General features: G+C 40.1%; 7 protein-coding genes across 11 annotated transcripts; 5 read left to right on the plus strand and 2 right to left on the minus strand.

Annotated features, from left to right (window-relative positions):
• Positions 1-2,899: 2,899 nt before the first annotated feature.
• utp6 (UTP6 small subunit processome component) lies at positions 2,900-16,057 on the minus strand. Its single transcript, XM_085356070.1, has 19 exons — positions 15,857-16,057; positions 13,325-13,409; positions 13,191-13,232; positions 12,990-13,082; positions 12,625-12,672; positions 12,468-12,531; positions 12,184-12,302; positions 11,981-12,058; positions 11,805-11,886; positions 10,737-10,818; positions 10,445-10,623; positions 8,921-9,000; positions 8,732-8,809; positions 7,757-7,936; positions 5,815-5,895; positions 5,327-5,436; positions 5,096-5,162; positions 4,863-4,935; positions 2,900-3,332 (listed from the first exon to the last, which is right to left on the minus strand). The coding sequence occupies exons 1-19, from the start codon at positions 15,946-15,948 to the stop codon at positions 3,178-3,180; spliced, it is 1,788 nt and encodes a 595-aa protein (XP_085212196.1). The 5' UTR covers positions 15,949-16,057; the 3' UTR covers positions 2,900-3,177.
• Positions 16,058-19,563: 3,506 nt separating this feature from the next.
• On the plus strand, positions 19,564-32,623 carry suz12b (SUZ12 polycomb repressive complex 2 subunit b). 3 transcript variants are annotated; one of them, XM_085356072.1, is made up of 17 exons: positions 19,564-19,827; positions 20,072-20,216; positions 20,645-20,691; positions 20,788-20,852; positions 20,997-21,065; positions 21,189-21,238; positions 21,714-21,799; positions 21,885-22,116; positions 22,360-22,465; positions 22,566-22,671; positions 22,791-22,968; positions 24,762-24,850; positions 25,541-25,684; positions 26,061-26,218; positions 26,872-27,070; positions 29,997-30,076; positions 30,852-32,623. In XM_085356072.1, the coding sequence occupies exons 1-17, from the start codon at positions 19,813-19,815 to the stop codon at positions 31,156-31,158; spliced, it is 2,076 nt and encodes a 691-aa protein (XP_085212198.1). In that variant the 5' UTR covers positions 19,564-19,812; the 3' UTR covers positions 31,159-32,623. The 3 variants fall into 3 exon arrangements, with proteins under 3 accessions (XP_085212198.1, XP_085212200.1, XP_085212201.1); XM_085356074.1 differs by having other exon boundaries at positions 24,765-24,850; XM_085356075.1 differs by lacking the exons at positions 29,997-30,076; positions 30,852-32,623 and adding an exon at positions 29,623-29,763.
• A 1,112-nt stretch (positions 32,624-33,735) lies between these two features.
• atad5b (ATPase family AAA domain containing 5b) lies at positions 33,736-39,605 on the plus strand. Its single transcript, XM_085356071.1, has 14 exons — positions 33,736-34,276; positions 34,371-34,616; positions 34,713-34,809; positions 34,898-34,980; positions 35,087-35,235; positions 35,953-36,115; positions 36,230-36,495; positions 36,589-36,682; positions 36,758-36,822; positions 36,998-37,172; positions 37,251-37,369; positions 37,457-38,244; positions 38,661-38,819; positions 39,527-39,605. Exons 1-14 carry the CDS (start codon positions 33,736-33,738, stop codon positions 39,603-39,605), a joined length of 3,024 nt encoding a protein of 1,007 aa, XP_085212197.1.
• Positions 39,606-40,035: 430 nt separating this feature from the next.
• On the minus strand, positions 40,036-42,482 carry tefm (transcription elongation factor, mitochondrial). Its single transcript, XM_085356076.1, has 5 exons — positions 42,440-42,482; positions 41,741-42,225; positions 40,765-40,914; positions 40,454-40,632; positions 40,036-40,329 (listed from the first exon to the last, which is right to left on the minus strand). The coding sequence occupies exons 1-5, from the start codon at positions 42,480-42,482 to the stop codon at positions 40,068-40,070; spliced, it is 1,119 nt and encodes a 372-aa protein (XP_085212202.1). The 3' UTR covers positions 40,036-40,067.
• Positions 42,483-47,110: 4,628 nt separating this feature from the next.
• LOC146630741 (arf-GAP with dual PH domain-containing protein 2-like) lies at positions 47,111-51,057 on the plus strand. Its single transcript, XM_085356077.1, has 11 exons — positions 47,111-47,256; positions 47,823-47,953; positions 48,231-48,322; positions 48,517-48,605; positions 48,749-48,861; positions 48,979-49,125; positions 49,245-49,328; positions 50,241-50,303; positions 50,406-50,483; positions 50,691-50,919; positions 51,014-51,057. The coding sequence occupies exons 1-11, from the start codon at positions 47,169-47,171 to the stop codon at positions 51,040-51,042; spliced, it is 1,143 nt and encodes a 380-aa protein (XP_085212203.1). The 5' UTR covers positions 47,111-47,168; the 3' UTR covers positions 51,043-51,057.
• A 2,623-nt stretch (positions 51,058-53,680) lies between these two features.
• On the plus strand, positions 53,681-66,603 carry rhot1b (ras homolog family member T1). Of its 2 annotated transcripts, none has more exons than XM_085356079.1 (20): positions 53,681-53,992; positions 54,976-55,034; positions 55,174-55,255; positions 55,358-55,401; positions 55,488-55,541; positions 55,702-55,754; positions 56,834-56,942; positions 58,029-58,130; positions 58,269-58,367; positions 58,473-58,581; positions 58,675-58,795; positions 58,993-59,077; positions 59,550-59,695; positions 60,239-60,339; positions 60,486-60,616; positions 61,016-61,099; positions 62,777-62,899; positions 63,009-63,211; positions 64,785-64,907; positions 66,356-66,603. In XM_085356079.1, exons 1-20 carry the CDS (start codon positions 53,932-53,934, stop codon positions 66,471-66,473), a joined length of 2,007 nt encoding a protein of 668 aa, XP_085212205.1. In that variant the 5' UTR covers positions 53,681-53,931; the 3' UTR covers positions 66,474-66,603. The 2 variants fall into 2 exon arrangements, with proteins under 2 accessions (XP_085212205.1, XP_085212204.1); XM_085356078.1 differs by having other exon boundaries at positions 53,919-54,017.
• Positions 66,604-73,724: 7,121 nt separating this feature from the next.
• Positions 73,725-140,156, plus strand: rhbdl3 (rhomboid, veinlet-like 3 (Drosophila)). Of its 2 annotated transcripts, none has more exons than XM_085356081.1 (9): positions 73,725-73,880; positions 74,438-74,461; positions 110,361-110,519; positions 115,249-115,473; positions 117,953-118,101; positions 129,319-129,431; positions 138,020-138,120; positions 138,829-138,889; positions 139,861-140,156. In XM_085356081.1, the coding sequence occupies exons 1-9, from the start codon at positions 73,725-73,727 to the stop codon at positions 140,130-140,132; spliced, it is 1,260 nt and encodes a 419-aa protein (XP_085212207.1). In that variant the 3' UTR covers positions 140,133-140,156. The 2 variants fall into 2 exon arrangements, with proteins under 2 accessions (XP_085212207.1, XP_085212206.1); XM_085356080.1 differs by having other exon boundaries at positions 73,725-73,865.
• Positions 140,157-143,097: the final 2,941 nt, after the last annotated feature.

Consider the following 143,097-nt stretch of genomic DNA (forward strand, 5'->3'; position numbering starts at 1 on the left):
AGTTGGTAGAGTAAATTATGAAAGTGTGTACTTGAGCACAGGGGGTATTTATCTATCAGCATAAAACATGTTGATGGTTCCGACTTAATCCTTAAATTTTTGAGTTTTGTTTTATTTTTGTTTTTATTTTATTTTATTTATTTTTCCAATTTCATTTTAGACTTCATGTTGGGCATATTTTTTTTGTGATTTTCTTCCTTTTTGGAGGTAATAGAGGCAACCCAAACACATGCGATATCAGTGGAAAGCAAGGAGGTAGTAAGATATCTCAAATAAGTCAAAAGATAGAGACCAAGACGAAATGTCCATTACAGAGGACATAAATGAATAGGCTGGTTCTCAGGAGAATATATTAAAGTTCTCTGTTGGATACAATAGAATGCAATAATATCGAAAAACAAATTATCATTAATATTATACAATTGTTTATTCTGAAGGTAAAAAGCAAATTGTCTTTATCATTATTAAATTAATTAAAAAAAATACAGTAATTGCATGATAATTATTAACGTACCTCAATCGCTTAAACAGAAGAGTTTCACTTGCAGACAGCTATCCATCCATCCATTTTCCTTGTCTTATCCAAGTGGATGTGCATGTCTTCCCACTCCTTTTCAGATACACAAACTAAATCTGAAGGTGTCCTGAATAAATTAAACAAAACAAAATTCAGGGTCTTGGTGTGGCTGGAGCTCACTCCACAGGTAGGTGGTTGTGTTGCAGGCTAAAACATAGACTAGCATTTACACCTTTCTTTCACCTTTATGTCTGTGGACTGTGGGAGGAAGTCCAAGTAGCCAGAAAGATCCCACACAGGCACGTGGAGAAAATGCAAACTCCACACAGAAACCCTCAGATTTTTCAGTAGTTTGGTTTATTTAAAACCTGATTTGTGTGATGTTTTCTGTTCGTGGCTGTAGAGCTTTAACTGTATTTGCCGTTTCACAGGCAGTCATTATGCCCACACATCGCCATCTCCTCGCTGCACCATGTGTCACCCTCTTCTCTTGCTCTCTCTTTAGTGCAGCAGGGGCCAATAAGCAGCGGATGCGGTGGGCGTCCAGCTGCAGGCGGCCCTCTCAATGGTTTCTCCCACCATGAAGGCGCTGGTGGATGCCGTATGGGCGGTGTGGAGCATCGGGGTCTCCATCTATGACTACATCCACACCAGTGCGATGGAGGAGCGCATCCACGCCTTGGAGAACGTCATCACCATCCACCAGTTTGTGATTGGGCTGTTGTCTGCTGGCGTGTTGGTACTCTTCACCTACATCTTCTTTAAAAAGCTCTGAAGATGTGTGATGTGGAGGGCTGGGGTTGGCATGTGGGAGGTGATGTAACCAGAATTTTGGGTACATTAGAAATGCTCACAGGAGTCGTGGTTCTCGGTTTTGGTGTTCATGGAAGGTACGTTAGTATAGTTTCAGGTTTTTCTTTGTGTTTTTTGGCGGGGGAACACATACAAGCATATACTGTATTTATTCCTAAAATAAGAAAAGTGGTAGAAATGTGGAAAACACTAAAGATCATCAAGATATTAAGTTCATTTTTAACTGTTTTAAAATGTGGTCCAACTTTTTTTCCTAAACATGTTTTGTAGGTTAAAACGTGCTGAAGTACACGCCTTCTAATAAGCGTCCAACTATTTTTAAAAGGCTACAATAGATTGAAGTTGAAATTCGTCTGTTGATATGCATAAAATGTTAACTTTTTTTTCTTTTAATAGCTAAAATACTGAAATTGTAACAGTTTCCACAAATTTAAGGGTTATAAATCCTTAAAGACCATCATGAGCTGATATGGCTCCCCTTGCACTCTATTGCAGATTTTGCAGACTGAAGCTGCAGAGTAAAATGTACCCCTCACTGCATTAATATTTCTCAGGTTAGCTTCCCCCCACCCCACCCAAATTTTAGAAACAGGAAACCCAAGTAGCTCAACTCCACTTACAGAGAAATTTGCAGCTCTGCTTGTTTTTGTAGTGGGATCATTAAACATACCACTTTCTGCCTTAATTAATATTTTCATTCAATGAAAAGTCAGTTCAGGACAGAGATGATGTAGTTTTGTCTCAAAGATCTTCTACAGAGGACTGTCATTAATTTATCTCAAGCTCCCCCCAAAACTGCCACATGGACCTCATGTTAACAACCTGTAGGGTGTGAAGAGTAAACACCCGCACGCTCTCTGTATTTATCATTTTCAGTTAAACATGCTTTTGTCTAGTGATACAATTTGATACTGTAGGTCTACATGTGTATTTTCTACTAGATTTTAATGTGTAACATGATCTATTTATAAGCTTTTTCCATTAATATTGTTATACCTCATAACTTTCCTACATTGCTGTATAAACTGTAACAATTTAAAGTGTCCTTACACACTGTAAATATATTTTGATGTTGGCAGGTGTGGGTTTTTTCCTTTTTAGTTGGCCTTGAACTCAACATACATGTGCTATTCCCTCACAGAGTACTGCTGCTGCTGCTTCGTATTTATGGTTTGTGACCTTTAAAGGCAACATTTTGTACCATAAAAGGTGAGAATTAAGTGATACTTGATACTAACAGCAAACAATGTGTGATGCAAAGTATGCTTCAGAGGATAAAAGGATGTTTTTATCAAAATAACCGCTCCAATCTATAAGTGTTGGAACAGTGAGAGCTACCGTTACATGACTGCTTCGTTAAGAAAAAAGTGGTTGTGTAAGTTTACTGCGTCAGACAGACCATAACCCGAGAAAACACCCAAGAATGAAAGACTGTTTTAATATCATCTTCATAACAGCATTAAAATTTATCTTCTCAAAATGACAAACGTGTATTTAATGACTCTGGGCGTCATTACTGTGGGGTTAACAAACGCAGCACAGACCTTAAAACAAAAACGAACACCTGTTGTAAATTACGGCTGCAATCGATAAGAAAAAAACAAGTCTGTGAAAATGAGAATTGTTCTTGTAACATGGCTGGAACCTTTAAAGAGGAACGAGCAGGTTTATTTTGAATGAACCGCAAACAACAGAAACTGCAAAGCTGGGAACGAAAGAAATTCAGCACGGGACCAGTCTTCAATTAGACTGGGAGGAAGAATCACTCAGAAACGTGCTTGTTCGTCAGCTGACAAACCTCCACAAGGTATTTGTTGTCTGAACTCACAGCCTTGTTTTTCTGCTACTTATAAGTGTCCAGTCTGAAGGAGTGCATGTTTGGAAATGAATCTTTCTACACTCTCTCCTTCCAGAAACTTCATGGCTCTCCAGTGGATCTTTCCACAGTTCTCTGGCTGACCGAGGGGTCCGAGTTCCTCGCGGATGTACTGCAGCCACAGATCTTTAGAAAAACGAAACAGGAAACAGTTATGTTTAAAAAAAACAAAAAACCTAAAGGTTCTTAATCTAATTGTATCTATCCATACTTTTACACTACAAGGACAGAAGTATTGAGCCACATCTCTATAGAGCTTATAGCATTACAAGTGTGATACTGTAACATGCCACTCACTGTCTTCCTCCCTGAGCCTGGCTCTGCCAGCGGTTTCTTCCTGTCACAAGGGAGTTTTTCCTCCCCACTGTTGCCAAGTGCTTGCTCAAAGGGGATCATTTGATTGTTGTTGTTTTCTGCATAATACTATTTATTTTTTCCTTTAATATATAGGTCAAACTGAGTGCGTTGAGGTGATTGTTGTTGTGAGTTGGGTCACCAAGTGCAAGGGCACATAATGCACCGAGACCTTCATGCCATGGGTTTCCATGGCTGAGCAGCTCCTGTAGGTGCAATATGGAGGTGGCCCGGTATTTTCCATCTCGTCTAACTTTGTTCTTTAGCGATACAGATTCTCTTGAACGTGTTTTACTCTTGTCCTCTGACTCAGTCTGATCAAATAACTCTAACTGTTGATTAGCTGTTCAGTCCAAACCTGTATTTGATTTGTGCTCACATAACATACAAAGACACATCCTCTCGTTTTGGCGATCTCTTTTTTAATCTCTTCCTCTAATTTGTAAATACTGTTCCTGCTGTTCAACCCCTCTGTTGGAATTGATATTTTTTACATTGTCATTTGTGCTTAGAAATATATAATCATTTGTACGCTGATAAAAATCATATCCTTATTAGGTCTGATAAGATTCTGTGTGCGCGTGTGTACCATGAGTTGAGAGGAAGCAGCCTCGACGTTATCATTTCCATTATAGCTTTAGAAACCAGAATCGTTCTGTTTCTTATAAGTGCGAGACTTCACACCTTTAAATGTTCGTCTGAGACATGACCTGTTGCAAGTTCCTGTTCTTATCATTTAGCGAGACGCTTACTTCTGCCTTTCTGCATACCTCATACACAGTTTAAGTTCATTGAAAGGTCATATGCCTATGTATGGTACAGCTGTAAACACACACACATGCACCTACACACACCCACACACACAGAATATAGACACTGATGTTGTTCAGATATGCCTGCTTAAGAATGTCACATGTATTTGTAATTGCACATTCATGAATGATTGCTTGCTTGCTGACAATAAAAAAAGGGCTGTAGCGAAGGAATCAGTTGAAGTTGGCTAAGGACAGGTGAAGGCCTGGGCTGACTTCCCTCACGGGCCACAAAGACAAAGAGCTCTGTCTTGACTTGTTTTGTCGTGCAGTTATTGTGTGTCTCGTGTTCCAGTGGGGTTTGTGCCTAGATAAACTCAACACCCTCCACCACCCCAGCATCCACCTGGGTCTGTTTGTATTAATGGGGAGCAATGAGCTCACAAACTTTAATATTCGTCTTAAAACTTGAGCTTGCTGGCTGAGCTGAAAGCATAAATAACACCAGCTTTCCGGTTCATTCCAGCTCCTTAACCTGATTTAAATTCACCTTCGTTGGAGGTGCCGAACTCCTGCAGCACCCTCTCATAGTAGTCCCTCAGATAGTTCATCTTTGGATTTTCCTGAAAAAACAACATTGTAATCACATTAATTGTTTTCACTTATCAGCAACATCAAAGGTATCTTTCCAGTGTCAAACTATCAATGAAGTCAGTACAACATAAACATTATAGTTGGTGGCAGGCAGAAGAATGAGGATGTCACTGGGCTTCATATACGTACTTGTTCCTTCTCGATTTGAATCATTCTGGTGAAAAACTCCTTGGACAATGGGCGGTTTTCCTGTAAGCTACATAAGAAAAATGCAATTTAATTAAAAGGTATTAAAGATCCTGAACGTTTATTTTGCACCTGCAGGTCAGTGCTTTGAGACCCGTTAAACTTATATGTTCCTGCTTCATTCATCACCTAAATTAAAAACTACATGAGCAGACAGAGTTATCTGATTTTCACCTTGTAAAGGTCTTCCTCGCCTTCTTGTAGCCTCCAGTGGAGTAGGACCAATCGAGGTAGCACTCTTTCATCTCCATGGCAACAGCCGGGACTGCAGACAGCAGACCTCTCTGGGAACAAGCAAGAGAACAAACTGTCTGCAAGGCATATCCTCATTTCAGAGGCAAAAACACTATTAATCTTGCCTGCTTTAGCTTTTATTGTTTACTCTTTATCTCATCTCTAGCTTACTCAGCCTTTTCTGATCACAGTCTGCCTGCTGTACTTTATATTACAGTGCAGGATCATATTTTATCCTGTCATTAACTTCTTATGTTGCGCATTTCATTTCTAACAATTCAAAACTGTGTTTCCAGCGTAACTCTTATCGATAAAATATCGGTGTAAACAAATCCACAAAAAATGAAGCGGATAAATTGCTCTAAATGCTGCAGGCTATAGCAAGATCACACTGCAGCTGTTCAAACGGCTGGATTCGGGTGCACTACCTTGAGGATGGCTTCTGTCTCCTCGGCACTCTGGCTGGCCTTGCTCCACTCAAACTGCAGCTGCCACAGTGGTAGACTCTCCTGTCAAGACAAGACGCGGTTACATGAATGAGCTTCACCCACCTTAAAAAATGTGAATGTACCTTACGCCTGTTCATTAATAAGCAACCATTAGGCGCACGCATTTTGTTCAGACACAAAACTTTCACGACTTAACACTGATGAATAACAACAACGTAAAACAGTCAATAAAAGAACTTCTGGATTATCGTGAGTTTGTATTAGAGGTGCCTCACTGTTAAAACACTTAAGCAGTGTTGACAGTCCAACCTGGGATATCTGTCATCAGACTGAGTGTTTCTATTAAACACTAATGTCAATTTTAAACTGGCACATCATTGCTAGCTTGTAAGAAACAGCTACCAATTGGGTGGTCAGTTCTGATCTTTTCTAGTACCGTAAGTGGGATTGGTATCATTTAAAGTAAATATAGCAAGTGAGGGACACTATGCATCATCCGGTATGACACTACAGCTGATATTCACATTTGAGAAGCAGCAGGAACCAGAAAGGATTTGGCCTTCTCAGTCTCCAGTGAACGTGTCAGAGCATGCAAAGCTCAGATCAGAATTAGTTACCGGGTTTTGCCATTATATGCAGAGATTTTAAAAATGAATAATCACTCAGGCAGCATCTGTTCTCAGCCAGGAGGGAAGGATCAATATACCTTCTGGAATCGGCATGAGTACAGAATGACAGGATAAAGAACGTGCTTACATTTTCACCATTGATTTATCTGCACTTCTGTGCTTTTCAATGCGGAAACTTAACATTGTTGGATACACAGGCCTCCAACCCTGGAGGTGTGTGCCACTTCTCCATGCTCAAACAGGGTGTTTTGTTCAAAAGAAAAGACTTGCATAATAAGCAGCTGTACTAATCCTCCTTCTCAGGGCCGTGGACTTATGAAACCCCCACCACAACAATAATCAGCTATTCTATTCACTGCTACAAAGGCCCGCGGCTCAGTCGAGGCATGCGTATTCATAGTTGTACAGAACTGTGCAACTATGAGGGAGGTTCAACAGAAAAATTAAGAAGAACGTTCTGACTACTCTGAAATATAGGAGAGATTGTAAGATAAGGTTTAATTCACCACTGACCAGAAGAGTACATAAGAAATTCTAAACGCTAATTTATAAGGTCAAACTGAGCCGAGATGGAAATCGGGCTTCAAATTATTAATGGTCAGACTCAGGCTGCTGCGTGGCCTCCATAAATATTCTCCCTTTTTTTTCCTGTCTGCACTGAACTGATTAACTGATATTAATTTCTATCTGCTCTCTTCTGTAGTTGGCACCTTCTTCTCTGTCCCCTCTTTCCTTGTACCCGTCTGCATGCGTTTCTAATTCTGGACCTGCTGTTCCTGGTCCGTATTTATTGGCCCCATCAACCTGCAAAATGTCTTTTTAATATATACACATGCATGTCTACCGTTTCCCTTTATTCTCTCTGCACTTGACACTTGTGACAGATTCCTGCCCTAAACCATAACAGCCCCCAGCTTCATCACTGGGGTAGCTTTTACCTTTAAAAAAGGTAAATTGATACACAAATATCTGCACGATTAAATTTAGTTTTTCACCTGCCTTCATGTGCGCTCAGGCAGATGAAGACAGTTGAGGAAATTAATATGACTGAACAGAGACTAATTAGGCCAAGGAGATGGCCCACTTATACAGCACTGCTGGTGGCTAGTGTGTGTATGTGTGTGAGTGAATCCATATGTCTCTTTTCTCCAAGGACAACAATTAAAGCGGTGCTGCCACTCAGTGTGCTGAACAGTGTTTATATGATAGTGTAAGATGAGAAAATTACTGAACCCCATTATGTGATTTCAGAAAAGCAAACGTGGCTCTCCCGGTCCAGTGTGTGTGTGTACCTTGGGATTAACGTGTTTGAGAGCGTCCTGGAAACACCGGCCTATGTCTCGGCTCCCTAGCTCCATCAGCGTCTGCAGGCTCAAACTCCACATGGTCACTGATTGGCTGTAGCGCTGCGTGGCTGTCATGGCAACGCTTGCTGCTCCCTCAGCATCTCCCGATGAGAGCAAGATTTGGAGCTGGTCACGTGGACAACATCAGGTTGGTTGATTCATACATCAGTAAAATGCAAGGTATCGTTTCCTTTTTGAATATAACCTGATGTTAAAGGAGTTTTTCGACTATCACCATTTTCAGTTTTTTTAAACAATTTCAGTCCCATTACCAGACAAACTGATAATCCTACACAGGAAACATAGCAATTGATTTAAAAAATACAGGCTTACAACCACCAGGATATCCATAAAGCCACCATGTGCTGGGTCTAAATGTGCACTCTGTTTACTTTGTTATTCATTATTGCTGGACAATGTGTGTTTGTCGCACCACCAAATAAATTAACAAACAAATACAGCTATTAAATAATAGTCACACAAACCCATAAATTACTCAGAGTGCTTGGTATTAGCCTCTAACCACTAGGCCAACAATTACCACATTTTTATTCTAATTGAGATTCTCATCATCATAGAACTGGTTTCATTTGCCTGAACGTCAGTGTGTTAGTAACTTCTGGCTGTCGGCCTCAGTTGTTTCTGCTTTTCCAATAACATGTTGTGTTTTCGGTGCAGTGCAATTACATTTTCATTCCGTGTTACCTCTGCTAGTGTATATCTGAAAGAAGAGACGACTTGCAAGGTTTTAAAGATTTTTGCTGTTCCTGTCAGACTTTGCCTGGCGCTGCTCTTACCCGACCAAAACGAAACGTGGTTTGAGCGAAATGAGAGCCGACAGGTCATCATTCAAATAAAGAGAAGACAGGCTTACGGGTGCCTAAAATTCCATTCACACATTGAAAAGAGGCTTTATCTCACCCAGTTCTTGTAGTAATTCTCCTTCAACAGCGAGCAGTCATGGGCACGCTGCAGCACTCCCAGCAGCCTCTCCTGCCTCTGTGATACAAACACTTGTTTTTACTCCAGAAAACACTGAAGCCATTGACATTTCTCAGCGTACCTGAGGAGGAAATAACTTCAGGCCAAACTTAAGGACTTTTCACTTACTTTTTCTTTCAGCTCTTGGACGTTGGTCTTCCTTTTCATCCTTTCCAACAAGAAAGCCACGTAGCAGGTCCACATTGGCTCTGGGAGGCAAAGCAGCAGTTTCTTATACTAACGGAAGCAGTGAATGAATACATGCAGGAACAAGGATAACATTTCACAACTTTCTGGGCTCCTTCTTGGAGGTTTTGACCAAAATAAAATTCTTCCATTAAAGCTTTTAACCCACTGCCAGCATGTGCAAATTAAATAAAAGAACAAGAAGAGAACAAGAAGAGATCATTCTTGTTTTGGTAATATGGGTGCATTGACACATAAAAAAGCTACACACACGCTCAGCTGCACATTAAAGAAAATACCTAATCAGCCAATCATATGGCAGCAATTCAATGCATGTAGGCACGCAGACATGTTCATGAGGGCCTGCTGAAGTTCAAACTGCACATAAGAATGAGGAAGGTGATTTAAGTGATCTCTAGGATTTACAGAGAAAGGCCAGAAAAAGAGAAAATATCCAGTAAGCGTCACGTCTCTGGGCAAAAATGTCTTTCTGACATCAGAGGAGACTACACCAGACTTCTTTAAGCTGACAGGAAGGCAACAGTAAGTCATTACAGACGTGGGATGCAGAAGAGCATCTCTGATGCACAGATGACACTCCCATCAGCTAAGAACAGGGAGCTGAGGCTACAGTTCACACAGGCTCGCTATAATTGGACAACAGAAGACTGGAAAAATCTTGAGTCACAATTTCTGTTGTGACATTTGGATGGCAGGGTGAGGATTTCACATAAACAACATGAAAGCATGGATCCACAAACACTTATGGCTGCTGGCATAATGGTGTGGGAGATGTTTTCTAGGCACACTTTGGCCCCTTGAATACCAACAGAGCATTGTTTAAATGCCACAGCCCACCCGTATGTATTGTTGCTGACCACCCTTTATGACCACAGTGTATCTATCTTCTGATGGCTGCTTCCAGCAAGACAAGGCACGTGACACAAAGCTTAAATCATCTCAAACTGGTTTCTTGAACATGACGATTGTATTTTATATTTGTATTTTATTGTACAGCACTTTGGTCAGCCTTGGTTGTTTTTAAATGTGCTTTATAAATAAACTTGACGTGACTTGACGAGTTCGCTGTACTCAAACGGCCTCCGCAGTCACCGCAGCTTTGGGATGTGGGGGTGAACACGAGATTAACTTCATGGACGTGCAGCCAACAAATCTGCAGCAGCTGTGTGATGCTATCAAGTCAACATGAACTAAAATCTCAGAAGAAATTTTCCAGCACCTTGTTGAATCGGTGCCATGAAAAATGAAGGAGGTTTGAGCGTAAAAGGGGTAAGATGTCCTAACAAAGTGGCGTCTTTCTCGTACTTCTTAGTTTACCCACCAACTTCATTTGCAGATGAAGATTGTTACAATTAATAATTAATCACCAAAGTCTAAATCATGTCTCAACAATTCATTTTAAAATTGAAATATATATGTTCTCTCTGTGTATCAGGAAGCTCCTACCAGTGTTTAGACTCTTGACGCCCTCCTCATAGACCTGGCAGCAGCGCTCCTCTCTGCGGTTTATATCTGAGGCCCTGCCTTTGGCAGTCTGGAGCTCCTCTCCTGCTCCTGGGGCCTCCAGCTCCCTCTTAGCCATGAAATCCCACGTGGAGCTGTCATCTGTGTAGTTAGTCTGTAAGCTGGAAACAAGAGGTGAGATGAGGTTACTGCTTAAAGGTAACACTATGGAAGTTGAGGAATTCAGAGTTCATGTAAAAGAGAGTTAAATGAAAGCCTTTTGGAAGTAAATTACTCTTGCAGGATGGAGTCCTGGAGGTCTTTGGTGAAGTCAAAAATAGCCGCTATGTTCAGAAGTGAGATGACAAACTCTGCTTCTGTAGGATGAAAAGATGCACAAGTAGAGACACACGCTAGGTTGTTTCCAAAGCCAATGGCTTGTTCTTACTCACCACCATAAATATTTTTAATAGACAGTTGTCACATTTAGCTAAACTAAGGTCCAATTTTCCCCAGGTAGCAGGTCAGACATATAAATTCAATATTATGAGACAAAACCTCCTTCGCCGTAGTGGGAACGCCGTCCCAGAACAGTTTTAAGAATGTGACTGCGCCAGAATACATGAAAGTGATCTGCCAAACAATGATCACATCCCAGAAAGCATTCAAGTTGTGCACTGGTGTGTCTGGACTTTTGTTTCGGAGTTATTATTAAAAATAAAAATCTTACACAGTTTTTCCATGAAAAGTCCTTCCACATATGTAAGTCTGTGATTTCAGCGTTTTTTAACAGGTATCCTGTGCTCAGGGTTGATTTCAATTGCCAATTCTTATCCCCATTTAGTCTTTACATATCCCACTGCTAAAGGAATTCACTTTAATGACAATATAGGTGGTCTTGAACTGAAATAAAAACTAAATAAATAACAGTTTGCAGAAAGAGTTTAAATCTACGGCTCTACAAATTATGTGCATTTTATTTAAACAATAAATGTGTTATTTTTAAAGCCCAGATTTACTAAACAGGCCTAAAGGTCACGCAAGCACAATCCCTATATAGTGTACACAGGTGTGCTTAGTTTTACGGCGATTTATAAAAGCTGAGCTGTTTTCTTAACACACAACACAACTGCACTTTAGCATTAAGAGTTTGTTTTTTAATATTCTCTGTTACACCTGGAATTTTCTAACATCTGGGTCTTGAGGAGCAGTTAAGACCCTATGTGCGTTGGAGGCTACAGGAGAGAGTGCGACAGCATTATGCTGCTCTTAATATTCAAATGTATTTGCAGCATAAACACTTAAGTTATTTTATATTTTCTCATATTTGCACAGGCCTGTGAATAACCATTGACAAGCTTACCTTTGATTTTCCCTGTAGCATCTTTGTATACAACCTCAGCCAGTTTACCACTCAGGATCTCTGGAGAAAATTCATATTCACCCTGGAAGGTGTGAACAGTGAGTTTTAAATACAACGAGCAGCATATGCACGCGCTTACTTCCTACTGTTTTGTGTTTGCTTTGTTTCACGCTCACCAGGTCCATCTGAGCCTGCTCCAGCTGAATCTTCTGCTTCCTCAGTTTCTCACAATGCAGCAGCTCCATACGGAAATACTAACACAGAGTGGTTGGAGGATTTTAGACGAGCATGTTTTAAATGAATAAACTGTTGCTTAAAGTTTTAAGTCTGGGTTACCTTAAATATCAATAATAAAAAGAAGATATTTGGCATCTTTTACCTCCTGGTAGACTTTCTTATCATTTGGGTGGAATCGCAGCGCCCTCAGAAACAGGTGTCTGGCGCTCTCAGAAGAATTTCTATCCTCCAGCTCGCTCTTGGCAGCCATGATCCACAGAGCTAAAGCGGGACGGAAACAGTGTTTATTAACAGCATTCGTCTTGGTCATCTCCAAGATTGCAATCACAGATTTCCTGCCTTGGTTTAATTTATTTTAACGCACATTTCCAGCCACTAAACATCGGCAAATTGCAGTGTGTTTGTAATGCCCCCTTTCTTCTGTACCTGGTTTGTCAGGATGGATGGCAAGCATGGCTGAGAACACCTTGCTGATTTGGCTCTTGGTGGCCTGATGAGTGAAAGGGATCATTATAAGAATGAGAAGACACGGTGTAGAGCAGACTTATCTGACTTGAAGGCAAGTGATGAGATCTTTACATACCCATTTCTTACAGAAAGCAACGTGTGAGAGCCATAGCTGCACATCATCCTGCGGGGGAAAGAAGACGTGTGACTCTTCACTCCTTTCGGCTTTCATTCCTTTTGTAAATTTAAATCCAATGTAAAAATCTACAATTTTAACTTTTTTTTTTTTGCCATGTTTGTTAACAAAAAGCATCATATTACTTTCCAGCAATGGCTCAGTTACACATTAGATAATATCATACAAATTTAGAGGAAAAAATGTCTAAAAATGTTACAAATATTCGATACACATGGCTGAATTTAATAATCTGATGTTATAAATTAATTATTACAACCATACAGAATAATAATTACAGATTACAAATGCTCTATTTACACTACCTTCCACTTATTTGTTGCTCTTTTAAAGATGCTATTTATTCTGTGGATGATGGGGTACTCAATCTCCTCTCGCTTGAACTGGTAGTGTATGTGCTGAAAATGAAAAGGATAGTAGAGTCACTCTCAGGTGTGGTTTCCTGACAAATATAGTTTTTAATCACATGAGCTTAAAATACCAGATTCGGTATGTAGGATACTTACTGCTCTTCTCTTCTTGATCAGCTCTAAAACGTTGATTTCATACTATAAACAAAAGGAGAGTCTCTGAACATGATTCACGATCTTTACTTATTTATTGAAAGAAAGAAACATGATGTATCATCACAGCCCCCTACCTGAATGTATGCAATGAAGTCCTCCTTATTTACGATCAGCCTGTGAAGCTTGTACTCCAGGGCTGTTACCCTCTTGATTATTGATCTAAATGAAAAATAGAACAGAAGAATAATGTTGAATCAGTGAGAAGGACTTGCATAAACACACACGGGAATATTTTCACATGGAAATTTTAATACTGACCAACAGTTTTTTTATTAGGAGAAAAGAAAGCACAAAAGAAGAATGGGACATTTCGAAGTCAATTTTAGGAAATACAGCATAAAATGCATTTTTTGTACACTGAATTTACACTCACGGGCAGTTTTTAGGTGCACCTTGCTAACACTGGACCCCTTTTATCCTCAGAACTGCTTTACGTCTTTGGGGCATAGATTTAACAAGATGCTGGAGACAGTCCTCAGAGATTTTAGCCCGTACTGACATGATAGCATCACATAGTTGCTGCAGTTTGTCAGAGAACATCCATGACCCGTACATTTGGTGACCGTGGAGGCCATTTGAATACAGTAAACTCACTGTCATGTTCAAGAAGCTGGTTTGGAAAGATCTGAACTTTGAGACACAGTATATATTATTCTTCTGGAAGCAGCCAAAACAATGGGTACACTATGGTCCCAAAGGAACGTACATGGTCAGCAGGCTGTAGCATTTAAACGATGCTCAGTTGGGGCTAAAGTGTGCCAAGAAAATGACCCCGTGTGAATTGTAGCTTCAGTTTCACCATTACACCACCGCCATCTTGAAACGTTAATACAGGGCAGGATGGATTAGGGCTTTCATGGTGTTACATCAAACTGGGTCAACAGACCCGCAAACACTTCTTTGAATTTCTAATGTTCAATTATGGCGAGCTTGAGCAGACTGTAGCCTCAGTTTAGTGTTCTTAGCTGACAGTGACACCTGGTGTGGTCTTCTGCTGCTTCGAGATTCAACATATTGTGCGTTCAGAGATGCTCTTCTGCATACCTTGGTTGAAACAACTGGTTATTTGAGCATTTTCACCCAGAGAACTGTCACTCACTCAATAGCTTCTCTTATTCAGAACAATCTCTACAGATAGCTGCATAAGAAAATCAAGGTAAATTACCAGTTTCTGAAATACTTAGACCAGCTACCATGCTACGTCATTTATATCACCTTTGTTCCATATTCAGATGCTCAGTTTGAACTTCAGACCACACAGGAAATCAAATTATAGGACTGATCAACTGAATTTAAAGCAGAGCTTTCCATTAGGTCAGCTTTCTGCTCATTGGCTGCTCATTGCAAACAGGACGATTGAACAGCAGGTGAAAGAGGGTACAGGGCTGGGTATTATTTGCTCTTTCTGACATCATAAAAATCCAACAGTAGAAAAACTGTATTTAAAGCAATCTGGAGCCTAGTTTTACGCTTAAAGAGATTATTTAAACATTAGCCTCATTATTAGTAAAGGGAATAACTCCTAGTAGATAAAAGTTTAACCCCCACAACAGCTGTGGCTCAGGAGGTAGAGCTGGTTGTCCAGCAGTCAGAAGATCCGTGGTTGGAGTCCTGGCTCCTTTAGTCTGCATGTATCCTTGGGCAAGACAGTGTGCCATACATGCATGGCAGAAAAAAAGCACTCAAACAAACATGCGTGATTTTGTGAATGAAAGTTATACTAGAAAGTGCATTGATGCCTAACTAGAGTAGAAAAGTGGTATCAAGGTAGCATATTCTGTGACGCTGGACTTCCTGAGTTAATTTTCTTTCCTTTGCCTGGCTTCAAATCACCCTGGGAGTACTACAGAAGCACAACGCGTAGTCTGCACCAGATCTTTCATTCTCTGTGCCATTCCTGTATCAAACTTCTTGCCCGACTACTACAGCTTCTGTAATAAATACACCCAGTAAAGAAAATAGAGCTGTGTCCAAGAGACTTCTGAAGAAGAGGTCAAGTGTTGGAAAGTGATGACTTGTTGGGGTGTTTAAGACAGAAGGAATTCTCCTGACAAGTGCTGATTTCTATTGTGATGTTACACAAATATGGTGATGTATCGATATTCCTATAATGTATTGATCATCACCAGTTACTTTGAGATTCACAACCCTAACACTGATTTTAATTAAGGATGTAGATGTGCAACTATCTGCAAAAGGGATCTTCAATATTTCCTCCTTAAATCTTCAGGACGATATCTTCCATGTATTTCTGCTAACTATAGATGTCAAAAAGTTAAGTTCAGCTGCCCAGATTAAGCACTTAACTATATTTGCTCTTTATTTTGGGGAATTTTTTTTTTCTCTAAATCATCCAAAATTTAATCAGTAGTAAAAAACGTTTTTTGTTGGGGTTTTTTTTTTTTTGGAGAACAAGAAGATGATCAATAGACTTTCTCAGCTTCATCTCTCGCAGTTTCTCGGCCCTGTAATGTAAATAATTAAATATTTCACAGGTTCGAGGCCCTCTCTGAGAGTGCGTCCGAGAGTACGTGATGGGCTCACCCATCACCTCTTTTGCTATTTTCCTGGAAGACACAGCGTGTAAAGGCTCGGTGCTGCCTTACTTGACTTCTTTCTTGGTGAACAGTCCCACTCTCTCCAGCTGCTCCAGCTCAGGGATTCTGTCCTCGATCCGCTGCTGAACGATCTCCGCCATCTCGTCGAAGCAGCCGTTAAACGCTCGTGTTCAGCTGCTGTTTGGTAAAACTTAATAATGGTATAACAACTGTACACAGAACACCACGAGAGGCCAACTCTATCCCCAATTACACATGTGTGGAAGTTGTGACTAGCGGAGCTTCCGGTTCCGTCTGCAAATAGGTCCGACAGGAAATCTGAGCTGGAGGAAACCTTTGTTAACTCAGAGTTTTAAACTCCCAAACTCCCTGTTTCACAACGTATTAAAGATGAAACGAAAGTTTACCTGTCCTTTTATATTCGAAAACGATTTGGTGTATGTTTTCTCACCTCAGATTAATTTTGATATACACCAGGGGAACATATAGAGTGGGGAAAGCTTTTTTTTCAGAACTTTATTTGAAATTGTAACGTGAACAGTCAGTCATCCCAGCTCAGTTTGTACAGTAAACATACAGGGCAAATAAGAGTAACAATAAGTATTACAATGAAAATAAGAAGGGTAAATAATTAATAAAAGGAAAAAAGAGGGATGTGACAGACTTCATAATAGCTTTGTACTTGAAAATTATATCTGTGACAGCTCATTTGTTGAAAATTTCTGAATGAATTTCAATCAATGATGAACCTCTTTTATTTGAAGTTAATTTAAGAGAGTTTAAGTAATATTCAATTTCAAGTAAAAAACAAATTCAATAATGGGGTTGAGTTTTAAAATTTACATTTATGTATGTGGAATTTCCCTAGTAAGATATAAAGATTGACAATGGTACATAATTTTTTTTCCTTTGGTTTCAAAATAACTGATAATGTCCTTCCCTTCAATTTTGACTTCGTATGTTGTTTTGCACAATATATAATTTTCAAGTTCTCTCCACAATGTAGTACTATATGAACGAGGGGGGAAATGAGCTGGCACAAGCCTCCTCACATTAATTGCATCATAATAATGCAATATATCAAGCTACCCTCCAATATATATATAATAAAATAATCAATAGCTGGACCATTGATGTGTATATATGTACACACATCAATGCATCAGTAATTATGATCCAATGTACATAGTACATTATGTACATAGTATTGCATATAATTCTAAAAACTGCTTACTTTAGGTACTTTAAATATAGTTAAAGAATGCACTATTTACTACTCTACATTACTTGGGTAGGATAATTTATACATTTTACTTAATGAAAAGTCTACATACTTTCTTTTTGTTGCAAAAGGTTTATCCAACAAAAAAATATATATTAAAAATCTTGTGGAGCCCCATTTTATGAAAAGACAGGTGGAAGAGCTGAAGATGTTCAGAATTTCACTGGGAGTGATCAGGATGGACATGATGAGAAATGAATATATTAAAAGAAAAACTCAGGTTAAACTGAATATATATATATATATTTTTAAATACTATCGTCACGTTTAGCGTGGAATAAACGGTAAAACAAAAAAGCATTTTCTAATTACAGTGCAAAAGGGAAAAAAAGCCAACGAGTGAGAGAGAGAGAGTTTTGAGATGCGAGAGATTTATGACGTTTAGCATGGAATTTATAGTTTGTGTGTTATGTTGTATTGTGTAGTTAGTGTCTTGTGTAGTCATTGTTTTGTTTTGTGTGTCAGTGGGTACAAATGAAGGCCACAAAGGTAGATTTCAATGTAAACACCATCTCCAGGTGGAAAACCAGAGGAGTGATACATCTCCTGTTGTCAGGCCTGCAGAGTTTATCCCTGCGGTGTTCTCCTCTGTCTTGTGTCAGACAAACAATTTTTTTACTGGCGCAAATAATTTTATCGGGCATCTTACTGTGACAACTGATTGTTCTCTCTCTCATTTTAGTTATAGTAGTATTTTTAAATGGTTGTACAAACAAACAAAAAACGCCAGATGCATTGGCTACATTTTTAGATAAATAGTTGTATATAACTTTATAATTTTCAAAATTTGTGCATAAGTTTTCAAAATTTACAATTTATATTTGTATTTGAAGTTATGAAAATAATTTGCTAAACGTGTCTGTGGTTTTTACAGTTAACCCCCCCCCCCCCCCCCCCCAAAAAAAAAAAACAAAACAAAAAACAAAACAACTTCTCGGATGTTATGTTTTGTGTTTGATTTCAGATCAGTTGTGTTAATATAGTATGTCAATGAAAGAATAACTGTAAATTCAGATACACGAGGTTAAGCTAAAAAGAATGATACCAAGCAACGCAAGGGAAAAAATAATTTAAAACAATTTGAAGGTGAAATACAAATGTAAATCAAAAGTACATAAAAATGTGAATTCACATGTTTTATGTCACTGAAATTTTTAATTATGTGGGCTACAGAAAATAATTAAGTGATAGACTATATTTGTATGAAACGTGTATACTTACTGCATTTGAATCATTTTACCCATATGTAACACTTGCATGTGTGTTTTTCAAAAAAGGCTTTGATTTTGCCACCCTATTTGATTTCCATGCTACCATCATGCCACCCCCAGAAAATTTCTCTAGATCCGCCCCTGGTTGAACGCTTTGGATACAAAATTAGAGCGACAAAGCTGACGTAGTTTGGACATGTGCAGAGAAGAGGTAGTGGATATACTGGACAGAGGATGTTGAATATTGAGCTGCCAGGCAGGAACAAAAGAGAAAGACCTCAGAAGAGGTTTGTGGATGTAGTGAAGGACAACTTGCAGAAGTTTGGCGTGACAGGTGAGATGGAAAAGGTGAGATTTAGCAGATGATCTACTGTGGTGGCCCCAAAAGGGAGTATCTGAAAGAAAGAAAGAAAGAAAGAAAGAAAGAAAGAAAGGAAAAAGAAGGAGTACAGCAGCACTTTTCATGTAATAAATCTATAATAGGACACAAGGGTTCACACATTAGTCTCCTTTGTGTTCTTATTCCTCCCTGTGCCACCCCATTAATAAAAAAAACTACAACAAAAAACCTAGAAACGCCCGTGATATAAAGTAATATTTTTTCTAACGTCTTCCATGGATTAGAATATGATCTTTTAAAAATTACAGTAATCGTAGCATTTATACCACGTATGTAAATATTACAGTTATTGTAACCTGCTGGAAGAGTACAATCTGTTTGAATAATGTCGACATTATTAAAAACTAAAAAGTAAATGTTAGGTTTTTAGGTTATTTGTTTAATGTTCTTAGCGTCCACATTTTATTACTAACATAGATTTTATCCACACTTTTCTACTTTTACAGCACAATTTAACCTACAGCACCTGTATCCTTATGTTCTACTGAAAATATTCGTACAAATGTGAAGTACCTCTCAACAACAATGGGTCAATGCAATAAAACAGAAAATATAAATATTAATTCCGATCTTTGATTTGCTATTGATTTTTCATTGAATAAATAGTCAGACGGAATATATTTGGGTTCGTAGGGTTTATATTGTGAATTCTTGAGTACATTTTGTGAATGACAGAGCTCTGGCTGCTGTGTGCTCGTCTGGTTATGATGAATGCAGATGGACTCGATTTCCCGCAAAATCGTGGAAAGCGAGAGCGCGTTGTCTGACGTTACTGAAGCGAGTAGCCAATCAAAGTTCTGCATTGGCACCGCTCATCTCCTATTGGCTGACAACTGACCAGTGCTCTGTTGTTCAGTACAAATTGAAGGGATACCGCATTGAGAACAAGTTATAGATAGAATATCAATAATCGGGTCCAATATACCCAGAACTACTGGTAGTATTTCGGACGGATGAATGCAGAACAGCTTCGAGTGTCCGGAGGTTTGTTTTGAAGTAAACTATGCTAGCATTGCTAGCTAACTAGCCAGCGTCTTGTCGCCTCCTCTTCACAGGTTTCTGCTGTTGAGTCTGCCAGGCTTGTGCTAGAGGCAGCGAGGCCAGCAAATTAATGCCATCAGCCAGGGTACGTTACTTTTTTTTATATACCCCATATTTGCCACTTTACAAATTTTGGAAGCTTTGTTAACGGCGGTTTGATTAACCGAATAAATAGTGCGGTAAAAGGCAGGCTAGCGTGTTAGCGCTGTGCTTCTAGCCGTTAGCTCGCGTGCTAATGCTAGTGTTTTGCTAAGCTAACTTGTTGTGTTTCCCGCACCTATGCCTTAATCTTTTTTTCTTCTAACGTGTGGTGTTGTCTCACTCCGCAGAACTCAGGTCATATTATGAGCGGGGCCAGTTGCAAAGCTAACGGCGCCGTCTACCCTGCCTCATCAGCAATGATGAACTCTGTAAAAAAGCCCAAGATGGAGCAGATTCAGGCCGACCATGAGCTGTTCCTACAGGCCTTTGAAAGTGAGACTTCACTACTTGTTACATTATAGTACAAGTTTACGGTTTGGGTTCACGAGAGACTTTCCTGTGCTTTGCGTGATTGTTCCGCTACTCTGATCGTTTTTACTGTGATTTATTGTGGGTTTTTTTTTAGTTGTCTTTTTGACTGTCTGGCATTTGGTTTAATTCCAAATGGAGTCCTAAATATTGTTTTTAACTTAACGTAATGACTACTGTAGTAAGGTAACAATTATCAGACTGAAATCAGGCTAAAACACACGCCCAATACTTTTTTCTCTTTTTTGGGGGGGGGGTCATGTCAAATTAGTCACCACATACCAGAAGAAGTGTTGGCATGTGAGAAATGCACTACATAGATGGGTTTTTCAGATCAAGTCTGTATGAGAGGGGTGTGATACTGTCTAAAACAAGACTTGTTGTATTTCTAGAACCAACTCAGATATACAGATTTCTACGCACAAGGAATTTGATTGCAGTAAGTGAATACTCTACACATTTATATCTTAATTTAACTGCTTTAAACTGCTGATGGAAAATGACTGATATCCGCCCACCCTCTTTTTTTTCTTAGCCCATATTTTTGCACAGGACACTCACCTTCATGTCTCACAGAAATGGTCGAACAAATGCCAGAAGGTATGGAGTCTGGAGAAACAGGAATCCTTCTTTTTTTTTTTTTTTTTTTTTTTTTTTTGTCATAACGATGCACTGTCATAGTTGGTTAAAGATGATTTGTTCCTGACGATGTTTGTGAACAAACGTTCTCTGACTTCTTTCCAGGAAAACATTCAAAGTGGATGATATGTTGCAGACAGTGGTGAAGATGAAGGGGGAGCAGGATTCTCCAAGGTAACACAGCTTTACAAGTGTTGCATCTGTTTTCTGTATTTTGTATTGAACAAAGCTAATAACAGTTGTAGCACTTGATATGACCTAGTTTCACCTGTGCATTTTTTTTTTTTTTTATTTTAGCTTGTCCTCACATCTACAGTTAACATTCACTGGGTTCTTCCATAAGGATGGTAAGCACATGTTAATCTTCACCAAGTACCTGTGTTTTGTGTATTTCCCTATGAAAGAAATGACTCAAATGCTTAGGTGTGTCAGAAATTTCTACAATATTCAGCTGTTTGAAATTTGGTTTTGCTTTGACACATGTTAAACAACCACATTGATAGAAATGACAAAAGTAGTCACACTTTTTTTTTTTTTGTGCCAACATACTGCTATGCAGTCTTACAGTTGCATGTAGGATAACATTAATTGATGTTAAGAGATATGTCTGTGAAGGTTCTCAGTCCAAGGTCAACCATTTGACCCTAGAACTGAAGAAGCTTCTCGGATGAGAGGTGAAACGTCTTCAAGCAACTTAAAGAAGTCCAGACGCTTTTCTTTCCAAGCTCCTTAGATGTTAAGAGATGCTTCTTATGTATATAAGAAAGAAGAAGAATATACAGTTGTTTGTGATTGACACAAACTCTTCTTGTTTCCCTCTAGAAAAGCCATCTCAGAATTCAGAAAATGAACAAAATTCTGTGTCCTTAGAGGTGCTACTTGTCAAAGTCTGCCATAAAAAACGCAAGGTAAAGTAAAACACTGGGTCTGTCACTTTTGGCAACATGTCAATGCATCTGCCGTTGCTCACTCGTGGTTGTTTTTGTATTTCAGGATGTCAGCTGCCCGATAAAGCAAGTGCCTACAGGTAAAAAGCAGGTGCCTTTGAATCCCGACAGTAACCAAACCAAGCCCGGCTCCTACCCTTCCTTACTGGTTCCCAGCAATGAATTTGAGCCCAGCAACAGCCACATGGTGAAGTCCTACTCGCTTCTGTTCAGGGTATCACACACAGGGAGAAGGGATGCCAGTGGTCTAGTGAATGGAGAGGCCAATGAAAACATTGGTAGGAATCCCACAGTAAAACCTTTTCATGCTCTGTTTTTGACTGTGCACCATTTAGATGAATAATTTAACAGTGCAGTTTGTTGGGAGAGTAGCATAAGGGATTGAATATTCTTTCTGTGAGCATCTCATCTGAAAATGATACCAGCTGTAACTGAAATAGTTGCTGGCTAGATATTACATTCTTGGTCTCAGTTGTTGTTTGTTTGTTTGTTTGTTTGTTTGTTTGTTTTTAAACATGAAGATGTAACAGATACTCCTAATAGAAAGAAGCGAAGTTCATCCCATAGGGATGAAGGACAGACCACAGAGACCTATGTTGCACAGATGACCGTCTTTGATAAGAATAGGTAAGGATTTGTACTTTCTTTCCTTTTTAAGTTCTAAATATGTCCCTCTTCCAGTCGCTTTTGCCTGTACTCCTCAAAACATGCACTGCTTTGTCCACAGGAGACTGCAGCTGCTGGATGGGGAGTATGAGGTGTCAATGCAAGGGATGGACGACAGCCCTGTGAGCAAGAAGCGAGCCACATGGGAAACCATTCTTGATGGGAAGGTAGGATGGCTGGATTCGGTCTCTGAAAGGAAGGTGTAATTGTGTTTGTCATATTGAACTTGAATGCTAATTTCCTTCTTGTCCACCTCACTGCTTCACTGACCATGACTGTCCCACAGAGACTGCCACCATTTGAGACATTTTCTCAGGGACCCACATTGCAGTTCACGCTGCGTTGGACAGGTGATGGCAGTGGAAAGTCCACTGCTCCTGTGGCTAAACCCCTCTCTACGCGCAACTCGGATAGCTCCAGCCCTATGGAGACCAGAACCAGCAACCACCGAACTGCCCTCATGAGTAAGTACAAAAACAATTCACGGTAGCTTGAACTTAGAAATTTAGAGCAATGAAATGACGTGGAAAAATTCTATCAGTGTGATGCTATCGGTTTTTTCAAAATCCCTGGATTACATTTTATCTTATATTACATTCAAGAGGAGGACCAGAAAATGTCCACAGATGACAAGAGAAGGCCAGATCTTCTAATTAATTAAAAGCACTGCAAAAGGGTTCAGACAAAACACCAAATAAAGAGATTTCCTGAACAGATTCTCTGACAAACCCGAGTGGGTCATGCTTTTGGATTATTCGCCCACTATGATGTTGGTGTGGGATGATCTATTTATAACTGAATCTGGCAAAAGGCGCTGTGTAAATAGCTGTTGAGTCCCTTTCAGACATGCTTTTCATCCCATAAATGTGCAGGCACCTCTGCACGTCACCATCATGTTGGAACAATCCCGTCAATCCTTCTGTAAAAGGCACAATGTTGCTACTTAATTATTTATTTATTTTTTGGGGGAGTATTTTATATGTATCAGTATTTGGCATAATGCTTCCAAATGAGCAAAAAGCAGTTATGAGTCACTGCCTGACGTCTCATCATTAGTAACTGTGTGTGGACTGACATGTGTGCATACACACAGTTATGAGTTGGTCCTATTAATTATCTCTAAAAGCTCGGGTTGTTTTGATATGGTGAGTGCTAGCCATCTGTTTGGATGTAACATTATTTACATTGACTCCAGTGCTAACTGATATACTTTACTTACTAATGTTACCATTTTGCAGTGGTGCTCCTCAGCCAAAGTGTCCCCTAGCATTAGTCAGAGCCCCTAATGGCTCAATTTATTTAATGCTAAGATAGTGTAACCATGTCATAAATGATCTGTTTGCATTTAGGTTGGTTTTGGAACAGGGGACCAGAGGTCTCTGCTGTGAAGCTGGATTTTGGCTTATCTCAGCAACTTGAGGGTTAACCTTGGGTTTTCAGTACTACAAAGGTGGATTACTTCTTACGGGAGTAGCTCGCCATGGTAACTTATGCTGCGTATATAACCTGCTCCAGGACAGGTTATGTTCCAGATTAGAGGAACAGGTATGAAATCGCTGACTATTGAGCAATAATTATTTTATTTTTTTCTGGAACATGGCAACACCTTTCTTGGAAGATCTCTCGGACTTCTGCGCACAGAGTAGGAGTGTCTAAAGTCTTTGTTTTGCGAATGAATGTCAGTATTCAATATGGGTTCTTATATGCAACTAAATATAACTAACGATATAGTTAAAGGAACGCTTGACCTGCCTAGTGAGGGGGTGGGTTAGTATCTCTCTCATCTCTTTCACCTTAAGCACTTGTGATTGTTTCTCTGTGGCTTAACCTTTCATCTGCACATCAAGTTTTAAATCCTGTCACTTATGCTCTCCATTTCAGAAATGTAAGCACTCATCCTCCTTTATTTGCTCATTAGGTGTGCTTCTACTCTTGTGGTGGAAAGGAAACTCTTTTTGTGCTCTGTGTTGTAACAAAGGTGAAATTCTTCAGTGACCGTGTGTTTTTAATGTCATCAGGTCATTACATAAACATGTAGGTGAAGCTACAACAATGCTGCGTATTCCATGTCTGAAATGGGCTTTATCAACAGGTGTATTTGCACTTAGATTGTGTATCTTTTGTTACTGGGCGGGGAGGGGGGGAAATGCAATTTCTCCTTCTCAAAGAAGCCCTTCAGTGTGTTTACAAAAAAAGTCCACATAATTTGTTATTTGGTGACTCTCCAAGAATTAACTTCTCCATCTGTTCCTGTCAGCAGTGAAAGAGTCAGTCAGCACAGACATTCAGACGAAGAAAGAGCAGGTCCCATGTGAGCCGCGACAGAAGCTACGTATATTTTATCAGGTACACCACACAACAGTAAGGAATACATTTGAGCCTGGCACACTTATTATAAGAACCATTTGTTTAGGTTGATAAAAATGTGCAGTGTCTTTGTGGTATGTTGTTTTTTTTTTTTTGGAGCTGTTTTAGAATTACTGTCATGTTTTGACCCCCCCCCCCCTTTTTTTTTGTAATCATTAGTGGTGCAACGGATCAAAAAATCTCACGGTTCGGATTACAGATCAACCGTGATCCGTTGCACCACTAGTAATCATTCACCTTTTTAAAACTTAATGTAGCGGCAATACTAAGTGCAATAATCCTTTCTGTCATCGTTGTATTTTTACTCAGGTGTATATAGTATTTGTATTCTATTTTTATCTTATTGTATATTTATTTTATTTTATTCTACTGTGTATATAGTATTTTATTCTATTCTGTACAGTTGTGTACTGTATTTATTCTTATTGTATTCTAATTTTTGCCTCATAACTTTTGCACTGTCCACTTCCTGCTGTGACAAAACAAATTTCCCACGTGTGGGACTAATAAAGCTTATCTTATCTTATCTTATTTTTAGCTTTTGGGTGCTTGCCCTTAGTGTGTCATAAGTGACAGTAACTCTGATTTTTATGACCCTGCTTTACATCTGCTGTAGGTTCACCATCTCTGGTTTATCTTGTAGTAAATCAATGGTTTGTTCTTCCTCAGTTTCTGTACAACAATAATACGCGGCAGCAGACGGAGGCGAGAGATGATCTTCACTGTCCCTGGTGTACCCTGAACTGCAGCAAACTCTACAGTCTGCTCAAACACCTCAAACTCTCCCACTCCCGCTTTATCTTCAACTATGTGGTAAGAAATAAGTGTGTGTGTGGCTGGGCAAGTCATGAGTCTTCACAAGACATCATGGGATCTCACACAGTCTTAAAGTTCAAAGATGCTGTGTGTGTGTGTGTGTGTGTGGGGGGGGGGGGGGGGGTGTAATCTGCAAGCTGTATCTTAAAACACTTGTATAAACTATACACTTGTGTTATGTGTTTTCAGTCTTGTCAGTTAAAGAGTGCAAGGAGACTGGGATTATTCTAATTGTCGTTATTCCTGATTTTTCCTCAAATATTTAATCTGTTATCTAATCACATCATTTGCTCCATATTAAATATTAACCATTGAATGATTGTTTTACCAGTTGAATGGTTGATATAGTTCTTATTTGTTTCTTAATCTGCAGCCTCACCCTAAAGGAGCAAGGATAGACGTTTCCATCAACGAGTGCTATGACGGCTCATACGTTGGCAACCCTCAGGACATCCACAGCCAGCCAGGTTTTGCTTTTAGCCGCAACGGCCCAGTCAAGAGGACCGCTGTGACTCACGTACTGGTTTCCAGGTAGACACACGACCTTCAGTCAGAGTTAACAGAACTGACTCATTTTCCTCTTTGTTTGTCTGTTAATGAAGGGGTAATGAGCTGAATTAACGTTAATGACGTGATCATGCACACTAACCATGGTTTAAACAGACTTGGAGCAAAAGTCTGAGGAACTTGGCAGGAAGGCAACTCTAAACGGATTAGCTCTGATATGTTCTTATACTAATGTATCTGGTAGAAATGAGTTTGGTTGATAATAGTCTGGAAAGCCGAGATGTAATTGTCTGATGAAAGCATACACCGACAATAGCGTGAAGAGTTTTTACTTGATTCCTTTGAGGGGAGTATCTTCATATTTATCATAAACCTTTACTTTAAAAGTCACAAACCTTAACACGTAAAACTTCATACGCAAATTATGGCAAAAAATCCGGACAAGTGTATAAAAACCCCCTATAAATTTATATCCTAGTTTTAACAACTGAGCAAATGTTTATTTTGGTGAGGATGCAAGGTTACGTACATTTTATTAAAGGTTACCTCAATTCCACCTCAAACTGGGGATGCTTTGAAAATATTATTTCATATGTACGACAGTAAAATTATATATTTCTGAAATGTCAGCCTACACAGTGTTAAATACAAAATGAATTTTCTTCTTCTCTTGCTAGGCCCAAAAGGACCAAACCAAGTCTTTCAGAGTTCCTGGAGTCTGAGGACGGAGAGTTGGAGCAGCAGAGGACCTATGTCAGTGGACATAACCGCCTTTATTTCCACAGTGATAGCTGCATGCCCCTGCGGCCTCAGGAAATGGATGTAGACAGCGAGGATGAAAGGGATCCAGAGTGGCTCAGGGAGAAAACTGCCACGGTGAGAAACCAGTGCTCATAAAGTCATTTTTACCCAGTAAAAGGCTGATTGTCATCAACTTCAGTAAAGGAGAAATGATTCACCAATGAAATAAATCCAAAGAAAAGTTGTGATTGTGTCCTTGAATTTCCCAGACCCCCACAATTGGGATGAGAGGGAAACATTAAAAAAAAAAAAAAAAACCTGAGAAATGGCAAAACAAAGATTTCAGAGTTACCATAGCAACAGAGTGAGAAATCATTTGGGTCGGGCCGGTCACCCATAAATAACTTGGAGGTGCTCAGGGCAGAAAAACTGCTGCCAACACTGAACACCTCTTCAGCTTGTTCTTCAACTGATACACAACATGTGTCACTTCATTATTGATCTCACCGAACCCTGTAGAACAAAGTCTGTTAGTTACACTTCTGACAGGAGTGACAGAAAACCTGTGAGATTAGCCCCTGATGAGTTTTCATTACTGCTTATTCACAATTGTCACAAATCTAGAGGATCATCATTTAGCCTGGAGAAATAGTTTGCTGCTTTATAAGAAAGCCCTCCGCAAAGCCAGAACATCTTACTATTCATCACTGATTGAAGAAAATAAGAACAACCCTAGGTTTCTCTTCAGCTCTGTAGCCAGGCTGATAAAAAGTCAGAGCTCTTTTGAGCCAACCATCCCTTTAACGTTAACTAGTAATGACTTCATGAACTTCTTCACAAATAAAATTTTTATCATTAGAGAAAAAAATTACCAATAATCATCCCACAGATGTAATATTATCTACAGTTACTCTTAGTACCATTGATATTAAGTTAGACTCTTTTTCTCCAATTGATCTTTCTGAGTTAACTTCAATAATTACTTCCTCCAAACCATCAACGTGTCTTTTAGACCCCATTCCTACAAAACTGCTCAAAGAAGTCCTGCCATTAATTAATTCTTCGATCTTAAATATGATCAACCTATCTCTAATAATCGGCTATGTACCACAGGCCTTCAAGCTGGCTGTAGTTAAACCTTTACTCAAAAAGCCATCTCTAGACCCAGCAGTCTTAGCTAATTATAGGCCAATCTCCAACCTTCCTTTCATATCAAAAATCCTTGAAAGAGTAGTTGTCAAACAGCTAACAGATCATCTGCAGAGGAATGGTTTATTTGAAGAGTTTCAGTCAGGTTTCAGAGCTCAGCACAGCACAGAAACAGCTTTAGTGAAGGTTACAAATGATCTTCTTATGGCCTCTGACAGTGGACTCATCTCTGTGCTTGTCCTGCTAGACCTCAGTGCAGCGTTCGATACTGTTGATCATAATATCCTATTAGAGCGATTAGAACATGCTGTAGGTATTACAAGTACTGCGCTGCAGTGGTTTGTATCATATCTATCTAATAGACTCCAATTCGTGCATGTAAATGGAGAGTCCTCTTCACACACTGAGGTTAATTATGGAGTTCCACAGGGTTCAGTGCTAGGACCAATTCTGTTTACATTATACATGCTTCCCTTAGGCAGTATCATTAGAAGACATAGCATACATTTTCACTGCTATGCAGATGACACCCAGCTCTATCTGTCCATGAAGCCAGATAACACACACCAATTAGTTAAACTGCAGGAATGTCTTAAAGACATAAAGACCTGGATGGCCGCTAACTTTCTGCTTCTTAATTCAGATAAAACTGAGGTTATTGTACTCTGCCCTGAAAATCTTAGAAATATGGTATCTAATCAGATTCTTACTCTGGATGGCATTACCTTGGCCTCCAGTAACGCGGTGAGGAACCTTGGAGTCATTTTTGACCAGGACATGTCCTTCAACGCACATATTAAACAAATATGTAAGACTGCTTTCTTCCATTTGCGCAACATCTCTAAAATTAGAAATATCCTGTCTCAGAGTGACGCTGAAAAACTAGTTCATGCATTTATTACTTCCAGGCTGGACTACTGTAATTCATTATTATCAGGATGTCCAAAAAACTCACTGAAAAGCCTTCAGCTAATCCAAAATGCTGCAGCAAGAGTCCTGACAGGGACTAGAAAGAGAGAGCATATTTCTCCTGTTTTGGCTTCCCTTCATTGGCTTCCTGTTAAATCCAGAATTGAATTCAAAATCCTGCTCCTCACATACAAGGTCTTAAATAATCAGGCCCCATCTTATCTTAATGACCTTGTAGTACCATATCACCCTATTAGAGCGCTCTGCTCTCGCTCTGCAGGCCTACTTGTTGTTCCTAGAGTATTTAAAAGTAGAATGGGAGGGAGAGCCTTCAGTTTTCAGGCCCCTCTTCTGTGGAACCAGCTTCCAGTTTGGATTCGGGAGACAGACACTATCTCTACTTTTAAGATTAGGCTTAAAACTTTCCTTTTTTCTAAAGCATATAGTTAGGGCTGGACCAGGTGACCCTGAATCCTCCCTTAGTTATGCTGCAATAGATGTAGGCTGCCGGGGGATTCCCATGATGCATTGAGTTTTTCCTTTCCAGTCACCTTTCTCACTCACTATGTATTAATAGACCTCTCTGCATTGAATCATATCTGTTATTAACCTCTGTCTCTCTTCCACAGCATGTCTTTATCCTGTCTTCCTTCTCTCACCCCAACCGGTCGCAGCAGATGGCCGCCCCTCCCTGAGCCTGGTTCTGCCGGAGGTTTCTTCCTGTTAAAAGGGAGTTTTTCCTTCCCACTGTCGCCAAAGTGCTTGCTCATAGGGGGTCATATGATTGTTGGGTTTTTCTCTGTATCTATGAAGCGCCTTGAGGCGACTTTTGTTGTGATTTGGCGCTATATAAATAAAATTGAATTGAATTGAAATTGTAATGATGTAAAACTCGACACACATTACACTGTTTTACTGTTACATTTGGCTTATATGGCAAGTTGTTCATATTGGAGTGTATCTTAATTGAGTGTCATTTATTTATTTTCTTTAATTACTATAGCAACTGGATGAGTTCACGGACGTTAATGAAGGAGAGAAGGAGGTGATGAAGCTGTGGAACCTGCACGTCATGAAGCATGGGTATGCTGAATATATCAGTTTGAAGCAGAGATTTTGCAGGATGCTTATAACGGTGTAGCTAGTTTATATTCAACTGTGTCAGGGTTTTTTTTTTGTTGTTTTTTTTTTCTCAACTGGGTGAGGGGAAAACATATTGGACTTTATTTATTTACTTTATTTTATTTCTTAACTTTTTGCTCTGGGAAACTTTTTGCAAATAATAAATGGGATTAAACAGGATGTCGTCACAGACAATTCCAAACAAATCAGAAAAAAAAATCCTCAAGAATATGCTCAATTTAATAAACCACCCAGCAGTTATATTGTAGTTTTTACATATTTTGGTCACAGTGTGGAGCCTCTAAAACCTGCATTCTTTCAGTAGCCAGCAGGTGGCGACACATTTAGTTGTAAAAGAGTCAGATCATAGATGTCTGTGAGAAACATGTCTCCATTATGAGTGTGTCAAAAAGCCTTGAATTTGATTGTCAGTTTCCAGTCTGTTTTTTGTTTTTAAGGCACATAAGGTTCTTTGTACATTATGTTAAAAGTGGTCCCAGAGTAAAATCAGTAATGCAGGGTATCCTCTAGGGCAGGGCAGCCTTTGGTTGACATGTAGCTACCACACACACTCATGAAATCTGGTTCCAAAACATCAGTGCTGGAGCTGCTGAGCTCAAAGCTTCTAATGGTAGTCCGCAAATTAATGAGTGACTTCAAAGTAGCTGATGGTGTTTTTACAGCCTCTGACTGTAGAAATGCTAGACTCGTATAATTTGATTATTCCCCCCTTCAGCTTCATTGCAGACAACCAGATGAATCAGGCCATCATGCTTTTCGTGGAGGACCGCGGCGCTCACATCATCCGGCGCAACCTCTGCCGCAACTTCCTCTTGCACCTAGTCAGCATGCACGACTTCAACCTGGTAAGCACATCCACCATCGATCGTGCGATGGCCCGACTGCGGCAGATACAAGAAGAGCTGCCGGAAGTTGAGGTGGACCAGCAGGATCAGAATCCAGCAGGAGCCTGTAATGGAAATGCCATCACCCCAAGTGGGGGACAGCAGGGCAAGAGGACAAAAAGCGCTCTAACAGACTGATGTAAAGCTGGCTGGAGGGAACTATGATTGTTGTATTTTTCTGTATTTTTCTTCCCCCCTCCCCTGCTCCCTTAAATGGACTTTACCGACATTTTGGTGCTTAGATAGGTGGGAGAACTGAGCAGCAGATGAACTGACTGGACACAGATCAGTATACAAGGTAAACAAGTTTTCGGAACTTGAACTGAACCAAATATGAACAATATAAAAGTGAATTGCCCACTTCTACACAAACCAGGAATTTGTGGACTGAATGATGCAAGTTGAACCTACTTAATATGCATTTTGTAGGAGCCATTGAATTATCCTTGTGTCACTGAGAGTAAACGAATGGAGTGTCTTTTACTGTGGCACGACTGCCTTCGGTATGATAGACAGCTACAGTTAAAACTGTACTGGTAACATTGTCACTGTTTATTTGTACACGTACACAATAACCTTGATTAAAAATGTATCCTTTTTAGATGGTTATTTTAGCACTTGGTGTTTGTATTTAGAAGGCTTACCTTGAAATTGTCATTTGGAAAGGGGGAAAAAAATGTGATCATGCTGCGTCAGCACTTGAATGCAGCTTTTTCATGATCATCTGTGGAGGGCTGGATTCGCTGCTATGGATGACATTTCAAATGAAGGGCGATACAGTAAAAGGATTGTGGGGTTTCCTGACAAGGTTGTCAGTGTTGTACTGTAAGCATGGATCCTGGACTACAGAATAAAGTAAGATTTCAGTCCAGGCTAAAAAAACAAAACAAAACCGAAATTACATTTCATCATGTTTGACATTGATGATAGTGCAAGGAAAGCCAAGGAAGTCAAGTTTTCTGAGTATTTTGTTTGTGGACAACCAGCAGCACATCACACCGTGTGCCGTGCAAAGCATCAGAGAAATGAATGTCGGCTGTTTTCTGTTGTAGGCACCTGCAGTTTGTTTGTTTTTTCCTTCCCCCTACTTCAAGCTCTGAGAACATTGGAGACACATTAATTGAATTTTATATTTTTAAACGTGGGTTACGAGTAGCTGACAGAAATGTGTATAGTGTAATCACATCAAATGTTTAGCTGTGCCCCGTTTCGCATCTAGTAAAGAACAGGTTGCAGTTGTCATTTCAAAGCAATATGGTGTTGTTTGGAGGATTTTTCAGGTCCAACTAAGTTGTTCTTTTAGTTTCAGTTGATGCCAAAGGGGAATGTTTTCATCATTCTCTTAGTTCTGTAAAAAAAACAAATTTAAAGTATGTATAATTTTTTTTTTCATAACACTTCTTTTGAGGGAAAAAAAGAAGCAGTAGTTGTGTTTAGTAGTGTGCACATAAATTGGTGAACATCACCATTCAGTTTCATCAGAATTCCCTTGTGGACAACCAGATTAACAGTATATTTCTCCCTCTGCCCTCCGTTATCCGTGGAGGCTTTCTGTGTCCATGTGGAAAACAAAAACGTTGTTGTCAAAACACCCTGTGGAAAATTGTGGCATATACACTCTGGATAAGGGGATTTTTATATTTAAAGAAATAAAACATTTGTCCTTATCCATTCCTGTACTGTTTTTAGATGTACTGGCTGCAGGACTGACTGACTACCCTTCCACAATTCACAAGAATCACTACTGCTGCTCGAATATTGTACGGATTTTAGTGAAACCTGTGCACAGTGAACACATCTAATAGGCCTTCAATCAAATTGTAGTCAAGATCACTTTAGTTTGTGCATTACAGCCAATTAATGACAAAACTGCAACTTTCTGTACATTTCTCCCACTGAAAATGCTACGTCTAAATGAACAGAATCAACTTTTGGGGACCTAGAGATGATTGTTAGTCCCAGAAGACCAACAGTTTGGCACTAACAACCATGCCACGTTCAAGTAAATCACTTTTTTTCACCATTCTGGTGCTCAGTTTGAAACTCACCAGGTCCTCTTAATCACCTCTATAAGTCTATAGTTACTGAGTTGCTGTCATGTGATTGCCTCATTTCAGATATTTTAATAAACAGCTGAACAGGTGTACTTAACAAAGTGGCAAGTGAGTCTATAGAAGTAGATACACAAGACTGAGACTGGATGGTTTCATATAAATACATGTCTATGCTACAAAAATGCACTACAGGTGACAAAAGCTGTAAAATCTAACACTGCACTTTATTCTATTTGAGTAAAAACATCTGTAACTAGCTGGTCTGAGACTTTAGAGAAAGGTTTGTGTGGTTTTGGGAACTTTTGTAACTAGTGCGGCAAATCTGTATCAGTGTGGGATATCTGTGTACGCACGATCTCTGACTGCAGAGAAACACTGCGCACTTTTAAAGCGTCACTTCAGCTCTGCGGATGAATGTAGCACTGACTGTACTCGTGTATTTCCATGTCCTATATTCCTCATACCATTTTCTTCTTACATACAGCCCTAACTAGCTAGCTTCGTTTGAAAGAAACAAAAAAAACCGATATTTCTGTGTTACGCGAACGTCGCACAAATGACGTCATACGTAAAACCCAAGCGCCAAATTCAAAATGGCAATAGCCAGCCTGCAGCCTGCAAACTAAAGCCTTTTTTAAAAATTAGTCTGCCGTGTTTTACGATGCGAAATAAACTCAGAAAGGTCAAAACAGTCAGAGACTCAAACTTCCGGTGCAAAGACGTGACGCAAACTGCCGGGGTTATAGTTTTATCAGAGTCGAGCTGCTCTAAAGAGGAAATCTCGCTGGATGCAAAAGATAAAAACGGCTCAAATTCAGCTACATGGCTTTCGGGAACACACCCCCAACCAGTCCTGGAGATAAGAGATTCTTTGTGCGCAAAAGGAGCTAAAATTGCTCCGATTTTCTTACGAGCGATACAGCAAAGAAAGCGGAGCAGCGACGGGGAGCTGGACCAGCCTCTGGATAGCACGCAGCAATCCGTGCTCCCTCTTCAAGGTGATAACGTGCAACCAGTAAAACGTCCACCTGCAGTTTCTCACGTGACAATAAAGGACGGGTGTCAGGGACAGCTGTCACCCTCAGTTCTGCACAGCTGCCTGGAAAAAATCCAAACTTCTAATCCAGCATTTCCAGTCCAAGCTGTGCTCAACACTTTGAGGAAGAAGGCAGGAGAAGGGCTGCAGGAGCATGCACTCACAGGTTAGACTGAACAACTGTCTGTACATTTGCTCCTCAGTGAGGATATAATTGTTCCCCTTTCTTTCCTCCTCATATCCGCATTATCCCTTAAAAGAAAAGAGAAAACGGGTAGATGAACTCTTGCAGAGGGTACCGAAGCGTCTGAGGTCTGCAGAGAGTGCTGCAGATGTGGGTCACTCGTCACATCAGGATGTCCTGGGAAGCAGTAGTGTTCACCCTGCAGAGAAACAGCCCAGGTGCAGTAAGCTGAGTCGCACTCGCAGACTGAAGCAACAGAGGGCGAGCCAACCAAGTCTTGATGAGCCGAACATAATGAAAAGCTGTGATCCTCTTCAAAGAAGTAATGCTTGTCTCATTCAGAACAGTTTGACATGTGCTTTTATTCCCTTTAAATTGCAGGAAATGTACTTTTTTTTCTCTTCTTTCTTCTGTCTAGATTTATTTTTTGAGGATACGCTGTGGACAGATAAGTACAGTCCCCAGCATTTGAGTGAGGTCATTGGTAATCCTGCATCTGTGAATAAATTGTACAGGTGAATTTAAGATATTTACACAAGTCTAATTGATTAATTAGTCTTTTGAAGTCAGCATCAGGAGTGTAAACTTTTTATGGATGTTCAGTTGGTTAAGGAAATGGAAACTAAGAGCCGCCCGTGACAAGGAGAGACAAATGGAGGAAAAGAAGCAACGGGAAAACAGTAATGGTATGAACTGGTTCTTCACTGTGAAGCTTTGCTCAGTCAGACATGTTATTCTTTTTTATTCCATGCGTGTGACTTTTGGAAAAGTAACAAGTATCCTTTTGAGCAGAGTCATGGGATTGTGGAGACTTCCAGGGTGAAGCTGGATCAGACGATGGCAGAGAGGACCCACTGGGTAACACCCTGCTGATTACAGGACCGTCGGGTGTGGGCAAGACTGCTTCGGTGTACGCCTGTGCTCAGGAGCTGGGCTTCAAGGTGGGATTTGCAAAAAGGTCCGGTGTTTTTTAAGCGATGCTGTCAAAGGCTTGTGAGAAATCAGTTCCACCAAACATGGATTCATGTTAGGATGAATCTTAATGCCAGTTCACCATCCCAAACATGTCCAATAAAACCTTTTTCCCATTTAAGTAAAGCAAAGAATCCCCGTAGATAACCTGTTTAGTTCATTGTAATATTAATAACGATGATCCTTAACATGAGTTTGATTTCACTAACTTTACATAAAAACAAACGACCCCTATGAAACTAAGCTGTGGTTAAACAGCTAATTTAAAATGGCAACAGACAGCTGTAGTATGAAATGTACAGAAGTTCAAATTTAAAATTGAATCCTTCTCACAATATATTACTTTTCTACTGGTTGAAATTTTTGTGGCTCATCCCAGAAGGTACCTATAAAAAATCAACACCTGATATGCTCGGAGTCTCCAATTTTAAAACTGGTAAAATGTGACATTTTTGACTTTGATCAGGTCTCCACTGGAGGTGGTAATAACCAGACACCCCACAATATGATATTATCACAACACTTCACTCACAGTGACAATTTTTTGTCAAATTTTGTCCTCAGAGTTAAACTGTGTCATTCTCTGTTTTATCCAGTAAGATAAATTTCTCACACTCTCACTAAAACCTGCCATAAATTTTTTTCTCCACCGCTAGTCTTAATGCTTTGGTTTCTTCTCAACCAAGGTGTTTGAGGTGAACTGTTCCTCACAGCGCAATGGGCGCAATGTTCTGTCCCAGCTAAAGGAGGTTACCCAGTCACACCTAGTGGAGACGTCGGGGAAAGACCAGCTGAAACCGGCTTACTTCAACACCAACACCTGCACTTCTAAATCTGAGATTTTACTAGGTGATGATCATTTGTTTTCATTGTAACACGAGTAATCAGAGCCCTCAGTTCTTTTACTGAAAAACAACAGAGGCACAATTTTACCGTACAGGTAATTATATTTTCTGTTAACAGGAAAAAGGGTGCTTCCTAAAAATGTCACTTCCACCTCAAAAAGAAGAACATCACAGAATTTGAGAGGCTCTCGTCGCAGCGCAAAAGCAAAATCAGCCACAGTCACTCTGACTCGCTATTTTAGGATGAAGGCCAAAGCAGATCACTTACAGTCTGGTTTCCTGTCACCATCTGAAAGGCCAGAGAACAGGAAACTGGGCAACTCATCGTCAGGCTCTGATGTAGCAGAGAAAAAGACAGCCACTTCACTTATTCTCTTTGAAGAGGTAAACCATTTCTGAGCACGACACCGTTTGGCATATAAAGCCACACGTTAACCGTGTTTGCTTCAGATTCACTGTTATCGCTTGCTCTTGCAGGTTGACGTTATATTTGACGATGACGTCGGTTTCCTTGCAGCCATTAAGGCTTTTATGAGTGCCACTAAAAGACCAGTCATTTTGACTACGAACGGTAAAGACGCACACGCAGAGTTTGAATTTCACTTTTAAAGATGAGCTGTTGGTTCTAAACTAGTGTCTTCCTCAGATCCCTTATTCAAGGATCGATTCGACGGCAGCTTGGATGAAATAATTTTCAAAACTCCATCAGCAGTAAGTCAAAGTTACCTCGACCGCCTCACACAGCTTCAATGACAACTGCATGCATGTGTTTGACAGTAGCGCCGCGCTCTTCTTGCATGTTTGTGCTATAGAAGAAGAAAAATGTTATTAGAACTTCATTAATAGAAAAATAACTCAGTCTGTCATTAACTCCATCTTTTCAAAGGTGAATATGTGCAGTTACCTGCAGCTGGTGTGTCTGGCTGAGGGAGTGCAGCTGGATTTAGGTGACGTCAGCAGCCTACTCAGACTCACCTGTGGTGATGTCAGACGCTGCCTGCTGCAGCTGCAGGTCTGGGTGCAGAGTGGTGGAAGGTCGAAGAAACCCATCTGTGTGCAGTGTAAGTTTCTCCAACATAAAGCATAAATAACATTTAAAACAAATTTTATGTTATTCTCTGTAAATCTTATTGTTTTAGACTCAGATGCTGCTGAAGGAGAACATTTAGACTCATTGCCTCCGTACAAAACGGGCTGCTCTGCTAACATGCTGGGTCTTTGCGGTGTAACTCCAGAACATTTGCTGAACCTTCTAAAGGCAAGTATTTGTTTCTCTGCATAAATCTTCATGATCATTTCTCCAAATGAAATTAACGTTTCCGATCTATCGTGTTTTGATTCTCAGTCCTCGTCTAAAAAGCACATGGACGAGCTCTTGATGCTTCTCGCTGAGAGCTGGAGACGAGGCGTGCCGCTTCTCTATTTGAACCTGGAGCTTCTCCTGTCTGTAGCAGCTCAGCATACTACGGTTCGATGCTTGGAAACAGTAGCTTATTCCAGGCTGCAGTGCGAGCAATCTGATGTTGGGCTTCACATCGAGCAGCACAATAGAAGCATTTATCAAAGGGCTTCACTGACCAACAGCAAATCTGTAAGCCATACGTCAAAGCTTAGCAGAAGGAAGTATAACAACACATCATCTGACAGTTTGGGCCTTGAAAAAACATTCTCATTCAGTGGGACTCCTTCAAAAGCTCTGCACTCAGGCAGTACGGCTCAACAAATTGCAGCTAAAGAGGAGAGTGAGTGTTTAGACGCCCTGACTGACTTCTTTGACATCATGTCCTACCTCGATGCCACCCTGCCGCCCACAGGGACACGTGTTTCCGACTCCTGCGCACCAGAGTCATTTGTGTGGACAGGAGCGGCGCTAAAGGCTGGTTTGTTGGATGAGATGAGGGAGGAAGAGGACAGCAGCTACAGTCAGGAGAGGCTGTTGGACATTCAGGCTGCTGCTGAAGGTTTGGGGTGTCACAGGTGCTTGTGCAGAGCGTCTGAAGCATGGACTGAAGTGCAAAAAATCAGACAGGTGCTGGAGGACAAAAGGTGGGGGAGGCTGATGGAGAGACTTGCATTGACCTCTTCTAAAAGACACAGTCTCAGCTTTAGTTTTCAGCCTCTCTGTGAGCCAAGGTGAGTCTGCTCTCCACCTCATCTTCTGAATGCCATTTCAAGTTGTTTACCATCTTTCCATTTCAGTTGTCCAGTCATACACTTAGTTATCGTTGCTTAAGTTTCAAGGATGTTGACTTCTTTTAAATGCTTTATAATGTAAGTATAAGGGAAAGCGCCATTACATGACACTCATTTGATAAAATCTTGTCCAAATCCATTTAAAAAGCAAGACACTGACCAATGAAAGGTTAACAATTTCAGTTAAATAACTCAAAGCATCTTTAGTGGAAAAGTACATAGAACTTCATTCTACCTGCGATGTCGCTCCAGGATGAGGGGGGGCTCATGAATGCACGTGGATGCTTCACTAAACATTTCTAATATTGTGCACATTATAAAGCAGAACACCAATTTCTTTGTTCCCGTGCCTCCAGTTTGTCCCAAAGAAGATTCAGACTGAACAGGACGGTTCTCAGCAGTAAACCCTTCGTTTTGCTGGGGAACAGACGGGCTGTGTGTGTCGACTACATGCCGGTCCTCCGCTCCATCTGCCGCTTACATAAAGCACAGCAACAGAAACAAGAGCCACTGAGGTGAGTCAGACACAAGGTTTAAGAGTCCGAAAGTAGGGGACAATCATAAATGACAGGAAATGGAGATGGATTTTATGTTACTAGTGAGGTTGTAATATCACAATAAGTTCATGTGAGAGAGAATGGCAGATAACCTCCCTGAACACCTCAGTGTAGATCAGTGAAGATGTGGTTTGACAACATTTAGAACAGTTTCTTAGTTTGTCCAGGAGTATATCTGCAGAGACCACCCTCACTAACTTCTGATGCACACCCAGTCATTTAGTTTTATAAGCAGAAACCACTCGTTTCAGAAAACCGCTTAAAGATTTACTCATAGTAGGCTTTCAAGGGGACAAGAGTTAAATAACACCGCTTCTTCACACTAGGGCTAACACACAGAGACAGACAACCTTTCATTTTCACTTTCACATGGCCAATTTAGTATCTCCAGTTAACCTAACTAGCCCGTGTCTGGACCATGGGAGGAAGCAGAGGTACCTGTAGAGAAACCGCACAGGAAGTCATTTTGTAAAACAACTTGTTCCCTTGCTGCTATGATTCTGTCATGAATCATAAGCCTGACATAATAAGAAATATAGATTGATAAATAACACTACACCCCAGAAGGGAGTGGAGGAATGTACATTTAGTTTAATCCCTTTAAAATATATCTAACATTTTGTGCATTTATCTAACACTTTACATACTAATTTCTCCCACAATAGGTGTATGAACTACCTCAACAACATTCACCTGGGCCTCTCAAAGTCAACTATGCAGCTCCTGGCAGAAGGTTTCACGTGACTCCTAAAAGACTATTGAACCGTACATCATCTCTACCTCAGTTTACTCCTGTCAGTATTTATTTTAGTCAGATACTGTGAAATGAAATTAACATGGTTTATTTGAGGAATCATGTTTTTTATTTATATGCAAGTGCAACCATTAAGTAAATAAAAAGTTTGCCTTTTTTTTGTAAATTATACTGAGCATTTTAAGTACTCAGGTACTCACATGGGTTTTTGACACAAACTTTTATGCTTTTCATCCTTTGTGTTTTATCCACAAACAGGTTTTTCACAAAATGCTAGGACGACAGCTGTCACTGCCCCTGTCAGGGTTAGTAGCAGAAATAAACACAGGAGCAGCCCTTATACTCAAACATCTCCAAAAAGTTCAAAGGAAAAAAAAGTTCAAAAGAACTCAGAATGCCATTTCTGAGGTTTGTTGGTTGTGTGGTGACGAGACGAGTCCAGCTAGTGGCTCTCAGGAGCAGTCGCTGAGCAGCTCATAAAAGGCTATAGCCTGAAGGAGAGCGTCACAGAGTTCCTCCCCTCCTCTTCTGCTGCCCATCTGGAAGGAATTCCTGTACTTCACCAGCAGATCCTGGGGAAAGTTTATTCTGGGAAGCTTCTGCGTCACCGACTCTGTCATGAGCTGTCGAACTGCCTGCGCCCCGCTTGTTCGAGACTCACCCACCATCAGTCCAAAGTGGCGCCCTACAGCAGTCCTCATCATGTTGAGAACCCTGTAAAGGAAAGGAGAGAATTTCTGGGTCAAGTTTCTGCATGCACGCTCGCTTGTGCAGGATTACAGATGTGACCAGCACAAGTTCAAACCAAATACTTTTGATATCTTTTTTTTAACTTCACCTGGGAGGAATGTTGGATTCTGGCAGGGAATTTTTGGGCTCCAGCAGAGCAAAAAGCATGGCCTCCACAGCCCTCATGTGTGCCATGATGGGGAACAGAGCTGTGTTTTGGACTGAAATGGAAGATTTCTCTATTATGTAGAAATCTGCTGATGGCAGGAGGGCCACAACTGAAGACACCTGTTGGCATCACAGAATTAATGAATTATGTTACAGAAACAAAGTTCCAAAACACAGTGACTGTTAGTCTACATTAACGTTCTCATTTAGCTAGACTTTACTAGAAATAATATGCTCTACAAAAGTACTTACATCATGCAAATAAGCAGAAGCCATGTAAGTTCCCCTCAGGAAATTCGGACAGTCCACCTGTTGCCAGTCCAGTACACTCATTCCACGGTCCACGTGTGCCCAGGCAATTTTATTAGTCCCACATATGAGTGACACTATGGAACTGGCATCCTGCATCGGCAAATACAGAATCATGATTAGAGAGCATTATCCTGCTCTTTCTTTTCATAGTTAATATTTTCTTTTAACAGCTCAAGGTTATGAAGTAGACAGTAAACCCTATCACAGCAAAGTCCATCACCAGCTATCCAACATCCTGTGATATTTGATTTGATTACAATATCATGTATGCTTTTCCAAGCATAAAAGTTGGCCCCAAAGATTTAAACTTCTGCCAAAGGAAAATCAATGGGGCTGCGATTACATTTGTTTACGTGGGGTTTAATTTACTGAAGCATGAAAACATTTATCAACACTTATTACAAAAAAAAAAAACAAAACAGGGAGAAAGACTTCTAAGCAGGGTGGCAGATTGTTAGTCTTGAACAGTACACGTGTACCAACCTATGTGCATATCATGTGCAAAAAGCCTACTTTGAGTCAGGAAGAACCCACTTATGTGGTTCATAATTCTCATAGATCATGTAATTACATAACAGAACATCTGTGTCATCCAAAATATGGGCACTGTTGACAGAGGATGGCTTATCAACAAATAAAACGAGATTAAGTGCAAACAATTAAGAAAAAAAATCCTAGAATTGCCCGTGATCATACAGACCAATGTAGATATTTCAAACACGGATGTGTCAAATGTTGATCGTCTATCAAGAAGTGATTTCTGTTATTTGTCAAATAATGATTGAATTTAATTTTACTTATATACCACCAAATCACAATCATATGACCCCCCCCCCCAAAAAAAAAAAACAACAACAAAAAAACAAAAACAAACAAACCACACACCGGAAATCACCTGTTAACACGAAAAGCTCACCTCTAACCAAGACTTGTCGACCTCTGGCCTGATGAACTTGGCCAGCTGTATCCTCACTTTCCTCTCCTTCTTAACCGTCGGGTTGAGAATGGAGTTGAAGACAATGACAGCACTTTTGTGCTTTAGCAGTGGAACATTCACCACACTTTCCAGAGTTTTAAAGGGTCCGTTTTTAGTCCTGTACTCCACAATGTTGAGGGACTTGCGACCTCGCAGCAGCTTTATCCCGGCCAGCTCTCCTGGCGTGGCGGTGTTGAGGAGCTGGAGGATAGCGTCTCGCTGCTCTGGGGTGTAGCAGGTGTCCAGCGTTCTGCTCGCGTCATCCTTGCAGGATTCATTACTGGAGGACAGATTAGCGTTAAGGGTCTCAAAGCTCGCCACGGGAACCCGGCTTCTCCAGCAGCATGTGCATTGAAGGTACCGCAGCTCAGGGAAGGAGCCGTACTGAGGGCGGCAAAACAAACCGGACTGTCCCGCATACTGACCTGGAAACACAACGGGGCAACATGTGTTGTCTAACGTTTAAGGTGTTAACTTTTACAATATGAGTGTGGAGCTCAGCCAAAGTTACTTAAGGTATACCTGTTCATGAACATTTAAGACCATAAAAGAAGATGCAACTTCTAAAGGCTTGCAATGAAACGACATTTTACAACTGGCGATACTAGCTAACGACATATGTGCATTAAAAATTCTTACTTCTTTTGACCAGCGACGACAAAACTCGCCTGGCGACCCACATTATCGTTACTTGAAGTTAAAATGAATATTTGACGGTTTTGCTCGCCGGCATAATGCAGGTGGAACAACTTCGCCCTCTGATTGTTTGGTGTCCAACGGTTTTAACTGGTCGGTGTGGCACAACAACAACACTTTAAATGGTTCCGGAATGCTGCTTAATCCCTCCCAGGCCTCGATGTATCGGACGTCGTAGAGATAAAGGCAAAAATAAAGAATTAGACAATTAAACAAAATAAGTAAATAATAATACCATAAATAATAATATTAACTGATAAATAACAGAATGCTTATTCGTCCACTCCCGAGCTGGGTTTATTTTTTATTTTTAATGTTTAATACATAATGATAAACTATCTTTTTTCGACTGCTGCATTTAGGGGTGAAGGTCTCCAAACCACACATTATAGCAGGTCTTGCTACTATCTTGTAAACCTCCCCTTTCATTCTTGCTGGTATCCTTCTGTTGCAAATCGCCACTGACACACATCTCCACCCACTTCACCCTGCCTCCACTCTTTTCTTTACTCCTCTTGTGCATTGTCCAGTGCTTTAGATGGTTTACCTCAGTTACTTAAACTAATTTTCCGTCAATACCTTTACTATTTGCAGCTTCATTGTTACACTTCTGTCCGTGTCATTCACAAGTATCCAACAACTCATGTTTTGAATATGTCATTCGAACATTCCATTGTTCCAACAGATTGGAAAATTGCTGCAGTTACACCAATTTTCAAAGCAGGTGTGAAGACTGACATGGCTAATTATTGCCCCATAAGCATACTCCCGGTCGTATCTAAAATAGCTGAGAAGTGGGTGGTTAAACTCCTCACTGCTCATCTAGAAAACACCCAACCCTCATTACATCCATTGCAGTTTGGCTTTCGGGCACATCACTCCACAGATACTGCCCTGTGTATGTTAGTGGAGAACTTGAAGAGCTTGCTGGACAAGAGTCCCTGTGTTGGAGCTGTATTTTTAGATCTGAGGAAGGCTTTCGACTCTGTAAACCATCAGATATTGTTATCCAGATTGACTCGGTTTAATATCTCCAGTCAGGCTCTTCAGTGGTTTGCTTCATATCTCTCACACAGGAAACAGTGTGTGGTGTTGGATGGGGTTAAATCTCCATATTTAGACTGTGATACAGGGGTTCCTCAAGGATCTGTTCTTGGGCCCTTATTGTTCTCTCTTTTTATCAATAACTTACCTGAAGTCTGTCCAAATATATTTACTCAAATGTATGCAGATGATGCAGTTATATATACGCAAGCAAATAGTGTCCAGCAGGTGGCAAAAGATCTTACAGCTGCTTTAGCATTAATGCATAGCTGGCTGGAGGACTCATGCCTAATGTTGAACACCTCAAAAACTGTCGGTATGTATTTTTCAAAACGCCCCTTAAACTTGAAGCAGTCAAACATACTCCTGGATGGAGTAGAGCTTGAATTGGCTCCAGAATTTAAATATCTTGGGGTCATTCTAGACCCAACATTGTCCTTCAAGAGTCACATAAATAAAGTGTCCCAGGTACTTACATTTAATAATCGAAATTTTAATCATATACGTAATAATTTAAATATGAATGTTGCAAAAACTTATTTTTACTCAATGATCATCTCTCATATGGACTATTGTTTGACGTCCTGGTCACTTGCTTGTCCAACAACACTTAAAATTATTGAAAACATTTATAAAAGAAGTTTAAAACTACTTGACAAAAAACCGACTTCCCACCACCACTGTCATGTGTTAAAAAAACATAAATTACTGAATATCAATAACTTAGTGAAACTTAAAAGAGTGAGTTTAATATATAAAGTCTTACACTCCCTTGCTCCACCACCACTAAAGCAGTTCATTAGGCATAAAGAAAGCTCAGACAGGACCACTCGAGCTACAATCCGAGGAGACTTGTTTATACCCCACAGACGGACAGCATTTGGGCAGAACGTCCTTTCTGTCCAGGGTGGCCATCTGTGGAACAGTCTTCCTCAACCCATTAGAGAATGCTCGACATTCAATTTGTTTAAGGCAAAGGTTAAAAACTGGTTATGGACAATTCAAGTGTGTGATCATGTATGAGTTATATAGTTTTAATGTTTTATTTGGGAACAGAATGGTGTGTATGTGTAAGTTTGGTGATGGAGTTTTTATTATGAATGAATGATGATTTTTTTTATGAATTATTATGTCTATTTTTATGCTTAAGGACAACAGATGGAAATTAGCCCTTGGCTATAATCTGGTATGTTTACATTCATGTAAATTTTTTTTTTTACATTTATGTTCATTAACATGCACTGTCCTAAATAAATAAGTATGTATTCTGTATTGCTGCTACTGATTTTCATTCCTCTTCTCTCCTGTGCATACTTCCACCTCTCCAGGCTCCCTTCCACCTGCTTCTTGCTCTCACTACAGATCACAATATTGTCTCCAAACATCGTAGTGCACAGAGACTCCCGCCTCACCTCATCTGCCAACCTGTCCATCATCAATGCAAACAAGAAGGGACTCAGAGCTGATCCCTGATGTAATCCCACCCCCATCTTTTACCCATCTGTCACTCCTGGTGAAACACCTCACCACTGCGTCACTGTTCTCATAGGTCCTGCACCCCCCTCAAATACTCCCTCATACTCTGCCTCTTGTGACTTCCTCATCCAGTACCACAGTTTCTCCCTTGGCACCCTATCATATGCTTTCTCTAAATCCACAAAGACACAGTGCAACTCCTTGTGACCTCTATACTTCTCCGTCATCACTCTCAAGCAAACTTTCTCAGCATAAAGCCATACTGCTGCGCTCTGATCAGCACCTCTCTCAATAACCTAGCTTCAACAACTCTTTCCACAATCCCAAATTCATCTACAAATCTGAAGGTTGGTGGTTTGATCCCTGCCTACTCCAATCTGAATGCCCTATATCCTTGGGCAAGACACTAACGCCAAGCTGCTCTCCGATGCATCCATCAACGTGTGAATTTGTGTGAATATTAGAAAGCACTTCAGCATAGAAAAAGGTGCTTGTATGAATGGGTTGATGAGGCTTGTTGTATAAAGAGTAGAGTAGAAATGTGCTCTATAATAACCAGTCCATTTACCATTTTCCATTACTGCTGTATTTTCCCAGTCATCTGCTAACTCTTCCTTACCACCCAGAGCCCATCTCAACTCTTCCCTGAAATCTGTGCAACATTTTTCCTTCTTTGGTTTCCACCATTTAATCCATTTCTCTGCATATAAACAGTATAGAAAGTAGACGTTCGCTTCTAAATCTGGATGGACACAAAAATCGTCAGACAGTCACTAAGTAAGAATGTCCATCTGTTCTGCATCTATGTGAACAGTTTTTTTTTTGTTCCGGTTAGCTTAAAATAAACTCTATTCAGTGTTACTACTTTCCTCTAGTTTAATTTAACTGGTTTAAGCAGAACTATGCAGGAGCTATAGAGTTATAAACCAAACAAACACATTTTTCCCAAGTGTGTTTAATAAAGCTTTCTTTGTTTATATTTAAGTTTTCCAGCCAACTTCTGTGGAGGAAACAATGAAAGGAAATAGTTCTTTTTAAGGTCCCAACAGGGGAGTCTTGGACCACATATCTTGGACTGAATTTTCCTAAGAGAGACACCGTTCTTCTAACTTTCATGTTCATAGTGGGTTCAGGCAGCTGTTGTTGTTTGAGCAGTTGTTACCTTATGCATTTGTCCCTACGTGCATTTGTCAGCTTGTCAACACGCAGTGCTGAAGATACGTACTGCAGCGGAAACTGCAACAAAAAGCATTTGTCACCTCAACAATTCAAAATATAGTCACAAAATTTTACAGTTGTGCAGCTGGGGCCAAGATGAAGGTCGAGTTTGAAGAATAGTGAGTCAAGGTCATAAAATGTAAGCAGGCTAGTTGACACACAGACTTTTCCCACTTCATTCCTCTGTTTCACTCTGGGTTTTGTAATTTTTAAATTAATAGTGCAATTTGCATCTCCCCCTTTTCTTTATCTGCTGTATGAACGCAGTTGACGATTTATTTTGGCACACCAGATACATCTTATAGACATTTTATTAATATAGTGGCAACTCCCCACAGGAGGTATTTTTATCCGATGTGTAAAAGTACATTTTTAAAGGTGGGTTTTGTCTGTCTCACTGACATCTGCCTATCCAGTCTTAATTCTAGCCCAGGACTTAAAGCAAATGAATGCCACTCGTGACAACAGCAGCAGTTAAATTTAGATGCAGGACAAAAGTCTGGCTATAAGTTTGCAACAGTTTGTAAAACTGGCACATAAGCTTGGAGCTATTCTGGAAAGTTCCCTCCTTTTTCTTGCTACTGCTGCTGACCTTAACTTTAAAAACAAAACTGCTGCTCTCACAGCTTTCGAACAGCGACAAGCCTAGCAGCCTAATACTGTAAGTCAATCACCCAGTAACTGAGTGACGTATGTTTCACTTCCTTTCTCTGTTATTTCTGGATATATGTGTTTGTGTGCAGAACAATAAACTTCATGATGCTGCATTGTTAAGAGGAAATACTGGCCCACTGGCCACGGAGATGTTTGTACCTGCTACAGGGCAGAATAGCTCTGTACTGTGAAGTGTGTAGAGTCAATATGGAGTTACTACCTAGTAGATGTTTTGTTGGGATTTGACTGTCAGCCCAAGAGAAGCAGACGCCCTTCATCAATGGCCACTTCTGAAAGAAATAACAAAATTCTCCTTGATTTGGTGCAACAGCCGGGTAACAACTTGTGTGCTGACTGTGGAGCTCCTGGTGAGTACACTTCAACAGACTCAGGTTTAATTTATAGATTAGCACTGATAGATTTTTATTTATTTATACTTTTTTTTAACTTTCTCTCCAGAGAACATTTTATTTACCTTATTTCACTACGTCACAAGTGGTAATAGACGGCCCATCTGACTGAGTCATGTGCTTTATTTAGTTAACAATATTGTGTCCAAAATATTATTTTATAACCAAGTAAAACTGTAATAAGCTCTCAGAAGGGGAAGAGAAAACTGCTGTATAGGGTGGTATGACCTTATTGTTCCTCCTTTTTTCCACCACTTTTCACCTTCACTGTATGAGGACAGTTAATACAGTGTGTACCTATGTGAAATGAAGACAGAGGTAGTGCAAACAGTGCTTTATACGCTTACTCTTTCGCCTGTTTATCGACTTTATAATTGTGCAGAAAAGAAACACTGATTTTTGCTTTATAATCTTTGTACATTATGGTCATTAGGCAGTTCATAGGACTACTTTTATTTATTTTTTTTGCACTGTACTTAGTTCCTTCTTATAAAATAAACACTGTGATCACTTTTTGCTCGCAGACCCTGACTGGGCTTCTTACACTCTCGGCGTCTTTGTGTGCCTGAACTGCTCGGGGATGCATCGTAATCTGCCTGCAGTCAGCAAAGTGAAATCCATACGGCTGGATCATTGGGAAGATTCACTTGTAGAGGTATTAATTATTAGCATGAATTCATATGATTAATTATTTATTCATGTTCTCTTAAATTTAGACATTTTCCTTTTATTATAAAGAGGGTGTTGGATACCTTTAGATTTCTTTGATTTTTCACTCCCCCCAGTTCCCTCTGTTATTACTCCGTTACCTCCAGATTTTCATTTCGTGCTTCATTTTAAAATAAATCCTTCTAATTTGAGTCTGTTCATCATGTAAACAATATTATCTTGTTCTAACCTTTATTTTTAACTCTCACATTATGCGGTTTTAGTTCATGCAAGAGAAGGGAAATTCTGCTGCCAAAGCTATTTTTGAGAAGTGTGTCCCGGTCTTTTTCTACCAACCACAGCAGAAAGATTGCGTGTAAGTGACTTTCACTGCATTTGGCACCCATTCATTTCATTAACTCAACGGAAGTGGGAAGCAAAGACAACAAACGGTTTGTTTAGTGAATGGGAGTGGAGTAGTCACGTTTCTCAGGTAGAAAGAGGAACAGCAGAGAAGTGTAAAGGCTCAGTGACAGGTCTACACATTTTCACGGACTTGTTTGTTTTCAGCGTTCTTAAGGATCAGTGGATCCGTGCCAAGTACGAAAGACGGGAATTCACAGGAGAAAACATCTACTTTCAAAAAGTGTACAGTGCAGGTAATTATCCTCGCAATATTTTTAATTAAAAAAAAGAAACCTTCCCCCGTCAACAAAACATTGACAACCCAGCATTTGTTTTCCCATCAAAGTCTAACCTGCAGTTTATTTGCTTCACCTCTTTGAACTGTTTGATACTCCAGAACTGTTTGAGGCAACACTATGGAAGAAAGGCAAAGACAGTAAGCAGTTCTTTAAAAGCACCTTCCTGCTCTCACAGAAAGACTTCACCCTCAGATACTTCATCAAAGAGGATGTGAGCAGTTCTTCAGTCATAAGACCGTTTAGTTTACAGCTGTATAAGCATTCTTCAGTTGACTCTGGCCAAATACCTCTTTTTCTAATCTTCCTCAATCATCTCATTAAAACCAAGTCCAAGGTTCCCAAAGCTGTCATCAACATGAAGGATCTGAATGCAGTCTTCCAACCAGAGAAGATCGGTCATGCTACCGGTTTGCAGATCTCCTATGTGGATGATGAACGCTCAAAGAACCTTTTTGTGTACCACGAGGACGGGCAGGTGAGGGCATCTTCCCAGATGTATGCTGCATGCTCTTTTCCATCCCACATTCATAGAGTTATACCTTATTTGAGACAATTACTCTTCCTGGCAAAACCTATGTCTATGATCTCTTATAGGTGATTGTGTCTTTTTTCAATGCTATTCGGGCAACACGTTTGGCATACCTCCTGAAGAAAAACCCCACTCTTCAAGAAAAAGACGTGAGACAAACTTTCATTAGGTCATCAGCTATGTAAACCCCTCTTACTTCAGGCTAGTGATGTCTATCCTCAAAAAGCCGCTAAGTAAAATTATACAACCTCAAAGTCATACCTCATACATCAAACGTTTTCTGTAATTAACTACATAGAACTTTCCAATTTAATGGCTTTCTGTTCAAGAAAGTGTGCAGAGGTTTCAAGGCCTCGACCGAAGCCTTGTTTAATGTTCTTTTTAAAGTTTCCGCTCATATCTGCAAGTCTTTGTTACTAATGCCGCAGCTTTTGCTCAGTGATTGTTTTAAAATGACCTTTCACACCCAAGAAAGTTGCTGCTGAACCACAAGTCTTCTGTTTTTAGTACCACGTGTTTATATAATTTTTTTTTGTCTTAGCATTTGAGAAAGCTCCTTTGTCTTTATTGTACTTAATATACACTTTAAAACTAGCACAGGCAGGATTTATACACTTAGGTCCATAAATATTTGGACAATGAATTTGTTTTTGCCTCTGTACACCACAACCATGGATTTTCAACCAAACAGTCAGGCTATGATAGAAGTGCAGACCCCTAGCTTTATTTTAATTGGTGTAACAAAAAAATTAGTATGAACTGTTTAGGAATCACAGCCATTTTTATACACAGTCTTTTCAAATGCTCTAAAGTAATTGGGCAATTGACTGAAGTGCAGTTACATGGCTAGGCGAGGCCTTGTTATTCCATGAACAAATATATCAGATGAAACATGATGCTACTCGCGGCAGTTAAATTCAATAATAATTTCGGTTTGTTCTCTCCCCATTTAAACACATTTAATGTGCAAACCCGCACAACGTCAGCACGGTTGAATCATTCTGGTTGTGAGCTGCTGCTGTTGTTCAGCTCACAGTATTTGTTGGTGTTTCTTTGCACAGTTAAAACATCAGCTAACAGCACATTGCCTGAAGGAGGGATACATGGAGAAAACTGGTCCGACGGTCTGTGAACTATCCAAAATTTTTAACTGGATTTACTGGGTCTACTTATTTTTAGTTTAACTGCCTGGCTAATTGGATTGGTGTGTTTATATGTGTTTTCAGCAACGGGAGCCATTCAAGAAGCGCTGGTTCACGCTGTGCTCAATGAACAGAAAGCTTCTATACTTTAAATCTCCACTGGTAATGAACAGAGATGAAGAACAGAGATCTTTGTGTTGCTCATATCTTTGTGAAAATGAAACACCTACATAAATAAATGAAACATAAAAATTTGTCATTTTTTTTCTTTTAATTGGAGATATTAAGAAGTTATTCTAATGCTCATAAAATACAATGAATAATCATAATGATCCTATTTAGTTGTACCTTGTTTATTTATACTGTTAGGATGCTACAGAGCTGGGTGCTGTCTTCATCGGCACAGAGAGCCACGGCTACTCTGTTTCAGAAACCAGCAGCCGCAACGCGAGGGGAAGCCGGTGGTGCTGCGGGATCTCACTGGAGACTCCGGAGAGGCAGTTTGTTTTTATGTGTGAGCAGGAGCAGGAGCAGAGCGAGTGGATAATGGCTTTCAGAAAGGTCATCTCTCAACCCATGACACCAGAAGACTACTCTAGTAGGAATTTGTTGTCCCGTGTGTTGTTAAAATGCATCAACTTTGCTCCTTTGGTTGTCAAGCATTCCTAATTCTTTCTCTTTGCGATATTCAGATGAGGCCAACCTGAGGAGAGGAAAATGAATCGTTTCCTTTTTTGCAAGGAAATTAAAATACCGTTTGGGGACAGAACAGACCTGAAGCTTTTCTCACAAAGACGCGCCCGAACCTGTGTGGCTAGAAACATAATTAGAGACAGGACCACAGACCGACTAAGGCGCTTACTGTCTGCAATGTGGAGAAGCTACTGTCACCGTAGAGACTTTGTTTCTCTGTAAGATCCACGCACATTAAAAGCAATGTCTCCTGATTTTGATGCACTTTTGTTGAAATTAATGTCAGCGTTCTTTTGTAATACATTATAAAGTCACTGAAAACAGACATTGTATTTATTAAAATAAAGACTGAAATGGCTATTTTGTAAATATTTTTGTTAACTTTGATGTACTTAGATACTTTTTTGTGTTTGTAGCTGTCTGTGAATTTCTCAAACTCATAATTTAAATACACTTGATAAATAACTGCTTTCTTTCTTTTTTTGTTAACCAGTTGTTGGGGAACATGCTGGCTTTCTTCCTCATCAGTAACATATGTGCAGCTGGGCATTGTATGAGGCATATGTGCCTCTGTTGAGATGTTTTGATTTTAAGTAGCGGGTTCCATCAGGGCTGATGGGAATACCACAACAACCACCAGGACCACATATCACTGTTTATCAATTAGTTTACAGTAATTTAGCTGCTAGCCTTAAAGAAACACTTACTTTATGCTCCATCTCTTATTAAAAGCTGTTTTAATAGTATTATTATTTTAAGTGAACATTTCAATCTAAAAGTTTGATTCTTCCATACACAAGGATATGCTAAAGGCTTAAGAAAGTGTACCAGAAAATCTTCTGTTTTGACAGTTTTGCAGTACAGAGAAACTTTGTGCTGTGTGAAAGTCCTGACCCATCCCAAGGAGCCAGACTTTCTTTTTTGTGGTCTTGAGTAATATTGTTCTCCAGACTTTTTGAAGTTTTTCTTTGGACACTGGCTGCTTTTTCACTCATGTTCAGTCAGCTGCTTGTACCTGACAAATTAGCAAAGAGACCATTTTAAATTGTATCTTTAGGCACTTCATTACTAGCAGCGTTTAAGAAAAACACACCATTTGTTCCCATTTCTCTAGCTGGGTTTGTGAAAAATGCCAAAGTTACAGAAGACATAAAATAGTCTCCAAAAGTTGATTCTGTTCATCTGGACGTAGCATTTTGTGGGAGAAATGTTTCGTCACTCATCCAAGTGACTTCTTCAGTCTCAGCTGACTGCAGGTTTCCCCAATCTTATAAACAGTACATGTGCATTATGACTGAAACCAGCCCACTGAAGGAACAATGGGGTGCGAGGTCAGTTTCTTGATTATGATTATGCAAATTCTCATGACCATTGATCAACAACCACTGATCAAAGAACACTGATCAATGGCCATGAGAACCATTCACAGAGAGTTGGGGAATGGCTGCAATCACAGCATTGTAAGATGGTGAAAGATGTACCCTTAGACCCCCTCCTCGATTCAGAGATGGTCTTTCCCTTTTCACGTAAAAGTGGGGGAACCTGCAGTCAGCTGAGACTTAAGAAGTCACTTGGATGAATGACGAAACGTTTCTCCCACTGAAAACACTACGTCCAGATGAACAGAATCAACTTTTGGAGATTTACTTACCTGGATTGAGAATGCATCAAGATGACATAAAATAGTATTTTTGCATCAACAAGGTGATTACCAAAGAGCTAGTGGCCAGAAGCATGACATATTTCAGAATAGTGTTCAGTGTGTTCTTAGAAAACTGGACATATGGAGAACAAAAGAAGTGCCAGGTCTAAAAAAAAAAAAAGCTATCTATAGCAGATGAACTGTATCTGAAAGTCATGTTCTTAAGAAATAGGAGAAATATCAAGCAATGAACTGACACAGGATGTGAGAGATACACCTGGCCTTCAGTTGATCAATCTACCTTTTATTGAAGCTTCATCAGAAATGGTTTCAGTGGAAGGGTGGCTGTAAAGAAGCCATTCTTAAGGAAGAGAAACAGGGAGAAAAGGCCGAGGTTTGCCAAATTATGCAGCCTGGACTGGAAATCAGTAGTGATGGAGTCTTATGGAGTGTGGAATCCACCTTAATGCACACAAGGGCAAAATAGCCGAAAGCATCTCAATAAACACCCGATGTCCTTAAAAGAAAACTAAATCACCCCCTGCAGTATAAGGTAGAAGTCTATTTCATAGTCTGTGTGTGTGTAAGAAAAGAAATAACTCAATCTTCTTACCATAAATCTTATTCTGTCTATGTATTACGCAGGTATCGCCGCTTGACTTAAAAAAGAAAAACAGACCATAACCGCCACTCTTTTAATACCTCAGACTTGCACGTGCTGCTTTTTCTTTTCCTCCAGATAGCGCCTTTTGACAGAAATTCAAAGCTAGAGGAAAAAGTAAGATCTCTCACTCCACTCCAGTTTCCCAGTACTAAAAAAAATATCGCAGATAGAGCTCACACCTGTCTTAATTCAAACCCGCAGATTAATGCCGCACTTCTTGGTCAAGTACATGGGGGATAGTTTTATTTTTATTTTTTTACATGACTTTTTGTTTTGTTTTTAAGTGTTGCGCGAGCTCATCTCGGCTTTACGCACTCAGCTGACCCGAGGAGGGGCGTGGCCGACAGCTAGCAGCCGATGGTGTTGTAACAGTCAAGTTTGTGTGGTTATCTGGCTGTTCGTGTGAGCTCCCTGCTAGCTGTGTGACAGTATGCACGGTAGAGTACAGTAAGAAAGAAGAACAGCGTTTTGTAGGGCTCTCTCTAACCGTGTGGAGTTTGCGTTGAAGCTGAGCAGACGGGGGCTGAAATGCGAACGTAGCTGTTAGCAAGCGAGCCAGGCCGCGTAGAAGTGGCTGGCTGTATCCTTCATCCAGACAGACAGGAGCATAAATGTTGCACACAGACCGGTCTGCCGACGTGGTTGACGACGCCGGGGAAGATGCGCAAAGACGTGAGGATATTATTAGTGGGAGAGCGTAAGTAAGGCTTTAGATAAAGCTGTGTTTGCAGTGTGTTTGTTGACTGCAGAGTCAGCCTTTTAGTGCACACTTTGAATTGCACTGCTGCTGCCAGACAGCTGGACATGTGATGCTGAGCAGTGTCTTCATCACGATGAGCTCTGTATTTGTTTCAGGCCACTCGTTCTGCAACTGCTTTGTGCTTTAGAGGTCTGTATGTGTTATTGGAGCTTATCTTGGCCATGGTATCCCCAACTGTAGCTTTTTAGAGCAGTTAGGCGGATAATTTCTTTTCTATTATTCACCTAACCTCAGTTTACCACTTTGATGGTGAACACTCTTGATGGTATTGCAATCTGATTGCCCTAATTTCACATGTACTCTACAGTATACATGTGAATTCACTGCACTTTGCATCTATCTATCTATCTATCTATCTATCTATCTATCTATCTATCTATCTATCTATCTATCTCCTTGAAAGTTGGGTTCTATCAGGTAACATCACAGCCTTTCAAGCATCTGAATTATTGGAATGTGATGGGCTTTGTTTTACACATTGGGGTTATGTCTGTGCAGGAAGAAGTACTTTGTCTCCACACGTTTTCTCAGTTTCAGGCTAAATACAGTACTTAACAGTCTGGTATATGCTCTTTGTACTCCTGCGTATTCCATTTTTTTATTGTTATTTTATCTGATATCTGACTGGTGGTCATCTTTGAGTTTCAGAAGAGGTGCATCCAGTGATTGGCAACTTTCTCTTTGCACAAGAAATGACAGACTTCCAAAGTTGCTCCCATAAAGTGGGACATCTGGTGTCCTCAAAAATGAAGGCTAAAATTGATGGGTCACACATCTAACCTGTATTTTCTTAAACATCTACAGAAACGTGTCTCAGTAATAATAATACATTATGCTTATGAGTAATGAGGGTTTGCTAAACACACTAAATATGTCTCCTTCTCTCCATCTGCAGCCAAGGTGGGGAAGACCTCTCTCATCATGTCACTGGTCAGCGAGGAGTTCCCAGATGTGGTATGAATGCATTCCTGTTTTGCCAGAAACTTACTGTACCCATCTGGGATTAAACGTGCCCACTATTCACCTTATTTTGCATTGATTTGACTGTGCTATTTACGCTCTGTAGCCAGCTCTAAACATCTCTGTATCCCAGGTTCCCTATCGAGCTGAAGAAATTACCATACCGGCTGATGTTACACCGGAGAGAGTTCCCACACACATTGTGGATTACTCTGGTATTTGAAGGAACATTACTTTGTGTGTGTGCGTGTGTGTTTTATAAATAAAGAATTGGCGCATCCTTGTTTTACTTAAGCAAGCTCATCTTCCCTCCACAGAGGCAGAGCAGACGGATGAGCAGTTATTTCAGGAGATTTCCAAGGTGAGTCTGTGGATTTTGCTTTGCTCAGTGAAAAGTTTTCGGGTTCATGTAAAAGCTTAATGCTTATGTGTTGATCTGTCCTGTAGGCAAATGTGATTTGCATTGTCTACGCTGTCAACAACAAGAAGTCTATAGAGAAGGTGAGCTGCTCTGCTGCCAGAATTTCCATATTTAGTTTGTATATCAGCTGAACTGTATAATATGTAAGACTCTGGTGTGACAGCGTGATACTAAAGAATTGGGTATCATGTCTCTCTGAACTGAGAAAATCTTTTATTGTATCTACTTGTGTTTTCATAGGTGACGAGCCACTGGATCCCCCTCATTACAGAGAACACAGACAAGGACAGCAGGTACATACAGAAATATTCTGGGCTTTTGTTTTCCACCAAATATAAGAAGAGAGTGGGATCAGATTCTCAGTTTGTGCAGTTGTGTGTGACAGGACAGGCAGCTGCAAAATATTAGGTCCTGTAGCAGGAAGCCAAACCTGGTAATTTTCAAGTAGTGGTTAATGTAATGACCTACACTCCCAGGATGATTATTTGGTTTTGTTTTGTTTTTTCCCCCTTACAGTGTCTTCACTCTAAGCAAAAAGCAGCAGTAGAAGTGTCACATTTCACACAAGCAGGTTCACCAAAAAAAGAACTGATATGTATACTCACTGGTCACTTTATTAGGTACACATTGCTAGTACTGGGTTGGAGCCAGTCAGAACTACCATAGCTCTCCCTGGTGTAGACATTCCTCAGCGATTTGCATCTTGTCATTATGGCGTCACACAGTTGCTGCAAATCCATCATGTGACTCCTCCCTTTCACCACATTCCAAGGGTGCTCTATTAGACTGAGATCTAGTGACTGTGAAGCTTATTTGAGTGCAGTGAACTCAGTGTCAAGTGTTCAAGAAATCAGTTTGAGACAATTTGAACTTTGTGACTAGAAGCAGCCAACAGAAGACGTGGTCATAAAGGGATGGACATGGAAAAATACCCAGGTGGCTGAAGTGTTTAATCGATGCTCAGTGGGTACTAAGGGGCCTAAAAGTTTGCCAGCAAAATTACCCTCACACCTTTACATCACCACCAGCGTCTTTGGTCAGCGGTTGCTGTTGTTTAAGTGCTTTATACTGTTGCCTTTCTGCTGATGTTTGAAACACTGGTAATTCTACTCTGACCTCTTGCATCAACAAGGCCTTTTCATCCAAAGATCTGCCAGTTTTCTCTGTAAACCCTAAAGATGGTTGTGTGGGGAAAATGCCACAAACTAGATTCACATGTCTAAATGCATGGTGTTCCTGCCGTGTGATTGGCTGATTAGACATTTGTGTTAAAAATAATTTGAACAGGTATACCTAATAAAGGGGCTAGTTGGTGTATATCAAGCAGTTATTGTCTGTTAATCACTTTGCTTTGTGGTGTTGACATTTTCAGGGTTCCCCTGATCCTGGTGGGGAACAAGTCTGATTTGGTGGAGCACAGCAGCATGGAGACCATACTTCCCATTATGAATCAGTACAGTGAGATAGAGACTTGCGTTGAGGTGAGACAGTCACCACTCTTATTGCTGCCACCATTTCTCAACAATAAAACACAGAATGGCAGATTGCAAGAACAATCATCTGCTTAGATTCAAGTATTTAAATAGTTTGCTTCAGACAGTGGACATCAGTACATTCTTCTATTTTGTGCTGAACCTAAAGAGGAAGAAACACAACAGAGTTAATAACAATTAATTACAATGACCTTTGTGCAGAAACTTCCATCTTTACAGGAACAAAGAAGAACGGCATTTTTTTCTCTTAATAATGACATCCACACTTTAGCCATTGTTGCTTTTAAGGGATCTTAACAGACATGTCATTTAAACAGTTAAACAATTAAAGTCTTGCGGATGTTAATATAGAAACAGAGTTGCTGCAGTGTGATTGGCTAACTTGATATTTAAGTATAAACTAGGGAGGATAACAGCCTAAAGATAATCTTTGCCACTTACAGTATATTGACTATTGTTGTCTTGCTTGTAAACACTGACCTAATTTGGCCTGTTGCATTTGTGTGAGTGATGCCTTTTGGTTCCCTTTTTTAATTCTTCCTGAAAATAGTGGTATTTCTGCATAAGTATTTAAATCTAGGAAGTCAAACAACTGTAAAGGGTCACGAGTTTAAGCCATAACCTGTTTAGAACTTTGAATTCAGCACGAATTCAACTCCTCGATATGAAAAACCAAAAAACCCTCACCAGTTTCTACCAAGTTTGCTTTCTGTTGAAGTTAGTTCACTACCTCCTGACACCTGTGGGTTTTTTTCCAGTCTGTTAATTGGAGCGGGCGCGCCGCTCAGACAGATCACGTGTGTTAATAGCCTGTCTGGCAACTACTTAGTCACCAAAATACACACACACACACACACACACACACAGGTAGGTAAACAGGGATGACCCTTTGCTGACTGGACTGTTTGCTCACAGTGCCGCATATAATACTTATGAGATCAAGAAGTCTCACACTGCGTATTAATGGGGCTTTCAAATGAACCACTTCGATACCAGAACTGCATTACAGCACTGAACAGAGTGTCTGTGTGTGTGCACATGTGTGCACATTTTCTTCTTCCTTGTTGTTTATAGTGTTCAGCAAAGAACCTGAAGAACATCTCCGAGCTTTTCTACTATGCTCAAAAGGCAGTTCTCCACCCCACTGGTCCCCTCTACTGTCCAGAGAAAAAAGATGTAAGGATAAATGTACACTACATGACTCTTGAGCTGTTTAGTGTTCTGAGTTTGTTTTGCATTAAGGGCTGGATTTGAACTCTTAGCAGAACCTGCTTTTGTTTAAAGAACGTTTGATGTGTGTCCCTGATTTTTCAGATGAAGCCACTTTGTGTAAAAGCTCTCACTCGAATCTTCAAAGTGTCAGACCTAGATAACGATGGTAATCTCAACGACAACGAGCTCAACTTTTTTCAGGTAAACTGGTTAAAATAGAATATCCAGGCGGTCTTTATTGTTCCCTCCTTTCGGTGGGAGACGCTGAGCTAATTCAGATAACAACATTTGCCTGTCTGCCCATAGCGGACGTGCTTCAACACCCCGTTGGAGCCTCAGGCGTTAGAGGATGTAAAAAATGTGGTGAGGAAGAATTTAATTGATGGCGTGTGTGACAACGGCCTCACTCTTAAAGGTAGGAGTGATGGGACGTATTTCTGATGCTTATGTATATACAAGCTCGCCTCACAGTGGGATTCCTGAGATCTATTTATTTTTTCCTCTCCAGGATTTTTGTTTCTCCACACGCTGTTCATTCAGCGAGGACGCCATGAAACAACCTGGACAGTACTCAGGCGATTTGGATATGATGATGACCTGGAGTTAAATCAGGACTATCTCTTCCCTCCGTGAGTTTTACTTTGACATCTAAGCAACTAAAATCTGCTCCTGCTCTTGCACCTCATTATATTTCCATTCGTCTGTTGGTTTGTGGCACTCTGTTGAATCATTTCCTTCCGTATTTGCTTGTTTGATACATTTTGTAAATATGCTTGCATTTATTTTATGTGTTAAATATGAATAAATGTTATTTCTCCCTCTCTAGGTTGAAAATTCCCCCAGACTGCACTACTGAGCTCAACCATAATGCCTACCTCTTCCTCCAGAGCGTCTTTGACAAACACGATAAGGTACAGTCCTGTATATCTGGTTCTGTATTTATGTTGGCCTTCACCCTGATGAGACACAAACAAGAAGTTGCTGATTGACATTTAGGAAGGCACTTTCCCACAGTCAAGTGTGACCACCTGCTGAGGTGTGATGTAACTCCTTGCAGCTGAGGAGGGATTGGCAGGGAGAATTAGCCATGAGGTTAGACGAGTCAAAGAGTGAAAGTGACAGCTTGTGTCAAGATCTGCTTTCTCTCATAGTGATTAGTGTCCTGCTGTGAATGTGTGCCTTCAGTCTGTCATGTTTGTTTTCTCAGGTAGAAGTGACAGCCAGCCAGCTTAGGCCATTCTTTTTCTGAAGTCTATCAAACTAGAGCAGTTTGTTCAGTGTACATTCACCCACAAAATCCCACAGGAAATTATTCCTGCCACGAGCACCCTGTTCGTTATTTAGGTGTAGCTGTACACAGTAACTGATCCTTGTGTCTGTTAGGACCGTGACTGTGCCTTGTCACCAGAGGAGCTGAGGGACTTGTTTGATGTTTTTCCCTACATGCCCTGGGGGCCAGATGTCAATAACACAGTTTGCACTAATGACCAAGGCTGGATCACCTACCAGGGGTATCTCTCACAGTGGACGTAAGTAGGCATTAAACTGGTGTCCATGTTTATTTGTTTCTGCTTGTTGATTGCTCCGATTGACTGATCAGCCACAACAATAAAACCACTGACACCTGTACAGAAACCTTTGAAACTGGCATTTACAAGGACACAGTGTAAACCAAACATATCCCTAAAGTAATGTTCCTCCCCGGTGGCAATGGTCTCCCACTTCCAGTGCTTTTCACCACACTCTAAAAAGCACTGACAGGAGAGAGCATAACAAAGAGTCCAAAGTTTTCATGTGGCATCTGAATTGAGTAAGCTATCTGCAGGATCTGTCAGGGAAAGCCCAAATAATAGAGGTCCCACCCCACAGCACTTACAACCCTACAGCCAAATTCTGATACAGGAACGTCCTGTGTCCTTGCCCTGATGGGTCAGGACAATTCAGGGACACAACGAAGAACTATTTAAATAATAAACTGATGATTTTAATATTGTCATTTAAATATAAAATAATATTAGTTACATTACTGTATATGAGTTCATGTGTCTTAACTTCAGCTGCCTTTTGTTCAGGTTAACAACTTATCTGGATGTCCAAAGATGTTTGGAGTATTTGGGGTATCTTGGTTACTCAATAATTGCTGAGCAGGAGTCCCAAGCTGCAGGAATTACAGGTAAACTCTACCATGTAATCCTCATTTAATCACAAAACTGTTTTAAGAACAGTTAAATGGTGTAGTTGACTCTGTTGGACTGTGCACAGCAGCTGTCTGAACTGATCCTCTGGTACTTGTGTTTGTATGTGGTTTCCTTCGTGCAGTGACCAGGGATAAGAAGATTGACCTGCAGAAGAAGCAGACCCAGCGCAGCGTCTTCCGCTGTAATGTTTTTGGAGACATTGGCAGTGGCAAGAGTGGCTTCCTACAAGCCTTTCTGGGTAGAAACCTCATGGTAAGCAGAACTAAGCACCAGCTCAGCCATCCACTACACCAGCATTGCAATAGCTATAGAATGAGCAGTGCACATAGGCATGCAGTAACATATTGAAGAGGTATTCAGAAAGGTGTTTTGCATGTTTGTGGGGTGTATTATGTGAGAGGCTTAGATTCGGCTGCCTGAACTGGATTTCAGGCTTTGCCATAAACATGTTTTGCTTTACCCTGACTGACGTGTTTACTCTGAGACACAGCAAGTATCAAAAAAAAGTTCCAGTAAAAAGGTTTATTTAAATGCCTTAACTCTGTACATTTGGGATTATGTCAATATATATATTTTTGCATTGCTGCATGTATTGAAAATGTCATTCACATCATGTTTTAATTAACGCCAGATCCTCTTCTGTCTTCTCAGCGCCAGAAGACCATTAAAGAGGAGCACAGATCCTACTATGCCATCAATACAACCTATGTTTACGGCCAGGAGAAATACCTTCTCGTGAGTATCAAACACACTGCTTTAATCATTAATGAAAACACATGACGGCACATATATCTTCTATCCTTGCAGTGTGGACACTGTCTTCCAGGCAGATTTTTTTTTTTTAACATAAAGTTACTCTAATTATTTCTCATATTGGGCACTTTAATGTAGCTCCTATACTTTTATTACACATTATGTATGTGCTGACCTTCAGTAACGGTACAAATACATTTTGTACTGTGCATGTACCGCTGTGTCTTGTACGTGAGGTTGTCAACTGTGATCCATGAAGGCCAGCCCAGCTTGAGGTTGGCTGTTCTTAGCTCGCTCTATGTAAGCTTCTTATCATGCTCGCCTAATGCTTTTGTCAAGCCAGCATTTGTACTTGCTTAACAAAGGCATTAGCACTGCTGTGCCTATTTTGACAAAGTGCAAGCACAGTGCATGTGCTGTAGGGATACAGAGGAACAGTTGTTGTAAAGTTGTAGGCAAAATATCAAATACCATAGCAAACTGGCTTCTTTTAGATGGCAACATTTAGCAGATGAAACTCAATAGTTGAAATGGTATTGATTTGCACATTGACTGCACTGTTTGTTTTGACACTGGTTAAAGGACCTTTAAAAGGTTCACCCTCCAGGGTGGATTCCACTCCCTCTGTCCTGGCATCCATAGTGAAGCACAACAACCCTGTTTGTCTTGGCACTTATAGGCAGCTGGAGAACAAATAATTAATGAGTGTGATTCACTCTGTTGTCCTTGGATGGTTGTGTGCTTCTCATCACTTTGGTTTTCATCACTGTGGGTTGGTTTTTAAACTGGTTAGATACTTACTGTACAGTAGTTAACTAAAAGTAAGTATCTATCTATCTGACTTTGACCATTTTCCCTCTGTAATGTCATGTGCTTGTGCACTTCTGGGTTGCACTGGTTCTGCTTACAGCACAGCTGCTATTTTTAGATCGCTCCCTGTACAAATTCCTCAACTTGTGTGTCTGCAATTTCATCATGGACATCAAACCTGCACTGAGACAAGACATCAATGTCTGTGTCAAACAGAAACAACAAAGGTCTATGGGGCCCTCTGGTGATCTGGTCATCAGATCTGGAGCACAATGAATGCTCATTTTATTTGTTTTTTGTTTTTTTGTTGTTTTTTTTTCACTTGGTTGCACTCATTAACTTGGCTAGCAGGGTAAGACAGGGACACACAAAGTTGCTGGTCTAAGGGAAACCAGCACTTTGTGTGTCCCTCACCAATGCACTGAAAACACATTTTCTTGTACACTTCTCACTGTGTACGGATTTGTGTCCCTGCAACTTTTACCCTAAAATGAAATTCATTCCAAGAGTTGCTGTTTCCAAACACTAGATGAACTCCAACGCACCTCCTAGACACACAAATTTTAAAAACTGGAATTCTAGGAAGCAATTGAAAAATGCCAGCAGCACTGCCGAATGAGATCACATTAAACTGAGTCAAACTCAGCATCTAACATAAAGTCCACACACATTCTACAAACTATTTAAGCAACTGTGACCACTAGGGATGTGCCACCTTGAAGTCAAATTAAAGGAACTAAGGTTCAAACTCAGCTGTGTTCCTCTAGCTTAGTGGATTTTAATTAAGAGATTTAGAAAAGAGAGTATTTCCACTTTAACCACTTAATTCTAACCACCTTACCTCTCCAGCTTCACGAAGTGTTTCCTGACTTCGACTACCTGTCTGACTCTGATCTGGCCTGTGACATCGTCTGCCTAGTCTATGACGTCAGCAACCCTTACTCCTTTGAGTACTGCGCCAAGGTTTTCAAGGTAAAACTGTTTTTAGTGTTCACATTGTACCAAAACACAGATGTTTGTCCACTTAAAACAAAAGACCACCACAACCATAATCATTCATTAACGAGTCTTTCTCCTTCAGCAATACTTCATGGACAGCAAGACGCCATGTATGATGATTGCAGCAAAGTCAGACCTGCCAGAGGTCAAGCAGATGTATGGCTGCAGTCCTCTGGAGTTCTGTCGGAGGCACAAGATGCCCCCGCCTCAGTCTTTCACTTGTAACGCAGCCTCAGCACCCAACAGAGACATCTACACCAAACTTACCACCATGGCTATGTATCCGTAAGTATGCAGAAATTTGAAACATCAACCTGACTGTAAATGTGATACTTTGTTACGAGTCACATTTTCAGATTAGATTCCCGAAAGGGTAAAAAGGTAACTAAGAACATAGTGAATTGTATTTAATTCAGAGAAATCCAATTATTTATTAGTGCTAACTGAAGTTATCCCACTTAGCTGTCTTGTCTGTTATTGGAGGGCATTGTCTGAGTTTTAATTGAAGTGCAGCTTTAGTTTCGCAGCTCTGAGATGAGCTTAGCTGACAAATTAGAATGAGAAGATTTGTGGAAAATATGTTTTTCTTCATGATATCCTGTTTTTATTTTTTCTATTTATATATTGTTAACCCTTTAACTATGATATAAGGATATGATGAGTATAAATCATCACCCAGAAGAGGAAGATTTATATGCATTTATTAACTGCAGATGTAATCTCATAGTTTTCTTGTTTCCTGCAAATGATTACATAAATCCTATATTATTTATGTTTGGTAATTTTTATTAAAGCTGTTGGTGCTGGATGAGGTTTTTAATACAATTTAGAGCATTCTTTATATCTCCCTCGGGTCTGGAAATGCGGACCGACAATATAGTCCTCTAAATCCTTCGCTCTGGCTCCAAACATAAGTTTTAGAGGATGTTGTGGTCTGAGGTGATGAAGTAGCTGAGTCACAGTTCTCGTTTGCTGCTGTAAAAGGAGGCAACTTGCAAAGTTTTAATTGTTTCCTGTAGTCCTTGAGGATTTTCTGCCCTTTAAGACCCAACTGTAGAAATAAATCTGATGAATCATAGAATACTCCCCCCCCCATATGGTTAAGATTAGTCTGACAGTTTAAATACAGAGCTGTACTCTGTGTAATATTCCCAGGTCCCCTCTGGGGATGGTCCTGCTGTCTGCAAGTGTCAGTATTTGTCATCATGCGCCTCACTCGACACGCATTAATGCACTTCACTGGTCTCTGGACATGTTGCTTTTAGTCTGATGCCACTGTGTTTTCCACTGTGGATACACGGGCCTCCTGCTGAGCTGTAATAGTGATCTCTCCCTGAGCATCACACTCATGCCATCAGTCAGGCTTCACTTTACTGTCAACGTAAATCACCTCGCTGCACGTTGTGCTATTATACGATTGCACAGAGACTTTAATCTTGAGGAGGTCAACTTTATTGTCTGAGATTCAAGTGTTTAAGCTGGAGGCGCCTCCATGGCCAATGCCTTTTCTAGTGACGGTTTCAGGTAGATTGAGATTTGTTTTTTTGCTTTTATCACTGTTTCTGTTTTCTCAGGTTTCTTAAAAATTCTTTAATTTGCTTGAATTTTCTTTTCTTTGTTTTTGTAGAAATAATATTTAAAAGATCAGCATATTAGGTAACATTTTCTTTTTCTCTCAAAAGGAGAAACATTTAGCCTTTTATCAAGCTGCTTCTCTTGTGATCTGAACTACACTGGAGCCTTTTAATGGTGGCGGCCTCTTTCAGCTTTTAACTTTGTTTTTGTTTGTCGTATGTGTCCTGTTTGTCTGTATGTTTGTTGGCGTGTGTGCGTGTACGTACCCTGTGTCTCTCCTCAGCCACGCCCGGCTGCGGTGCATGTGCACTTGTAACCGGTGCACATTCTGCTTGTGTCAGAACTTCCTCAACTCTGAGCTGCTGCAGACGGTCAGGGCCAAACTCTACGCTGTCGTACTCCGAAGGTCTCTTACAAACTTCTCTTATCTTTGTTGACGTGTTGGCGTTTATCATTTTTATGTTTTTCACGTTTTCATTCTTAAGCTGCTTTTTTTTTTTCTGTGGCATCATCATTTGTAACACAGCAGCAGACCCGGCTGGTTGCACCAAAGGGACCAGTTCTTTCCCGTTAATTCTTAATCGCCAAATTCGAGGATGGTGGTGAACCTTAACTCATCCATGCAAAAACCTCATATCCTCATTCCTATACAAATGTACAGAAAATATTCGATTTGCTCAATATTAGTAACTTTCCTCTGGAGCAACATGAGCCTTCAGTGTTGCTGTAGATCTGTTTAAATGCTTCTCACGGCATATATGATGCTTGCTTCTGTCTAATCTGATTTTGTTGAAGTTCCAGTCTTTCATACTTTATTTCTTATACTGCATTTATACTGCTGTTCTGTAATGAAGAATAGAAAGGCCATTAAGTTTACTCACTTTCCCTCTACAGTCCTTTTTAGTTGTCCTCATTTTGCTCATTCTGTTTTTTCATCTCAATCTTGATATTGCTTTCTTTTTTTATAAAGACTTCATCATCATCATTTTTTTCCCAGTGTTTGACTTCAATCTGATTGTCATTCTGTTGGTATCAGCTTTGCATATGTCACGGTGCCTCAGCCGTCTCATCTAACAGAGTTGTCACAACTCATTTCTGGTCTCGCTGTCTCATGCATCCGTAACTATAAACCTCTAAGTCCCTCATCTGTTTGACTGGCTTTTGCTTCAGCGTCTCAATATGTCACAGCTCTCTGCTTGTTCTGTCATCCGCTAATCAATATTTTCTCAATGTTCATTTCTATGCGATCCTTCTTTACAACTAATGTCACTGCTTATTTGATCTGTTTGTCACTTTTATTGGAAAGTTGAGAGCTAATCGGGGAAGAGAAATAGTTTAATTTTTGTTTCGATGTTAAAGAGGATGAGATGTCTGTGAGTCACTTCTGTCCTAGTGATGAATTATCTGTGATCCTGTTCACACTTAGTTTTAAAATGCATCATCTTGGGTGATCAGTCACAAGTTGACGGCGTTAAATCCAGATGTAATAACCCAACAACAACACACGAGTCACTCAAACAACCTGCCCGGGTTGTCTGGGAGAAACTTAGCCGCATGTCTTTTGTAGTGTAGTTTCCTACTTAAATCAGTTTAACTCAGTGGTTTTTCCCATGCTCATCCACCACAGGCGTACCGGTCATATAGTCAGTAACACGATGTGAGTTAAATCGGACACCATGAATACACATGATGGCGACAAATGTAACTACATCTTAGCTGTTTTAACCCAGTCGCACAAAAATGAATTTTAAAGCCAAGTGAAAACAGGGTTGTATGATACGGAAAATCAGTTGTTTTTTTTGTTTTTTAACTCTTTACATATGTCTCTACACTCTGCATCCCTCTATTTAACAGACACGTTAGCCAAGCGGACCTGAAGAGCTCGACCTTCTGGCTGAGAGCGAGCGTTGGAGCCACAGTGTTTGCAGTGCTGGGATTCGCCATGTACAGAGTGCTGCTCAAAACGCGGTGATCCTTCAGCATTCAGTCCAGCCCTCACTACCCGGGGTACATAAAAGCTAATTTGACCAGTCGGAAGTTTTGATTTTCCTGTTTTCATTGAATTAACTTTATGGAAAATCACTCATAATTCTGTTGTTTAATAAGCCCCGTTTAAAAAAAAAAAAAAAAAAAAAAGAGATTTATGTGCAAATAAGCAAACATTTAGGTTTTGTTTTTTTGCATTTTCATTTCTGTTTCTCTTTGGGGACGATACAAAGAAATATTTAATTTTCTACCAAATGCTAATTTGCTCAATCTGTCCTGTGCAAATAAAGATAATATATTTATATGAAAAGAAACAAGGTTGATTAGTCATACTGAGTTACGTAAAAAGCTATTTTTTTTGGTTGCTTGCTGATATGATGAACAATTTAGTGTCACTTTCAGTACGATAAGGCTTGTGATGTGTACCATATGCAAGTAATTCTTTAGAAGAAGATGTAAATACTGTATATAGCGTAGACTATGTGTACGTTTGATTTATTTGTGTCTAAAAGGCCACTTTTGAGTCACATTTCAGCACTGACTGCAGAGCTATTAACAGCACAATCTTTCATCATTATCACCTGGCAGAAATGAGGATTTCCTTTAATGGCCAAATGCCTGGATGCACATTATTTTTTTTAATTTTATTTTTTAAATGTTTGCTTTCTTTTTTTTTATTTTTTGTTGCTACCTGAGCGGATCAAGATTATATCAGTGGAAGTGAATGTGTGAAACGAAAGGTCTGCTGCGCTCTCTCATGTCTTCCTATGTTGGTCACTTTACATTTTATCTGTATGTATGCAAGTACTTGTCATAAAGTTTGCATGCTTCAAACTTTTTGATGACAGTTCAGTGTTTTAAGAATTATTGTAGCCCAACGTCTTCACAGCTTCTCCTCATTGCTTGTAAAGTCCCCAAAATCGAGGACTCGCTGATCTCTCCTGGTTACAAAAGGTGTAATAATTTTCTCTAGATGCTCATTTTCAACCACATGCAGCTACTTGCTTCACTGCTTGGTTTCTGTATTCATTCATCCCTGCCTTTCCAAGAGTTTACATTGAATAAATATATCTGAACAATGTGGTGTACTGGAGTTATTTTATTCAAAGATTTTCTTTTTTTGAAAGTTATCTCCCGAAGACTCCGTTATTTATTCACAACTAATTAAATTATTGAAAAACAGTAACTTTATTCATGCTTTTATATTCAGGATGTTTACTACACTATTAACTTTCCTCTTGTCCTCTTCTGGGCCTGTCTTTCTCCAGATTATATTCGGTATGCAACAATTTGGAAATAAGGTTTACCTTAACACAAGAGGGCAGCGTTGCTTAAAAAAAAAAATCTCCATCAGTGGCTAAAACCAGATTGTGAGCCATACAGTCTGATTCTGACTCAAGACTGTCCATGTTTATATTTTTATATATATACACACACACGGTGTTGCGGTTATCGACATAATGTCTTGGCTTATTAAATCCAGTTTTGCTCTTCAGCAAGTGGTCCTCTCCCTAAATTGAGAACAACTCATTCTGTGCAGTAAAATACAAGTTAGAATTAGTGCTCATCATTCTGACTCATTTATAATTTAACAGAATTATAATGATGAAAAATCTCTGCAGGCTTTTTTGGGCTTTGGTAAAAAAAATTTGCATATTTTTTGTAACTATTTGGAATAACTTCATGAGGAATGTGGTGGAGGGCTTTTCTCCCAGAATGTTTTAAAGTGAGACCCAGTACTGTGTTAAAGTAGCATCTCCCTACACCCCAGAAGAGGCTTAAACTGAACCATAATTTATCCTAGATTTATTAAATAAGAGACGCTGAACTTCTGAAGTTATCTTCCAGACCTCTGGAAAATGTATAAATCCTTTGAGATGTGTTTAGCATCATAAACTGCATAAGGACAGAAACCAGAGGTTGCTGGAAGTTTCTAAATAATGAAGTAGAGCTTCTTGGTGAATTTGATCCATTGCAGATGACTGAACCCCACAGGATTGATTTCACAATACGCAGCAATATCTCATGCTGTATGCTTCATTAGTTATTCCCCCAGTCATCCGCTGTGAAATGTTGGCATATCACAGCCCACTGAAAACTTTAAACTCCATTTAAAGGGAAACTTAGAAATCACTAGTTGTCTTTAGAGACTACTTTGAGGCAGCCTTCCTTTGACTGCTTTTTTCTGGTTGGTGTCTCATCTTCATTGTGGAAGGTACTTTTCTATGTCTCTGTGAACAAAGCTCGATGTGCTGTCTTTTTGTCTGCTGCGGCTCTGCAGAGAGCGCCAGTTATTGCTCTCTGAGAAACTTGAATCGTGAGAAAACCTGTCTTTGCTTAGAATAACAGCCTTACTTCTTACTCTCTAGCTGTGATGTCTCCTACTGAAAACCTGATCGGGCTGTGGCTTAGAAAATTTCAATATTTTTTTTCTCAAATTTTTTGTTTTTCTACAAAGTTTGAAAAAAGCAAAATTTATACTGTAAGTAATTTAAAGTCCTACAAGCATGGATGGATGGATGGATGATTTTAATTACCAGGTAATTAGCAGGTAATTCAGTTTTTTTAAGCAGAAAAATAAAGTAATATTCTGCATGTTTTAGGGAAAGGGCCATATTATGAAGTGGCTTAGGCAACCAACCAAAGACAACCAATGATATACAACATCAGATTCAACATACTTACATATCGACCAATGAGGCACCAGCAAGAATTAGCTGGGCATATATTAACCACCTAATTAATGTGAACCACAACATTTGAACTGTTGACTGTCATATGTTTTACCCTGGTGACTGGTCAAACACTCTAAGTCACTCCATAATCTGCATAGTTATATATTTAATGTTGTTGCTAGTTTTTCAGCTAAAATAACTAAAGATACTCACTACTTGAAGTCACATACAGTGTAGTTTATTTCTTCTTTACTGTAAAATACCTGAAGTTACTTGCTACCCAAAATTACAATCAAAATGTTTCTTCCTTCCTGTAAAAACCCAAATTAGTACCACCTTATCCCAGTGCACTTTCTGGTATGTATTTCAGAATAAACTACATTGAAATTCCTGGGAGTTTCCGTTTAAATCTCTGGGAATTTTAGTTTCTATTAATTACTACTGTTTTAAAGTCTTTAAGTCTTTTTTCTTATATATATTTTTATATATTTATATATTATATAAAAAGATAACAGATTTGTGATGTTCTTGGTTAAAGCAAATGAATAAATGAGTGAAATAACTTCTGCCATTAGTTCAAATGTCTAGCTAAAATTAATGTGCTTGTATACATTTTAAATAGCAGACTAGTTATAGCAACAGATAATATGAAGTTAAATAAAAAAATAGTGTTTTCTACAGCAGACAGTGGTCATAGTAGCTAAAACTACTCAATAATGGAAGCTTTTTAAAACACTTAACCTAATTAAACTTAGTCAGCATCTGTTACTGCAAGTATGGGATATGCAAAATACACAAACAAATAAATAAATGAATACAAAACATAAAAATGGAGAGAAGAAAAACAACATTTAAATAATTAACAATCAATGAGTCCATCACTGATTCACTCAGTCACTTTAATTTCAGTGCAAATAAACACTTTCACACCATCAGGAATGGTGTTAATAAAGAGCAGTTGGTGCCTGCAAACAGCCCTGAGCTACACGGATGCGAAAAGAAAGTGATACAGTTCAGGTCTTCATTTATAGATGAGCTAAGTTCCCCCACATAGCAGGTGTTTTTCTAACCAAACATCTTGTCTCTCTCTGTTTCTTCTTCACACTCTCTTTCCTCATCACCTCTGTCCTTTCCCTCTGTCTCTTGGGTTACAGCTCTTCAGCTGATGTTAACACATGACCTGTGAAAGCCACCTCAAAGCTGGTTTTGTACTTGTTTTAAATGGAAATTCCTGGGCTGTCTGCAGCTGTTGAGACAATAAGTTTGCCGGTTCTCTGGTGTCTTTTATGATTTTATGCCTGGTTTTATAGTTGAAAAGATCAATTCTGGCTGAGCTTTACAATAAGACAGGGTGTCATGAAAAAGTAGTTACCACCTCCTTGATTTCTTAGGTTTTTGCATATTTGTCACAATTCAGTGCATCGTCAGCCTTGTGTGAAAAACAAATTTCCCACAATTAACTGTGATTATGCATGTTTGTTTGAAAGCTGACTTTAATTTCATTAGCCACACTGAAGCCTAATTAAAGCCACTTAAACAGAATCTTTCTGACAAAGTGAAGCAGGTAAAAGATCTCAAAAAGCATCATGCCACAATCTAAAGAAACAGCTGAGAATCAAAGTCATTGACATCAATCCATCTAAAAAAGCGTTTCATTTTTATAAGGCTCTGGGACTCCAGCGAACCACAGAGACAGCCATTATCCAAACTTTGTGAACCTTTGTGAAGTAGTGAAGCTTCCCAGCAGTGCCCATCCTACGACAATGACAACAACAGAGACTCAATGACAAATCAAAGAAACCAGAACAACATCTAAAGAACTGCAGGCCTCACTTGCCTCAGTTCAGTGTTCACAATTTAGCAACAAGAGAGAAGTGCACATCCATGGGAGAGATCCAGTATCACTAGTGACCAAAAAGAACACAAAGGTTCATCTCAGATTTGTAAAAAACCCATCAAATGTTTTGATGATTCCCAAGGCTTTTAGAAAATATTCTGTAGACTGAAGAGACAAATGCTGCTTTATAAAAAGAACATCATAAAGTCAAACATGGTGGTGGTAGTGTGATGGTCTGGGGCTGTGTTTCTGCTTCAGGATATAAATAGAAGTGCAAATCAGATCGTAAGGTGTCGCTCATGCATCTGCTTCACCTGCACGGAGATGGTCATGTGAGGTAATGAAGAGTGAATTATTTGTGCAACCTACAGTAAGTTCAAAAAACTGCCATTAAACTTTTTTCTCTCCAGTGCACAAAAAGCACAAAATAAGAATACAGAATCTCAACACTGGGTCTGGTGACCTTTGACCAATTATTCTGTTTTCCTCCTTTTTTAAGCAACATGACAAAGTTCAGCTTTAATCCCACGTTGTTGTGTGGGAGTCAGGGAGAGACCCCCAGGGTTAAAAATATCAACTGGTCATATGGTTACCATGGTAATGCGAACACGAAGTACCTGGGGGAGGTTTACTTGATGGATACTGATCAACCCACACACTGCAGACCACATAATTTCTCCTCATACATGGCTTCCACCCAACTATTATGTTTGTTTGATGTCTCCTCAGGTAATTGGTATGTGTTTGTCTGAGGTGGGGCCCCTGCTTTTTGTAGCTGCGGGCTGGAGGGGACATTTTATATCCCTCTAAATAAAACGGAATTTATAGCTTTGGACACTCCCTCCTTCCCGCTTTTAGACTGAAGCGATTTTGTATGCTGTTTTTTGGGGCATGATTAATTAGTGTTTATAGCACAATAGAGCTGTATGCCAAGTGCTTGCTTACTGTTGTGTTGAGTTTGTCTTCGAGATTTTTTTGGAATCTTTACCTTGAAATAAAATCGTGAATGTAGACTTTTACAGTAATTTTGTGCTATAAAAATAAAGTTAAATGAATGGACTGTTTTAGATTAGATGGATCAGACCAAACGTGAAATGCTCACTCTAGCTGCAAATATTAACAGGGAAATGTTGAACCAAGATACTATGTCTGTAGTTTTTATTTGAGCATATGGTGGGACATTAAGCGAGGGTCCTCCCTTAGGAAATTTTAAGTGTCATAAACTTAACTTTATGAATTTCTTCACCAGTGTATGCATGGAAAACAAAACACATAGTGGATTACAATGCAGTGATTCTCTCTGGTATTCTCCATCATTTTTAAGAGTAATTGTCAGCTTTTGGCGCATAATTACCTTTACCTCAGAAGATTCTGTGGTTAAACCTTATTTTTGCATGAATATTTTATGCTTAATATTTATATTTTGGGAGCAAATTGCTTAAGAACAAACACCTGCCTGCTCCAGAAGTATTCTTTGCTTAGTAATGTTATCGTGTTTTCCCAAAATAAACCATCTGCTTCCTTAATGTTTTACGGGGAGGAAGAGATTAGGGCAAGTGCATGTTCTAATTGTTGGGTGGATGGGGCTTGTCTTTTGGGTACAGCTGTGCTCGACAGCTACAAAAGTCTTTTAAAACAAGACTTTTCCACAAACAATACAAATAAAAATAAGTAAAAAATAAAAAATGAGCATGTTGTATTCCATATGGTCACACTTAAGCAGTAAAGATGAACACAAGTCGTTACGATCGTGCACAAATCACCCTAAACCCCACGAGCCAGCGACAGCCAGCTGCTCGCTCAGGGAGCCGGAGTTCCTCGAAACCCCCGAGAGGCAGTGGCTGGTGATCCCTCCTCACCGCCGGCCAAATCTCTCCCTTTCTCCCTCCCTTCCCTTATCTCTCCGCCCCCACCTTCCCTCTCTTCTTCACTCCCTCTGTGCCTGGAAGGACGTATGCGGATGGAGCAGAGTCGCGGCGTCTCCTGGAGCTGATCCAACCATCCCGTCTGAGGCGGTCGTTTTGTGCCCCCCGCCCCCTAGTGAGGTTTCTTGCACGGCGCACGGTGGAGAAACCAGACGGCCTTTCCCGCTCTGCGCCGTCGACCGGCAGAAAACAGCGTGCCAGGTAACGTGACGCACCACAAAAAAGAAGCTGGCACATAACTGAACTTCTCTCCCAGTGTGCCATGTGCCCACGCTTCTGAAGTAGACTTTTACCTCTGCCCGGAGAGGCCATACGAGACTTCATAGGTCGATGTCGTCATCCCTTTTCAGGGTTTCATGTTGTTGTCACTACTGATGATGTAATTATTTTTTTTCAGTTGGATCTGCGTTCTGCTGCTGCTGCGTCGCACCTCTCGAAGTGAGAAGACTCGCTCTGCCAATGTGCGTCCCCAGCATCGCAAACTTGGATCGTCGCCTCTTTTCGCGGAAAGACTCATCTCCACCTCTGAAAACCTTTTGTCACTGCTGACTAACGATGTATTGACAAATTGTGTGACACTGTATGGATACTTTTTTTTATCCCCTAACTGGCTTTTACTAAACTGTCAGACGTCAACTTCTCCCTTGCGGATGAAGCTTTGCTTGCTCTGTCTATGTGAAAGTGCGTCGGGCATAACCGGAGTGCGCACACGTTTAATTCATCGCGGCGGGAGCATGGGATTTTAAACTACAGCATGTGGAGTCGTTCCTAAGGACCGCATCGCTGCTCTCCGTGGGTGTATGGAGAAGAGCAGCCTGAGAATGACAGGCGGAACCCGGGAGGCGCCGGTGAACATCTCTCCGGCGGTGGCGGCCAACGCAGAAGGCGAGGAGATCGAGGTTTTGGAAAGTACCGAAGTCATCCCAGTGGCTCCAGAAGAAGTAGGTCTACACAATGTGGCGTCAAGTGAACACATGACCCCTGTAACCTTTTGACATTTTCACAGTTATGAATCAGGACCTTCAGCTTCTTTTTCTTTGAGCGAAGTTAAACACAGTCCCTCTAAAATTAATTTCAGAAAGTCATTTGTCCCTAAATTCAGTGGCACAACTGACAAAAACAGGCGTTTTACAAAGACACGAGATGGAATTTAAAATACTGTTTATTCTTTTGAGAGCCGAGTTAGTAAAAGCACCCAGCACTTTGCTTCATCTTTTCCAAAGACACACGCTCACAGCATACTACCTTTTACACATAATGAGGCACACTTTTGGTACCTTGTTATCTTTTGCTGCGGCTCATTGACCGTAATGATCAGATAATAGCTGCATGTGATCGCAAGACTGCAATTATGGCAAATGCTTAGTGAAGGAAGCCCTTTTGGCCGAGATTCATCATTATCAAACAGGTGCTTCCCTCCTGTCTGGTACCTGTTTCTGAGTTTATTTTTCTTCCCATCTATTCCTCTTATTCATTGCTTCACACGCTCTTTTTCTCTTTTTACTTGTCTCAGCAATGGAAGTCTCTGTTTGACAAGGTATGTATCACAACCTTTAGTCCTTTAGGCTTGACTTTTCATATGCATGTTTCACTCATCGTGGAACTGTGTTGTCTCTGAAGGTGCTCATCTGTGTGTGAACTGTTGGTGACCTATGTCTTAATCTTTATTATCCGCTCCAAGCAACACAGATATATTAATCTGTTAAAAACGGCATTGTCTTGCTTAAAGGTCATGAAACATAGGAAAGATTTAGCAAGATCAGGATTGCAGGATTGCACCAGAGGCAACGATATTTAATATTAAAAACTCCATATTTAGTGCGCTTTAGTGTGAATTGCCCATGGATCATGACCTTATCATTGTAAATGTGCTGTAACAGTGGCTTAATCACTAACAGAAGTGATTTAAACCTGCGCTGGGGGATTTTGCAAACTGGTAAAGGAAATGACATACAAAAGCAACAAAAAAAAATTTAGATTTTAGAAATATGATGCAAATATTTTCTGTTCAGCTATCACAAGTGCCTACTTAATATTTTTTATAGTTTCAAAATACTGCTAAACTTTGATCAGTTCCACAAAAAAGTAGCATCAGAGTTTCGTGGGGTTAATTGACTTGAATCCTGAGTCTTTTTTCCCTCCAGTCCCAGTTTATGAATTAGGATGAGTTGATAAATATATTTTCAGATCAAAATCTTGCCTAGTGCAGCTTTAAATCCTTCGCCCGCTGGGTATGACGGCATAATGTGTAACCAGGTCGAATCGCTGTCAAACCAAACTCGTGGAGAAGAGGGGGCTGTGGTGGTTGTGTCATTAACTGATATCGGCCCCAGTAATACAATTAGGACGATACACCTGGATGGATTGATCTGTGAGTCAGAGCAGTCTTGTAAGAAACACATGCCACCATGCACACACACATGCACAGACACACACAACCGAGAAACCCCAGGAGAAGAGAAACAGCGACTGGCTGATCATGCAAGCAGCAGGTCTGACAGGACTGACAGACGGCAAATGAGCCCCCCTCTATCACACAAACACACGCACACTTATGCCCACACAGCTTGCAGTGTGTGCGACTACTGCATCACCTGCTCGGCATAGGGCCCCCCACTTTCTCATGTGGGGAATTGTGTGCATATTTATGTGTGTGTGTGCGTGAGTGCAGTGGTCAGCTGGGATTTTTAGGGTTGAGACTGAGGCTCGTGTCAGCCTCACTTTTAAGGGGGAGACAGAGGTCCCGTGGGATTATGGTGTGTGTGTGTAAGTGATGGCGGCATTAAGTGGGCCTCTCAAGCCGCTGTCTCCATGTGTGCTGCACAGCTTGGAGTTTCCTCAAGTGGGCGTCGGTCAGAAAAAAACAAATGGCAGGGTCTCTACTCACCGTGGTAGCAACAAATATCCTTTCACTCTTTCGGTCTCCTTTCCTTCTTGGTTCACACAATGAGTTGGTCCATTTGTCAAGGGGCTGACCTCGGGGACCCCCAGCTTCTGTGAAGCGACAAGAGAAATGATGGGCCACTGAAGACCAGGAAAAGAAGGCTTTTAATCCACCCTGGCAGCCCGTGTTACTGCATGTGGAACAAAAGATGAAAGCTACTGAAAAACAAAGAGCAAGATCCAAAGATTTATGAGTAAAGATACACATTTCAAAGTTCATCTGTATGTGTGGAAGTCTATTTCATGTGTTGGATACTTTATTTGGTAAATATAAGATGTGAATGAATAGAAATATGTATGGTTCAGAGATGTGGAACAAGGGAAGAGAGGGGTGTGACATGCAACAGGTCACCAAACAAGTTTTCAAAACAAAGAAAAGTCATGACTTAGTGGACTGACCGGTAAGAGGTCAATCAAGTACAGGTAACAAAGTCCTTTCTTCACGTTTATAACATATTATCATCGTATTTGAGGACAGCTGAGAACATCTGTCGATTCTAAACGAAAAAAAAGAGCAGTTTTTCTTGGCTGACAGGTTGTATACATTTGTTTCTTTAAAAGATATCCCAGTATGTAAACTTGAAAATGCCTCACGAATGAAAATCTCACCTTCTAATAACTAGATGTTACAAATCAGCTAAAAATACAGCGTCTAATGTTGAGGACAATGATGCATCTTTTCTGTTAATCAGTCCTGACACCTCTGTATGGTCTCGACAGCGCGCATTTTATCCTGTCATCTCTCTCAGTGATGTTTGCACAGCAAAGAAACTACAGGATCATTTTCTCTCATTCTTTTCAGCCTCACTCTTTGGCTTTGCTCCCAACTCTTTAAAGCAGTTTGAGCTGTGTAAAAAAAAAACAACCCTTTGCCATCCTATCAATTTTACCAGCTCCCACGTGACTCTGTACATACAGCTATCATTTCTGGATTTCAGACCATTGGGGACAGGAATCAAAGTGCTGCGTTGCTCTGTTTCCCCCTCACTCCTCTCTCCAGTCCCTGGAGAGGATTTTGTTGCTGTATAAGTGCTTTCTTTCTCTGCACACAGGAAGCAAGAGAGCAAACCTCAGAATGCTTTGATTCATGTTTCCCATCGCCTGAAACAAACATCGAGACTCAACACAGACACAGGCGATATCTAATGAAGCAGAGGAGATGCTGTTAGCGCGGACAGCAGCTGCACTGCCCTCGCTCTCCCTCATAATCAAAGTGTCCCAGCCTCTGTTTGTCCTCTAGACACACAAATCTGAAAAGGCTGCAGTCATTGTAGCGTGATTACACACGGCACATGTCATCAGAAGAAAAAGAAAGGGCCCTTTACAGATTCTTCTTTCTACCCTGACTGATTTGCACACCAGAGCTCAGATAATGATGTTTCTTTTTTTTCTTTTTCTTTTTTTGAAGGTTTCTGTGGATTTAATCAATCCAGTTTATGTCTAGGATTTATTTGATAAACCATATTAAGCATGTTTAAATCACACGGTAAAATGGAGGAAACACATTTGTTTTGCTCAGCCAGGGAAGGCACATCAGATGGCTTTTTATGTGTGACTGGGAGCGCTAAAGATTTCTTTTTCAACCCGCTGGTAAAAAAAGTGTCTAAAAAGCGTCTCTCTCCTTTAGCTGTCTTGACCTAGATGGTGATTTTCTTACAATATTGATTGCGAAGAGCTACGTACACACAGCAAAGACTCAAAGTTATTATTTACCGGGGCTGGGACTATATCTGCGTTTGCGATTGCTGATAGTAGAAGTCCCCAGATGTACTGATTGCGACGTGGCTCAGCTCAAATGAGATGAAGCACCTGTAAAGGCAGGATATATACAAACCATAGATTGTCTTCCTCTTCTTTAGAAACTTTTCTTTAGCTAACTCTCGACTGAAGACGCACAACAGGATTGTTTGTCAATTCTCATAAATTGTCAGTGAATACTAATACATCTTTGATTCTGTGTGTGTGTTTGTTTATGTGCAATCCATAAGTGTGTCCACAGATGCCTTTGTGTTGACAGCATACTCCCAATGCCACTTCGAAAATCCCCCAGGCATGCGCCCACAGGAGCTTAGTGATTAAACACTTTCACATGTCTGCATACTTTCCGTGAAAGTGTTTCCCTTTTAACTTCATGGTTGGTGGCAAAGAAAATCCCAAAACAACTGACTGGAGCCACATAAATCAATGTCTTATAGTTCTTTTAGGAAGGTTGTCTAGCTGGGGAGATACAGTATACAGTACATGTCATTTCTTTTTATTCTTCCTGGAAAATGGGAAGTAGATACAGTTATTTATCAAAACGTGAGGAAAAAACAAAGTTTGTTCAGTTCTAATGAGCTTGAAATTAGTATGTGGTATGACTGCCTTTATTCTTCATCACAGCCTGAACTCTTCTTATTTCTGGAAGTAGTCTTCAGGAACAGTTCTCCGGGCCTCCTGAAGGAGATTCAAAGCTCTTCTTTGGATGTTGGCTGCCTTTTTTCTTTCACATTTTCTGTAAAGATGATCCCAGAGAGGTCACAGCTCCGGGGAGGCCAATCAATGACTGATATTGTTCCATTGTGTGCTTTTCTGTCAGGGTATGTTTTTACTGCACTGGCAGTTCGTTTGGAATCATTGTGCTGAAAGATAAGGCTATGGCCAATCACAATGTTTACAGATGGTGTTGCATTTGGTCAAATCCGAATTCATAAATCCATCAATTTCAAAAGATCCCCAACCCCACTGTCTAAAATGAACGAGCCTTCACCGTGTTTTCCAGATGGCTGTAGACTCTCACTGTTGGGCTTCTCTCCTGAGTCCTCTGATTATTTGAACCAAAAATGTCAAGTTTGGATTCATCACTCCATAAGACCTGTTACCAGTGATTTTCAGTCCAATTTGTGTGTCATTTGGCATCCCTCAGCCTTTTCTCCCTGTTTCACTTCCTTAAGAATGGATTCTTGACAGCCATCCTTCATTTGGGACCATTTCTGATGAGGCTTCAGTGAACCATAGATGGATCAACTGAAGGGCCAACTCTAGCAAGGCCTTTGTTGGATTGTTATTATTATTTTTTGTTGCTGTTTTTCTTTTGGATGTGGCTTGAAGATACTGCTCATCTTCTGTAGTGTCTTTTTTTCACCTTCACATGTCCAGTTTCCTCAAATTATTTAGTGACACGCGGCACACAAAAATATTGATCAATGGCTCTTCAATAATCATGTTTTTGGTGAAGAAAAAGTATCAGATGATGTTATTTTTGGAATTTAAAAAAATAGATTCAGCTAAATAATTGGAACACATTTTGTGTTTTAGCGACATGCTGCAAATAACGAAATACCTAAATACACAGAGATTGGTTCTTTGCTAAGTTGTCTGTTAAGTCTAGAAAAAAAGGTTCATCCCTTGATTTAGGTTCCTTTTTTGTGCTTCAATGATTCACAGCTCAGTGTAAAGTGATTTAACAGTGAAAATGGCCAGGTATAGGGATTGGCAACACGTTCTCACTTGAACATAAGCAAAGAAGTGGATATGTCAAAAGAAAAACTTCAGGAAAGTGTGGAGAATTATTGCTCAACAACAATAAAAATGACAAGCAAGTCTGACTACATGGTACCAAAATCCAAATAAATTAGACTGGCTCAATACTTTTGCACATTAGTGTATATTTTCCTGTAAACTGCTGGTTAGTGCCTCCTTCCTCATGACCCGTATATTCTAAAAGATGTCAAGCATGACTGATCGAGGGGAAACCACGAACTTTGTGAATGATGGGCGTAGCCTCCTAGCATCATATACTGGATTTGGGCTCTGGCTCAACGTTAATTTTTGGCCGCCGATGCTGTCGTTGCACAGACACATATCTTATAATTAGTGTTAAGTAACATTCAAACACGGGGTCACCTAATTCTAGTATGCAGATAAACAAGTTATCAAGCAAAAATCTTAAAGGTGATATTTAGCAACTCTGTTGCCACTTAATCTGAAACAATGCACACCATAGGAAACAAGGATATCATGTTGTCTGAGTAAATGAGCGAATGGTCCACCACCCAGTTGACTGGCACTTAATGGAAAGCCAACTGGGAAGCCTCAGCTGCTATTAGCGGTGCATGCAGGGAGAGGATGTCTCGACACGCCCCATCAGTTTTACTTACACTAAAAACAGAAGGAGGTTTAGACAATGAGACAACAGCAGTGAGTGAATCTAGTGGTAGTTAGGTATTGTGTTTGAAGAGGGTAAGGCCTGCATCATTTCAAAGAATGGCACCCGCAGACTGTAAAGGATAAATCATAAGGACCTTTGCCGCTCCCCATTTTCAAGAAATCTGAGACTAGATCAGATGGTCAATGTTTGACCAAAATATTTCCAGGACAGGCGTTTTTTCCCTGTATTTGTACCTTTTATGTCCTTGATATCAATTAGCTTCTAATTGCTTTCTGTGTATAAATTTACTTATTAGTGTTTCTCTCTTTTATCCACATTATTTTTAGTATCCTGATGTGTTTATGAGCCTAATTGCCTCTGACACATACACAGATGGCGAGGTCACAGTTTGCTGACCTGCTCATCCAACGGCACACATGTGATTGACACCAGCTGAGTCCTGGAGATGAGCCAACGACAAACACTTTTTGAAGTGTGTTGTCTCGATTCAGGATCCTGAAAGCAAAATACACTCCGCCTCATTTTTATTGCAAAGCGCCTGGCCTGTGCGGTGATGAAATAACAGAGAGAGCCTCAAACATTTTCATTGAAAGATTTAATCAGTGCTCATCTTTCCCCCACTCCTTTGCCGCTCCCCTGCTCAGCTCTAAATAGATTTCCTTAATGAAAGGCACAGTTCCAGTTGGCGGAGTGTGAAAACAGTTTCTGCTTTTTTGCAGAGGTAAAAATAGCCGCCTTGTCTGTCGATCTGTAAATGAGAGATAGACGATGCACCGGTTTATTTGTAATTGGCTACAGTGTGCAAAACACAGCAGTGACATGAATCCGAGGTGTCTCTTTTGATAGCTGAATGGCTCGGTAATTTGGCAACCTCCATATGCCGTGTGTTTGTATGCATGTGCATCTAGTAGATTTGTACACACCGGTCCTGAGAATGTAAATCCATTACTAGAAGTCAAGGGAGGGCAGTGAAGAAGGCGGGGTATGCCTATTGCCTTTTAGGACCAATGCCAGTGCGTACATTCTGATGGGGCTTCTTCACAAATCATCCCTGACTGGTCTGCTTTCTACGTTCTCTTTCATCTCACTTATTACCTCTCTGTCTCTTGTCTCGTTCTTCTGAAATGCGATTTGCCATCAGAGTTAAGTGGATGACACTGCAGATGTGACAAGGCTTCAGTCTCTGTCTGCTCATCAGTGCTTTTATTTAATCTCTTTCCATTAGCTCTGTTCACAGATCCACACATCACCATGCACTAGCTCATCAATGATACAATAACAGCCCAAAAACTGAAGGGCTACAGACGAAAAACATCAAATCAGTGGCTGATAAAGGAGCCTGAGGTATTGTTTTCAGCAAGGCTACATATATTGTGATTGTGAGCCGAGTGCGTGTCTATGTCACTGCTGACACAGCTCACAATAAGCTATTTTTTGTCTGGAAGATCATGTTGTAGTCTCTCTAGCTGTGAGATTGTGAGAGTTTTGGCTGAAACTGGGTTCTAGTTTATTCCTGAATGATGGCTTTTGTTGGTAACCTGTCATTTTTGCACTGTTTTTAACCATTAATGCGGTGGCATTTCTCAACACCACTTATCAATGTTGGGATGGTTTAGTTAGCTCTGATGGTTAAAACAGAAGAGTTTAATTTTAAGAGAAAAGCTTGGTCCCGCTCTGTGCTGTATGTGCCAGCATGACATAAACTCTGGATCCTTTATTGCTCAATGTTACGCTTGTAGGCTGCCTGCAGTCAGCCCGCAGGCTCTGGCCTAAGCTACACAAAATGACTGTTTGATTGTTATGGTCCTGTTAAGCCACTGGGCTTTGCATAGGGCAAAGCACATCCAGTGTGCTCCCGAAAGCCAGCTTAACCTGCAAACACGATTTATACGTGAAAAAAAATCTTTTCATGTTGCAGCATGAAAAGAATTCTCCAAATTCTCCTTTTCTCCTTATTTATTCATCATAATAAATCATAATAACAAGATTTAGCTATCAGCCAATGTTCGGACATCAAACAAACACATTTGCTTACTTTGTTTAGTCTCAGGTATCCAGACTTGTTTTGTCCTCTCCTGCTTTACACAAGCATGTTTTGCTGTCATCTTTTATTTGTTATTTGAACAAAAGTGCCAAAAGGATTTGCTTTTTATAATTATCAAACAGGAATACAACCTTGAAAATTATAGAAGAAAATAGATAGATCTAGCTTTTTCAACACAGCCAATTAGCAGGCATGCTGCAAAAGGTTTTAGTGAGAAAAAAATAACCAAAGCTTATTTTCACCCATAAATAAAGCCAATCTAAGATTTCAAAAATTCTGTTTTTTAGGTTTGAAAACCAGATTTAAGGGGCAATCGCAAAGGAAGCACTTTGCTCAATGTACATCGCTTTGTTGCTGACAACTGGTAGCTTCTAGGCTCGAGGTTGCTCTACACTTTATGGCCAAAAGTATTGGGTTGCACCTCTTAATCTTTGAATTCAAGTGTTTTTGGTCCAGTTGTCATAGATATTTCATGATCAACTATAACTGATATTATTGCAGTGTGGAACATAGCATATATAAAAAAGATGGAGTCATCGAGTCAGGTTAACTCATGAATCATTATTCACTTCTACTAAACAGAAAGCACAACTCAAGTATCAACACGCATAATAGATCATCAACCAGACATGCCAGTGCTCAGGAGAACAATTCCACTGAAAGAAATAGATCTCAGCTCAGCTGAGAAGTGGCCGATTTTATAAAGTCAAGAACAGAGTTTCCGAGTGAGGTATGTTGAGGTGCTTAGTGTGTAAGAGTCATGAATGCTCTGCTGACTCAGTAACTGCAGCATTCCACATATCCTCTTTTATTAACATCAGCATAAAGACTGTGCACCAGGAGCTTCGTGGGATGGGTTACCTGTAGCCATGAGGCTGCTGTAGGTGTACAGTCCTTTATGATTATTGGTAGGTATTTTCTATATCTTATTTTAAAGTTGAGAAAAGTTTAAAGCCCTGTCCACACAGGAACTCAGTTACATTCAATGACTTCAAGAGAGGATGGGCGAAATACCTGCAAAGTGGGCGGGTCCAATTTAAACTTTTCTCAATGTTGAGGCAAATGATTGAGAGCGCAGGATAGCACTCATTGACATATGACAAGGTAGTAAATAAATGAGAGGGTTACCTACAGGAATGTCCACTAGTGATCAACCATCAGCGACAAAGTGATGCTTGATGAGTGAATCCCACTCATCAAGTGGACGGGCTTAACTCAGGATCATCCACTTTGCGTTGCCTACAGTTGTTTCACCTGTTGTCGTTTAAAGTTGATCATGCACGGAGAAACAAATGTAATAAAATATACTTATTCTCTTATTTACTTTATATATGCGCTTACATTTGTATCGTTCAAGACACTAAGTGCGAACCATTTTGTCCAAACCAATCAGATGTAGAGATGCTCCAAAGTCACAAATGTAAGATGGCAAAAACTCATTTAGATAAGAGGATACATTTGAACACTCAATATTCACTTTTTCTTTGTAGGTATTGATGATATACAATATGAGTTACAGAAGTAGTCATATGAAGAAATTAAAAGCTGTAAAAATCTTGCTCATTCTTCCACAGATGACAGCTAGTTTACTTTCTTCGTCTATTTCAACGTAGCAGTGCAGGATCACTGTTTAACAGAGTCCGGTTTCCTTGTAGCAGGTCATCACTCTGATCCTCCAGGGGATCAAAGACACATTGCAGGTCCATTCATTCCTCATTGTATCAACAGGTCTTCCCACAGGTTGCAGAGCTGTTGACAGATCTGGTCATGACCCATTACACATTACAGCAACTAGCAGCTGTGTGCGTGTGTGTTTACATGTGTGGCACACTTGTAAGCTAAGCAGTTCTTGAACCTTGTGGCACATGAAATACAAAATGACTCCCTTTTTCTCAGTTTATAGATGTTGTGTGAATGTTCTCCCCAGTGAGATATCAAGAAAACCACAATTTTAGGACGCATTCCTATGCCATAGGCCATGCAGGTCCACAATGAAGCCTTGCAGGTGTGGTGTTGACACAGGTACAATAACCCTGTGTTTGCTGTGTATACCTGTCTGTGTGTTTCAGTGCTCTGATTTCTGCCTCTTCAGTCAAGCACTTCCCATTAAGGAATGTTTCTGACTGAGTGTTCAGCTGAGCCAACTCTTTCATTCCCCTCTCTTCTCCCAGTAGAAGAAGCGTTTAGTGCTCACTAAGACAGATGGCACATTGACAACCACCTCAAACGAAAGCTGACAACTGCTACCGCAGATGTTTAGGCCCATGTGCTGGATTCATAATGCTGGCTGTATTTGCTGAGTTTGAACTCTAAATTGTTTGTTGGCTTTCAGATCACTTTGTCTCACTATGTGCTCAGCTGTCCGTGAAGCGCTGTTCTAACAAAGTGCTTCTCCAGCGACTCCTTGTTTATTCCCACACCTCCTTGTCTCTCCGGAGAGTTTGCAGTCATGACAGACTGTTGTGCAGACAAGAGGAAAAATGCATAATTCAAAGGTAATGGCATTTTTTTCTTTTTTGCTGCTTTTTTTTTTTTTACGCCCACAGTAAAACTTTAGGTGGTGAGCTCAGATCGCATTTTTCTGGATTTACTTCTCTAAATTTACTAAAACCTTTTTCTTAGTTTAGGGGCATTTTCCATCCATACATTTGTCACAAAAACAAAACAGTACTGTGAAAAAAATCTGAATTTCTTGATTAAAGGTGTAATAGGTGCAATATGTTATTGAAACATGTCCAAAAATACATGGAAATATAGCACATAAGGCAAAAGCAGAGTTTGTTCAATTCTAATAGGCTTAAAAGTCAATATTTGGTATGAAAATCTTTAGAAGCTTAGTGATTAAACACTTTCACATGTCTGCATACTTTCATGGAAAGTATGCAGACGTTTGCTTTAAACATCATGGGTGGTGGCATAGCTGAGAAGATAGATACATGTGCGTACAGTATACAGTACCTGACATTTCTTTATATTTTTTATAGGAAAATGGAAAGTAGATACAGTTATTTATTGAAATATCTGCACACATACATTAAAATATAGTATAGAAGGCAAAAACTAAGTTTGTTCAGTTCTAATGAGCTTGCAAGTCAATAATTGGTGTGACCACCTTTATTCTTCAGCACAGCCTGAACTCTCTTTGTTTCTTTAAGTAGTCTTCAGGAGTAGTTCTCCAGGCTTCCTGAAGGACATTAAACGCTTTGGATGTTGGCCGATAGTGCTCTGTTGTGTGTTCTTCTATTCATGCTTTTACTGCTTTTGTTGAAAAATGAAGCTGTTGCTAATCAAAACCTTTCCAGATGATAATTCAGGGTAAATCAAAATCTGAAGACACTTTTCTATCTCCGTATTTCCATCAGTTTTCACACCAACACCATTCCCAATACCACTGTGTGAAATGCAGCTCCAAGCTGTAGACACTCACAGTTGTACCAGCTTTGAGGTCACGTGACTCTGTTTGTCTCTCATATTTTTCACAAGTTCTGCTAAAGAAATGGGAACAAAGTTTGCCTTTATTTATCTATTTACTTATTTATCTTTTACAGGCTGCTAGTAGTAAAATGTGTACAGACACAATTTAAAATGGATTCTTTTCTATGTATAGACACATATAAGAAAGATAAACACTGGAGCCAAGCAGCCAATGTCCAAAAACCCCTCCAAAACATATAAGACCTCCAGAAAGCCTGGAGAACTCTTGCTCAACACCACTTTAAAAATGAACAGAAAATGTGTCCATTCTCTCTTTTGTCTGTGCTCAGTGGCTTCTCTGGTTTGTGTTCACATGACAACTTTCCAGAAGCAGACTGTATATAACCCCCAAACTGGTGTCACTTTACTTAATAACGCACTTAGAAGAATATAAACAATTTACTTGACACGGTACAGGTGGGACTGTGGGCCTGGACGCTTCGTTATAACTTTTTGCAGAGCAGTTGTTCTCTCTGCAGCCCTCACATCAGGTTCCTCTGTCTGCCACATCAAGATTGGTTAAATAAATTAGGCAGACAAGTGACTTCCCTCAGACTCGGTGCCTGCCCCAGTTTCAAGATCAGGAAGCTGGCTTCAAGAAAGGGAGAGAGATGTTTACTGTTTACTAATGTGGGTAATCATAGAGTCACGATTGAGATGATAATATCATCACACATTACCCACAGTAACGATGGTATTGCACTGATTTTGTAGCAATTGATACATCATGGCATCTAAGTAAATAACTAAATAAGAAAATATTTTTAGCAGCTGCATTTTGCTGTCAGTGTGTATATGTGTGTGTGTGTGTGTGTGTGTGTGTGTGTGTGTGTGTGTGTGTGTGTGTGTGTGTGTGTGTGTGTGTGTGTGTGTGTGGGACCTCAGTAGGTCACATTAGTGGAGAATTCTCTTTAGAGTGTCTGCGTGTTTTATTCGAAATGTTGGTATTTGGTGACAGCACAATGATAATGGTGTCCCTAGAGAAAGTGATACGTGATACTGATACTTAGCCCCATCCTACTGTTTCCTTACTGCTTTCTTATTTTATTTTCAAGTATATAAGGTTCCCTTGCATTTATTTATTGCCATGTTTGATGTTATACCTATAAAGTAATGTAATGTAACATTGACCAATAAAACCCCCATAAAGGGTATGCCTTAGGGTGTCATCCTGGTGAATGGCGGTACTTTAAGATTATGCACATCAAGATGACGGTGATGAAAATGCTCAGCATGAGGTTCACTCTGGGATATCATCCACCGATGGATGACATCATAATGGCTTCCTCCATCTTTTGTATACAGTTTCAGAGTAAACCAGAGGAGTTTTGAATGTTGGCAGTTTTAGATTTCAAGAAGAAAGTCAAATTGAAGAAAATGCTTGTAACTTTGGATGGGTTTTATTCAAAAGTTTGAATATTGCAGATAAGAAAGGCAAAACTTTGGAGCTTTTCGTTGTATCTTGGACCAGGAGCTGTTGTGTCAGACTGTTCACATCAGGAGAGAGGCTCTGTGAATTGCATTTTTAAGTCAGGAGTCCAGATCATTCACATTTTTGCAGCCTTCTTACTGACTATGTTACCCATACCACAGCAAAGCAAAGGAAGCTTCCTGATGTTTTTATGTGATTCATGACATCGGTGTTTCTTTGCAAAGCAATTACAATGAATATCAAAAAAAGTTACAAAAAAACTGAGTTATGTTGAAATTGCATGGGTAGTAATTTTATTTTATTTTTTTTATTTAACATAAGTAATATAAGTGTACAAAGTGTATTTGGACTATCTTACACTAAAGGAAGGGAATAACTGGCTTTTTAATAGGCTATTATGTAGTGATTTGAGTTTTTCTTCTGACTTTGAACTCTATATAACCTTAAAAGATGAAAAGAGGTTTTACACACTAAAACATAATTTTGTTAGAGAAAAAGTTGTTATGCGTCTGAGAGTAAACGTTAAATATTAGTGGGGTTATTAGAGATTTTGGAGCTTTTATATTTTATATAAAAGCTCTTTTATGTCAACATAACCGCTTGATTTGTTTGGGTGAGAGGATGGGTCAGTAACTCTCAGACATCTTGGGCCAGCCCGGCAGGCTCAGCAAATGTCCAAGGTGAGTGACAGTGCTTAGCTTTCACACAGATACCATCCTGTCTCCCCTGTGTCGTCTTACAGGGCATCGATGCCAAAGCCTGCCAGCCGGTCCAAAGTGCTGAAGTGGCTAACAGTGCCAAGGGCAAAACCACATCACAGCGTGCAACACAAAATTAGACAAACAGGATCTGCAGCCATTGTAACTCCTTAACTTTCTGATTTGATGTTTACTGAATTCTAGCATCCTTTTGAATATTAGCATTGATACTGCTGACTGCTGCAGTGGCGTCTGTTCATAAAGGGGTAAATAAGATAAACTGCATACTGAATCATTCAGGTTTTAAAACATAATCCAGACGTCCTGCATGTAATTTTACAATGAAGGCCCATGGTAAAATACAGGGATATGAAATTAGGTCATAGATGGAGTTGTTCCCACTGATGATAAAAATTTCAGCAGTTTTTCAGCATTGTTTACTATGAAGCATGAGCTTCAGGGAAGATACTTTGATTCCCTTTTCTCTCATGGTTGGACAGGCGTAACTGTTTTTAGACAAAATATATTTTGTACTCCTCAAAGAGAATAGCCTGTGTTGTTCAGCACTGGGGAAAAAACTGTTGGCATAGTTTTACAGCACAGTAATGTCAGACTGTGTGCTTAATTAAGATATTAGTAAGAAATAATAAATCGCTGCTGTAAGTTAGAATAGATCTCGGGCTTGATCCTAGATCTCTTATGGCACTTGCTCATTACATGGACACAAGTTGTAAATTTATAGATTTGATGGTTGGGTTTGTTGATGGCAAGAAATTGCATCTTACATTTTCATTTCAGTTTCTCAACTCAGACCTATAATGCAGACACAGCGGGGCTTATCTGAGCTGTTTTTGACTCTCATGGCTCAGCTATGGCACTGGCAGATGCTGTGTGGGTCTGATGTGCCCCAGTTGTCATGTGAAAATGAAAGGTTTCACAGGGCTCTATGCAGTCCTGTAAAAATCTAAGTATAACCGTACTGTTTCCATAGGAATTTAGAGGGTAAGTTGCAGCACTGGTGTAGCTTATCAAATGCACATCATCAGTTATCATAAAGTGTGACTTCCTCTATGAAAGCAGATGTTTTAGCAGTTTGCTGGTCTGGAGCCTTTAAGTGTGTTTTAACACAATGCCACAATCTTCCCAGGAGTGGACATCCCAGCAAATTCACCCCAGTACTCAGAGAAACTGTAGCAGACTCAAGAGCTACATCTCAGTTAGTAGTACACTTAGAAAAAGACTGAACAATTATGACTTATTAGGAATGGTTTGCAGGAGAAAGCTTCTTCTCTCTAAAACATGACATCATGGCTTAAGTTTAAGCCGAAGTTGTATCTGAACAAACCAGAAGACTTGATGGAACAAATGGAACAATGCCCTTTGAATACATAAGCGTAGAATGGAGATGTTTGACCAGAATACACATCGCCACATTAGACAAAAACCAAACACAGCATATCAGCAGAAACACCTCATACCAGCTGCCAAGCACGGTGGTGGACGGGTAATAACTTGGGCTTGTTTTCCAGTAACCTTGGCATCTTGCAGTCATTGATTAGACCATGAACTCCTCTGTATAGCAAAGTATTGTAGAGTCAAATGTGCAGCCATCTGTCCACTAGCTAAATTTTGGTCCAAAATTGGACCACGCAACAGGACAGGGATCCCAAGCACAACAACAAATCTACAACAGAATAGCTGAAAGGGAAAAGCATCAAGGAGCTGCGATGACTCAGTCAACGTCCAGACTTCAGCCTGTGGTTGGATCTTTTCATAAATAAATGATTGTAAATCTCCATGAATCAAAGCACCATTGTAAAGAACAGGGGACTAAACCTGTTATGCAGTTATGTGAGAGACCGATGAAGTCATGCAGAAAATGACTATTTCAACTTGTTGCTGCTAAAAGTGTTTCTACAAGCTATTGAACTATGGGGCGTACTTGCTTTTTCCACAGGGCTACAATGTCCTGCACCAACTGTATTTTTCACATGACGGTAAAATTAATGAATGACTGAACTTTGGCTATTAGACACACCCTGAATAAAGACCCGCCAGTCAAGAACATAAAGGACTAATAAAGCTTACTGCATTTGATCCTAACATTTCACTATCTGTGGAGAATTTACCAACACTGAGTCTTAGTGTGTTGTTTAATTTAATATCTGTTGAACTCACTGTAGGGAGCTAATTTTCAGCTTAGTAATTCTCATTTAAGGCAAATTGAGGACGGGAATTACTGCTGTGCTAAAAACTGGGAAATGTCATGACTGATTATTATAACTGTTAGATGAAACACAATAAAATTACACTGTTAACCAAACAGTATTTAATATAGATTGGTCACATTATGTCACTGAATAGGGACTATATTTTGGCTGACTGAGATACAGTCTCTCAAATAATTGTTAGCATGGGGGAACATCCTTAAACAGGCTTTTTATGTATAAGGATACACAGTGGTCAGAGGTTGAGATAACAGAGGCTTTTCAAATAGATAATAGGCAACATAGAAATTTTCATATAGCTTTTACTGTTGTAAATTGAGCTGAATTAACCTTCAACAATAGAAAACATGCAAAGTGCAGATATTTCTAGATATGGATTGAAAAGCTTTTAAAAGAAATAAATAGTATTTGTGGATCTTCAACGTTGCTTTTTTGTAGTTGTAATGTGTTTGTGTTCAGCTTACCTCAATAATTAGTCAGTGGATCTAAAGTTAGCTCCGTTCCTGTAAAAAATCAGAATTTGATATGTTGTAGTCAGAATGAATGTTACTCAGCTTTCAGCTTATTACTCTGTCCGGATTTGTTGCGATCACTTTTGTGCTGTGGGGCAGTAAAAACCTCATTTATTGCAATCTCAAAATCTTTTGTATATCCACTTGGTCTCGTAGTGCTGTCTTGAGTGCTGACACTAACCGTAAGGATAACATAAGAGGGAATTGCTGTAACCTGACATTAAGTGAGAGAAGATTCATTTCACAGCATTGATAATGGAAGATTCTCAGCCTGTAAATCCATCCCTAATCCTTTGCCAGCCCAGTGGGGTATTTGCGTTTTTATGTGGTTGTGTCACTTCCAAATGTGGCTGTAGTGATCACAGCGCATCCTTAATGCATTTTGGTGCAGTCGCTCTGTTTACTTGGAATCAGATCAAACAAACTGCATGTTAATGCTGAGTGTGAAAACAGGGCCTGTTCTGTGACAACACCATCACCTTGTCTCCTCTGTTGCAGTGTTTAGTAGAAATCTTCTCAGAGTTACAGAAGGAGATGGGGGTATTTTTATGGTCGTCACTGGGTTTGCTGAAGCCACATTTGCAGACATAGTGGCTCGTCAGAGTGCCTGTCAGAGTCTGACACTGAAGTTGCCATTAGATAACGCTTATCTCCTTCAGGGGAAAAACTGCCAAGGTTACGATAACTTACAGTTCAATTTCAGGTGGAACGAGAATCCATATTTATTATTTTTACAACAGTCTTTCTGAAATAAACTTCACTTTTTAATGAGGTATTTATGTGTGTGCAATCACATATGACATATAACAGACAGTCAACACAGGATTACATAAAGTGCACTGTGCAAAAATTGCAAAAAACAAAACAAAACAAAGACAGTGCAACACCAGACAGAACAGAACAATGCAGGCACAAGACAGTGTGGACACAACAGAGCAAACATGTGCACACACAACAGTATGTGTGTGTGTGTGTGTGTGTGCTTGTGTACTCTAATGAAATCTGTGCATGGATCTTATTATTTCGACTCTTTCTTATTCTTCAGTGAGGATATTGTGGCAACGTTGGTGATTCAACTCAGACTGGGAACAGAAAAAGTGTCAAACGGACTCTTTTGCTTACTTTTCTTCAGAACTTGAAGATATGTAAATATGAAGATATGAAGATGCAAGAAAAGGTCAGGAGAGAGTTAACTTAGTTTGGCACAAAAAAAAACCCTAAAAAGTATAAAGCTGGTCATAAGATCCATGAGATGAACAGGAAGAGATGAAGGTTGGATCAGGAAATTTGGTATGCCAAATATACAGCAACTATTTTGTTACTCAGTGACAAGTGGGATCTCAAAATGCCAGTGATGTTGTATGTCTGCAATTTAAGCTGAAGCATCTTCATCAATCCGGTATGTGCAAAATGGAGTTATGGAGCTGTTATTAATCATATCTGTTACCTAGCTAACTCTGATTTATAACTTATTTCAAACAGCTAACCAGATATAGTGTTTAGTGAAATATGCTCTTTTATTTTGGTAGCTAAAGTCATTTTGTTTGTGTTCAAGCACTTAACTACAAATATAGACTGTATATAAATGATGGAAGTAGCCATCATTAGCCACTGTTTTCTGGATTTCCAATTTTAAAACTTCAACTTTTTTTTTTTTGGCCACTGCCATGTTGCTATTTTTAAGGGTCACGAGTAACATGTCACCCTGACTTCCTCAATGAAGACCCCTGTCATACAAGCCTACAGAGCGGCCGGAGAATAATGTGTATTCCCCAACTGGTTGGTGAGTGGTTGCTGATGGTTGCTTGCTGTTTTCCGGATGAAACCAGTCACAAAGGGGATGTTGCACCAAAAACCTTGCAGTTACTTTGGTCATTAGCAGATTGCCACTTTCACATGTAGCTTGCATGGACTGGTCTGTGGATGGTCCCTGAGTTGAAGTGAAACTTGTAAAAGTACAACAGAAGCCAGAAATATAAAAAGTTTGTCTTCAAAGTAAAAGTTGTCTTACAGCTGCAACCAACATATTGGGGGCAGCTTTTTGAAGGCGAATTGTTTCTGTTTCCAGTTTGTGTTATGTGTTTCACAGAGCAGTTGCCATTTGTTTTCAGCCCAGTCACCATCTTTAACGCAAATCGTAGGCCACCATAGTCTTCTAATGACCGCAGGAAGAAGGTTTGCACTGCAGCACTATATCTCAGTTTGATCCAGAAACTGCTAGTAAGAATTCACATTTATCCTTAGTGACTAGCGGTTGCCAGAAAGTCTGAGGCCTAAGGCTAGCATGCATGTTTAGCAAGCTGCATCCATAAACTGCATGGTGCATCGCCACAAATATCTGTTATTTAGTGACGAGTAATGCACTAATAAAATACCTGAATTTTACTCACCTAAACTGCAACAAAGACTTCAATAATTCAGTTAAAAAGCTTCAAAGTCACTAGCATCACAAAGACAATTGAGACCTCTCATCCAGTGTAGGATGTATTTTTAATGCCATTGTTGAAGCTGAAGACGTTTTCACATCTGAACATGGGAGTCAATGGGGATCGACTTAGCTTTATGTGTTGCATTTTGTTTCTATTTGAAAATGTTAGTATGAGTCTCAACTATTCTCAAATATTTACGTAAAAGGACAAAAAAACCCTGAAAGAAGTCAGATATGGTGTTTTTTTGGAAAAAACTATATAATAACCTACACTTCCTCTAAAAACTTGATTGTGAGGTCTTTGGTTGCTGTATGAATGCAACATAACTGCCTCACATCTTAAACACCTTGAACTGCTTTTTCTGTTTTTTGTTTTTTTGAAACTTGAGTAATGTGGGTTGAAAGAACTCCCTTCTTCTTCTGCCTTAAAAGGAAAGGGGAGTCTACCATGGAGAGAGTGGGGATTGTCTCTTGCTCGCTGATTTCTAAGGATTATGGGAATAGGATTATGAAGTTGAGGGTGCCCGAATGGGACTTTCCACTACTGCCAAGGATCAGGAGACAGCTAACTGGCTGGCTGCCTGATTGTAGCTGATTAATAAAAGCTACTGCTTGCAGAGTGGCCTCCAAAGAGCAAATGAAGGGTTCTGTATACTGGTGTAACATGTCCTTTTGCATGCAGTGTGTTTCTTCTATTAAGGGAGAAATTCTTGTTTAAGATTGACAGACAGTTTCAAAAGTCCCACCCGGCCCAGATGGCTACCTTGAAAATGTTTCTGAGAGCCAGATTAACTCCACCATCCTCACCCCCAGCCTCTCGCAGCTCACCCTTTCCCCCCTTTTCTTTTTGAGATTTAAAGAAAATAAGTCTGGGGCCTCCCCTTGGGGCAGCCCAAGCTCGGGTCCATTTGCCAGCTATTATAGATCATAAATCTCTGTGGTGAATGGAACCGCTGCCATCAGTGGTGCAGGGATTTGATTGTGTTTTGGGGAGAGCTGACCTGAGGGCAGGCCTGTAGCAAAAGAGAGGAATGAATGCGAGAGAAAGACAGCCTGGGGAATGGCTCATTAAACAAATGTTTCTCCCCACTTTTTGTTCCCCTTCTTATCCTGTGAGGAGCTGCTGAATGTGTTGAGCACTGAAGGGACGTTTGATAGAGGGTTTGGCCTGGCTATAATGAAGGGTTCTCACCTCGTTGTAAAGGGGAGGTTTGGGGAGAAAAGGTCACTAATCTCCATCTTTGTCTCAGCGCTGACCTGCCTGTGCCCTTTGCCTGAGTGACATGGATGCTCTGTTATAACTTTGTTGGTGTATGTGTGTGTTTGACATGAATTTTGACTTCTCCATGCCTCCTGGCAGATTAGCTCACGTGTGTGTGTGTGTCTGTAAAAGTGACATTTGTGCTCTTGTGGTGTAAAAAGCTTTCTTCCTAGTCATGTCTTGTCTTGCGTGTCCAGTTTGTGTCTTTGTTTGTGTGTTTAATTGTGTTTCCATACATGCTTTTCTCCAGTGTGAATGCTTTCACAAGCACAGACGGGAGGTAAAGTGTTTATTTGAACACATGTTAGACAGCCTGCTGAGGGCCATTCTGTCTGCTACAATCCCCTCTGCTTCTGGAAATGCCCTGGGGGCAGTACAGCTCTCTCTCTCATTTCACCCATCTTTTAAACTATCAACCAGTCTGTCCCGCTCCATATTGCCTTCTGTCAGACAAAATCAAACCCCATCCATACTAATGCAGATAACTCTGAAAGCACATCTTTTTCTTACACCCACTCGTGGATGTCAAGGCTTAAATTTGAGTTTTTCCCAATTCTTTCTAAAATGCAGGTAATAGTATTTAAGGAGAAAATGTTGCAGTTTTTTGTTTTGCATGGATTAATGCCATTCTGTCAATGATGCACTTAGGATCTGCAAAAGTGTTTGTTGGCATGTAATGTATAATTTAATTAGCAATGTGCTTTTTGCTGCTATACCTTGTCCCCTCCATAAGCTTGTTGCCACTGCTGCCAAAGTTCACATGACATTGGATACTCTAAACCCCATGTCAAAAACCACCTGTAGATATCCAAGCATACATCCAAGTCTACACATGCTCGTGACTAGAGATCAATATTGGTAAACCAGCTTTTACCATCAATGCAATTATAATATGTAATTCTGAATTCAGTGTTCAGTACTATACGAATGTCACACTACCAGAAATTTAGTAGTCGGTACGAATACCGGAAGAACTGCAAGATTCTCGATACCCAGTTGAATGCCAAAACAAAACGATCATCCTGCGGACACAAACTCCTTTATTAAAAAGTCATTTTAAAACACAGACATGGTGGAAAAGTTTACAATTTTTAAATTATATTTTGTTAACAAGACACAGAGTGAAAGGTTAAGATGGTTCCTGAGTAATCTACAAATGTTACATTTGCATTACATTAGTATAAGAGTTTAACGTTTGCTATTGTAAACATTTTGATCTATGAAACAAAAGTTGAGCTTACAAGGCCAAGAAAGATCACATTTTGTTGCTGTGAGTTGAAACTTACTCAAACTGAATTCTTTGAATAGGTCTTGGGTGCTTCGCTACATTGGAAATACTTCCGCCCAACATCAATTGCATCTTGCCTTTGGTGAATCAGTTATGATCCCTTATTAAACCCCCGTTGAACACAGTACTTGTCATGTCGGACCCCAACACACGCACACAGACCAGCGGTATAGTGACAGCAAACACAATCAGTCACTCGTCCCAAACACCTGTTCAGCCCCGCCTCGGCGCTGCCCCGGGAGCTCACCGTGCCACCCCTCCTCTGCAGCGGGCCAGAGACCACGTCCACGCCACAGTACTGTTATTGCAGACTCCGCCTTTTTTACCAATAATTTGGAGCAGAACCAATGTTGAAATCGCACTAGTCTTCTTCTTCTTCTGGATGCAAGGATAGACTAGACCACTTGTAGCTGTACGCTGCCTCCTTCAGTTCCAGAAGACTGGAACATACCTTTACCCATAGGTATGTACTGTCTCGATACATACCTATGGGTTGGGACAACTAATGGTACATATCAGTTCAGGTGACATCCCTACAGCAGTGAAAGTTGAAAGCTGTAAAAAGTCTTGCATGTGATTCGCAGAACGAACTAATAAGCTAAGGGGTGTTCTATTTAGGCCAGTTTCTGCTCCGTCTGCAGGCTGCTTTGCAACCCACCTCCACCCCAGCATCATGTGTCAGTGTCATCTTTGTTCTCATTGTTGCGATTTATGTTTTGTACTGAAGGGGTGATCCCAGAGCCATACATTTCAATTGGTCCTGATTGAGCTGTTTTAATTCATATAGTAAAATCTTTACAAAAACTAAACAAAACCTAAGCATGCATGCATGTAAATCAGCGGTCTCCAACCTTTTTTGCGCCACGGACCGGTTTATGCCGGACAATGTTTTCACAGACCGGCCTTTAAGGTGCCGCGGATAAATACAACAAAATAAAACTAGTACCGGTACCGAAAAAAAGAAGATTTATTCATAACACACGTGAAAAGACCCATAAAAACGATAACAAAATAACGCTGAAAACCGATAAAAACCCTGAAATCCATACATTTCACACCTGAGCCTCTACTCTCGCAGCCCGGTACCAAACGACTCACGGACCGGTACCGGTCCGAGGCCCGGGGTTTGGGGACCGCTGATGTAAATCACAGAATCCAATCACAGAACTCTATTGAACCCATAGGAATAACAGTAGTAACACTCACCTATGGTTAGTTTGTTGTCTCATTCACACTCGGTTTATCAAAGTTATTGCAACAGTTGGCTTCCATGGAGTAAGCTTCATCCAACAAGTAGCACCGCAGAACTTGCTAATAAATGTAGAGCCTGAATGTAATGTCTCCCCATTCAGCATCTGTCAAAGAAAACTGCTGATGATATTATGACTGCATCTTGTCACCCACAGACCAAAGTAGCTCTTTGTCTGCAACAGCTTTAAACCAGGAAGGAATGTGGTTTTAAACTTTAAGAGTACATAGGCTTTGTGATTTAACAGTGCAATGAAGTGTGCATCTAAGGGTGTGTTAATGAATATTCAGGGACACACAGTTGGTATGCAGCCCTCTTTTGTGGCGCTCGGTGATAGATCTCAGCTGTCTGTGCAGTGAGCTGCTGTGATGTGTTGGGAATTAGCAGAGATGTCGATGGGACAGATACTCAGCATGCTGCTGGGTGATCAAGGGTATTAATACTGTGTTACCCAGAAACATTCAGTTTAGATTAAGCTGCTCCAAGGTGCTTTATAGTTACATGGAAGTGAGTTTTCTTATTAAGATTATTTGCTTATTAAGATTATTTGCTTAAGGCAGAGTGCCTATGTTTTTTCTATTCGGTCTTACTTAGTGAAGCAGAATAAAGAGGATGCCAGTATTTACAGCAGTGAGTGGCTGCACAGAAAAGAGAGAGGTTGTACAATTTCACACCTTCAGCAGAAACTAATATTACAGTGTAGAGGTTTGCTTAGACCCACTGAACACAGGTTGCACAGCATAACAGCTCTACAGACACTATTAAAATCTAGCGAGTCCATAAAAAATACAAAAAAACTGTGCATTAAATATAGACAGAGACACTTTTAAAAAAGCTACTTTAATACCACCTTAAACTTTGGAGAAATGAAACACCAATTATCATTTTAGTCTTCCAGCCATGAATAAACTGACTGAAATGATGTTTCTGACATTTTTCAGATATCTAGCCTGATCTAATGTTTCACTTGTATGTCTCAATCGTATCATAATGATACCATTAAGCGGATTTTTGCACCATTGCAATTGTAGAAAGGATAAATTTGCAATAAGCATCCCACTCAGGCAGGATTTCCTCCTCAGCCTTAAGTAGACGAGGATCTCTTAATAAACAGTGTCACCTGGGAACTGTACTTATTGCCATTAATGATAACTAAATGTGAAACCACTCCTGTAGTTTTGATCAGGGTTTACAGATGAATTAACTGCGAAGCTGTTTCCATGTCAGTGTGTAGTTGTATGTTTATATGCTATCTCCGTGCAGCACAGTAAGATGTCTACAGATTTAAAGTAATACCTTTGCGTCTGACACCTATCCATATACTCCATCTGTGTGTGCACACACACATGTACCCACTGAAGACATCTTCACGTAGATCAACGTTGCCTGGTTACTGGCCAGTTGGCAAGGGAACGGTGACAGCCCATGCTAATTTGTGATGGCCTGAGATGACTCTGTTCGTGCCTACGTGTCTGTGCGCGCGTGTGTGTGTGTATGTGTAAGATCAATGAAGGTTTCTAATCTGTCAAGTGAGACAGGTGACCCAGCAAGGCTTTGATTTGCCCAGACACAACAGCAGACTCTCTAAAATCAATTTATGTTATAGCGACAAAATGAGCAACTTACCTGACTTAACTCAAAAAATATATTTTGATACTGAAGTGGTCCTAAAAGAAGTAGCAGTGCATAATTCTGATCTTTTTTAAAAGATTTTTTTAATTAAAAGAATAAAATGAAGCAGTGTATTCTCACATATTCTTATTTGCATGCTTTTTGATACAGAAATATGTACTGTGTCAGAATTGTCTGTTTCATGGTGAAGTAGACAGAGTAAAAGAAGGCGAGCGGAGAGAGTATATTAGACTACGCGCAAGAAAAAGCAATTACCTGTGGACGGCTACGTGCACTTCCCATCACATAGAACAGGAAAGCAGTGGAGAGAGGAGAAATGAAGACAAAAGGGAGCGGAAGCTGTATCAGGAAAAAAAGGAAAGGAAAAAGGAAAGAGCGGAGATACTGTGGCCGAAAGAGTCTGCAAGTCAGCTGTCTCTGTGAGAGCTGATAAGACTAATCTGAGTGAATAGAGTTTTGGAAGTAATGCCATGCATTTGAAATTTCGAGGTTTTTTTTTTTTTTTTTGGGGGGGGGGGGGGGGGGGGGTGATATTGAGACTTTGAGTTTGAATTACTAGGAGGAAGGGATGACATGTCCAGGTGCAACCAGCTGCTCCGCCGAGTGAACTTTAGCTTCAGTGCAGAAAGTTTTTCTATTTGGACTCTTTCTCGTCTTCTAAAAACATGAGAGTTGGTTCAATTTAATGCTCAGGCTTAAACATCAAGTGACTTCACTTTTACCATACACAGCTCTGCATTGTTCTTGTATTATTTGTCTGAGTATTTCTTTTAGAACATGACCAAAATATATGTATACACACACACTCTCTGAGCACTTATGAAACACCTGTGTAACCCTGTTCTATTCAATATGAGTGTTACAACCCTAGCTGAGACTACTGTGACTTATACCTGTGTGGGTGTCTCCTGCCTTAAGTGCCACCCTTCTGTGCAGCTGCCTCCAATCAGCAATTAGGCCAGGAGTGCTTAAGGCCAGAGCTTCAGTGCCAGAGAGCCTTTTTTTTTTTTTTTTTTTTACAGCTTGTGAGCGATGTTTGTGTCTGGACTTCTTACTCCTGCTCTGTGAAGAACGGTTGTTTTTGACCATTTAACCTTTTTGATTCTTTTGTTTTTTTGTGCAGCTTCTAGGCATTGTTGTATTTTTACTTCTTTTGATAGTGTTAGCTCCTTGTCCTTCTTTTCTAGTTTAATTATTAATAACAACTTTTATTTAATTGATATTTTTGCCTCCTGGTCTCTTTGTCTTCAACCTGAACACTTTGAACAAGCAATGGCTTACGATAAGGTAACATCCAGTAGTAGAAGCCATACAAATATGTATGTAAATCCATGGAAAGTTATACATGAACAGGTACAGGTACATGAACACACAAGCCTGTAAATATACAGGTAACTGCACATATCCATAGATACATATACATGTGCCGAAGGTAAAAAGAGAAACAAATTTTCATTCAATTTCTACTTGATCTGATACATACTGTGCATGTTCTATACATGGATTTAAATTGTACGTTATTCAAAAGTGCAGTGCAAAGCTTTTTCTTGATGGTGCCATAGTTTCAGTCCTTAGTTTGAAATACACTTTTGTTTTGAATTAGTTGACAAAAGTTGAGTTTTTTCCTACAGAACTATCCCGTATGGCAAAACACTTTTGTAGATTAGCAGGTAATGGAGTAGATAAGCATTATCAATACATTATCATTATATAAAATATTACTTTTGTTCTTTCCCCACTTCTCCTGGTTTTTCAGGTGAACGTCACAATGAGTGAGGACCTTAATGTTACACCATTCTGCCCACAGACATTTGGCCAGTATGCTCTTCAGGGTCATACCCTTGTGCACCTCTGGCCCGCTCTGCAATTGTTAGGTTGTTGCATTTATGTTGTGACTATTTTTGTGTCTGTAATTTCACCAGAGAGCAGACATAAACAGAAATAACCGTTGTCATCACTAGTAAATGTTTTGTTTACCTCGTCAGCAAACATGATAGAGACGCAATATTAGCAATAGTTTGGAATATAATGTAGTATATATCACATATTTATGTTTAAGTGACTTTCTTTATTTCTCACACTGTTCTTCTACGCATCTTCTTCTGCGTCCTTAAGTGGTTTGTAAAATGCCAGCCTTAATAAAATTGACATTTGAATAATTATTGTTCTTAATATTATTATTCTGATTATTATATGTATTTCACATCCCCGAGCTACTTGCATGCACTTCTCAGTGATTACTCTTTTGTCTCTCTTGTTGCTCCTTTGTCTCTTACACTCCAAAGCAAAGTGGCTTCATCCTGCTCTCTGTCCTACAACAATCATCTTTTTGCGCTACAAGCTCGGGGAAATAACAAGTTCAAGTGTGCGTTCTGTGCAACACTTGCCCCTCAGTGTTTCACCCGAGTTTCCCAGGGGAAAACACCGCTCATATTCAAGCATGAGTAACGAGGTAAAGAAAGCGGAGTGGGTGAGAAATTGTTGGTCCTGCTATTTAATGAAAGTGGGTTGTAATAGAGAGCTGTGCTGGGACAAGAAAGGTCCTCCCTCAGCTTGTTGAACTTGCTGATGTATGCTCTGTCACAATGTTGCTTAATTGACTTGTTTTGTGCCCAGCTGAAGGTTATTGCATCAAAAGAAGTAATTTTATCTGGCACCTGGAATCTGTAGTACTTTCTGTCCTGCAAGCTTCCATTTGTAGGCTACAGTCTGGACATTCTTTTAAGTATTATAATTTTAAACTTCATCCTCATGTTATTTTATCACGACTTAGCAAAAGAAATGTTACCATTATCTCAAAAGATCAAAGACTCAACTGGATAGCCAGCTTAACCCCCATCAGTGGTCAGCATATTTATAACTTTTAATCCTTTCCTGAGTTTCTTTGCTTTATTTCTAGCTTTTCCCTTGTTTTCTCTTCCTCCCTCTCTTCTCCCTTACTCATCTGTGGCCTTGGCCTTTGAGTCTTAAGTTTTTATGGCTGCATTAACAGGCACTGCTTGGCATTTGGGGGGCTATTAGAAGTCTTGTTGAGTCATTAGTCATGCGTTTGAAGTGTGATGTGGGCAGAGCACTGGCTTGGCCAGCGGGGGCCGTGACATGCATGGTGAGCTGGTCTCTATGCGAGCCAGACGGCTGACCTTTTCCAGCAGAATCCTCCACGACAAGAGAGGTGAAGTCTGAGTAATTAATGGTGTGAAACTGTGGTTGCTCATCACATCCCTTCCTTTCACGACGTCTTGTCACTCAGCCTTCAAGTGACACCGGCGGATGATCCACCTGGGAGGAGCAGAGAGGTAATGGATCTTCCTTTCTGTGTTTATCCCAGGTGGAGATCTCTCCCCAGCTGAATGCTTTCAAAGTTCATTTTGAACACGGATGATAATGAAACTGAAAAGAGGATCTGTGTGACAGCAAGACTAAAGCGAGTCATCCAGCTTCAGTGTGAGACAAGTTGACTTGAGCTGATTGTTTTTCCTTCATTTCAGTAAAAAGTTCTACCCTTTGAGGTTTAAAAAAATAACACATGCACTGCAGAGCATAATTAAAGTAACGATTAGATGCTGCTGAATTCTTCTGCTCTGAACGGTGTTGGTTTTGTCTGGGTAACTGAATTTGTTCTCTGTCAGAAAACAATGATACGACAAACGGGCTACTGACTGGTAGCCTGTCTGCATCAGTGCCTGCCTGAGCTGGAAGCTGTCAAACTGGCCCCAGGCTGTGGGAAAGATTAGAACCGCTGATGTCAGACTGACCGACGTCAATTTGGCACTTTTTACTTCGAAAGAGAGCTGACTGCTGTGCTGTCTTACACGTATATATGCTTTACAATGTGTGTGTTTGCAAGGCTTTGAACCTTTCGGTAAATGAATTTTCAAAATAATGAGTTATTATTGATGTTCATGCATTTGAGCATACTTGCACCAAGACAAAACTTCTGAGAATGATGATCACGTTTGAAAAATACTTAATTGTTAAGTTGTTATCCAATTATTTCCTTGTAGTGTTAAATTTAAAACCAACAAATAAAATTAGGGATGCACGATTATGGCCAAAATGATTATCATGCTTAGTTTGTTCAGTATTGTTTGTGGTTATTTATCACAATTATTCTTCAATTGTGTTGGCAAAAAATGTTTTCATTGCATTGTCATGTAAACACTCCTTTCACATTTTCATATCTGTACAAATCTTTGCATCCGGATAACATCAACACCACACTACTTTTACATTAAGCTACATACCTGTTAATTAAAACAGGGTGTTTATTCACCTTGCCTGTTGAAGTGTTTGTACATGCATGATGCATATGACTAAAATGCACACGGTGTTCAGTGGGCTCCTATCTTTGGTTGGTGATTTCAGTAAGTTTTGTCAGCTGTATGGGCTCACTTTTATGGACATCAGAGTTGATATTGGATGTTTTAAGTAAGTGACCAATTCATAGTGGTGTTGGCCAGAGGGGCCGATGGCGCGATATGGCAGCCTTGCTTCTGTCAGTCTGCCCCAGGGCAGCTGTGGCTACAACTGTAGCTTGCCTCCACCAGTGTGTGAATGTGAGAGTGAATGAATAGTGGTATTGTAAAGCGCTTTGGGTGCCTAGAAAAGCGCTATATAAATCCAATCCATTATTATTATTATTATTATTATTATTATTATAGTTTTTCTTGATATTCATGCATTCATTATACTTATACAGTTTGTGGTTTGTTTTCAGGTGGCTGAATAAGCTCATTGCAGACACAACTCTACAGCACTTTTTGCACATGATTAGTTCTCGGTTAGCAACACTTGGGCTAAATCAAGCGCTGTTGTTTGGAAATCAAAAGTATTTCCAAACAACAGAGGGTGATCCATTTGGAGGATAATCTCTTCATCTTCTCTTATGCCAGACATTTCAGTTTTGTTGTATATTTGTCTTTTAATGTAATTTTGCTCATCCACACTCGTCCGGAAAAACTCAAGCTGTGTGATGCAGGGAGCAGCTGTGACTGGCACATGCAGGAACAGGTTATGGATCTAATTTAGGGAGTGCCTCATTAGCTTTTGCTTTGAGTTTAGCATGCATTTTCAGTGTCTCTCGGTCACGTTCCTTTAATTGTGGGAAGCCAAAATCGTGAACATTAAAATTCAATGAACTGTGCAGCCCCAGATAAAGTATATTAACAAAGGTGTTGATAGTAGCTTGTCTATTAGAACATTGAAATGAAAAAACCCAAAGGGCAAAGAAAAAATCAGGGCATAATAAAGTAATCACCATAGATCATTAGGATTCTGCATACTACACATGTGTCATGGCAATTTTGTATATGTGGTTTTGTGTTGCTAAAGGGAAAATATGGAAAAATGCTTTTTCAAATGCATCACTTCGCATGGAAATGGCCAGAATTGGTGCAAAGACACACACATCACCAACATGAAGATTTTCATCCATGATTGCTCATAGCCCCATAATCTTGACTGGGGTCTTTTGGGTGATGTCAGCTGTCGGTCTGAGTGTTTGACTTTTCACCTCTCCATCGCTGCTCCGCCTCTACCATTAAGGGTTGCCTCCCGCCGACAAGCTGTCGGCTCCACTCAACCTGAACTAGTCTCCTAAATGAGGCTGGGTCCTGCTAGCGGGGCTTATGACAAGCTCTAAAACCACAGAGCGTCTCCCAGCTTACAGTGGCAATAACTCTGATAATGTACTCTTTCAGCTGGGCTAGATAATGCAAAAGAAAAAAGCAAAGGAAATAAAAGAATGGGAGTGTGTGAGAAAGATGAAAGAGAAGGCAAAAGAAGGAAAAAAATCACACAGGGAAACCCCTCCTGTTGTCAAGGTCACATCCTGAAAAGCCTGATTAACATGAGAAGGTGAGTGTGTTTGAGTGGATTCAGTTGTAGGGTCTGAGTAATGGCCAGTGAATGAGGTGCCGCTGGTTTTGCCTGTCCTCCCTGGTGCTTCAGTGTAATTAGCAAGGAGACTAACAAGCTTTAACGAGGCGGGCTTTTTATTAGAACTGCTAATTGCTCCATGCCAGGGGAATATTCAGGAAGCACAGGGAAGTGGAATTATAATACGTGTGTGTGTGTGTGTGTGTGTGTGTGTGTGTGTGTGTGCCACAGCGCGGTGCTTTGCTACTTAGCCATAGTCGTACCTACACCACCAGGAGGATGTTATTCTTAAAATGTGTGACACTGGGAATCTTTACTGACTCCACGGGCAGCAGTCATGTTTGTTTATTTCCTCACGTCCTTGTCCATGTGCAAACCTTTGCAGCTTTCAGGTAATCCAGGTACTTAACAATTCTTTACATGGGATAGAGTGACATTATCAATGGGAAAAATGGCTCGTGCGTGTCATTCCATCCCAGTGAGACAGGTCACACATGTCACGCTTGTTACTGCACCAACCCGTATGAATGAATTATTTTCCAGTGTGAAATTAGCTCTGTGGTGATGCAGCTTCAATTTCCTGTCCTGTTAGTTTGTTTCACCACATTTCTGATGTAGGCAGTGAGAAAAGAGTGACTGTCAGAATGACTCACAGCCTACATTTTGTGATTACATGCTATAGTATGAACTTCTTCCTGCAGAGCCTCCAGGGTACATCCTGTCTAAAATGTAGATGAGGTTATCAAAAATTTTGGCAGTCTGTTTTCCGCTGATGTTGCATAAATCATACATAAGTTTACTGTCAGCAGTGGAACAACAGATCTCATTTTCTTCCTAAACAATTAAAAAGGTTTTGTCAGACACAGAATAAAAAGTTTTCCCACTGTGTGCAATTATCCCATTTCAGCATTCAACACATCAGTTCTTAACGGCTTGACAGCTTATTAACTGTTTACTGATGTACAGTTGTGGTAAGACATACGCATACACTCATTATGGGCATGAATGTCATGGTAGTTTTGGGCTTTTAAGGCATTCTTTGAACTAAAAATAAGTTTTAATGTATTTTGGGTTTAAATTGGGATACATACAGACCCAAATATATGCATATATCCCCCACTAATATTTGGTTTAATCTCTACTATCAATCTGCACCGAAATCAGTCAATTTTGGTAACAATCAACAAGCTTCTCGCATTGGTGGTCAAATAGCTCAGTCTTTGTCTCGTCGGACCATAAAACTTTTCTCCAAAAGGCATTTGGCTTGTCCATGTGGGCAGCTACAAATTTCACTCGAACTTGGAGGTGTGGGTTTTGGAGCAGGGGCTTCTTTTTTGGTCAGCACCCTCTCAGTCCATGGCGATTTCAAACTGTCTTCACTGTGGAGAGTGACGGTGGTGTTCCAGGAGTTTCTAGTTCATGGCAGGCTTGTGCAATTGTTGGCTCCTTGGTTGTTCCTGAATATTCTAACCAATTTCCTCTCATCTGAGGGTAACACTTTGGGTCTTCTACAGACCTTGGCAAACCGGTGATACATCAGAATAACTTGAACTTACATACAATTGTTTGAAGTGGTGATGTTGAAATCTTAAATTGTTTAGAGATAGCTCCAAAAGATCTTCCCAGTCTGTGTAGATCTAGTATTTTTCACTGAGTTCCTTGGATTCTCCAATAGTTGTGGATATTGGTTAATCCAGTGAGTGCTGCTGTCAAAGAAGAACTGCCAGTTGTAGCCAGACATGATCACTAGTAAGCCTTGACCTTGACAAGTTAAAAGGCACTGTGGAAGATTTAAGGAAGTCGATATATGTATATATTTGAGCTTGTTTGTATGCATTTGACCCTGAGTGGATTCGAGAAAGTCCAGAATAGATTCAAACATGTGCACCCAGTTCTTGTATTTAAAGTGATTTAAAGATGTTTTTCTAACCAAGAAAAGCAATCATTAAAAGCCCAAAATTACCGTGACATTTATGCCCAGGATGAGTGTATGTAAACTTCTGGCCACAACTGTTGGTGTAGCAGGCGTTGAGTGGCTCTGTGATGTGGTCGTTTAAACATTAGCCTTACATGTAAAAGATATCTGGTTTGAGATCAGCTTCATGAGGTCAAAAACTAGTGTACTCCTAGTGCCGGTCCCAGGCCCAGATAGATGGATGTGCTGCATCAGGTAGGGCATCCTATCTAACAGTCTGTGCCAAATCAAACGTGCATGTCCATCTGCTGTGGAATTTCCTTGGGAAATTAGTGAGCAGCTGAAAATTCCCATCACAGGTGTAGCAGGATTTGAGCGTGGCCACCAGCTGTGGTAGAGCAAGATGATCGTTTGGATGTCGTCATCTGTCCAATTTTCTTCTTAGCTTGTGCTTCTTGTTCCAGACACCATCTAATTAGTAGCTCACGACTCAGAGACAGCGATTCAAAACAGTGTGGGGTCATGGTCAATGGTCACTGAAAAACTAAAAGGTCAGACAGATCAAGGCTTTCGGTCTTATATTTTAACACAGCAACACAAATTGTGATCAATATTTTGGAATCCAGGCCCAGAGTACAGCAGAGGATCTCAGTGTTTTCATTCTTTTCAGCCACTTAAAATAAATGAGGGTTCGATTTTATCATCCTCGAGTTGTTTTGAGTATATTTTACACAGCCTGCTTTGTTTCTCCAGGCTCTCAATGCAAACTTAAATCCTTAAAAAAAAGTCCCTGACCCTCACACGCTGCCTCCCCTCTGCTTCCTTAATATTCAGCTTTGTGAAAATGAGGATGAAGACAAAAAGCCCTGCATTGTGTCCAAAATGCACCCCTCGGCCTCAGCATTAACACCCCTCACACTCCCCTCCCTCTGTTGTTTTCCTCCTCTTCCCCCTGACAGGCTGCTGAGAAGCCCTTAATATTGGTTGTGAATGTTTTATGGTATTATGTCTGTACCAGGATTTGAGAGTATGTGTGTGTGTGCTTATTTTAATCTGAGAGATTTGCATCACACTCCCTTTGCTGCTTGCAAAACAGGCCTTATGAAGCAGAGACAATAACATAATTATGAAAATGAAATGTGTTGGGATAGAAGCTAATTCAAATTCTAGATCTGGGAAATATTATTACAACACAAGCCAAAATGCATCCAACAAAACTCAAAGTTATTTCATAACTGCTAGACAGATGATAATAACGTCGGTGCATAATTTTAAAAACAGCATTAGTACATCTTTATGTGCAGCTCACACTCATTTCCTTTGCAAAGTGCAATTAAATGTTAATCATTTAATTCATAACTTAATTAATTAAATTGATTAAATGATTCACAAACAAACTAAACTTGCTTAAATGTGCCAGTTTTAGCTTGTGCCAAGAGTCTTGGTCAAAAATGTTTTTTGTGCGATATAATGTCCTTCTCTGCGTGGACCTGCATCGAAAGAAACGATCACTAATTGGAGTGAAGGAACTGGCTAAACCTTGCATGAAATTGCCATCAGTGGTCCATTGTTGAGTGTGTGTCCCTCTGCAGCTCCACCCCAGCAGTCTGCCCATTGACTTCAGAGGGTGCTCACTCAGCTATGAAGCCTGTGGTGTTGCAGGGTGGAGCGAGGAAGATGTTTGTGTGTGTGAGGAAAATAATGCATGGCTGTCTGCATCTGTGAGTGACATGGGAAGAGATAACAGGCACATTTATTGAACTATTTATTTTTCTTCTGAGGGATTTCTTGTATTTTACTTTACAGTGAGAAAGTAAAGGGGATAAGTGAAGGAGAGGTGCATGGATGTAGGGTAAAGAGGGTGTTGTGTGAAGGGGATAGATGGAGGGGGGTGATAGGAGGTTGATGGGGGCCGGGGGGGGGGTTTCGTAAGTAGGGTGGGTGTGGGATAATATTGGGGCGGTGTATGTGGCGGGGGTCTTGGATTGGACTGTAATCCTTTAGTCCTGGTTTGAAATAACCCTGCACAGTCTGGGACAAACAATATGACAGGGTCTCTCTCTCTCAGACACACACACACACATACACACACACACACACACACACACACACACACACACACACACTGAACATATTGCCTGGCTCAGAGTGGTGAGACTGGCTTTGGCTGACGTTACTTCATCATGACAAAATGTCTTCAACGGGAGCTCACTGATCTGCAAAAGAAGGTTTGTTCTTACTTCTGTAGAGGAGAGTTTACATTTTACGCATTAAGTGAGATTTTTTGGTGGTGCATAAAGTAAAGAGAGCATGTTGCACTCAGAAGTGCAAGTTTGAGCATATTCAGGGGTGACTGTTTGTCTAATATTGAAAAATGCAAAAATGGATGGGCTGTTCATGCTTGAAAACCCTTCAGTGTGGCTAAATTAAAACAATTCTGCGAAGAAGAGTGGGCCAAAATTCTTCCACAGCGATGTGAAAGACACACTGCCAGTCACTGAAAATGCTTAATTGCAGTTTTTTTGCCGTGATTTAGCATGCTAACTGAGGCCTGTAAAGTTGAGATGTAGCATTTGGATTTTTTGCATGTTCTCTGAACATCTGACTTAGAGGTCACTTTGCTAGGACCTCTAACCTGTGAAGATTGTGGCATTGTGTTAACATACGCTTGAGTGCTCCAGACTAATAAACTCACACTTGCTGATTATCTAAGTGTTATTATTAAGTGTATTTGGTCATCAGCACTTGCTGCTTCTTAACCTCTTTATTCCTTTGCAAGTGAAGGTAAACTTAGTTTTTTCAAAGGACTGCATATGTTAAAAACATCTGTCATTGTCTGATGAGTCAGTCCATAGCATACACTTTACTTACTATACTTTGTAGCACCGGCATGCTTGCTACACATGACTGCCTGCTGGAACGAGCTGCATTTAATTGTCTGCTGCCAGACGAACTGCATATAAACAAGTTTCAGGCTAGATGCAAATTTCAGAGATAACACTGGCTTGAAAATGTACAAATGGGCTTGCGTTAAATGAAAACTGCATCATCGCTGTTAGATAACATGTAAAAATAAAGACACACAATGTTAGAGAGAGCTAGAACCTCTTCTGTCTGTTGTCCCTTGGTCAACCATAGACCACCTGCTGCCAGACTGGCTGTGCTCAGCTTCTGCTAGCGCTGTCATATGGCAACCACACGTTTGCATACACACGCGCATGCATGCGTGCTGTAACTATATCTGGTTCAGGGGTGTTGAAGTCTGGCAGGCGGCTAATATTGTCTGAATGCCACATCTTTATGCATGGATGTGCACATTTGCAAATATACAGATAGAGAAAGACAGAGTTACATGTGCATACACACTCACATGCACAGAGGCAAGCAGAGTGGCAGCAGCTGTCTTCTGTCTGAATCCACAATCAACCCAACATCCAAATAACACATTCAAGTCCTTTCTAGTGTAATTTGAGGCCAGACAGATATTGTCGCATATGGCTGTACCTTTTTTCTGTTTTTCTTGTTTTAGGGCGTCATGAGCAGCTCGATTTTTCACATTTCACTCAGAATTATTCCAGAAACACTGCTCACTTCTCTGCAATCAGAAAGCCTCTGTAAGAGGTCCTTCCTCTGGCCCCCTAAATGTCTGTGTGCGTGCATGTATATATGCATAGGCTGAGTGGCAACTTCACTATAAATTGGCACTTAAGATTTGAAGCCACACGGCACAAAGGAAAGAAAAGAGTGGAGGAAAAAAGCAAAGCTCTTTTACCATTTAAGTGCTTTAGTAATCACTGCTCTGAAGGTCTTTTGACATATTTGGATTTGTCAGAAAATCTTGGGTATGTTATTTTTCAGATATGTCTGAATGCTTCCTCTCATGAGCAAAAAGCAGCCTGTGGCTAAATGCGGTGCAGGGTGTCATTTCAAAGTGAAATTCAAAGCTGTTATAAGTTACTGCATCTCCACAGTTGGGCCTTTTAGAGCAATTAGAGCTCTTTTATGCAAGATCTTCAAACCATGACTAAACCGCTGCTGATGGTTTTTAGGGTATTGATATTTGGCTTTGCAGAAAACTGTGCACGAGGTGAAACTGACTACTCTAGACTTTTTAAAACGTTTATTTTATTTTATTTGTTTGATATACTGCAAGTGTTGTGCCCATAAAGACACCATGTTTCGTTTGTCTAGTATTTTTCTGTCTGTTCTATTTAAATAATACTTTTAAACAGGTAATCATCACATAATCAATCAAATAATGAATCAATAATAATCTTTTGCATTTCCATATGTTTTTGTTTGCAGTATGACCCCGAAAACTCAGGCTTCATCAGTACAGAGCGGTTCAGGGACCTGCTGGCCACCCATGGCTCTGAGCTCGACCCCCACAAACTGGAAGTCCTGTTGGCCCTTGCTGATGGCAATGCTGATGGAAAGATCTGTTATCAGGACTTTGTCAACCTGGTGAGATGATTTAACTTTCTGTAACTCTGTATTATCCATAAAGATGGTTATGTGAGAAAATCCCACTACATCAGCAGTTTCTGAAATACTGTGCCTAGCACCAATATGCGTCGACATGTCTACTTGAGTTACTGCCATGTGATTGATTGACTGGATATTTGCTTTTTGATCAGCTGAACGACTATACTTAATAAAGTGTCTGGTGAGTGTCAAAGACTCAATACTTATGACTTCACGTGGACGTCACACCTTTTCTCTTAATTGTGATGACATTAAAGCTTCCACAAACCCGAAGGCTAAAGAATATCTAATACGCCAAAGCAAAACATACGTTGCAAGCAGTAGAGTACAACTCTAAACACTAGAGACATTAAAAAGACTGATTAAAAATTGTTCATAGTACTCTGTATGAGGCCAAAACTGTTTGAAGTATGGCCAAGACTTGTTAATTGTCTCCTAATGTGCAGCAACTGAGATTTATTTGTGACTTGTGGAACAGTTGTTTTTTTTTTGCCACATCTGGAACTTTTTCAGCTTTACATCCACCATATTCCAAAATCACCTCAGCTACACAAGATTGCTCCTAATAGGAAATAACTCCCTGTCTGGTGAGAATTACCCCTCCTAAGGCTCACCTTGCCCCACTTACAGTTTCACCTTCAAACCACAGCCCGCCGCTGATTGTCCAAGGTCTCACTCAAGTCTCTTCAGCCTTGCTAGCTTCTTCATAACCTTTTCTTTTCTTTTTTCTTGCTGCTATACCTCGTGGGAGACTCAACTGCTGACCCAGGATACTGTGAAGTGGTCTTATGTGGTACACAATAACTACTGGGTGGCTAAGGGATGCGGTGGGGGTGTACATCTCTGTACAGACTGTAGGGAATTCATTGTTGTCTCTGACTGTAAGAGAGTCCATCTCTCCCTGTCTCTCTTGTTCTTCGGAGCTGTTTATTGTGTGATACAGTGGGTGAGGAATGAGGCCTGTAGGAAGCTTGGAAAAATGTCAAAAGGACATTTTCTATTTGGTGCATTCATGTCACGTGAGAGCCTGTGGGTCATGGTGTGCAACTGGAAGTGGGACAGAAAGGAATGGAGGTCTGCGTGCGTGTGGATCTTTGTGTACAATATAGTGAAGTATAGTTTATACATTCACAGAGGCAGCACCAACAGCAGCTAAACACATAAGAGAGAAAGGAGTGACTCATGGTTATGGTAATAAGGTGTGCATGTTTGAGTAAATAGGTGCTAAAATTTCAGATTTGTAAAGCATTTATCATCATCTTCCAGTTACTCACTGCTTTGCACTGGTGGATTACAAAGGTTGACCATCTTTAGACATTTCCTGAGCTTTGTAAAAAACATAGTAAGGTTTTTTTATAGTAAGTTGAATTTCGATGACCTTAACACTAACATTGAACTGTTTCGATTGGTCAACAGTAAAAATGTTGTTGGTGGGATCCTTCACATGTGAACCCACAGCTCTGTGAAAAGGCTTGTGAAACATTTTATGACTATCTGAAGAAATGCGTGGTATGTAAACACGCAGGCACGATGCTCAAAAGTACCAACTGCAAACTGGGAGCTTGAGGCAGAGAAAGAAGGACTGCAGCAAAGAAAGAGCGGAGTAGAGGAGTAGGGAGGAATAGCAGAAAAGGAGGCAAAGGAAAGGACAGACAGAGACAAACTGTGAGGGTTTTATTTGTTGCGCCATCTCTCCCTTGCACCACAGCTCTTCCATCAGCGTGATTGTCAGTAATTGCCTGCTCACTGCTCCATCACAGTTAGCTTTCATATCACTGCTCGCTCGCTTTCTTCATCCTCTCTAACTCTTTACCTTTCCACCTGCCTTTCTTGCATTGAATAAACCAGCAGGTTCCAGCTCTTTATTTCTTTCTTATTTTGTATGCTTATTACATTCTCCTTTACATTTGTCTCCTTGTATTTAACTCTCTCTCATACATCACCCTGATGTGTTGCATTTTTTTTACAGCTTTCCTGGGCAGAAAATAGCTACGTAATGTGTTTATACTTTACAAAATATCTACACTTTTAACCACTCAGTTTCTCGCCCGAGTGGAATAAATTCAGGTAATGCTCATAACTTATGATGCATGCTCGCATGTCCTGTTTTGTGTTATGTATACCTGAGAGAGCTTGAGCTTTATGTTAGTTTTTTTTCTTCTTTTATGTGGACGTTTGTTTATGCTGATGTAAGATCTCCCAACATCTTTTTGTTTTTGTGATTCGACACAATCGTCGACATTCAGGCAGGAAAACACGTGGAGACAGTGAAACGCAATCCAAGACACATTGTGGAAATGCCAAAACACACAGTGGCATATGAGAAAGGATTTTCTGTTATGACAGTGGAAGTTGTTTTAATTGTTTCACTTGGCTTGGAAAGCAGTCCACCAGGAATGTGGACGGATGACGTTGTTTTGTGTGTTGCGGTAAATGTTAAGCCTGGTTGAACTTTTTTTTAGTGTGACCACCTTGTGTGCGTGTGTGTCTTTGCCTGTGCTTTTTTAAAAGCCGCTCTGTTGATGCCAACATTGTGCGCTCTGCCAAAAAACTGAGGGTAATCCAACAAAACAGATGAAACTCAGGGCTGACCTGGTGGAGCTAACGGAGGCATTAAGGCATAAACCGCATACTAACACACTTCTATAGTCTCTTTTCAGCCTTCATCATATTTCTTCTGATCCTCCGCCTATTTGTCCTTCTCTGTCTCCTTCTTGTTGTACTTGTTTCTTCCTCTGCCTCTTCTTCCGTCTCTTTTCTCTGATTGTATTTTCCACTGATCAAACAGAGAAATTGTCTCTTCCTAGCCGAACGCTCATCAGTGCCTCTCACCTCTTCTGCCCCTCTCCCTTCTCCTCTTGGCAGCGAGAAAACAGACAGAACATTATTCTTTCTTTTGTGCCTCGCAAAGACGAGAGGAATCACAGTTGCTTCACACGAAGAATTGACTGTCTTTATGGGGCATGGCTGCCTGGGGGGGATGTCTGTGAGAGCGCTTGCTTCGGTGTGCGGTCTCGAAGTGGCCATGGTAACCTGTAATCATTTTCCCACAGTTCTCTGTGACTGATATAAAGGCTGAAATAATTGGCTTTTTTGAAGTTTGTCTCCAAACAATGAGTCCTAAGACTCTAAAAGTCTCATTAAAAAGCGTCAGAAGAACTATCAGACAACTGTTCAGAGATTTTATTGTTTTTCTGATTTCGTGTATTCCTTCTTATCTTTATTTCTCGTGCAGTTTCTGTTAAACTGAGCTTAGCTGTGATAAATGTCTTTGCTTTCAAGATGTAAACAAGAAGATAAGCCTGCTGGCTTTAAACTAAAATGTTCCTTCTGATAAGCCAGTGCTCGTACTTGAATAAACATCAATTGAAGCTTTCTTACACATCGCAATTTTGAAGCCAATTTAAAGTTGTAGCTTTTGAAGATCCAGTATTACCGTCCACATCTACCTCTATTGCCAACAGCTCCGCTGCCACAACACATTTATGTTTTTTTCCCCAATCTCTGCCCTTGCTGAAAACAATAACACTCATCCTTATTGCCTTAAAGTAGCATCTGCTAACTGACACATCTGGGCTTCCTGCAGTTCTAGAGACACAGACATAGCCGTAAAATTGAGTTATGGAGTGTCACATAAACAGAGCGGAGCTGGAAACAGATTGGGGGAGGAGGGAAAGACTGGGACCGATAGCCAGAGTGAGAGAAGGATGGAGATGTGGGACAAGAATCTTATAAAACACACAGCAAGTGCAATAAACGGCATAGAGACGGCTGTGATTTAGGCAGAGAGCTGGAAAGGATAAACTAGAATTTCTTTTGCCATCTATGCAAAACAAAAAGCCTTACTCAGTTACTCTTAAGATTTGTGCAAACATTTTTTCGTCTGGTTATTTGTGGAAAATGTAAAGATAATTAAGTGGCAGATAGCTAAAACACATTCCTATTATTATTCTCACTTTTCTGACCTTCTTAATGTACTGTTACGCTCAAACAAAGGCTGCTGAAAATGGCGAAACATTTACAAATGCGATAAAGCCTGGAAACCCTCATTTCTTGTGGATTTTGCACCTTTTTTCCGTGGACGGGTTTCTGATGGACATGTTTGTTCAGCAAAAGATGTGTTAGCTTTTAATGCCTGTACGTGTCTGTACTGTTTAATGTAGGGTGGCTGGCAGTGTTCATTATCAGTTCACTGCAGATTATTCTCTTAGTCAGTCAATCATTTGACCTATTGGATATCACAAAAGTGTGAAAAATGCCTTTGTTCAGCCAACAGCACCAAATCATACACATTCCTGCTTCATTTTTTTGTCCTTAGACTCTCAGCCTGGGTAGTTTTGAATGATTCACGGTTCAATATAATCCTTTTTTTATCCTGGGCCTTGGTGCAGTCCCTCAGTTCATCGACTGCATGAAACAAGCCGTTTTATCTCCCTTGTCATTGCCTTTGAAGCAACTTTATTTCGATTGGCTGCCCCTTGTAAACAGAAGATTTGATCAGCGGGTGGGTTTCTGAGCTGTGTACTTGTGATGACCGTACCTGCTCTCACAGATACAGCAATTGAAAAAACTCTCTGATAGTGAGTTTTAATAATGATGGTTATAGTTACACTGTTATATTAAACTATTTGTACTTACCTCCATCTCCTCTTCAGTTTTCTTCCATTCTTAATATTTCTTCTTCCTCTTTTTATGTTTGTTTCGATAGATGAGCAACAAGCGCTCCAACAGTTTCCGGAGGGCGATTCTGCAGGGCAGCAGGCAGCTAAAAGGCTGCAGTCTCAGAGACGAGGCAGGCTTAGGACTGTCCCAGCGGTTGGTCCGCCACGTTGCCTATGAGACGCTACCCCGTGAGGTCGACCGCAAGTGGTACTTTGACAGCTATACCTACTGTCCCCCTCCCTGGTTCATCCTGGCTATCACCATCGCAGAGGTAAGTTGATGGAACATAAAATGTGATGAATCTTTTAGTAATAGTACATTTTAATATGAATTGACCATGATGCTTTTCAACGGTGCCTTCTTGTGCACCTCTAGTATGATGTCAGTGTGCCTGTTATACAGTTGTGGTCAGGCGTTTACTTACACTCATCATGGACATGATCGTTGTAGTAATTTTGAGCTACTGATTTCTGAGCTGTTCTTTTTCCAGGTGGAATGACTGTACGACATATTCTTTAGTATAATGTAATCTTTAATTGACTGCACAAGTTTGAATTTAATATGGATTTTCTCTAATTCACACAGGGTTAAAATTATAAATAAAGGTGCAAATAAATACAAACACAGCCACTAATATTTGGTTAAATGTCCCTCAGCAAGATGTCCCTGAACTAGCCATCAACAAGCTCTTGGCATGATTTTCGTCGGGTATTTGGACACTCTTCTATATTTAAATCTGTTTGGGTTTTGGGAAGATCATTCCAGAAGTTTAATGTTAGCCTGCTTTATCTATTCCTAAACCATTTCATTTTTGTGTGTTTGCAATCATTGTTCTGTTGGGACCAGTGTTGGTCAAGTTACTTGAAAAAAGTAATCAGTAACTAATTACTGATTACTTCCCCCCAAAAGTAATCCCGTTACTTTACTGATTACTTATTTTCAAAAGTAATTAATTACTTAGTTACTTAGTTACTTTTTAAAAACACGATTTACAACCTGAATAGGTGATAAAGCGATAGATCTTTCAGCCCAATTCTACTTTTTCTGCATAATCCATCATACAAAATGTAATCAAATGGAAAAGTCTCTTTTTAAAACTTTTATAGTTTTATTAATTTTAATCTTTTAACTTTATGCATCAAGCAAAAATTTAATTATATGCAACATTCTCTGACTGGAAGAAATTTGTTTAATATTTAAACCTATTTTCTGCACATTCCAGCACATAAAATATTTTTTTTTTTTGTGTTTACACTCACTCTTTCAAATAGATGCAAGTAAAACACAGCAGAAAATAAATAAAATCAAAGACTAGCGGTCCTGTTGCTCTATTTTCACCTGTACAGCAGGAGTTGGGTAGGCGGAGGTTTACCCTGGTGCAGGTGTGCCGCAGCGGTCAGTGGAAGGATACGGCAGTTTCTCTGTGAATTTTCCATTACGTCATAGCGCACTCGGAGCTTGCTTGGAAGTTTAGGGGTTTTTTTCGCTGTAAAAAGATGTTTTCTTCCCACGCACAATGCTAATGGACACTAATGTTTTTGTCACTTTTTATGGAATCAAACTCAAAGTAAGGTCAGTACTTCCACGCTTTAAACGCTGCACGCTCATACTCTCTCTGCACTCGATATATGATCCATTGTTGATCTGCACACAGCTGTTGTCACAACCGTAGCACTCGCTTACGTCACTGTCATGAGACATTCTCGCAAAAAAATCACGGTTTTAGTAACGCAGTAACGCAGCGTTCCTACGGGAAAGTAACGGTAATCTAATTACCGTTTTTGCAATAGTAATCCCTTACTTTACTAGTTACTTGAAAAAAGTAATCGGATTACAGTAACGCGTTACAAGTAACGCGTTACTGCCCATCTCTGGTTGGGACACCCAAATGTGTCCAGGTTTCATCTTTCTTGCTGAGTGGTTTGCAACTTTTAGTGTCAAAAGAACCCTTTTTGCCCCTTCTACCAAACAAAGGGAGAAAAATCACTGCACACGCAGGGGGGTAGTGGGTGGGAGGATGGACGATGGATGGGAGATGTAACTGGGAGAGGATAAATTCGTTTAAATTATTATTTCTTCACATATATATATATTTTTTTACTGATGTCAGCTGAGAAAAAGAGACTCACCAAAACTGTACAACAGAAGACTGAATAACATGTTACCTATTTGAGAAGTCTCTTTTTCTGCTGTGATATTGGGATGGTGGGGTCAGAATTTGGCATAAAGAACATAAAAGCATGGATCCATCCGGCTTGTGTCAGTGGTGGTGGTGATATAATAGTTTGCCCATATAAGGTGTATATAAAACATTTAATAATAGGATAAACATACAGTGGTGTGAAAAAGTGTTTGCCACCTTCTTGGTTTCCTGTTTTTTGTATGTTTTTTACACTTTAATGTTTCATATCATCAAATTAAAAATTTTAGAAAAAAAACAACAAAACACAAAATGCAAAACATCCAAAGCTTTGTGAGAAAGGGATGGCTCCGCCCCCCAAAATCCCCTAAAAAAACCAAAACAAAGCAAAAAAAACAATAGTATTTGATGTTGATGCCACCACTGATTTTTCCAGGTTAATTTGATTGAAACAATATTAAATCAGAAGCTTTTGCTCAACTCCTGTGAAATTACTGAAGTAATTTATTTGCATTGTTTCTATAATAATCTATGAATGGATTTGTGTATTTGTTATTCTTATCATAAATACTACAGCAAGTCACTTATTGTTTGTTCTCTGCTCTCCCAGGTAGCTGTGTTCATGTACTATGGGTGCCAGCTGGACCGCTTGGTCCTGCAAGTTTCCAGTCCATCCTTCCTTAAAAGTCCCCTACCTTACCATCCTCAGCTACGAGCCCAGGCCTGGAGGTATCTCAGCTACATTTTCATGCACACTGGGTGAGTTTAAATCTATTGCTTTTCATAACTTTGCCACCATTCAGATTTTCTGATCTTGGAAACAACTTGGTGACATATTTTAGATGAAGTTATCTGCTACAGTGTGTTCATGTCAGCCTTTAGATCAAGGAGGTACGCTTGTAGCATTTTAGGTGGATATGACATATTGATGAACACTAATTTGAAGTGCCGCATAACTGTGATGCCTTGGGGTGGTGTTACCTAAGGCATGTGAGGTGCTGAAGTGAATCAGCACAAGTTATGCAACAGATTCATCAACAGAAATATACAGCAGTGATTTTTCGTTCAAACACACCGAGCAGGACAAAGAAGTAAGAGATGAGAAACGTAGTCGATGGATGCAGCCAATAATGTTGACTGAAAGAAACGGGTCCTCTAATAACTGTTTGTAGTTGGATTATTGTAACGTGTGTTATGTGTGCTCATATTTGACCATAGAAAACAGTTATCTTTACAGGTACTCTTCACAAAAAAAGAGAAAACACCAAATATCAACTTGACAGATTTAATAAAACCACCTCTACATTTCTTCAGTCTCCTCCTTCCCTCCTCCGCTCCTCTCCTCTCTGACTATATTATTATCTGTTCAGTTCCGGCCAGGTCATCCAGGTTTAATTACTCTTCTGGCTAAATGTAGTTTCAGGCGATAAAGAGAACTAATAAAATGGTAATTTACTTAAGAGAACCTGGTTCAGTGCGAGGGAAGGGCTCGTGCACGGTGAGAAGATAAACTGGAAAGGATGGAGTGATGTTTAACACACCCCAATCACAGAGGAACTCACTGAAATGATTACGGTTCTCAAGGAAAGTGGCTGGCGGGAAAAGGGACTGTTGGGATTTAAACAGTCTGACTGAGGAAACTATGTATAATCACTTGGAAAGAAAAGCGTCTGGACTTCTTTAAGTTGCTTGAAGACGTTTCACCTCTCATCCGAGAAGCTTCTTCAGTTCTAAGAGTCAAATGGTGGAGAGCCCCAGGTTTAAACCCAGTGGGAGTATCCCCCCAAAAGATGGACAAAAGGACCCCCTGATGATCCTCTGCTTAGTCCAATGAGCCAAGGTGTGAAGACGGGTGTAGGTCACAATTAGCCAGGGTTTCAGGTGAGCTCATTGTGAAACCTGGCCCCACCCTATCATGTGATTTCCTGAGGTCAGATGGCCCAGGGTGTGAGTGGCTGTTAAGGTGTCTGGGAAGGGATCTCAAAACTGGATTATAGATGGCAGACAGTTGGTGTCATAAAGCACCGCCTCTGTTCAAAGATGGTCGTTCACAGTGAACATAAATGGCTTCTTTCACTCCTCTTTCAAACCATCTGTCCTCTCTGTCCAAAATGTGAACGTTGGCATCCTCAAAAGAGTGTCCTTTGTCCTTTAGATGCAGATGGACTGCTGAGTCTTCTCCTGTGGAGGTGGCTCTTCTATGTTGTGCCATACGTTTATGAAGTGGCTGTTTGTGTCACAGGCTGGGTCTCTGACCCAGCGCTCTGAGTTCATGTTTGTATTTGTCTCATTTTGTTATGTGATTTAGTTTGTGTTATTTCCTATCTGCCTTTAGTTTAGGCAGTTATTGTTCCTGGGTTTTCTATGTTTTGGGGTTTTGTATTTATTCATCACATATTAGGTCTGTTAAGTTGTGTTGTCATGTTTTAGTTTTAGTATTTCCTGTTTTATTCTGACAATGTCATGTGTTCTTTGTTTATTGTATTTAGCTTTCCTCTCCTGGTCCTGTCATTAGGTTTATGTCTGTCAGCTGTTTCCCCCATGTGTCTCCACCTCCCCTGATCACCTCATGTATGTATTTAAGCCCTTTGTTTTCTGCATGCCATTGTCAGGTCGTCTGCTCATCCATGTCTCATCTCCAGGTACCCATGTCAGTTCACTATGGTCATGTTTTGTTATTAGTTCACCCAGTTTAGGTTATTGTTTAGTTTTCAACGATGCCCTATTATTTTGGACCCTCGTTGCTAACCTCAATAAACGGCTTGTTTTGTTAATCCACACCACGTTTTGGTCTGCGTTTGAGTCCTCCTCTGCAACACATACGGTCTGCCCCAGTCAGACCGTGACAGTTTGGTCTCTCCAATGTAGAGGTCTGGGCATTCCTCGTTACACTGTACAGCATACACCACATTGTTAAGTTTGTGTTTTGGCGTTTTGTCTTTCGGGAGAACCAGTTTTTGTCTGAGTGCGTTGCTGGGTCGGAAATGCACTGGGATGTCGTGTCGTTTAAATCTGGGACTCTCCACCATTTGACTCTTAGAACTGAAGAACCTTCTCGGATGAGAGGTGAAACGTCTCATAAAAGACACTTTTCTTTCCAAGCTCCTTAGACTACGATGACCTGGATGACTGAGAACCTTCACAGACATATGTATAATCACACAAAGTGACATGAATTCAGCACAGTGCCCTTAAAAAAGTTTGAAAGATGATCACGATATTCAGCTTCACGCGGTCATGTGATGTACGCAGGAACCCTGTTATGCGTTGTCAGAAGAGAAAGAGCTCAAAGGATCCTGATTAAAAGTTAATATAGATTCAAGATGGCTGCTGGGTGACAAGATTTGCTTTTAGGACTTCGGCTATAATGGAGAAAACATGGACCAGCTGCTTTTCATAGCGGAGACCTATGAATGTGTGAGTTTTTGCACGAACAGTTTATTGATTAATCACAATGAAAAAACAAACATGTTTTAAAAGCATTACTATGATTGCATAATTTAATCCTTAAATGTTCCATCATCTGTAGCTGGCTGCTCTCACCTAAACAGATATATTGCATATTTGCAATCAAGCTGCTGATTTGTGCTGTTTGCTTTCAGCAGCAGTAGCCCAGGTCGCACTTGATGATAGTCCACATAATTTAATCGCTAATAGCTGAACAAGTAGCTACCGCACAGCTGTGTGAAATCCATGATGCTGGTCTTTTTGATGCAGAGAATGATCGTTTATATCACACTGCAGCAGAACTTCTTCAGCTTGTATGGATCGTGTTTTGTCAAAGATATTCTAACGCCTACAGACTGAAAATCAATATTCTTATTTATTCAGAGAATATAAACCTTTAATCACTGATTCACTCTGGATCTTTAAATAATGTTGAAATACATTCAGTTTTTATAGATTTTAGAGACAAAGTAACCCAATTCATGTCACTTCAGATAGACTCATGCATCATCGAGTGTAAAGTGCACAAGTCTTGTCTTTCTTTATTTAGCTGTAATTGATTTAACACTGACAGAGAGCACAGACACAGAAATGGAGTGCCCTTTAACAAAAGTCAAGGCTGGTTTTCTGATTCATTTATCCAATGGTGCAGACGAACTTTGATGTGTATTGCAAGATAATACTCGGCGCTCACATTAAAAGTGGCACTGACAAAGCTTTGCAACTGACTGATACCAATATTTCCATATTTGAATTTTTCCCGCTTTCTCTTCTTGTTTCCCTGTGTCTCTCACTCACACACACACACACACACACACACACACACACACACAGAAACAGAGAGTGAGAGTCTCACACACATCTACAAACCATGTAATCCTGTCAACAGCTCAGTACCACTGATCCCTCCAGTTCCCAACACTAAAACAAAATGTAAATATTGGCCCCAAAACATCCCTCAGCAGAGCAGCCTCTCAGACAGACAGAGCCTGCTCTGCTCTCTCTCCCCTCGCTCTCACTTTCCATCACAAGCACACGAAGGATGTCTGTAGCAAGTGTGAAGCCTTCAGAAAGATTAGTGCTTTTTGAGATTAAACCAGGACAAGTTTCTGCCCGGTTGTGTTTCTCTAGTTCTCAGTCTAATGTGGGAAGATGTAACCTACAATAATAATCAGAGGAGCCTGAGCACCTGATGATAGTGTAATAATTTGTGGAAAACTGGCAAGAGATTGCACTCAGTTCAGCGCTAAAGTTGTTCCATTAACGTGAACTAACAATAAGGTTTTCTGTAGTTTGGTGAAGCAGCGATAAAGACAGTAAGATTCAACAGTGCTTTTGTTGAGTGCCCTGAAAGGCCACGGTTATCTCGACACAATAGGGCTTCTCATGGGTATCCACGGATCTGCCTGACAGTGCAGCCTGTTCCTCACAGCCTCATTAGTGGTATAGAAATATATAGCTGCTGTTATCTGGAGGGGAGTTGTTCTCTGAACAGGGTTCTCCCAGCCAATCAATATCCCCATTGTCTTTCTGATCGCTGAGCGATGCTTTATGTCGCCGTTGTAGTTGAGGTGGCTGCGTTGTTTCAAGCTAACTAGATTACTGGGCTTGCCTGAGTTGAAGGAATAGCATGTGTGTCAGACACAGAGAGAGAGAGAGGTTATTTGTTTTAGGAAAGTTTTTGTTTATTTTTGTTTGAGTCTGTCTGTAAACGCAGCGTTTACTGGAACCCTCTGTCAACCTGTCAAACAGGGGAAAAAACGGGACTCCTACAAGAGTCATCGCCATGTCTTTCTCTTCGTTTCTGTCAGCGCTCTCACACATTCGCTGAAAAAGAGACGTCAGGATAATTTAGAAACAGAAAAACACACCAAGTGATTGAAGAGAGCGAGAGAGAGTTATCAAAGCCGAGACGCAGAGAGAAGCTGAGAGGCCAGATTATGCTAGCTGCTTTCCTTTTGGATTCTGCTGTGACACCCGAACGTGCCTGAGCTGCTGACTGAGGTTTGGCTGGAAGGACTCTCTAGCTGTGAAGGGCACAGGGTGTCTGTGTTTGTGTGTGTGGGTGTACGTATTTGTGTGCAAAGCTATCATTTGCTTACAGTCATCACATTGAACCACAAGCTGTGAGCAGATTAGGGTCCATTTATGGCAGCCGCACACCTCTTTTATCTTTTGTTGTTTTTGAAATATTTAAATGCTGGGTGCATGTCTCTGCGACTCTGTGATAGAGCTGCTTAATCATGGCTGACACTGTAATCATTTTGGTCACTACTGAGGTCACGGAGATTTAGTGGCTTCTGAAACATTGTGCATTTGTTTGAATTTTTTCTATATTTGTTGTTCCTCATTGGTTCCCTTGAATAAAAAGTATTTCCAAGCAGATGAATAGGCTTTACCCTTTCTAGTTGACCAAAGACTCTTTTTCTCTTCTTTCAAAGCATCATAGCTGGGAGACTGAGTCTGGGCTCTGAGGTAACAGTCAAAGCCAAGCAAAATTGTGCATTCATGACCAACGCAATTATAGTAATAGAAAAATAGAACAGCAATCCGCAACACAACACCTCTTAAATAAGTTGGGACAGGGCCATGTTTGCCACCCTTTAGTATCCCCTCCTGTTTAGACGAGAGACCAGCTGCTGAAACTTTGAGAGAGGTATGCTGTCCCGTTCTGATATAGGCAGCAGCACAGAAATACAATATGGATTTTTGCCCATGTCCCTTGCACACAGATTATTTTTTATGACATTTTTTGATGAAGTTATTTAATATAGATGATGAAATATTCAGTATCAACAATTTTAAGTTGAGGAACATTATTTTGAAATTGCTCCAGACCCAGTTTTTTGCAGATGGGTTAATCTCTGCTCATTGTAACCTCTGAGAAACGCTGCCTATCTAATATCCTTTTTTTATACTCAATTATTTTACTAACTGTTGCCAATTAACATAATTACTTGAAAAATGCTCCTTCAGCTGTTTCTTTTTGGTACTACTTACTAGAGATGGACCAATCCGATATTACGTATCGGTCCGATACTGACCTAAATTACTGGATCGGATATGGGAGAGAAATAAAAAATGTAATCCGATCCGAAGTATCACAAAATTACCTCACAAAACGCGCTGCTTGGCATAACCCAGCTCAGCGCATCGGAGCAGTATGTGTCACGTGATAGAGCGGCTGTTGTCTGCAAGACCTGTCTGCGGTCTGGTGGAGCATTTGGAGCCGCACTGCTTCCAAACCGCGGCATTTCGTCTCGGAGAAAACTATCCCAGAAAAGTAAAGCAAGTGCGTAAGTTCATCTCAGAATGTTTGCATAGTATTTCCACGTTAAGCTTAACAACTGATACATGGAGCCACAGCTGGACTGGCCATCGGAGTTCCATATTGAGGTACAGCTACAATGAAAAAAAGACACAAAGCTGGAGTTATTATGTCCTTGCTGCAAAGCTGGCTCTTCTCTCATTCTCTTCCCCTCCCTCCCCTGTTGCTACTTCAATCATGAAACTGATCATTGATCAGGTGATCCGCTTTTCTGTCGCAACTCCGGTCTTTCTTGTTTATTTATCGCCCACTTTGCGCTAGAAAGAGGAGACCAGCGGATAAACAACAGCAGCACATTTAAGCTTGATAAGCTGTCGTTAGAATTGATTTAATATTAATTTCTAGTGCTGTTTGCTGGAGCCACAGCTAGTGATGGTAAATTTGATTTTTTTACTGAATCGAGTTTTAATGAGTCACTCACCAAAGTGAATCGAATTTTTTGAGTCATTTGATTCACTTGACCAGAGAGTGCAAAAAATGTACATTTTCACTCAAACTTAATTTGTTTCTCTTTTCATGTATATCCTACTGCTAAGATGAATGATTCTAAAAGAAAACAACTATTTTATAGAGCAAAAAAAATTCTAAAGGGAACATTTATTTTGTTTATTTTTATTTTATTAGTATTTTCCTTAAATGTGTCAAATATATATTTTCTCATCTAAATGTCCACTGTGCTGTAAGCCAGGGGGCGGTAATGCGCCTTAACATTGGTTGCCAACCAGGAAGAAGCACAGGAGGGAGGGGGTGAGTAGCTCAAATGTGCTGTTAGCATGTTAGCAGAGCGATGCTACTGTGAACCAAGGAGCTATTGTCTTGATGTGAGCTTCTACTCAGGGTTTTTTTTCTTCCAGCTCAGAGCAGAAATATTTTTGTTAAGATACTGGATGTTGTGTTTTTCTCCACAATTTTAATTATAAGCTAGATATATTTCTACTAATAAAATTAGTTTGCTAACTGCAACGGGGATGAGTCAGTTGGGCTTGTGAATCATGATTCATGAGTCAGTAAAGTGATTCTCGAGTACTGAACGATTAGTTCATGATTCGCGGATTAGCATTAAGTCGATTATGCATCACAGGGTGGAGGGTGGTTCCCTGTTTTCTTTTTGCATAACTAAACTATAGGGTTTGCAACCCTATTAGTTAGGTTGTTCAATATTTATGCTAAGTACTCTTTAAAATACCAGAATAGGGAGGATGGTGTAGGTTTAAGTTTGCTAGATTGATCAGTGTAGCTGAACTAGAAAATATTTTGGGTGCAGTGTATTTTTTGCATACAGGTATAACAGAATAGTTTTAGTGTTTTGTTTTTTAAAACTTGAGTGTGAACTTATACAAAATGCAGCAAGATATTTATAAAAAAAATTGTATTGATTACAAAATACACTATATCGGATTCATATTGGTATCAGCCGATATCCAAATTTATGATATCGTTATTGGTATCGAACATAAAAAAAGTTGTATCGTGCCATCTCTACTACTTACTTTTCCAGCCTTTTTATTCTCCCTGTCCCAACTTTTTCTGAGATGTTCTGCTGCCATCAAATTCAAGAGCTGTTATTTTTCATTTGAAACATTTAATCATGTTTTCTGTGGTCTGTTGTGAATAAAATATGGATTTACTGGATTTACATTTTACGTAGTGCCTTAACTTATTTGGAATTAGGGTTGCAAAGTTAAAAAACAAAAGAATGTATTTTTTTTAATTGTATTCATCAAACCTGAAGATAACCTGAATACGGGCAGTGCAAGTTTCCATCATGATGTACCTCACTAGGAAGTGAACCGCTTTCATAATCCTGAAAATCCGGTGTTAACCCTGAAATTACCTGTAAAAAAAACAAATTTGGTACTTGTTTTTTTTCTGGTTATAAGCATTTTGTTTCCTGCTGAGCTATGGTAGTGATAAGTTTATTAAATGAGAGCCAGCTTGGCGTCAAGTAGACTTTATCTCAATTTATATACAGAGATTGTTTGGGTTTTTGTTTGTTTGTTTGATTTTAATTAGGATATAGCTTACATAAACATGCGCACACTGTCAGATGAGGAAAAGTTTCTTGTCTTCTGTGTATTCCTTGTGTCTAATAGGTGTGTGTGTGTGTGTGTGTGTGTGTGTGTGTGTGTGTGTGTGTGTGTGTGTGTGTGTGTGTGTGTGACTTTTTGGACTTGTTTTCGGGCTGTTTATCCTTTCACCTCCCTTTGCCTCGCTGACAGCTTACCAATGTATGAACTCAGCCTTTTGATGAAAGTTTTGGAATAATGAGGCCAAAGTGGACAGTTACAAAGGAAATGCTACTAAAAAAACATAAAAATAATGAGAGATTTTTTCCCCTGAGGCCACTCTCTTTTTTGTCTAAAATTCAAGCGTTTGTCTTCTATATATATTGTACTGTATATCTCAAAGGACTCATATCTCACATTATGCTGTTTAGCTTCTTTTGCTGTTGTGTCATAAAACATGAGAATTAAGTGAAAAGTGAATTAATCACTTTTGTGATTAAATTATGAGACGTGAGTCATGTAAGACTTTGATATAAAACATAAACATTTACTCTTGGGGACATATTTTTTTCCCCTTCCTATATGGCTTTTTTTCCTTTCTTTGTAACATTCAAGTTGCCCTTTTTTTCTGATAATGCCTTTGCAAGCTCTGTAGCGTTCATGAAATCATGTTTTCTTCTTCTTTGAGGAGGTAGCTCCCATTTACTTTTACACAGTGTGAAAAACATTTCCCATCCCAGTAAACATGAATCCAGAATTTGATTCTTATCAGAGTTTCTGTTTCACTACTTCTTCGTGCCAGAGTTCAGTACGTTTCCTGCCAATCATCCGCAGGAGGAAAAAGAAGTGTTTTGCCATCACAGAATTTTTTATCACTTTCATGTCTTCACTTTTAAAGTTTACAGAAGAGAAACAGGAGAAAAAAGTTGCCTTTTAAAGACTTCTATGTCTCATACAAGGAATTTGTCATGAAAGTGGTCATTTTTGCACTTTTAATGCGACATAAAACTAATTAAATATGATCAAACAGCATGTCGCTTGAGAGAAATGCAAAACCCAACACTTTCATGTCTGTTTTCATATTTGTCAAGATTAGGCAGACGATACATGTTTAAGATTTGGAATTGAGTGCAATGCTATGTTGTGTTACACATTCATAAGTGAGTGATAAGGCCACATGGGTTTTCTGGCTGGGAAATTGTTGATATTCAAGTTTCTTTCATTGCAAATTTGGGTAAAAATCATTATAAATGTATCATATGCGATGATATAGCATGCTTATTTAGATACACTAAAGGTGGATTTGTGTGTTTATGACATTATGCAGTGTTTAAAAGCTGCAATGGAAAAACAACTGCTTTGAACCACTAATAAACAATATAGTAAGAAATTTAGTTGTTAATTATGAGACACTTAATAGATGCGTGCACACACATTAACAAAGCATGTAATCCTGTCAACAGCTCAGCAGCACAGATTCTTAAGTCATAAACTGACTGCAAATATTGGCTTCAGAAATAAACCTCAATGGAGAAGTATGCAAACTGACCAACCTCCATTTCTTCCCCATCTTTCTTTCTTTTTGTGCAGATGGAGGAGGAATATTAATTTTTATGGAAATGTTTTTAAGCCTTAAAGGCAAAAACAAATCCAGGAGCTATGTTAATCAGCAGAAAATGTATCTGTGTGTGTGTGTGTGTGTGTGTGTGTGTGTGTGTGTGTGTTTTAATTCAAAATAACATTTGATGACGTCTATGGCAACAAAAATTTAAATTCTAGATACTCTTCAAAAATTTTGAAAGAGTAGTTGTTAAAGAGCTAACTGATCATCTGCAGAGGAATGGCTTATTTGAAGAGTTTCAGTCAGGTTTCAGAGCTCATCACAGCACAGAAACAGCTTTAGTGAAGGTTACAAATGAACAATTAGAGCATTCTGTGTGTATTACAGGTACTGCGCTGCAGTGGTTTGTATCATATCTATCTAATAGAGTCCAATTTGTTCATGTAAATGGAGAGTACTCTTTACACAATAAGGCACAGGTGTCGAACTCCAGGCCTCGAAGGCTGGTGTCCTGCAGGTTTTAGATGCGTCCTTGATCCAACACAGCTGATTTAAATGGCTAAATTGCCTCCTAAACATGTCTTGAAGTTCTCCAGAAGCCTGGAAATGAACTAATCATTTGATTCAGGTGTGTTGAAACAGGGTGAGATCTAAAGCCTGCAGGACACCGGCCCTCGAGGCCTGGAGTTCGACACCCCTGCACTAAGGTTAATTATGGAGTTCCACAAGGTTCTGTGCTAGGACCAATTCTGTTTACATGCGTCCCTTAGGCAGTATCATCAGAAGGTATAGCATACATTTTCACTGCTATGCAGATGACACCTAACTTTATCTATCCATGAAACCAAAAAATACACACCAATTTGTTAAACTGCAGGAATGTCTCATAAAGACCTTGATGACTTCAAATTTTCTGCATTTAAATTCAGATCAAACTGAGGTTATTGTACTCGGCCTTAAAAAGCTTAGAAATATGGTATCTAACCAGATTCTTACTCTGGATGGCATTACTTTGGTCTCCAGTAACACTGTAAGGAACCTTGGAGTCATTATTGACCAGGATATGTCCTTCAATGCACATATCAGTTTTCAGGCCCCTCTTCTGTGGAACCAGCTTCCAGTTTAGATTCAAGAAACTTGTCAAAATGACAAGGGGCTGTTTCTAGGGAAGAATGTTTCTGGAATGACACATTACTTTTTTCCAAAATAAATCACACTACACTATAAACTGGGGGGTCTGAGCTCCATTTGTTGTATCCTGCTCTGAATGTATAGGTTGTATAGAGGGTGAATGTAGCATCCACATCTGAAATTGATGTAGAAATGTATAAAAGCTGTACTTTCTAATGAGAGAACACTTCCCTGATGACTTTAAATTCCTCAAATGCTTGTTTTAAGTTTTATTTAATGCAACATAGGGTTCATTTTGTAAAACATGGTCCTCGTTTGATTTAAAAAGGAGGACAAAGTTGTGGTCTTCAAAATCCTGTTTCAAAATATTGAAAACACAAATGGTAAAACTTTGAGGCCTCACAGTGTGACCTCAATAGCTCATGTGCCACTCACATTTCTGCAATGACCTTTTTATATTGCTACTGTATTAAGTGCAGGGTTATATATTTTTCATGTTACAGGATTGAACACCTGAGCCTGAACATGGCCATGCAGCTGCTGGTGGGCGTCCCTCTAGAAATGGTCCACGGTGCCCTGAGAATTGGACTGGTCTATGTGTGTGGTGTGTTAGCAGGTAGGTGTGTGGCTTCACTGTCTCTCTGCTACCCAGGGACGAAAACATAAACAGACATGGCGGGGTTTTCCCTTTCAGCTCCGTCGTTGTTCCATCTGCTTGTTTTATGCATTTAATCACCTATCAGATTTCATCGTGTGTTGGTGGATACTGGTCAGGGAGAGAACTGTGCATATGTGTGTGGCATGTTCAGGACAGATGGTCTTCTGTTTCTGTCCTCCTACCAGACATGGTGGGATGCAGGGGGTTCTCAGAGCCCTTATTTAAGCCCCCGCGTCCTCCATATTCATTCAGTAAAGGGCAGAGCAAAGAGAGTCATCTCAAATAAAGCTCAATCAGAGAAACACACACAGTAATAATGAAATCGGGGGGGATGAAGAAAGAGAAACGTGATGAATTCTTAAACGCTAATAACACAGAGTCTGAAGAGGAGAGCCGGGATATGAGAAATGCAGAAATGGATGTGAAGCAGAGCTGGGCGAGAATTAGGAGAGGAACTACCAATGAGAAAGCAAAAGCGGACACAGCTTTGAACAAAATGTCACTGCTCCCTTCCTACTCCCCTATCAACCTCAAGCACTGGTGCAATTTGAGTGTTCAGGCCCGTTCAGCTGAGACAAAGCATGTGTATGTGTGAGCTCATAAGCACCGTTTTTCTTCACTGAATCTGTGATCTCCAGCACAGTGATCAACCCCAGTGCTGTTTTCCTGTTTTTTTTTCCCCCCCTTTTATTTGGTACCCTGGGGTGTCATTTTTAGCAAAACAACTGGAGTGGAAATATTGGGCTACTTTTTGAGACGAGACTTAGAAACATGATGCCTCGTGGCGGGAAATGAGGGTTTTTACTGATAGACTGAAAAAAAATGATTGTGTGATATGAATCGCAGCCGTTGAGGTTTTGTTTAATATTCATGAACATTTCTCTCTACACGTCTGCGAGCCCCCATTGTGTGTAAGAGAGTGTGTGTCTGTGCGTGCACGCACAAGGGTCACTGACAAACACCCCTGGGGATACCAGCTGCGGCGGCCTGTAGCATTAACCTCACAGTGAAATGAGGACTGAGCACATAAATCACTCACACTTACATATGCACACAGACACACACACACACACACACAAATGTCTGTTAATTAGATATCGACCACCAAGAGGAAGAGGGGAGTTGCAGTGTGGTTGTGCCGGCTGCCATGTTTGCGTTTCTTGTGTCTGACTGAGCTCAGCAGGTAAAATTGGGCAGCAGAAAGACTCCAACCAAAATCTGTAATATTTAACAAGAACCGGATGTTTGTGTATGTGGCACATATACAGCACATGTATTGTGTAGACTGTAGATTTATGATTATCTTTAACAGAAACTTTCTAATAGTAAACAGTAAATTAAATTTAAAAAAAGGAAGTTTTCACTGAGGTTTAATGTTTAGTTTTTGCCCCTTTTAGCCTAAATTATATTAATCTTTTACATTAAATTGCCAGAAGTGTTTCCTTACTATCTGTTCTCACTTACTTACTTTTATTTGCACTGTTGTGGATCCTACTCAGAGGTGCCTGTAGTTTTTTTTAACATGAATGAACCTGTTTGTGGAGTATTTGTATATGATTTCAAACATATGTGTAAAGGATCTTTAAAAGAATTACTGTGAGCTTTTTATTCTTTACACTAGATGCTTTTATCAGTGTAATAAATCAAATATAAGGCCGGCTTTAGATTGTTTTTTGTCTTTCAAACAGTCGAGGTCATTGGAGGGGCACAATTTGAACTTGTTCACAGGGACACATGGCCATAAACATCTATGAGGTCATCAAGCTCTGGACCTCAATTTCTATGTATTTATTTACTTTTAAAACGGTACAATAAAAATTGACATGAATCAGCGTTTGAGACTTAAGGCGGATAATACTCTGAAGAGACTCTAGTGAGTTATGGCCTGCAATATAGCCCCTCATGCATAACTCATTAGGAATAATAATTGACTGGTTTATGAGGAGTTAATCAAAGGCGCAATAGCCACAGCCACTGAGCAAGTAATTTTTTCTCTCATGATAAGTGTAGAATATATATATACTGGAAGTGCTGGGTATACAAGTCTGGCCTAAGTCTTCGGTCAGAAAGACTGCAGCAGTCCAGGAGTTTAGTTCACTGTCTTTAATGAAGCTTCACAGAAGATATGCACTGATAATTGTGGCAGGTGCAGTATCGGTGACTATAAGCATGGTTGTCTGGAAACAGAAACAGCTAACACTATAATTAGCAGGCTCAAAGACAACCAAACAACAATCAGAACACATCATCTACTCAGACACAGCAATATTTTACAATGTCCACAAGGGGTCGCCGTAAGACCAGAAGTTGGCTAAATAGCACATATTTTCCCAGTTGCTAGTACTAAGGCAAGCATGTGGCAAGCTAACAACAGCTAAACTAAACAATAAACAACAGAAAAATCCTTTAACCGCGGGATATAATCATTGGGGGAGATTCTGGCCACTGGTATTAACTTAGTGCTTATTAATTAAATAATTAAATAAACCTACTAACGTGGTAGCAGTGTACTGAGGCATAACTTTAGCTTAAACATACACAAACAACTATAACTATTATCATACCAGTTAACCTGTCAAAGGCAATAACACTTACAGTCTCATTAACGCACACGGAATCACACAAACTGCGATACAACTGCCATGCTCTGCTGCTGCTTTTCGTCCCTCACTCTCCCTCTGCGTGATGCGCACATGATCACTGGTGCGCTCATTTGGGTGCGCTTGGTTCTTGCCTCTAGACATCCTGAGGCCGAGTCAGCAGGGAATTTGCACAATAAGGAATAATTGACTATTTTTATTCTAATTTCTATTCTTCTTTTGCATTGTTTAATTTCTCATTGCTACAATGACAATAAAGTTTCTGAGTCTGTTTCAATTCAACTCAATGTAGACATACATGTGTATACAAAAGTGTTTTCAGTTTTTCTATTTTTGGTTTTGTTTGTATCACAACTCTACGAACAATTCTCTTCAGAACAACAGAGTGTACAATTTTAACAAGCTTTAAATCAATATTTGGTAAGACCACCTTTATTTATTTAGTGCTTGCTCATAGTGGGTCGTTGGATTGTTGAGGTTTTCTTTGTTTTCTCGGTTATATTGTGTTACAATATAAAGCATCTTGAGGCAACTGTTGTTGTAATTTGCACTGAACTGAACTGAACTGAATTGAATTCTTCCACGTGGTCTGGCCTCTCTTAGAAAAGCTTTCATGCAAGTTTCTTTAAGTACTCTGGAGGAACAGTTCTCCAGATTTTTTGAAGAACACGTGATAGCTCTATATCTTTGTTTCTTCTCTGTTCTGTCATGGGATCATCTCTGTCAAGATGACACACTGCTTCCATAAATGTTGAGGTCTGGGTTCTGGGGAGGCAAATATAATGAATATTAACAAAAAAGTTTGAATTCCCTACATGTTTTGTTTGATTTGAGGCCATTTAAACATTTTAGCTTAATCCTTATATATTAGGGGACAAACAGCTACTCTGTTGCTGCATAATGACATAATTTCCTCACATAGTAACCTATGTGAGGAAATATTGCATCAAACAGAAAAGGGCTCAGCTGGCACATACAGAGGTTAAGGCATAGTTCAGAGGTCAAGTAATGACTCAGAAAAGGGTGTCTGACCCTCTAGGGCTCACACACACTCTGACACTTTAATGTCATAGCTCCCCTTATGGAAAACAGACAAGAAGTGGCTTTTCAGAGCAAAGGATATAAGACAGGTGCAGCAGTGGACAATGATAACTAAGACTCAGACGAGACAAAACAGACACACAGACAATAAAGCAGCTACACAAAGTCAAAGACTTGACTATGGGCACATGGGGGTCACTTACAAAGGGCACACACATAAAACACTACTGTAAAGGCTCGGTATATTCAGTTGGCTCAACATGCAGCCAAGCTGTTGATTTTTCTCATTATGAGCACTGATGTGCGTTATTATTTCTCCTCATGTGTCTGGCTGTTTCGCTGCAGTTTGGAAGAAGAGCCAAGAAAAATGAGCTGCCACTTTCAACTGTAAAACCTACAGGCCTCCTGGGGCCTGCTGAATGACTATGAGAGACCGTGTCCTTGTCTGTGTGTGTGTTTGTGTGTGTGAGATTATGTGCACACAGAAGCACACTGCTAAAATAATGTTATTAAACCAAGGTAATTACAGAGATGGAGGTCACCCTGCAGAGACACACTTCCAAAACACAGGAACTAGAAGGTGGAGTTGCTCTTTGTGTGTGTGTGTGTGTGTGTGCGTGTGCGTGCGTGCACGCACGTGAAAGAGAGAGAAAGAGAGATCTGTTAGGGTAGGAATCTGATTATCTTGTTTTTCAATTGTTCTTTTTTTTATTTGTTCTTTTTTGTTTGTTAGGTTGGGTGCCAGTGTTTAAAAGTAAAGGATTAGATATGGTAAATGGCCTGTATTTGTATGGCGCTTTTACTAGTCCCACCTAGGGACCCCAAGGCGCTTTACACACCCAGTCATCCACCCATTCACACACTGGTGGAGGCTAACCACAGCTGCCCTGGGGCAGACTGCCATATCACGCCATCGGCCCTTCTGGCCATCACCAGTAGGCGGTAGGGTGAAGTGTCTTGCCCAAGGACACAACGACCGAGACTGTCCGAGCCAGGTCTCGAACCGGCAACCTTCCGATTACAAGGCGAACTCCCAACTCTTGAGCCACGATCATCAGAGATGTAGGCTTCTGAACAGAGCGGTGATAACAAGCTGGTCCATCTCCTCCTTAGTCTGAACGATGGCATCCATGTTTTCTAAAAAGAATGTCACATTTTTGTTGGTTTCTACTTTGCTTCAATGCATTTTTAATGACCTTTAGCCCAAACAGGACGGTGACTTTTCTGGATCATGTTACATATGGCTTCTTTTTTGCATGCTAGAGCTTGAACCTGTATTTGTGGATAGTATAACATTTGTGGAAATTACTGGAAGTAATTCTTGAGTCCATGCAGTGATTTCAGTGACAGAATATTTCATGTTTTGCCCCATGCTTTTCCCATCAAATACCAATGTTTGGCCTTATCCATTGTGGACAGAGATTTCTCCAGATTTTTGATGATATTATGTACTGTAGATGATGAGATATTCAAAATGTTGAGGGGCATCAATCTAAAGTTGTTCAACAAACTGGTGAACATCTGCTTCTCTAAGATGCTCCTTTTATTTTATTTATTTTTTTATTCACATTTTACAACATTTTTGGAATAAGGCATGTATGAATGATAAAGTATGGTGTAATAAATTCTGTACATCAAGGAGAAATAGCAATAGCAACAGAAATATAGGAGAAAGTAAAACTGAGCATTGATCAAACTGGGTTTTAACATTAATTTAAACATTATGGGATTGGCCAAAGGTGCAGAATTATAGAAAATATCCAGTTCAAGAGTTTCCATTCCATTTTAAAAATTTAATTTGAATTTATTGGAACCAGTACCAGACATTAAAAAAATCGAATCTTCATCTATAGAAAGTTAATAAAGCATCTGTATCAAAATCAAGATGGTGAAGAGAAACGGTGGAGAATAACCCCATTAGATTTTCTATGCGTTTGAGTATATGATGCACATTTTATTGTGTATTGCTTAAAGGAGAAATATGTAATATGCATCCGTATTCGTACTTTGAGAACAAGAGTGGAAGAACACAGAGTGAATGTGAGAATATTTATCTGCATCTCCTTGTGCTCTCTTTCATAGTGTGGGCAGTTGTGTGTTATGTACTTTGCATCAATACAGTAAACATTCAGTGCCAAAAAGTGAAGGAAAGGAAAAGAGAAGCAAAGTGTAAATGAAGAAAGGAAATGAGTGAGAGGAAAGGGACGATAACAGATACTGTAAGTGTTTGGACATTTGAATAGCCCAGCTAAACATGTCTGCCTTTTTTGTTTCCTTTTATTCCATCTCTTGTAAAGTGAGTGCTGTGAGAACAAATGTGTCTCACCCTCTGAATGTCCGCATGTTTAAACTTTGCTATGCGTGATTGGATCTTTTGTGTATGCAATGAATTGCCACCAGTTGCACAAAAGAGAGCAGCTCCTTGCTGCTGCCCAATTTGCTTGGATTGCTTTTGTCTTACATTAAATTATAGCGTGTGCTGTTACGGTATGAGTAAGCCTCAGTTCACGGAGGTCTGTATATAATACACCCACATTAAATAGCTAATAGCAAAGCTGCCAAAATGCTATTCACAATAGATATTCAGTACACGAATGGTCACAGCTGGTGTGAAAGCAGTTTAAATTAGACATATTGTCAGAGTATTTCCTCTTGAATAAATTAAAACTCAAGACTGAAATATGTGACACAAAAATCAAGAAAGTCTTGTACCATGTAGCATTCTGTCATATTATAGAAAGTTTGCAGCATATGTACAGTTTGGTCCATTTCTAAGATGACATAATGTTTGTAATTTTGAGTAATTGGACAAAACTAACATAATTTCAAATATAAAGATTTTTTAAGTACTTGGATGAAACTCCTTTATAATCAATGACTTCCTGAAGTCTAGAGCAAATGGACATCACCAGATGCTGTTTCCTTCCTTGAGGACTTATCCCAAGCCTTTACTGCCGCCACCTTCGCTTGTTTGTCGGACTTTCTAACTTCAGTTTTCTATCTTCAACTTAAAACCATGCTCTTTTGGGTTGAGATCAGGTGACTGACTTGATTTTATTTCTTTGTCTTGAAACACTTGTGGATTGCTTTTGCTTTTGGGTCATTATCCATTTGTGCTCTGTAGCTCAATCAGCGTTGCAGCATTTAGCTGAGTAGGTGATATTGGCCTCTACACATTAGAATCCATCTTCCTGCATCTATCAGCAGTCACATCAGAAACACTAGTTAGCTGGTTTCTATTGGCAGGTATACATGCACAAACCATAACATTGCCTCCACCATGTTTAACAAATAATGTCTGGTATGTTTTGGATCATGAGCTGTTCCGCTTCCACCACCAGCTCAGTTTTCATCTGTCCAAATATTTTTTTTCCCAGACCTGTGCAGGGCTCTTTTAGAAAGTCTAATATGATCTTCCTGCTCTTGAGTGTAACCAGTAGTTTGCGATATGTTCTGTCGTTACAGTACATTGGTAGTGGTTGTTTACCAATCAGAAGGTTGGTAGATCGATCTCCGGCTCCTCCAGTTCCCATGTCTAAGCATCCTTGGGCAAGAGCTGCCCTCAGCGTGTGCACTGTTAGATAAGACGCTTAGTCATACATAGGTTAAAACACTGTATGAATGTTTGTGACTTGCAGTAGAAAGTGCTTTGAGTGCTCAAATTGAGTAGAAAGAGGCTATAAGTACCAGTTATTTACACTCATGAAAGTGTTTTGATTGTAGACCTTGACAATCTCTCTAGAAGGAAACAATTCTGCAATCATCAACTTTTCAGGCCTTTTGGTGTTGCTGAGCTGGTCAGTGCAGTTGCTGGCATTAGGTTGTTATACCTAACCAGATGCTAAAAAGTGTAGAATGCACTGTGCACAGACACTGTTTATGCTCCCAGATGTCATGTTTATTCAGGGCTCTTTGTGCAACAACCCACACTCTGGTCAGCGCTGGTCTCAGCTTTTCTAACAACCAGTTCTCTCGTCTAAAAGGGGAAAAAAGACCATCATCAGTCCAAACGCCACCAGCTGTGTTCTCACCTGCCTCCCCAGCACCGCCCCATTGAGCTCACTGCACCGCTCCTCCCTTGCAGCTGAGCCAGGGACCACACCTCCGCCACAAGAAGCAACAGCATGCACATACCTATGATTCAAAGTGGCAACTTTAAAATAGTTTTTAAAGGGAGGATTTATAGATATGAAAAAAATTGTAAAAAAAAAAAAAAAAAAAAAGCCTCTCGTATAGTTTTCTCAAGGTAAAGGAACAGAGGCTACAGAGACCAAAACATTTAGACTGCAGACATGTTTCTTTTTGTGTTGAACTTGGGATTTTTACAGAGGAGTCTGTGGGGGTCTGACTGAGTTGCTTTTGAAGCCGTCCTCAAGTGGCCTTTTGGGTAATTGCAGTTTTTTGTGCTTTCACACTGACCCCAGAGGTTGCCGGTGATACAGTCAGTGGTTTGGTTAAGTTTGTCTTTCCTCTAGTAATAAAGTAGTTTTTGTGACTGCCTGCTTAAAAGCTGAGATTCAAAGTACTTTTTTTTTTCAACAGAAAGTATATAATTGATAGATTTGTTAAATAGAGTTAAACTGAATTAATCCTAAGGAAAGTCAGGGAGTTGAATCGCTTGAAAGTTTTCTTAGGTGTGGTTGAATGAAATCCTATATATTTCACTATTTTGGATACCTGTCTAATTTCACCTTTTAAATATCCCCTAGGCTTTGATCATTACTTCAAATTTCAGTGGCAGCTTTGAAAAAGAAAGAAAACCCCCAGCGTTTTTTTTTTTTTAAACAAAGGTTTTAACAAAGATTGACTGAAAAGATCATTCTTCAATGAATTATCAGACAGTAAAATGATGTCATCATTTATTTATAAATTTTCACTGACATGTGGCCTTTATCATCACTGCAGGGTCTCTGGCCGTGTCTGTCACGGATATGACGGCACCGGTGGTTGGCTCGTCTGGGGGAGTCTACGCCCTGGTCTCTGCACATTTAGCCAATGTAGTAATGGTAAGTTTTCCATTTACATGCACATGCTATGTGTGCGCACATGTGTATCAGTGATTACCACATCACTCAGTGTTCCTGTCTCTACACATCATTGTCGTATCGTCAAAGTAGCCTACAGTGGCCCCTCGACAGGTGCCGCTTTATCTACAGATGCCATGCATTCCTCACCGTCAGTTTTCTCCCATTCCTTCAAAGATCAGAAAACCATCTGAGCGTGTGCACATGTTTACGTGACAGAGTGCGAATAAAATGCATCCCATCTCAATGCACTCTGCTGTCCTTTGACTTCTATGCCTACTCTGTTTGGTCTAACCCATTCAGCAGGTCATTAGACACATGTAGCAAATATCAGTCAAGGTGAACCTCTATTATGTGCAGTGGGGTTCTCATTATGTATCCTGCCACATCCTTCACAGCATTCTTGAGGTCAGTATGGAGGAGTTTGTGTTCCTCCTCTCCATTGAAATCTTATTATCTAACACAGCAAGAACAGACTGGGGGTCAGAGTGTCTCTGGAGCCTTTAAAATTGACGTGAATTCAGACAAAGGGCACAATCTAAGGTCATTTCAGGTAGTCATGCATGTCTGTTTGTGTGTGTGAGTGTGTATGTAAGGAGGACTTTCTCTTCTAGCAGAGTTAGTTCTGTCTTTATCATCAGAAATGTGTTTCATTATGATTTCTCCACTCTCTCTTTCTCTTCTTTGCAGAATTGGTCAGGAATGAAGTGTCAGTTTAAGTTATTTCGGATGGCCATGGCTCTGGTTTGCAGTAAGTCTGAATAAATATGCCACACTCCCACTCTTAACACTTCTCGTTCAACAGAAAAGTTTTGCTGTGTTACTACTTCAGCACCAGAAATTAATTATGTCAAAACAAATGTTCCTGTTCTTGAAAAAAAAAAGTGTTTATTTTCTCCAAATGCTACAATAATAAGCTTTCTGGCTTTGGAGCTTCAGCACATGAAGGATTTCTCGCTGCTAAGACACTATGATTGTTGTGATGCACTGCAATGGGGTGATGTAAGCAAACTTCATTGCAAGGCTAGATGGGATTCCAGGCAACCCAGATCTGACAAGTTCAAAGTGATTTTCTCCAAAAACAGAAAACAACAACTAAACAAGCAGTGAATCAAAAACTGTAGTCGTGCCAGATTCACTGAAATTAAACTAAATTTCCTCTGTTGCTCGTAACCTTTGACACACTCCATCCAAATAGCTGGGTGAGTTGCTTCCAGTCAGTCTTAAATCAAATAAAAATCCTCCCTCTTTCTGTTACTATCCTGCCACATAAACGCAGTAGCAAAATATGTCTGTGAAACCCCAAGAGGGAAAGTTGCACTAATATTGACTTTGAGTGTGTAACATGCTCATCCACTTGATTTGCATAATCCTGGCTATTGAAGCTGAAGCCTCATAATAACTTTGCATAAAACTTCAGAATGTAATTTTGCAGCAGCACAAGGACTGTCTAATTTTTTACCCCCAGTTCCACTAGAAGGTTGTTAGGAGCAGATCAAGTCAAATACACAAGAGAAAGGATGAGAGCAATTGAAACTTGTATAACAAAGGTTCACTGTTGCTTTATGTCTTATTTTAAGACATCTCGACATCCTTCTTTTTTTATCATAGCTCATCTACCTCAAAGTCAGGACTGTTTATTTTTAATAAAGTGCTGCTGTTGTCACCTACATGCTCACATCTCGCTGCCATTATGTCTTCCTTTCTCCTTTCTGTCCACAGTGAGTGTAGAGTTTGGTCGAGCAGTATGGCTCCGGTTCTACCCTCCGGCCTTTCCTCCATGCCCGAATCCCAGCTTTGTAGCTCACCTGGGAGGAGTGGTGGTCGGCCTGACGCTTGGTGTGGTTGTTCTGCAGAACTATGAGCAGCGGCTCCAGGAGCAGTCCCTGTTTTGGATATTTTTCTGTGTCTACACCTTGTTTGTGCTCTGCGCTGTTTTCTGGAACATTTTTGCCTACAGCCTGCTTGATGTGCGACTGCCCCCACCACCATGAGTTGCTTATTAGAGGCACAGAAGACACTGTATCCCTTTTATTCCTCCCTTGGTAGACGCCTGACTGCCTGGCTGGATGAGTCACCCGGGCCTTCACTAACTGAGCCTCATCTTGAGCCAGTCAGAGTTGTCTGACAACCGCTTTACTCATACATCCAGTGCTCCGATGCAATGATACTTGGCATGCAGAAGCCCTCTGTGTTACACTAAACTTTTTTGGACACGTGTGCTACGTTTTCTGGTTAAGCCTTACATTGGCTCACACTCACCATACAAGCTAATCTCCACTCGTTCTTTGTCTCCATGTCTGCTGGATGTTAGTGTCAAGAGTATCAACCAGTGGGACAGAAGGCAGAAGAAGAGCTGTCTGCATGGCCTGACCTTCTCTGCCTCTTTTCCCTCGATCCAATGGTGCCTATTCATGGAGACATCAGCCTGATGAAAGTATTTCTGCACAATTGCCTGTAGTGTAGGGTGACAGCAGTAAAATCCTACAACCATTTTCTGAAGGGAGACGTCTCTGAAACTCCTCTAAATGAAGGAGAGTATATCAGAACTTAGTCTAAGCTGGTGTTTTGTCATAATTACAAGCACCCCATGAGCATGAGAGGATATAACAGGCAACAGGATAGTCAATCTTCCCCAAGTTTCACAGGAAACGGAGGAGTGTGTAGGCACAGTTTACCTTCAGAGGTTATTATGAATTTACCGTTTGAAGGAGACTGTGGGTTCAGGGTTCAGTCAATTTGTGTTCGGCACAATTTCAACCTCAAACTTGTGTCTTTCGTGTGTTTGGAAGGAGTGCAACAAATGTATCATTGTGTGTGCGAAAAGAAAAGAAGCGGAAGTGCCATTCAGGCTTTTTGCTTAAAAAAATATGCCAAAACATTGTTAATAGCAGCAAGAGCACAGCCCGTAACAAGTGTTGCTTTTTTTGACGTGAAATAGGTCTAATTTTTTCAGTTGAATGCTATATTTTCTCTAACAAATGTTTTACTGACACCAAGAAGAGTAAAGTTATTTTCATTTTAAGTAGTTTTTGCAAAGGTGAAAATAAAAATCTGCAAAGAGTTAAAAGAAGTTTATTTATTGAAATGTAATAAATACACACAGCAGTAAAGACATCCGGGCCATTCTGAATACATCTTTTTTTTCTTTTTCTTCATTACCAAATGTAGACAAACACACATGCCTGACCTCGAATACATCTGGGCTGGGGTTGTTTCCCTCTCAGTTCAGGATCAACTGGGCAAAGAAATCAATGGTCTTCTCATTAGTTCCTGACACAACTTAATTTGTTAATTGATTGAACCGAGACAGAAAGCGACCCCAGCCCCAAGCTGTAAGTCTTAAACTGTACTGTATTCTAACCTCATGTTACACTGGTAACTGCTTGGCACAAACATAATGTAATTACATACAGATTAATATTTTAACATGTGTTTGCTGTTGATTTTTTTAAAAAAGATTGTGATATTGGTATGTTGTGTAAATCGTCTGGTCGGTCTGCATTGTGATATGTTAGCTATATACTATATGTGTCCTATTTAAAGATTGATTATTAATGGCCTGGGATTGTATATAATAAGGGCTATGGCACAAAACTGAATGAGGGGCAAATCACTGCTATTTTGTGCATATTTTCTAGATTTGATATGTAAATACTGGAGTGCATTAAACAGTTTTATACAGAAACAAATACTGATGTATTGGATTTTTGCAATCTCTGTGATAGACTGACAGCCTGACCAGAGTGGACCCCGCCTCTCGCTCTGTAACACCTGAGACAAGCCCCAGTCCACCTCTGACCCTGAACTAGAAAAGTGGTTAAGATGACGTATGGCTTGATTTTGCCCTCTTCTGTACCAGTTTTTTTAATGATGCTGTTTGTCCATCTGTCACACAATTTTACAATAATATATTTTAGCAATGTAGAATCTGAATGTGCCCAACAATAAGTGTACTGTTCATCTTTGTTGTGAGTGTTTGGACTCATGCATGCCTTTGTTATTGTTTTTCCATTTGCTCGGGGTGGCTCCAACTCTCTGTTACTACAGCATCCTGACAGCAGGTCATAGCACGTTCTCAAATATTTTAAGCCAAGAAATATCTTGACCAAATAAATTTGTTTCATACATGGATATATATACACACACACACCGGACTGATCAAATAAAATCATTTCAAATATTTTAATCAAAGATTGAAACACAAAATGCCAAAACATTTGGCAGTTGGATTAAAGGAGGAGGAAATGAAGTACAGACCAGCAGGTCTTCTTTCAGCTGCATCTTCTTTTGGCTGCTCCTGTTAGAGCAGGGGTAGGGAACTCCAGGCCTCGAGAGCCAGTGTCCTGCAGGTTTTAGATCTCACTCCGGGTCAACACACCTGAATCAAATGATTAGTTCATTACCAGGCCTCTGGAGAACTTCAAGACATGTTGAGGAGGTAATTTAGCCATTTAAATCAGCTGTGCTGGATCGAGGACGCATCAAAAACCTGCATTAGAGATTAACTCATCATCTGCCTCCATCTCACCCTGTCCCAAGCATCTTCCTCTGTCACACCAACATTCTGCATCTCCTCCATCACTCCATCGATGAACCTCATCTGTGGTCTTTGTATCCGCATGTCTGATTTGGCAAAGATTTTAAGCCGGATGCTCTTCCTGACGTAGTCCTGCCCTTTTATCTGGGTGTAGGACTGACACTAGGAGTGACACTAGGACTGACACTGGCTTGTGGCCCGTCCTGTGGATGGCTTCAATGAATTTGGACAAAACATTAAAAAGCAAACTAAAAAGTAATTAAGTAAAATGTTATTTCTATAGAGCCTTTTTAGACAAACATCACAAACCACAAAACACCACTTGTGATCTGAGGTGGCATGTGGGTTTAGCATCCTCTGATGTGAACTGGCTGAACTTCTGTGGACTGCTATTAAAAAGTCAGCTAAACTAATGGATT

The sequence above is a fragment of the Diplotaxodon limnothrissa genome, linkage group LG6 (genome assembly GCF_057381915.1).
Source record: "Diplotaxodon limnothrissa isolate DT_005_m linkage group LG6, D_limnothrissa_male_GT1.1, whole genome shotgun sequence".
Taxonomy (NCBI): Eukaryota; Metazoa; Chordata; class Actinopteri; order Cichliformes; family Cichlidae; genus Diplotaxodon; species Diplotaxodon limnothrissa.

Bases quoted from the DNA above. Each gene is read 5' to 3' on its own strand.
- utp6 (XM_085356070.1), bottom strand. From the start codon at position 15,948: ATGGCGGAGATCGTTCAGCAGCGGATCGAGGACAGAATCCCTGAGCTG. The intron at 10,624-10,736 runs GTAATTTACTTC...TCTTGTTTCCAG, and splicing joins CAGGACTCCATCCTGCAAGA to CTTACAGACTAACTACACAG. The intron at 9,001-10,444 runs GTAGGAGCTTCC...TTTGCCTCCCAG, and splicing joins CGTCAAGAGTCTAAACACTG to AGCCAATGTGGACCTGCTAC.
- suz12b (XM_085356072.1), top strand. The intron at 20,692-20,787 runs GTAAGTGAATAC...TTTTTTTCTTAG, and splicing joins GCACAAGGAATTTGATTGCA to CCCATATTTTTGCACAGGAC. The intron at 22,466-22,565 runs GTAAGGATTTGT...CTTTGTCCACAG, and splicing joins ACCGTCTTTGATAAGAATAG to GAGACTGCAGCTGCTGGATG.
- atad5b (XM_085356071.1), top strand. From the start codon at position 33,736: ATGCGAAATAAACTCAGAAAGGTCAAAACAGTCAGAGACTCAAACTTC. The intron at 35,236-35,952 runs GTGGGATTTGCA...TTCTCAACCAAG, and splicing joins CTCAGGAGCTGGGCTTCAAG to GTGTTTGAGGTGAACTGTTC. The intron at 36,823-36,997 runs GTAAGTCAAAGT...ATCTTTTCAAAG, and splicing joins TTTTCAAAACTCCATCAGCA to GTGAATATGTGCAGTTACCT.
- tefm (XM_085356076.1), bottom strand. From the start codon at position 42,482: ATGTGGGTCGCCAGGCGAGTTTTGTCGTCGCTGGTCAAAAGAA. The intron at 40,915-41,740 runs GTGAGCTTTTCG...TTGCCGATGCAG, and splicing joins TCGACAAGTCTTGGTTAGAG to GATGCCAGTTCCATAGTGTC. The intron at 40,633-40,764 runs GTAAGTACTTTT...TGATGCCAACAG, and splicing joins CTTCTGCTTATTTGCATGAT to GTGTCTTCAGTTGTGGCCCT.
- LOC146630741 (XM_085356077.1), top strand. From the start codon at position 47,169: ATGGCCACTTCTGAAAGAAATAACAAAATTCTCCTTGATTTGGTGCAA. The intron at 48,862-48,978 runs GTGAGCAGTTCT...ATTAAAACCAAG, and splicing joins GATACTTCATCAAAGAGGAT to TCCAAGGTTCCCAAAGCTGT. The intron at 50,304-50,405 runs GTCTGTGAACTA...ATGTGTTTTCAG, and splicing joins TGGAGAAAACTGGTCCGACG to CAACGGGAGCCATTCAAGAA.
- rhot1b (XM_085356079.1), top strand. From the start codon at position 53,932: ATGTTGCACACAGACCGGTCTGCCGACGTGGTTGACGACGCCGGGGAA. The intron at 59,696-60,238 runs GTAAGTAGGCAT...CCTTTTGTTCAG, and splicing joins GGGTATCTCTCACAGTGGAC to GTTAACAACTTATCTGGATG. The intron at 62,900-63,008 runs GTAAAACTGTTT...TTTCTCCTTCAG, and splicing joins ACTGCGCCAAGGTTTTCAAG to CAATACTTCATGGACAGCAA.
- rhbdl3 (XM_085356081.1), top strand. From the start codon at position 73,725: ATGGAGAAGAGCAGCCTGAGAATGACAGGCGGAACCCGGGAGGCGCCG. The intron at 118,102-129,318 runs GTGAGTTTAAAT...TTCATGTTACAG, and splicing joins TACATTTTCATGCACACTGG to GATTGAACACCTGAGCCTGA. The intron at 138,121-138,828 runs GTAAGTTTTCCA...TCTTCTTTGCAG, and splicing joins ATTTAGCCAATGTAGTAATG to AATTGGTCAGGAATGAAGTG.